At 40.2% G+C, this 102,477-nt stretch overlaps 2 protein-coding genes, 1 long non-coding RNA gene and 1 other non-coding gene across 10 annotated transcripts; 1 reads left to right on the top strand and 3 right to left on the bottom strand.

Moving 5' to 3' along the window:
• Window positions 1–1,152: 1,152 nt before the first annotated feature.
• Window positions 1,153–26,461, bottom strand: DERL1 (derlin 1). Its single transcript, XM_019718189.3, has 8 exons — window positions 26,077–26,461; window positions 15,691–15,802; window positions 11,549–11,613; window positions 10,502–10,528; window positions 9,845–9,940; window positions 8,647–8,699; window positions 7,069–7,179; window positions 1,153–3,456 (listed from the first exon to the last, which is right to left on the bottom strand). Exons 1-8 carry the CDS (start codon window positions 26,227–26,229, stop codon window positions 3,318–3,320), a joined length of 756 nt encoding a protein of 251 aa, XP_019573748.1. The 5' UTR covers window positions 26,230–26,461; the 3' UTR covers window positions 1,153–3,317.
• A 27-nt stretch (window positions 26,462–26,488) lies between these two features.
• Window positions 26,489–92,184, top strand: TBC1D31 (TBC1 domain family member 31). Of its 5 annotated transcripts, none has more exons than XM_019717680.3 (22): window positions 26,489–26,647; window positions 44,414–44,560; window positions 48,242–48,357; window positions 51,074–51,252; window positions 57,521–57,672; window positions 60,773–60,932; window positions 62,891–63,091; window positions 67,869–68,045; window positions 69,567–69,646; window positions 69,726–69,872; window positions 71,468–71,601; window positions 72,575–72,708; window positions 73,068–73,247; window positions 74,283–74,515; window positions 74,793–74,945; window positions 77,270–77,405; window positions 81,164–81,256; window positions 81,492–81,632; window positions 82,711–82,905; window positions 85,579–85,702; window positions 88,697–88,789; window positions 90,477–92,184. In XM_019717680.3, the coding sequence occupies exons 1-22, from the start codon at window positions 26,526–26,528 to the stop codon at window positions 90,608–90,610; spliced, it is 3,231 nt and encodes a 1,076-aa protein (XP_019573239.3). In that variant the 5' UTR covers window positions 26,489–26,525; the 3' UTR covers window positions 90,611–92,184. The 5 variants fall into 5 exon arrangements, with proteins under 5 accessions (XP_019573239.3, XP_019573389.3, XP_019573314.3 ...); XM_019717755.3 differs by lacking the exon at window positions 26,489–26,647 and adding an exon at window positions 40,467–40,687 and having other exon boundaries at window positions 90,477–92,183; XM_019717915.3 differs by lacking the exons at window positions 26,489–26,647; window positions 48,242–48,357 and adding exons at window positions 40,493–40,687; window positions 40,866–41,003 and having other exon boundaries at window positions 90,477–92,183.
• On the bottom strand, window positions 47,566–95,678 carry LOC141567895 (uncharacterized). 3 transcript variants are annotated; one of them, XR_016021506.1, is made up of 4 exons: window positions 95,231–95,678; window positions 79,998–80,124; window positions 52,948–53,009; window positions 47,566–48,058 (listed from the first exon to the last, which is right to left on the bottom strand). It is a non-coding gene; the product is annotated as an uncharacterized LOC141567895 (long non-coding RNA). The 3 variants fall into 3 exon arrangements; XR_012490875.2 differs by lacking the exon at window positions 47,566–48,058 and adding an exon at window positions 51,201–51,397; XR_012490874.2 differs by lacking the exons at window positions 47,566–48,058; window positions 95,231–95,678 and adding exons at window positions 51,201–51,397; window positions 94,741–95,222.
• TRNAM-CAU (transfer RNA methionine (anticodon CAU)) lies at window positions 95,531–95,603 on the bottom strand. Its single transcript has one exon. It is a non-coding gene; the product is annotated as a tRNA-Met (tRNA).
• Window positions 95,679–102,477: the final 6,799 nt, after the last annotated feature.

Genomic DNA, 102,477 nt, shown 5'->3' with positions numbered 1-102,477 from the left:
ATTAACCTTCCTAAATGTTCTTGCTTGCCTTCAGTCTATTCGGTGTCTCCTTTTGCCCAAATCACCCCCAAGTACCTACACCCATGAGCAGATAATTACACATTATAGATGGAAGATGCTTAGCTGCTTTTTAAAAAGGATCTTACTTTTGACTCCGTCCTTCCTGATTATCTCCAACCTCCTCTAGTGTTCTCTTTCAGAGGCGTGTAATTCCCTTAATGAACAACAAAAAGGCTCTTGAGAGATCAGGCCATCAGCTCTCTCCCGAAACAAGCCAAATGCCTACCCTACTACCCCGTGCAAATTTCAGCTCAGTGCAGCAAACACGTAAGCACCTGTATGTGGCAGGCACTGAGCTATGTACTGGGACTACCGCTGTGGTAAGATGCTGTCGCTGTCCTCATGACGCTAACATGAGTTTCCCAAAGGTTCAGTGTTGTTACTGAGTATTCAGTTAATGCTGAAAACTTAAAGGGGGAAGGGACCTCAGAAAAGAGTCGGCAATGAATGAGGCAGTTGGCAATCGCAAGGTCAGTGTTACTCAAAAGGTGGCTTACAACAGTGACACTGGCAATGTGCTGTCCTCTGAGGTAAGCAGATTGTTTTCACTTTTCTGGTATCTCCCTAGTACCAGGAGAGGGGTACACAGCCCTGTCCCTTCTCAGCGCCCCACCTTGTGATGAATGAAGACGGCCTGCCTAAAGCCTGGGATACAAACATGGATGGTTCACCCTCAAGAAGGCTCAGGAACGTCAGGCGTCCGCCTCCCAGTCTCCGTGGGTTCTTACATGGCAAGGGGATAAAACTAATTCCGTTGGGTTCCAGGACTCAGACCCCATAGGTGGGAGCTACAGAAAGGCCGAGAAACACACTACAATCAGATATGACTCCTAAGCCAGTGCTCAGAAGCATCTTGCTTCATTAAAATTGAAACCCAGAAATTCTGCTTCTAGGCGTGAATCCTCCGGATAACCTCCAAAATGTGAAGAGAAGTAGATACACAAATTTTTGCTGTGTCGCTATAATAGCAACAAATACCAGGCACTCGTAAATGCCCAAGAGATGACTGGTTACAGAAATTATGTCGTATCTCACAGAGGCCACAGGGTACCGAGGCAGAGGAGGGATACAGAAACTTAGGACAGACAACCGTCAAGTTGTACATTTTAATTGACAATTTTTACCAATAAAAACAATTTGTTACAAAAAGGGAATTTCTCTATACAAAATAAGGATTGTTTTCTTTCATTCATTAAGAGAATCCACTATCATGTCTTGCCTTGCCAAATCAAATCTCAAATAGCTGGCTTAGCCAAAATTACTCCAAAAAAATAGGTAATCCAGACAAGATTAATAAAATCATCAGCTTGCTAAACATGTTTAAAGAAAGAATTTAATGAACATTGTGCCTTGAACTGAAGAATTCTAAAGAATACGTGTCACAACCTTTAGAAAAACTACTGTGCTCAGGCAGTTGAGTTGCTAAGAGGGCGTATGAGAGACCCCAACTCACTCACCGGGAGAATCCTCTTCCACATACAAGGAATTCACACCCTTGTATGACTGACGACTGCACAGGCGACACCATAGGAATAATTGCTTCTAACATTTTACAAGCAAATTTTATTGTGGCCACAGGTCAACAACAGAACATATGACAGTTAAGGTTTAGATTCTCCCCACCTCCTATTTTATCATATAAATTAAATATGGAGAACACACAAACTTTATTACAACTGAGGAGCTGTTTTCAAATCCCCTCTTCCTAGGATGACACACATCACTGTTTAAGAGTGGGGCAAAGAAGAGCCATCCTGCTAGCACACAATGTTTCCTGAAAAGAAACTGGATCAAAATGTTCAAAGCCTTCTTCGTTGATTAAAGTACGGCAGCCACTCAACACTGCTCCTAGCAGTCTGCTTTCGGAATAAAAACATAAAATCAGAAACTGTGTGAAACACTGCAGCCTTCCAAAAACTTTATTTGGTGACAAGCCTCGCTCTAATGGAAAAAGTCCACCTATGAGAAACGAGTGGTGGGTATTTCAGCTGGTCTGATGTACATTCGTGACTCAAAATGATAAAGACCCTCAAACACAACTGATTCTAAAGCCATTATAACCCCAAATTATGTGACTTACTTAGATGTGCTATGTTAGCTCTTAAAATATGATCTATGTACGTAGAGAGGAGCCGCACCTGCCTCACAATTACCTGAAGCACGTGGCCGAGGGGGACAGCAGGGAGGGGGACCCAAAAACTGACAGTTTAAATAGGGTCTGTGGTTCTCCCCTCCACTGTACTCACAAACATATCCACGATGAGAATGAAATGGAATCGATGCCCAGGAGCCTCCCTATGACAGCATCTCCCTGTGGCAAATGTGATTTGGGAATTTCTAGCACAACAGTCCAACTACTCGGGTACACACCAAGCCAGTAGCCCTCCCTACACACGAGATGCAAAGGGATTATGCTCACCACGGTTTAAACCCAGTCCGCGTTAGATGCAACTCCACTATAGTTTTGATCATTTAAATCAGGAAAAAAAAAATGCCTAGCAACAACTGTCATGCCTCATTAACACCAATCTACGGCCCTCACTGACTCAGTGGGGCTTTTTTTTTTTTTTTTTTTTTTTTTTTAATAAAATCATCTGAAGAGATGGCATGTGGTAGCAACTGATATCAGGTCACAGCAATTGCAAAAGCTGAGGAAAAGCTCTTCATCCGCTGCTCCTGTCTTCTCCCCTATTGTTTCAGTTCTGCCACCAAAGGGGAAAAAACGGGTGCGAACAAGTTCTCTGTGACCCAGCCTTGGCAAAAGTCAATAAATAAGACAGCTTGTCAAAGGCAGGACCATTTTAAGGGCAACCTCCTCTAGCTGCAAATTTGGGAGCTGGAAAAAGTGGGAGGGAGGCCTGTGTGCAAGAAAGAGGTACGAGTCCCTTTGACCAGGATTTGGTGACCCAACTCCAGATGCCCAGGTTGGTGTCAGCAGATCAGGACCCGCCAAAACCCATTATTCAGACAGAAGAGGAAGAAAAAAAAGACACCAAAAAAATCTAGTCAGTTCTGAAATTTGCACAGTTGACGTTTGTTCTTCGTAGCAGTAAGGACTTGAATGAGAATCATGAAACTTGAGGAACACTTACATTTTTCTTCAGGATTTAAAAAATGCTGTCTTGTACTGAAAGACTACATTCAGTGTGGGTCAGGCCCCACGGTGTTTGCTAGAATTCGGTTGTCAAGCACACTCAGCGCTGGGAGAAAACTTCATCTGAGCAGACGGGCTGGTGGGCAGGCCAGAGGCCACTCCTTCACTGGTCCCCAAGTCGAAAGCCCTGTCCCCAGTTGTGTCTCCCACCTCCACCATTCTGATCAGCAGCTCGCCTCATACTAGCAGGGGGCACGCCAAACCCGGACACCCCTCCTCTCCTGCTGGGCAGCCAGCGGTACCTGTAGGGGGGGAAGGGGACAAAAAGAAAGAGAAGACGATAAAAGCACTTCCACAGTCATCAGACCATTTAGCACATCCCCCTTTCCTGGTGGCCCCCAATCTGTCACACTGAATTACATTAGTCTGTGGCCAACGGCAAGGCTGGGGGACAATGTCTTATTTGACTTGCCTTTTCAGCACTGAGCTCAGGGCCCTGGCCACAGAAGGCATTCACTTTTCAGGTTTCTTAAATTGACTTAAGTTTTCAGCTAAATTCACACTCTAAAAAAAATTATTTTTCTGACTATAAAAGTAATTAATGCAGAATAATATGGAAGCAAAAATATTATTCCCATAAATCCAATCACCAGAAAAAAGTCACATATATATATATATATATATATATATATATATATAATTTTGATATATCTAAATATGGATCAAAGGATACAAAATAAATTCACTTTCAAAGGACAAGTGTGCTTGAGCCCCACATGGCATCTCTGCAGTGCAGCTGGGCTCTGCATCTATGACAGGGAGCCTGGAGAAGGCGGTTCTGTGTCTTGGAGTTCTGGGTATGTTTTTAACGTTTATTCATAATCTGCCCTCCAACTGCATTCTTGCCATCTCACAGATGGTGGGAAAGTTGAAGCCCAAAAAGGTTAGCTGACTTCCCACTTCACAAATTCATAAATTAAAAGTCACAGAACAGCTAAGAAAACTTAAATAAATCCCATGCTATGGTCTCAGTTTTTCCAACAATTTCCCTTCAATGACTATTAGTAAACTGAGACTGTGTTTATTTAATCTACTTCTTGGGTCCTAAAGTTTAAAATTTTGCTTGAAAGCAGAGACCATGATCTGACACCCCAGTTTAAACCCTTCATGGCACCAAGTGCAAACCGTGAGTGGTGACTGGCCCACAGCAAAAAGCTTGCAGAGGAGACAAAACCTTAACATACAAGTTTCCCATACACAGGGCACTGCATGTTTATAAATTCATCTCATCTTCATAACAACCCTAAGAGGTAGGCATTACTGACCCCCGATAAAAACGGGAGAATTGAAACAAGACTGAGTAAAGCTCTTCCAAAGTGACAGGATTCAAAGGTAGGCAGGCAGCCTGGCTCCGGAGTCTGCATCCTGCATCTTACTGCACTGCAGGCCTCCCGCTGCAGGCGGGACACACACAGCGTGATGCAGGCGACAGCAGTTAGTGACTGCAGCCCTCACTCTTGATGCGTTCATGCGCCCTCCCCAAAAAGAAAGTGAACCCCTTTTTAAACAGAAAAATAACTGCATACAGGAGAGGATCTGTTTACTTTTCTAAATGGAATGCAGAATAGTGATATATCTTAGAATTCTGTAAGTCACATCTTCCCCTTTAAATAAATACAGCTGTGGCTTTTAAATCACAATGTATTTCCAAGCGCTGGTTTCTCAACATCCACGATGTTCTGGTATAATAGTATTCCTTCAAAGTATATAATATACTAGAACACTTAAAAAGGCAATGATAGGGCTGTCCCGCTTTGCTTCTTACTGTAAGACAATATGGAAGCCATCTCCACTGCTTAGACAGATAGTGAAATTAAATGCAAGTAATTAGTATAAGACCCAATTACACATAATCAACAAAAATTTATGGCAATTTCAAAGCAGTTACTGCTTTTGCAAGGAGCTACATTTTGTCATCTGAGCTTTATGCAAAATTTAACAGAAGGGCTTCCACCAACAGAGAAAGCTCAATTGGAAGGTAGGCTTCCAGCGAGTGGTCGATTTTCCCACTAGAATCTTGTATACTTGGTTGCCCACAATTGAGAAATATCTCCAAACTGCTAAGTCAGAATATGGCCATTTAAAGTAAAGTAACTGTTGGCTGCCCCCCAAAGTACCAAGTTTTTTTTTTAATGATGCATCTGCCATCTGACTTGATAAACCTAGATCAAAAATCCAAGCCTGCTGTCATTGCGTGTCCTTTGATAATTGGAAAGCAGATTGGTCATTTGTTTTTTAAGCCTGGAGGCAACTCAAGGCTCAGAAGAGAAACAAGTTTCTTTTTATGCTCTTAAAGAAAAAAAAAAAATACAATAATAATAGTGTACTTCTGTTTGTATATTGTATTTCACAATAAAAGTCTTTCAAAAACCTATCTTAACCTCTACTAGGAGGTGGGGAGTTGGGGTGAGAGGGCTACTCAAGTTTTACTGCCCTCATGGACCCCTTGGAAGAATGACAAACTGCAAAACATTAAAAGCAGCAAGATGTGAAAAGGGGTTTTTATTTTCATTTTTTAAGCTTTCAAAAGCAAGCTGTTATTGCATATTCCCAGTTGGAGACTAGGTGTGACTGTCAGGCAGGCTGTGACACCCAGGTGGTGATTTCACTGGTCCCTTCTTCCATAGCCTTTCACTTCATGGACAGTGGTCACACTTCTTACACGCAGAAGTGTTGTCAGCACCTCTTCTGGCTCGTCCGCAGCCCCAGCTTCAGGAACGAGGCTAAGAGCTCGCATTTCCTGAGTACCCACTACTGTGCTCCAACCTCACCTCCTGCCGTCCTCGGAGACGGGCCTTCCCCCCAACTTACTGACTCACAAGCTGAAGCTTAGTGGTTTTACTAAGCGACTTTCCCAGTCCCAAAACAGGTAAATAAGGGGAAGGGTTTCCCACCCAAGTCTGTCTGAAAACCAAAGCTGTGCCCTCAGCCACTCAGCCTCCTCACTTGAGTAAACCCCAAAAGCAGACAAAGAACAAGCACATACTCACAGGGTACGGGACTATACAAACCTCAAGTCTCTCATTTTTAACTTTGAAAACTCCTATAAATATTCCCACCTATAATTTTTCTTTTCCACTTTTTTCCGCATTCCCCCTCCCCCCATTCCAGTTCAAGCCATTGTTTCTCAGTCTAGTTGTGTATGACACTGCTCCCTGGTCCATCCTGGTATTAGGAGCCCCGTGCTTCCCCAGTCTGAGGCAGGTCGCCAGTCATCGGTGGGCCGCTCACAACAGACCACACTGGCCACTGGCCACTCATGGCAGCACACAGCAGCCCACGCCAACCTCCGGCTGCTCACGGCAGCCCAGCTCCTGGGAGAGCCGTTGTTCACAATCTTAACTGTAGAGGGCGCAGCTCACTGGCCCTTGTGGGAATCGAACTGGCGACCTCAGTGTTAGGAGCACGGCGCTCCAACCACCTGAGCCACCGGGCTGGCTCCCCACCTATAATATTTAGCATAAAAATGTTTTCCATTATTCACCAATGAGCTAACTTACCCCCTTTACCCTTCCTCGGCCAAGAATCTTGGGTAAAACTGATAACCCTGTTCTCCTGGCCCATCGCTGCACACTAGGAGCTGCACCAGCTGCCCCGCCTGCCCAGCAGAGCCGAAAAGCTCCCGTGATGCCTGAATCTAGTCTCAGTGGCCCCTGGCTGGATTCCATGAAGAAGACAGCTGTGGCTTCGATCCCTGGCTTCCCGTGACCGTGTGACCAGGGCAAGTCATTTGTTGGCTCACATTTCTTCAGACAGAGAGGTAAATCCTATTTCTCATGGAGTTCTTATCAGGATATACAAGAACACATGCAGTCAAATGACTGTTAAACAAGAGAGGGGGGAAAAACACTTACAAAAACTGAGGCGTGGATAGAAAATTTCTTCCTCCCAAGTCCATTGGGTATCTGAACATTAGGAAGAAGTAAAGATGTCCAACCAGATTTCCAATGAGCTCATTGATTACCCTGCAAGGATAGAGCCAAATCAGTTTAAAGACATTCAAGCAGTAAAGCGAGATGCAGCAAGTTCTTACTGACAGCACAGGGAAGAGATCCCGCATGGCAGCCTATGTCTGGTCCCTGGGAGTCTGTGACAGCGCCACAATGAGCCCTTTTGTGGTCTGAGAGGCAAATGCATTCTGGGGGAGAAGGGAAACCAGTCCTGCTAGACCCATGGGGTCGGCGCTCGGACATCTGCCCTTGGACATCTCTTTCAAATCCCAGCCCATCCTCAAGATATTGCTTTCACTACTTTCTGCCTTAAGAGTTGGGGAACTTGCAAACTTCTGAATGCTTCCAGTCATGAATACTGTATTTGAAAAAAATGGGCAAACAACGAAGGCTAGCAAGAAAAGAGAAGCATTACAGTAAGGAAAGGAGGGGCAATAATCGCCTACTCCCCATTCCTGGAACCACTGAGCACTCTTCCTTGCCTCTGGTATCCTTGAGTATAAGACATCACAGAGATCATTTCAGGAAGTTGACCTTCACCTTGTAATCCTGAAATAAGCATTGACCTTCTTCAGTTTTCCCATGGCTTCCACATAGGCCCCTTCAAGGTTTTATGGAGCCTTACTATTACATGTCCTTCTGTCTTCACCTGCGATGTGATTCCCAGCAGGGAAAATCAACAGTGCAACTGCTCCCAGATCTGCCCTTGTGGGTAACAGGGGAGACTTATCAAGCTCAGAACTTGTGCTCTGAACGGAGTCTGTCTGCTTGATTCATTCCTTTCTCCCTATCAATATGCAGGAGAAGTTAGGACCACACAGGGCAAATATGTCAGATCTATTAAGAACTAGTACTATAAAATTCTATTAAAACATGAAAAATATTTTGTAGTATGAGAAATGGGAGTTCTTAGAACAGTTGCATGTTGCTGTCCTTCTCCTAAAATTCTGACTGGATGTGTGAAAGGTTTTCCTAAGTCTTAAGTTCTAATGCCAGACTAGAAATCTGACCTTGTTTGGCCAAAACTTCTGTACTATTAAACCACTTAAAAAACTACTTCCTATCTGAGAATCTGCATTTCTGTGACTGTAAGCAGTTCCCAAAGCATTCTGAAAATGCCTTAAGAATAAAAAACATAGTCACTTTATGCACAGTTCTTACAGGAGTCAGCTCAGACACAGATTACATCTATGTTTGCTCAATGTGGACAATGATCCATAAATGAATATTTATTCAACAACACATACACGGAAGCATATTGTAACAAGGAGCTAACAACAAAAAATCATTCAATAATAAATGCGCTTAAAGCCCTATAATTTAATCAATTACATCAAAATAAAATTATTTTGTAAGTAAAAGGTTCCAATGCATCAACGTTGAGATTCTTTAAAGTTTCACAAAGATCAGAGAAGGAAGACAAAGAAGAACGGAAGTCTTCCAAGGATTAGTTTCCAATTAAATAAACCTAGTATCACTTACGAGCCTCCAATGATATAGTTGAATCCAAGGATAACCCAAGGTAAATAACAGGCCTAGGAAAGAGTAGACACAAACATGAGTAACCACACCTAAGAGGATACTGCTGCTAAGGGCTGCAATGGGTACAGACGGAGGCACTGGCAAGGGCTTTATATAAATCCCTGGGAAAGTCACTGCAAAAATGTCTCAGATCAATCTAGCATCATTCCTACTGTACTTAAAACTTCCTATCTAAAATTACACATATTCATATATTAGTAACGGGAGGGACAGAGCCCTGCTGAATTAATATTAACAAATAGCTTCAGAAAGTAGCTGAGTGTCATACAGATGATAATAAAAACATCGTCCGTATAGAATCACAGTAAGACTCTAACCAGCAAGTTGTTACCAATAAACTGAAAATACTCCATCTTTTTAGGTTCTCTGTTTACATATTTCACAAAATTATTTGAATTTTTATCTCTTTGCACATTAATGTCTTAACCTAATACTCTCCCAAACAAGACGGCTCTCAGATGAGTTCAACATGTGAAGCCCTTACCAGGTTTGAGACAGCATACGAAGAGCAAAAGGAGCTGCAAGGAACTTTACAAACCAGTAAAGAGTTCTACATAAGTAAGTGGAAGGCAGAATGTGGTACGTACTAAACGAGGAACACAAAATATTACAGAATCCCAAAGGGGAGATGAATTCTAGGCAGGTGACTCAGGAAATACGTTCAGGCTCAACTCAGTCTAGGACAGGGTAGGAGTTACACGAGGAGGAAAACAGAAAAGACGTTACAGGTGGAAACTGTGAGAAGGCACAAGAGGAAATACTTGGGGGCAAAAAAGCCAATGTTTCAGCTAAAATGTAAAATATGTAACAGGGAGTAGTAAGAACAGATTTTAAAAGGGGGTGGGTTCCACATGAGTATCTTTCCTTCACTTTGTCTACCACACACACACACACACACACGCACATGCGATCATTCGGGGACGGTCCCGCAAGCCTGAGATACACAGGGAGTGGGAAGTAAGGAGTCTGTGTTGGCTGGAGAAACACAGGGGACTGAGCAAGGGAGCCGGGCCTGCGGAAGGTACACTGCTTTGCAGTGACCTCTTCTGGACGAGTCCGAAAGTACATCTCTGGGCTGAAGAGAGGGACTTCTGCCAAGACAGACGAAAAGGACAACTTCCCGACTAGGTCCAAGTACCTTAAATCGTGTTCCAAACCAGAACGATACAATCATGTCTCTGTTCAGCTGGGCCCAGACATACAGCACGGACATGATGAGAGGAATCATCAGCAACTGTAAAAGAAGCGACATGTGAAGACGAGGCTCCAGAGGCCCTTGAAACAGGCGTCGTGTCAATCCGCCATTTTCTTACCTCCCCTCCAAATTCTCACATGACTATTCAAAAACCAAAAAGGGACTCAACTCATCAGAATGATAAATTGATCCTTTTAATTTATCCTACGATGTACACTACCAAATCCTATAATAAAATACAACCCAACTACATTATTTTAGATGGATTCAGCAATATCAGGGTCAAGCTGTGTTACCTGAAAAAAAGCAGGCCTAAAGCTTCAGTTACTGTATATTCTCAATTTTTTAAAAATGTGTATCTACATACATGCATAGAAAATGCGGGATAACCGTCATTCTCAATGTTCATACATGATAAGGAAGCCAGAAATGAGTAAGAAAAGTAATGGTTTAGCTAACTCACGTAAGGGCTTCAGAATGAAACAGCTGTAATTTCAAAATAGCCCATAATTAACCACACAGCTAATGCAATTTAAACCATCAAAGGCCATTAGTAGTCATATGAAACATAAAAAGGACAAATAGATAGTTCCAACTTACCTGCATGTCCATTGCTAAGCCAGTAATCTTGGTTTGGAAAGTTAAAGATCAGACAGCAACAAAGTATTCTGCCCCGTCTTCTGAAGGAATACACTTTTCTACATTTCGGGTTGCTTACATCCCAGAACACAAATGTATCTAATAATCTTCATTACAAATATTCTAGTAGGCTGTACGATGACAGGGAAAGGTAGAAATTAACCGCTTTGGCACATGGCTCAGTTTGGGACCTTGCGTCCTCTTTTTGCCTTGCGCTGCATGTTAGCATGTCTCCTTCAATTAGAAGATGGAGATGCCTGGGCCCTCTGAAACCAAGAATGGTTCTACTGACCTTCAGGGCTCCACAGCACGGTTGAAATCCGAAACAATTTTTTTTTTTCCTTCCCTTCAAGGAAGAGAAAGGGCACCCAACGTGCCCCATTTTCTGGCTCTGGGCCAAGTGTGGATGGAAGCTAAGCCCCAAAGCAAGTTTGAGCTCAGCAGCTCGGCACAGGGCTGGAGCCATCACGTCCCTTTGGAAATTCTCACCATCTGGAAAGGTCCGCAGCTGGAAGGTGGCTGACGGCTGTGGCTGAAACACAGCGGAGACACGCTGTGTCCTTTCCCAGACCCAGGTACTTACAGAGGGACTGAGTTACCACTTAGGACCCCAGGACTAGGACAGCAATGAAGTCAGAAGAGGATGCTGGCCATAAGTTAACTTTCTGATCAGGACCAGATTTCAAAAGCTGTCTTAGGGCCCGACTCCTTTTTGTGCTGCAGTCAAGCTGTCACCCATGAGAACACAGAGAACTGGGAACAAGAAGAGGGAACGTAATAAAACTCAACCAAATGTGGGAAAATCCTCCAGAGGCGATGGTAAGAGAATTCATCCCTCTGTATGATTTACTACAGCTTTTAAAAAGACCTTTAATTATTTTTTATTAACTGCAGTAAACAAAGATGCAAAGACTGTAATTTGAAGAGTCGTACAGAACACTGTCTGTTTTCCCAAATCTGAAAAAAGGTTGGTTTATTTCTGGCCCAAAATAACAGACTGAAGGATACCACGATGCAAATCCAATTAAAGAGGAGCATGAATAAATAGTCTGCTGGCCTCCCATCAAAAGCTCCTAGAAACAAAAAATAAGCCAAATGTCAGGGTTCAGAACTTCAGAACAAAATAAATCACTGCTATGTAGAGAAACACTTCAAAACTTCGAGAGGAAGCCACCATGCGAATATTTTTAAATCACTCCTTTCAAATAAAAGTAAATTTTTAAAAATTATCTAAAACCATGTCTCAATAAAATCCCGAACTCAGTCACCTGGTAAGGCTAACCTGTGTTCTCCCAAGTGAATTCCAGTAAGTGACACGCTCTGATGACCACAAGCTAAAACAGACCCAGAGGGAGGAGAGTCGATTCCACAGCTACTGAGGTGCCACCCGTTGAAGTCCCTCACAGTCTGTGGGTCTTCCTTCGTGGTTCTCATCATGATCTGATGACATATTTGTGATTACGTGGGTAATCCCTTCTCCCTCCACTACAATATAAGTTCTGATGGGCAGGGTGGGGTGGGCAGGGGGACAGGGGGACAGCCCACCTTTTCCATAGCCTCCGACTCTGGATCCTCATACTGTATCTGGAGGTAGAATGGGAAGACCTATACCCCCTTTTGACGGATGGGAAATGGTTACATGAGCAAAGTCACAGGGCTTGTTAGAAGCAGAGTGAAATCTAATGACTAGTTTAGTGCTCTTGTCACTACACCATATACCAGGCTGTCTTACACTGGGCAGAAAAAGCAACACAGACCCAGCTCTCGCTTCTAAGAGTGAGTCCTTGTGCCTGTGGTTGGAAGACTAGAAAGAAGAGAGGCAGAGAAAAGAAACAAACGAATGTAAGGTCACTCTCGCTCAAGCAGTTACCTTCCCTCCCCACCACACCCCATCACAATTACATGACATATAGTCAATTAAAAAAAAAAAATCTTAACAAGTGGCAGAAAAAACACCTATCTAAAAGAAAATGGATTTCCAGCAAAAGTCTCTCCTTGTTCCCTTTTTTCTCCCCTGGTACCTCAAGGGCACACTTCAGCTACAGTGTTAGGACACTTACTGGTAGGGGATCACTACGATGAATCAGAGCTGAAATTCTAACAAATGTTTCTGAATTGTAATAATAGTTTTGTGGTTTGGGCTTTGTGATTTCTAAGGATTCTTTCAACTGAATACTTAAAATACTGTAACCATATACACAATGGTACTTTATTATTTGGCAAGCTTCCAACGAGTAGGAATTCACAAATTAACTGGTCTCAAACTGTGGGCATCCAGTTCACATCAGAAAACTTATAAATAAGCCAACACTGCTATATACTTAATTTCGCCAGGCAGGAAAATATGCAGGTGGTAAACATTTTGTCAACATGTTATTTTGAAAACTGTGTGGTGGAGAGAAGACTGGGAGTCGATAAACCTGGGTTCCAGTCACCTCACACAGCTTTGTACACTTTGGGTCATCGTCACCTCTCCAAATCCTTGTTTGCTTGTCTGTGAAACCTTATTTAAACGGCAAGTTCTCAAAAGTTCCTCCCTATGGGGGTAACAACTGAAAAATAAAAACAAGTCAAATGTCCATCATCTGATGCCCAGAAAAACAAAGCACGATAATTCCATACAATGGATTCTTATCTGGCAATAAAAAAGAATATGTACTAATATATGCTCCACAGACAACCTTGGAAACACTGTGCTAAGTGAAAGAAGCTGGTCACAAAGACGACCTATTGTATGATTCCTTGATAAGAAATGTCCAGAACACGCTAATTTAAACAGGCAGAAAGTGGTTGCCTAGGCTGGGGGTGAAACGGGCTTGAATACAAGTCGGGAGCGGCTGCTAATGGGCACAGGGTTTCCTTCTGTGGTGATGAAATATTCTATAGTTGACTGTAGTCATGATGGTCATCTATGAATATCCACTGAACTGTACACTTTAAATGTTACGTGAATTGTATGTCAGCAAGACTGTTTTTAAAATGCCTCTCACCTCTAAAATTTCCAAATGTTCTGTGATTGGGTAGTGGGGAATAAGGGGCAACTTTTAATTAAAGCAAATGAAAACAGATCAATGCCTAATAATCCTACAGACTTATCCTAAGGTGTTACAAATTCGTTATACTACCTGACTAGGGAGTAGGGATAGGTAACTGGGTTCAAAAACTTAAGTAACCAAGAGAAGACAATTTTCAAATAAAAAGTGGTCATGGAATTACTGTAAGTTAGGTTTTAATAACCTATTATGTATTACTTTTTGATTATTTTTATGTCTTTGTATTTCAGAGGTAAATATCAAACTAGTTATGGATGAAATGCTATCATGTCTGGAACTTTGCTTCAAACAATCAGGGCTAGAAGAACAGATGTGGATTTGGATAAAATAAGACTGGCTGTGAGGAAACTGTTACAGATGAGCGGTGAAAAGGAGGTTCACACTAATGTATGTTACAGTGTGGGTGAAACCTGCAAACATTAGGCTAAACGAAAGAAGTCCGTCACAAAAGGACTCATGAAATGTTCCATACAGTTAAATCCATACACACAGAAAACAGATTAGTGGCTGCCAGGGGCTGAGAGAAACGGGGCGGGGAAAGGGAGTGACTGCTTTGGGCTTTTTGGGGGGTTTTGAAAATGTCTGGAATTAGATAGTGGTGATGGCTGTACAACATGGCAAATATACTAAAGACCACTGAATTGTACCCTTTAAAATGGTTACAACAGTGAGTTTGATGTCATGTGAATTTTATCTCAATAAAAAGAGAAAAAGGTTCATTAGCCTTACTCTCTACTTCCATGCCTGAAAATTTTCCGTAATAAAAATTTAAAAAACAGGTTATGGATCACCCACACTTAATCTAGAGTTAACTACCTATTGATATAGCAGTCGGACAGTTAAGTTCATGAACTTTCCACCGTGCGTGTGTGTGTGTGTGTGTGTGTGTGTGTCCATTACTCTAACAACTTAATCCTCAATTAAATTATATCAAAGGGGTAAGAATGCTAAGCAAGTCAGTATCACAATCAGTCCAACTGAGAGAATGAAAATCATATATTCTGGTGGATTTAAGAATCAAGCCTGTGATATGGCGGTGAGAACTCTGTTGTCAGTCTCACCCCAGCCACGTTTATTCCTCAAATCCCGTTTTTGCTCCCTAAAGGAAAGGGTCTAGGTCCCTTCCAGAAGCAACAGAAGTCTAGGCCTGACACTTTGTATTAATATAATGATTTCTTTCTTTTTAAAAAGCACCTACTAGCAAATGCCAATTTAAGGAGAAATTATATTTGACACATAAATGCCCATCCTTCTATCCCTGCAGTTATGAGACTGATTTACAATGTTCAAACTGACAGATTTAAGGGTAGCTCAGAATTCTCTACGCTGAGCTAATAGGCAGCAGGTTTATAAAGTCTCTGAGATCAGCCAGCCTTTTCAAAAGCATTATATTCACATTTTGACACAGCAGTATCAATTTATTGCTTCTCAGTATAAGTAACTCAGAACAGCGTATAAGGGATTCCAGGAAATAAATAACAGTATAAGGGGTAGTAGGAAATAAATAACAATCAGTAGGAAACTTTGTAAGAAAAAAGGTTTTTATTAAAAAGCTTATCCATAACATGGTATAGGTAGTCACGTCTGATAAACTACCATATTACTAAACCCCAGTTATATATTTTAAAGTTGCATGTTTCAATTGCAGGGAATAAGCTGGGCTTTTAATTACATAAGGCAATGTTTTTCGACCCCAATCTAGAAGACACAGACACTTCAGCCCAATTGTGCACTGAAGGGCAAGGACTGCTGTACGACAGAGAAGAGCGAGATGTCAAATTAAGTGAGAGGCACACAGCTCAGCCACTAAGGTCATGGGCAAGCTGTGTAAACCTCGGTCTTACTCTGTTTTGTTTTTTTACCTATAAAATGGGGACCCTGCTACTTACACCTTATGATGATGTTGTGAGGATTAAAAATCAAATATTCTAAATGCCTGGCACACAGTCCTGGCACAGTTACCACTTACTGAACACTTACCATCATTATGCCATTTCTTTATAGATGCTAACAGACCTCAAAATTCCTCCAACAAGTAAATATACAGATTAGCAAGCCGGGCAGAAACAATACTTAAAGCAACTATGGATAACATACCTGTTTCGAGTCGTGTAGAATACTGATATAAGAAATATAAGTTGACCAAATAAAGAAATCCTGTTCCCGGACCCACGGGGAAATAGAAGGTGGCGGTGATTGGCCTCCAAATCTGTCCAGATCAAAATAAACACAGCTGTTAGTTTCTCTAAGCCTGGTTAACATTTTTTTCTTTTAACTAAACAAAATTAACCCTTGAAAAACATTCTCTTCGATGATGAGAGCTACCAAAGAGACACCACCAATATCATTCAAGAAAACAACTGAAGAAAAGTTCGTATCAGTTACAATCACATCAATTTACAAATTGATGGAATACAATGACATCAAAAATAAGCAATAAATATTTCTAAACAAGTTGAAAAAAATGAGCACTATAAAAATATGTGGTTAGTCTCTACTGGGAATAGGCATTCAGTTAAGCCTGTCAAAAATGAATTACAATGACAATTTCCAACAATACAGTAATTATCTCTATTTAGGAAAATAATAATACTCGGATCACAAACCTTGTCAAAAAAATGTCATATTCAAAAGGTAGAAGTGAAATAGGAATTTTTTATCCTCCCCCGCAAAAAATGAAAGAAATTTCCACAGTGAAAAGTAAACCTCTCTCCTGATCCTCAATCTCCCAGTTTTTTTCCAGCAACAATGGATCAGTTTCTTGCATTTCTTTCAAGAAATAATAGTATGTGTTACTATTATTCATTCTATCTTATGCTGTACTGTCCTATATCTTGTTTTATTCTCTTGAAAAAATATTTTTATTGCCTTCATAGTATGTCTTTTATATGGACATCTGAATTTCATTTAAACTGTTACAATGCCACGATGAATATTCTTGAATATCCTCTTTGTACATGTACGTAGATCAATTCTGTGAGTCAATCTGCCAAATCAGACATTTGCATTTCATTTTGGTCGAGTCTGCCAAATGCCTATAAAAATGTTTAACCAATATATACTTCCTCCGAAAATGTAAATTAATGCCTGTCTTCTCTCCACACCCCCACCACTCGATGTATTTTATATTCACCAATCATGTTTTAAAAACTTTAGCATTTCCTTTCTTCATTTTTCTGCTAGATTTGCATTTCTTCATATATTATGGAAATTTCCATTTCTCACTGTTGCAAATATTTTCTAGTCTGTCACCAGACTTATGTTTTGATGGTACTTTAGCCATACTTCCACATGTGACAGTTTAATGTAGGCAAGTGTATCCACCATGTACCATGTTCACAGGAGACTTCTCCACGCCAAGAAGATAAAAGTGCTCCCAGTTTTACTGTAGCACATTCAAGGTTCACGTAAGGAGTAAGGAAGACCCAACTTATTCTAGATGGTCACTCGGTTTTCCCAATCCTATTTACAGAGTAACCCACCCTTTCTTCATTGATTTGAAAAGCTACTTTTATCACCCTTTTATATTAAGGTCTACTTTTAGACTACTCTGTTTTCAATTGAATTCCTACACCAATACCAAGCTATTTTAATTTCTAGTTTTATAGTATGTTTTCATATCTGGTAAAGTTACATAATTAAATAATTCCCCTCCCATTTCTCTTCCACATTGTCACAATTTTCTTGGCTACTCTCAATATTTTATTTTTCTAAGTGAACCAGAACCAACATCTTTATTACATCAATGTGACATTAATACAATTCCCAGCTAGGAAGAAGTCATTCCTAGCATTTACAGTTTTCCGTAGAACTATTGCTTTCTATCTCCTTATACGCAACCACCAAAGCTCAACTACCTTACTATTGGTAATATTTGAGCTTCTTGGGCTTTCCAAGTAATGAACTCTACCTGTAAATAAAATTTTGTACTTTATTCCATTCTTGTCTAATTCACTGGCAAGTGCCTCCAGAACCATGTTAAGTAATAGCGGCTGAAATAGATGGGTCCCCCAGACTTTTGAAACCCCAGTACAATGCTGGCTTTTAGCTGAGAGCTATGTGCCTTATTGCACAAGCTCGAATGACAGCCACTGAATCAAGGAATTCCCAAAAGTGGGGGAGGCTGTCCAAAGAAGCAGGAGTGGACAAAAGTGAGGGAAAATTTGGTCTTGGAAAGATGAGGACAAAGTGCCAAAGAACCGTAAGAGCACAAGAAATGGACGATACGGCTAACAACTTGGGTGTGGCTGGAAGGGAGGACATTAGTGGTGGGGCCTGGCCAGACACAGAGCTGACAAGTTACATCCTCTAAGTAATATAGGTATGTGACCCTCAGAGCTTAATTCCCTGCAGAGGGAAACGCACTTTACACACCCAAAATGTGACTTTCCAAGAACTGTATATTAAACCAGTACAACAAACTTGGTTAAAATTCATTTGGCTTACTCACAATTTTACCATGGCAACAATATAGTCTAACGGAAAGAGCCCTGGAAATGACTTGAGAAGACTTAAGACTTAAGTCTTAGCTTATAAAAATGTTCATTTCTGAGCCTCAACTGCCAACTGTAAAAGGGGAATGGTATGCTAATACTTGCCTTACTTTGGCTAATGGTTTAAAAAATGAACAGTATGCTATTCTGCCCATTTCCACGCCCTGACTCAGGAGGTGGGTTTTGTAGATGAGGAAACTATGAGAAAAGGTTAAATCATCGCTAGTAAGTGGTACAGCCAGAAACTTGACTCAGCCAGCCTGACTCCAGACTTTATGATACTAAAGCCCTGTGTTTACAACGCCGCTCACAAGTGACATCATTATTATGAGGTATAATTACAATCAGTAAAACTGTTCGGTACTACTTATACTTATCATCCTGATATAATCCTGATTCTTCCTGCTTGTGAAAAGCACTGGGCGTGAACCCCAGAAGCTTGGCTCTTAAGTAGCCATGGGGCCTTGGAAAGGTCTGGGTTTGGAGGTGTGTTACCCAGCACCATTTGTCCTATGAATCCGACCTTCCTTGTCTCACAGACTTTGTGAAAGGTTGGAATTAAGAGTTGATTAAAAAGGCGTTTGGTGAAAAAAAAACACGTGTGGGTGTACGACTATTATGATCTTTTAGGAGATGCACGCTGACCTGATTTTTACAAACACACATTTTAAACTGCCCCCATATTACTGTAAGTTACTCAAGGACTGATTTTAGAAAAGAAACCTCGGGGTTTTTTTCTGATTACATTTTTCACTAACACTGACAACACGACACTATTTTTAGCCACTGTGTGCACCTGTTCTTTGGAAATCAGTGTCTGTCAAAATACCTCACTTCTTTTCCCCCGTTCATTAAGCCTACCCTTCCGTTATGCTTGCTTTCACTGATCTAAGAGTCTTATTATTTTTGTATCACTTTAAAATCATGATTTGAAAACACCAGGAGATAGCTGTATCTTCAGAAGGACAAAATGTTATATAGTATTTCTGAAATCCCCATTGAAGGTACCCAACTAAATCCCCTCCTTTCCTCTAACTGATATGTAAACAGTTAGGATTTAAAAAAAGGCTTTCTTTGCAGGGCTGGGAGTACTGGATGCATGTTTTTAGCCCTGGAAAGCCTTCATGGACCCCAGGACTGCAAGGCTCCCGTGCCAGAAGAAGCGGAGGGAAGCATCTCGTTTTAACCTCACAGCAATCCCAGGGCCAGAAGCATAATCACCCCACCTTTTTCATGAGGAAAGCTGCTCCCTCATTAGAGTTTAAGCAATCTCCCCAGAGTCCCTCACTTAACAAGAGCAAGAAGCCCATTTGTTCACTGCCATATTAAGACCTTCAAAAAACATACGACGTTGTTCTTTAGTTAGTAGTCCAACAACTTCGGCTGAGAGACTGTTTCGTTCAGCCATCCTTGAACTAAAATCTCCCGAACAATCTGCTACTGAGATAATTACAAATGCCATCCAGAATGTAGAGTGGGGGTTTTGTAACTATCAAAGGTTTTTCTGAAATAATACAGATTAGTTGATTTGGACTTCAAGTCTACACGAGTCACCAAGCAATTAAGGAAGAGCTCCCATGTGCCACACATGCTGATGTCAGAAACTGTCCCCCCCCCCTTTTTTTTCTGGACACACTAGGTAGGCAAGAAAAACAAATGAAAGGCACTCAACCTCAATCGAGGACTTTAAAAGAGCTATTACAAGCCATTAATTCTACTCCTAGGTGTATGCTCAACAGAAATGCATTCCGATGTTCACCAAGACATGTTCCCAGCAGCACTATATTTTCTAGCCCCGGCCAAAAACCTCCCCCAAAGGTCCACTGCCAGTAGACTGGGCAAATAAATGGTGGTCTATTCACACAAAGGAACAATCTGGGGATGAGCAACTATGACCTCATGCAACAACATGGGTGACTCTCAAAAGTAAGTTGAGAAGAGGCTCAATACTGTAGTATATACACAGATGTTAAATTATAATGTTGCACACCTGAAACTTACATGCTATAAGCCAATGTTACCTTAATAAAACAAACAAGCAAATAAACAAATAACAGGAAAAAAGAAAAGTAGAAGCAGATTTCAAATCCTGAGGCTGGAAATAGAACAAGAAAGTTTGCTACCATTCCTTCTATCGAACACTGTACTGGAAATCATAGCCAGTGGATGGATGGATGGATGGATGGATGACGGTCTAAGCTTAGAAAAGAAAAAAAAAAGAAGCTAACACAAAAGAATACACATGTATGATTTCATTTATAGACTGTAAAGAAAAAAATGGCAAAAACAATCTATGGTATTAAAAGTCAAGCTAGTAGTTACTTTTGGGAGAAGCAGTGACCAGAAGGGAGCAGTAGGAACATATGGGGGTGCTGGTAGTATTCTGTTTATTGATCTGGGTGCCAGTTACATACATGTATTCAGTTTTGGAAAATTCAACAAGTTATAGATACATAACATACACACTTTTCTGCTTGTATACTCTAACTCAATAAAAAGTTAAAACAAAACTATGGTCTAACGGGAAACCTTAACTACGGATCACTGCATAACTAGTATAGACAGGACAACTACGGAAAGATTTTAAAGCTGTACTACATACCAAAAGCACTTGCCACTCAAGCTCTAATCCAAACCTTGAGGCTACTTCTATGTATGCTCAGCTTACAGACCAATTTCATCCCCCTTCCAGCTTTGTGTGTGCTTGTCTCTCTTCCCCAATAAACTCTTTTTTTTTTTTTTGCTATTAGTTTCAAGTGTACAGAACAATGTAATAGACATTTCACCCCTCACAAAGTGATAACACCCCTCCCCAAATCTACTACCCCTCTGACATCGTATATATCTATTACAATTCCATTGACTCTATTGATCTAGCAATTCCACTCTTAGGTATCTATCCAGAGAAATCCAAAACACTAATTCGAAAAAATATTATATCTGCACCCCTATGTTTATTGCAGTGCTATTCACAATAGCCAAGACATGGAAACAACCGAAATGTCCATCAGCAGACAACTAGATTAAGAAACTGTGGTACATTTACACAATGGAATAGTACACAACCATAAAGAATGAAATCTTACCATTTGCAACGATATGGATGGACCTAGAGAACATTATGCTAAGTGAAATAAGTCAGACGGAGAAAGACAAATACCACATGATCTCACTTATATGTGGAATCTAAAGAATAGAATAAATGAGCAAACTAATCAGAAACAGTCTCAGAGATATAGAAAGCACAAATTGGTAACCCAATAAACTCTTAAATCAATCTGCTAGGGTTGCTATCATGCGTTAAATGTGGTAACATAAGCAAAAGCTTGGCAAATAAAATCACCAGGCCCAATCACAGGTCTGGTTGGTGACATTTCTTATTATTCTTGAAACAAATTAGAGAAACTGAGAGTTCACATCTTCCCATTTAGTCAGGATGCTTTTAAAGGGACAAAAAATAGGACAATAATCCAGCAGTTGCATTTCAATTTCAATTACAAATTAAAATTAGAATCTTTCTGCCCACAGAAAGAAAGCAGTAATGAGAGAATTATTGGCTAATAAATAAAAATGACATTATTTTTTAATAGATTTTTTTTACCAGACTATTTACTGGGCATTTTTCTATGCCCAGTAAATGTTCTATAAACATTTTTCTATGTAATTTATATAATAGAGACAGGCAGTAAATAACATTTCCTCAATTTGAAGACACTCATTTTTGTGTTAGGATGTCTTATTCTCAATATATTCATTTAATGTAACTTCTACTTTCCTCCCCCTCCAAAAATTTGTATTAAATTGATGGGACATCTTATAATCAATGGAGTCAGAACAGAGTTAACTCAGAACAGAGTTAATGTGGCATTAAATTAGCCCCATTTTTTGGTAATGTTCTGCTGCTTGCTCTGGGTGCTGGTTATATACACGCATTCAGTAATTAAAGAATTGAGGCTCAGAAAAGATAAATAACTTGCCTACGGGCATACAACGAGTAAGGAGCTGAGCCAGGACTGCAGACCATGACTCAATTACTTGAAATCCCAACTACTCTAACAGAAAAAGAAAAAATAATTTGCTATGACTGACTGGGAAGAAGTCACCCTCAAAACTGTTTTGTTAAACATTTAACTACTCGTATGTGTTTTGATAGATATTATGCAAAGAAGTTAAACGAGAGCTCAGAACGATCTTGAACTCACTGAGATAGAAACCAAAACTGCAGCTGTCTATAAACTGGGGTAACACTTAAACTGGGGTGACTGTGGGAGCTGAATGAGATAAAAGATGGAGAAGCACAATACAGATTTAAGAGGGTGATGTTATTTTGTCCGAAGAAATTAAATATCACTGTGGAGGAAGCCCTGGGAGACAGAATCTCAGAAACCACCAGAACAGCAAGAAACGACCTCTCTTCTAGTTCATCAGGGACCATTATCAAGACATTTCATCATCCTGAACTATTTGATTGATGGGTGTGAAGCATGAGGAACTACAAACTCTGGACAACAGAAGAATCGCCGCTCCTGTTTCTACCTATCCAAACTAAGGAAGTAACATTTTAAACTTTGGAGTTCCAAATCAACGAGCTAATCAGAGGAAACTCATCGATAAGGAGGAAAAGTCACTTTCGTCACTTTCAACGGGAATCCACAATTCTAAATCCATGTTTTTTTAAGCTGTTAACTACTCAGCCTCTAAGAAAAAGACGAGCCTTTAGCAGAAAGCACACCACCGGCTGCTGTCCTCACACATGAGCCTCTAGATGCAAGGTTTTCCTTCAGCTGCTTCCTTCACCTTGAGGAACTTATTTGCAAATGAAAGCTAAACTTGTCCAAAATGGGTAGGAGTCACAGGAAGAAGAAGAAGGTATAAATACTGGTCCTTTCACACCTGGGCAGTCAGTACACTGTCCTGCCTCCCCAGCAGCTTCTCCCCAGTTTCAGGATAACAAGCCCCAAGAAACAATGCTAGCAGGATGGGAAAAATCATGGAAGGTGTGACATGAACGATGACCGTTTTAACACTGTACACCTGTGGTCTGATAGAAAGGCTTTCTTATTTTACTCATCTGACTCGACAAGCAAGCAGGATTTCGCAAGGAGGTTCAAACAGCCCGTTTTGACCAGGTCCATCTCACAATGATTTACAAGCAGGGCTCCTCATGCATGCACCTCAGTCACCATGCCACCAGGCACAAACTGCCCAATATTCACTGAGTCAACACATATTTACCCGAGCAAGCAAGGAGAGAACAGCATGAAATTCTGGCTGCGGGCCCCAATCATACTCAAATAACCAACTGCTTAACTTCTTAAGTTAAGCCAATAGTTAACTTCTCCACTTGGATGCCTAAATAGCATCTCTAGACTGAGCATGGCCGAGACATAACTCTTTATGTTATGTTCCCCAAACCCAAGCCTCCCGAAATATTTCCAATCTGAGTACAGGGCTCCATCGCCCACTGGGAGAATGATATCTTCTGAGTCCTGCTTCCTGCACCCATTCCATCCACCCTTCACATCCATTCAGCTGCAAGCGTGCCCACTCCAACTCCCAATAGACCCTCTTCTATCCTCACAGCCATCCTGGCCCAGAACACCATCTCTCACTTTCTATCTGGATTCCTCCCTCTCCCACATCCCACGTCCATCCCACAGATCAGTCAAGGGCACCTGGGCCGTCCTTGTTTGAAGGCTCCAAAGCATGCCTGGTGACTCTGAAACCCAGTCCAAACCGCAAGGCCCTATGCGAGCAAGCCCCAGCCCTAGTTTTGCATCCTCGCTTTACTAAACCCACCCCTGGCTATCTCTGCGTCCTCAGCTCCAACCCCATCCCTACAGCTGACTCTGACCTCGCTATCCAGTCTACTTTCTGTTTCTAGCACCTGCTTCTAAGCTTACTATTCCTTCTTCCCAAAAGATTGTCCCTAGAGCCAGATCTTCCCAAAGATGGCTCCTCATCATCCAGTTTCAGTTCAGGTATCTTCTTTGAGGCTTTTCTGGAACACTCTATCAAATGATACACCCCTTAAGTCACTCTCTATCACATGCCTCTCTCATTTTCTTCATGGGCAGCTGGGACCCTTTCCAGCTTATTCACTATTGTACCTCCAATTATTTCCACGCATTCAACCCACATGTAAGTACCTGCTATGCCAGGCACTATTCTAGGAAACAAAGACAGTGGTCAGCAAGGGAAGACCTGGCTCCCACAGAGCCGTATTTTCTGAAGGGAAATGGACTAATACCAAGCAAGGGGTGATAGCAAAAACCACTAAGGGTAAGGGAGACACAGTAAAGGATGGGTACTATTTTATGTAGGGCAATCAGATAAGACCTTGCCAGTAAGATGGTAAGCCATGGTAAGGAGGTAAGCCATGGTTAGCTCCCTCAAACAGAGAAATACTATGTGCAAACAGCCCTGGCGGGAGATCAAGAGACCAAGTCAGCTGCCGGAGCAACAGCCAGGATTCCACTGTGGAGCCTAACGTGGAAGACGGAGAGTAGCAGGAGAGGAGGGCAGAGAGGGAGCAGAGGGCCTTGCAGGCCACTGAAAGGACTTGGATTTTACTCAACGAGTTGAGAAGACATTGGAAAGTTCTTGGCAGAGGACTTACAGGAGACTTGATTTATATTTTAGAAGGATCACTCCAGCTGTCTAGAGAAAAGATTGAAAGGAACAGGCTGGAATGAGAATAGCTAGCAATGGAGAATGAAAAGTGACTGTATTCGGGATATACGTCTAAAGCACACAGAATTGACTGACAGATTGTGGGCTGTGAGAAAGAGAAGTCAAGGATGATTCCATGACTGTTAGCCTGAGCTCCTGTAACAATGGAGTTTCTATTTACTTCTAGTGCAATGGGAAAAGGGTATGCAGTTTGAGACATGTGAAGTTTGAGGTGCCTATCCGTCACCCAAGTGCTAATTTCAAATAGATGGCTGGAAATCAGGAGCTAAATCTGAACTAAAAATACATGTTATTTGTATTTGAGAGTCTTCAGTTTATAGAAAGTTTTCAAAGCCATGAAGCTAGACGAGATCACCTTTCAGCTGTGGAGCATGTAAAGAAGGTCCTATAACTGATCCTTGGGGCTCATCATAACATCTAAAGGTCAGGAAGACGAAGAAGCAGCAAAGGAGACTAAGAAATAGCCAGTGAAGAAGCCAACGAGAGAGTATTATCTACAGGCCAAGTTATGTGTTGAAATTAATGTCAGCTCTTCGTATCTAACCTGCCACTGATCAAAGATTTAAATCACAGAATCCAGTGAATAAAGACAACCTCCAGGAAAGTAATATTCTAATGCCAGGAATGTAAATCTGGATTGTTTCCTTCACGCTTAAAAAAATCACAAGGCCTTCCATTTCTGGAGCAATTAACTGTGTACTCATTCCTTCGTACATACAACCACTACGTGCCAGACACTAAGTCAGGGTCTGGGAGAAATGCAGATAAAGAAACTCACTCTTTGCACCTCTGACCTCAAATCACTCCAACAGGAAAAAAAAAAAAAAAAAAAAAACTCCACTAACACAAAAGGAACTGAGCTGGATGGTTGGGTAAGTTGACAGCCTTACGCCACCCACGTGGCAGAGGTGAGAGGGCACCTACTCCAAGTAAATCCAGGCTGCTAATCACTAGTAGAATAGACTGTACAACAGATTGACGACTGTCACAGACTTCCTTTCCCACTGCCTCCTCTGAGTGCAGAGGACAGGGAGCACAACCTTAACAGCAGGACTAAATCAGTCCCTTCCCACCCGGCCAAACCCACGTCCCCACCCCTCCAGCTCTCCAGGCCCTTGCTCCAAACCCTTCGGGCGCCACCGCGCCCCCCGACCACCGGGCCCCGCCCAAAACCGCTGGAGCGGTCGCACTACAAATCCCAAGAGGCACCGCGTGTCCTCCACATGCTGGTCTACGCTACGCCACCGGACACCCGCTTGGGACCTGTAGTCTCCACTCTCGCGTCGCCGGGCAGTACCTGGAAGCGGTAGAGGAAGGCTTCGGGCCAGAGGAAGAAGTAGGCCGGGCTGATGAGGCCGAGTTTGCCCACCAAGGGCACCGCGACGGTGGCGGCGAACCAGTAGCGCGTAATGCTCGGGATACTCCTGAACCAGTCCCCGATGTCCGACATCTTCGCTTCTTAGGTGGCCAGGATGCGCCCCGCCGCCCGACTCCCCGTCCCGGGCCCCTCACGACGCGGCCGGCTCTGCGAGTGGCAGGTGTCGAGGCGGAAGCCACTCGTCGCGGTGCAGAAGGCGGAGACCGGGGGACGTGGCGCCACCGAATTCGGACCAGCGAGGGAGCGTTCGGAGGCGAAACTTCCCCTTCCGGCGTTACCGAACGACGTTGACCAGAAGTCCCGCCGCTTAAAGGGCAAGCATCGTTTTTTACCAATGGATCGACGGTCGGCGGTCTGGGGGCGGGGCGATGAGGGGCCGGGCCAGGCGGGACGGCGACACGACTGGTGGGAAACAGTGGTTGCCAGGAGCAACGGTAATACTCCAGCCAATGGCGAGGCTGAACGCCCTCCGCCGGGTTTACGCATTCAGGTGGGTCCACTCGGAGCGTGTTTAAAGGGGAAGGAGGAAAATGAATATAGTTCCTTATTTGTCCCTTCACTTGACAAGTGTTTGTTCAGGGCTTACTAAGTGCCAGCTAGGGTTCTAGACACCGGAGGTACTGCGACTATCAGAGTTGTGGTATCATCTCTCCTGGAGTTTATATTCTAATGGGATTAGACACATAGTAAACAATTGAATAAGATAATTTCAGAGAGTGATAAGAAAAATATGAAAAATAAAATAGGATAATGGGGTAGAGTGACGGGGGTGGAAATGTGGGAGTGTGGGGAGAAATTGCTGTTTTAAATGTGAATGGGCGGGGAGAACTCCTAGGAGGTGACGTTTGAGCTGAGCCCCCCCCACCCCCAGGCAAAGATCTGGGGAGTTTTCTATGCTGAGAAAACAGCCACTCCAACTAACGTGGAATGCTGAAGGAACTGAAAGAAGAAATTATCTTGACTAGTTCATCAGGTAGAACTAAAATGACAGGTAAATGACAATCATCTTGTTTTTGAAAGAATCTGTAAAAAGATATGGAGTAGAACTCTTCCTGTTGTTTTCAGATGTAGGTCCTACAGTGTAAGATTGATTAAGCCATCCAATAAGGACACCTAGGAACACACCCGTAATCCACAGAGTGAGGCAGCTCTATGAAGCCAGAGGAACCTGGGACATCTCACCAAACAAGAGGATAGGAGGAAAGGTGGAGTTTTGGTAAAATGTAAATTTGCTTTGGTAGGCTCAAAGCACAGCACGACTACATGTAAAATGCTTAACATCAAGCAATGATACCAAGCTAAATTCTAGGGGGATATGTAGGGGTGTGGGGAAATAGGCACTCTCCTGAATTACTAATGAGAATATACACGTAGGTTGGTACGGCAAGCAATTTGGCAATATTTAAATGAATTGCTAGGCATTTAAGCTTTAGGTAGACTCCCACTTTATGTCTTAATTAAAATTTATTGAGGTGACAATGGTTAGTAAAATTACATAGGCTTCAAGTGTACAATTCTGTAATACATCACCTATATATCACATTGTGTTTTCACCACCCAGAGTCAGTTCTCCTTCCATCGCCATATATATGAACCCGTTCGCCCTCATCTACCACCCCCTTCCCTCCTTCCCCGCTGGTAACCACTAAAATTGTCTGTGAGTTTTTGTTTCTTTGTTTATCTTGTTCCTTTGTTGCTTTCAGTTTTATATCCCACATATCAATGAAATCATATGGTTCTCAACTTTTTCTGTGTGAATTATTTCATTAGCATAATAATCTCAAAATCCATCCATGTTGTCACAAATGACTCTATTTCATCTTTTCTTATCCAACTTTTTTTTTTTTAATGCAGGAATAGTCATTGCTGCATTTTTTGAAATAAAAGATTGGAAACAGCTGAATATCTGTCACTAAACTGACTATGAACTATGGTTTATCCATACAATCAAATACTATGCAAACTTTATTAGAAAAAAATAACTTTGTGTACCCCAAAACGGAATGCTCTCTAACATAGAGCATTAAGAATAGAAGGGTAATAGTACAATGTGTGTGCTATGCTTTTACACAGCTCTATTGCACAGAAGGCACACACACAAATATACACACAGTATTTGCTTGAAACAGTGGTTACCTCTGGGAAGGGAAACTCAGGCTGGGAAGACCAGAGTAGGAAGGAGACATTTTATTGCATATCCTTTTAAATTTTGTCCCAACTGTGTGTACTATGTGTTTAAAAACTAATTTTAAAAATCCGTAGAAAGGTTTGTTCCGAAAGGAGCGAGTTCAATGTCAAACACTTTAGAAAGATTGAGAACTAGAAAAGATGACCTGAACTATGTCTTTCCTGCTGTAATTGAAATATATTTCCTTTTGTTTCTCTCTCTAAAAAAAAAACAACTTCAGAAAATTGGAGGGAGACCAACAATTAAGGGCACTGAGCTTAGGCAACAATAGCACTACTTAGTGACGCTGACAGGCCGATGACTCAAATGTCATTCTGTCACAACAGTCATACAGGAACACCATCCTAGTGGGATGCCTGCCACATAAGTGGCGTCTTTCTTCAAGAAATCCGTACACTGCAAAGAAGTAATTAATCCCCATGTTAACTAGTAGACAGTTTCGTTAGCACCATCTTGCAGATGAAGAAGCTATGGCAAGAATAATAATTTATCTGTCAAGCCTGGCAGAACCAGTCAGTTATAAGCCTGGAAAATTTTTAAGTTTTGACACACTGGACTGGGGGACAAGAAGGTAACTGAACAGCACATAAAGCATTTCCCATTTGTTATTCTGAGGCAAGTGTGTGTGTGTGTGTGTGTGTGTGTGTGTGTGTGTACTAAATAAAGTCACCATTTTACAGGCTGTAAAGGAATCAGTGTGGGTTTCAGTCCAGCCTCTGTCCTTTGCTGATTGTGTGACCCTGGGGAAGTTATTAACCTCTTAGCTGACTCATCCCAATGGGAAAATAGCATTACCTGCCCCCTACATCAAGGTTGTTTGTTGTTTGTTTGTTTGAATGGAGAGCCTGCTGTTTACCAAGCTCCGTGCTTGTGCTTTTCATGCACATTCACGCTAACATCCTCATTGGGAAGTACTATTTTTATGGAAACTGAGAAACAGATTAACTAACGTATTCAAGGTCACGTAACTATAAAGTGGTGTTTCAAGTCCAGGTCTGTCTGACTTGAGTCCATGTTTGAACCACTCTGCTGCGCCTCTGTGGCAAATGTAAAGGCTCTTGAAAAACTCCAAAGCGTCTCATAGGGAACTAGTTTTATTCTAGTAACCAACACCGAGTATCAGCATGTGGCAGACACTCAGTTGCATAGATAAGGACACCAGGCTACTGGACCAGAGTTCACGTAGGAAGTATTTGAAAGAAAATAATCCCTTTCCTATCAAACTTCTCTCAACAATTCTGCAAACCCAAAATCAACAAAGTAACAGTAATCCAAGCAATAATTAGTGCTATTCATCATTTATATTCTTCAACACATAGTTTACATTCATATCAGAACAATAGTGAATGATATTCATTCAAAATAAGCCTTGAGGAAGGGCTGCGAGACTCTGAAATGCCTTCCTTCTAAATCAAAGAAAAAACTAAGCTAACGTCAGTGTCAGATTGTTGCATTTAAATGCAGGATTCTCATCGGCTGGCGTTGGACCCAAGTCATCCCCCTGGTGTTGACATCCCACTAGAATTAAGACACAAACAAAACTCTCGAAGGCCTTCAGTTGGTGACACACCTGGAGAAAGGCACACTAAGGAGGAGGCTGAGCCATTGCAAAGACATGAGACCTATTCCCATCACTACCAGGAAACAGCTTATTACCCGTTTATTATAAAGGGTACAACTCAGGAAAAGCCAAATGGGAGAGATGAACAGGGCAAGGTAGGAGAGATGTGTAAAGTAAGGTTTCTTACCACCTCAAATCCGATTATAAAACATGAGGAATGTAGTTGTTTCCTCTGAAACACTATCACGTGTCTAAATTGATGAAAGTGAGTAAGAAGCAGTGCAGGGTTGGAACCCCTCCTATTGGCTGATAAGAGCCAATCGTTGAATTTTCAGAAATTTTGTGACTCGTTTATTAAACCCAGCCAATATTAAAAATTGAATTATATAAACTTAGACTCAAATAACTTATATTTTAAAGGATAGTAAATATTCAAAACAACCTTTCTTAATTATTATGCTACGTTTCACTATCATCTATGCTCTTGACATTAGTTATGTCTATTGTATCTATATATGGTGAACATACTACATAATAGTGTACTTATTGCTCGCCTCTTTACAACTCTGCCTTCAATGACATCACATTGGTAGCTCGAAATTGGCTGTAGTAGGAGGATTTACACCACAGAAATTGCCAAATGCTACAAACCAGGCTCTTTTTTTGCCAATTTTTCAGATCATTTTTTCCAGTGTCATTGAGAAATAATTGACACACATCACTATATAAGTTTACAGCCTGTAAAAGGTATATAGCATGATGGTTTACATTTTGAAATGATTATCACTATAGATTTAATTAACATCCATCATAGAAAGAAAAGAAATTTTTCCAAGTGATAAGAATTCCTAGGATTTACGCGCTTAACAATTTTCCTATATATCCCATAGCAGTGTTAACTATAGTCATCACAGTGTACATTACATCCCTAAGTACTTATAACTGGAAATTTGTACCTTTTGACCACCATACTCGAATTCCCCCTTTCCACCACCCTCCCACCTCTGGTAAACACAAATTGGATCTTTTTCTATGAGTTTGGTTTTTTGTGTGTTTTGTTAAGATTCCACATATAAGTGAGATCATAACAGTGTTTGTCTTTCTCTGTCTGACTTATTTTCACTTAGCATAAAGATAGAATTAACTCATTTTATATGACTGAATGATATTCCATTGTATATGTATATCACAACTTCTTTATCCATTCATCCATCGATGGACACTTAGGTTGTTTCCATATCTTGGTTATTGTAAGTAATGCTGCGATGAACATGGGGATACAGATATCTTTTCAAGTTACTGTTTTTGTTTCCTGTGGATATATTCCCAGAAGTGGGATTGCTGGATATAAGGTAGTTCTATTTTTAATTTTTTGAGGAGCCTCCATACTGTTTCCATAGTGGCTGCACCAATTTACAATCCCATCAACAGAGCACAAGGGTTCCCTTTTCTCCACATCCACACCAGCATTTGTTATCTCTTGTCTTTTTGATGATGGCCATTCTAACAGGCATGAGGTGATATCTCATTGTCAAACCAGGGCTTTTTATGTCCAGAGAGCCAGTTGTTACATTTGTCAGCCCATCACTGGTACTCTCCTTAGAAGTGCTTAAATAACAACAATCATAGAGTATTACACAGCCATAAAGAAGATTGAAATCTTACCATTTGCAACAATATGGATGGACCTAGACAACATTATGCTAAGTGAAATAAGTCAAACAGAGAAAGACAAATACCCTATGATCTCACTTATGTGTGGAATCTAAAGAAAAGAATAAATGAATGAACTAATCAGAAGCAGTGTCAGAGACATAGAGGAAAAAACTGAGGGTTGCTAGATGGGAGGGGGGTGGGGATAAGGGGGAAGGTGAGGGGATTAGAAAGCACAGTCGGTAACCACAAGATTGTGACGGGGAAACGAAAGTCAATTTGGGGAATGTAATCAATAATGTTGTAAAGATTTTGTAGGGTATCGGATGGACACTTGTCTCATTAGGGAGACCACCTCAGGGACGATGTAGATGCCTGATCACTGCACTGTACACCTGAAGCTGAAGCTGAACAATAATGAATGTCAACTACAATTATATACATATATAGTTATAAGAAGCGAAGTACAGCATTAGGAATAGAGACAGTGGGAATGTAATGGCTGTGTGCGATGTCAGAGCGGTAGTAGATGGGGGAGGGGAGTTATCACTGTGTGAGGGGTATAAATGATAAATATCTATTACATTGTTTTGTACACCTGAAACTAATAAAAAAAAATAGCAACAATTATAATACTTAGCAGTCACTGAGGGCTTCTATGTGCCAGGCATTATTCCAAACTGTTCACGAGTCTAGGAGATTGATGCTGTTATTATCCTGATTTTACAGATGAAGAAACCAAGACACAGAGAGGTTAAATACTTTGCCCAAGGTTGTACTACTAGTAGGTAGTAGAGCCAATGAGCTCAGGCACTCAGGGTCCCATGTCCTTACGTATACTGCCCCATATTTTCCAAACCATTAGTCGGGGTACAAGATCTAGTAAGTACAATGTACTGATGGGGAGAACGAGGCAGAATATTTGACATTGGGACTCTGCATTCACAGTGCGCATGAGTTAAGAGGTTTTAATTTAGTGCAAAGTTCAAATAGGAATTCTAAAGGATTAAAAATAAAAGAAAGCGAGACCAAAGAACAAACTGCAATAACAAAGCGAAAAGCGGCTAACACATACCTGGCACAGGTGGTGGTTCTATCACCTACCCCACCCCCAACATGTTCACACCTTCTTTCTTACATAGAATTCTCTGAAGGGTGAAGCAGACGGAACCAAGTCCCAGGCTACTACTTCACTAACAAAGGCACACTCTGCTAAGGTCTGTAGACGAAACAGACAAGCCATTGTGCATGCACTAGCTTACCTTTCTCTTTCCTCATATGGAAAGTTGCTTTCAGTAAGCCATCTATATAATGAAAACAACAAAAATAGTCGGGAAACGGAGGGCAGAGGGGGGATAAATAAGCAGCGGATGGAGGATTTTTAGGACAGTGAAAATACTCCGTCTGATACTATCATGATGGATACATGTCATTATACAGGTGTCCGAACCCATAGAATGTACAACACCAAGAGTGAACCCTAATGTAAACTGTGGATTTGGGGTGATTCTAATGTGTCAACGCATGTAGGTTCATCGATTGTTGTAGAGGTACCACTCTGGAGGGGGCTGTTACTCATGGGGGAGACTGCATGTCGGAGGTCAGGAGGTAGGTGAGAAATCTCTCTATCTTCCTGTTAATTCTTCTGTGAACCTAAAACTACTCTTGAAAATAATCTTTTAAAAACTGCTTGGGAGAAATGGTTTTTACTGCTGGGTAAGGCCACATAGAAATCAGGAGGGACCGAAGAGCCCATCGAGATGGCATGAAGTTTGGCAGAGAAGGGGTCGGGTAGGGGCTGGTTTCCTGCTGGTCATCCTCAACTCTGTGGCTTCTCTCCATACGCTGCCCAGAGTGGGCACTGGAGGAAGGGTGCCATGCTGCCCTGGAATACTTTAATGGGCAATAAACGCTCAGCTCAATCAGCTTGCCCTTCCTCCCTTCCAGGGATGGGAGTCATTGACTCGTGGTTTACCGGCATCCTGTCATGCTAGATGGATAGCCTGTCTTCGCAGCCCACATAGATTATTAGGAGCCTGTGATCAAGGCTAATTATTCAGTCCTGTGGGAGATATTCCCAGCATCCTCTGACGCCACAGCCCTCTTACCAGGAAGACCTTTGGAATAAACCACTATCTGCAGAGCATAATTTTGAAGGTTTGAGCTTTCCAATTGAAGCTTTCTGAGCTGGCTTACACTGGTGTCTTCAATGGCACATTTAGATATTAATTTCTCTGGCATAAAGTTTGCAAATAATTTTTTAAAAACCAATTGCCCACAATATGGAAATTATAATTATAAAATTATATCTATGTCTATCTATCTATAAAATGCAGTTGTGGCTAAGTCAGAGGTGGCTCTAGACGGTCCTTGCTTCTCAGGACAGCTTTGGACATGATAGAAGCCAGGAATTCCATACTTTCCTCCTCTCCTGGCCACATGGAAGAGCTGTAAAGACTGAAAACTTGTAGCCACTGCCCATTCTGCCGTGCAGTTAGGAGCTTCACCTTCTGGTCTCCTCCTTCCTCTAGTCTGGAGGAGGCCTTTTAGAAATCCTCGTCTATGTCAGCAGTTTCTCATTGTGTGTGGCATCAAGTTCAACATCTCATTTCCCCTCTTCTTTGACACTGTCGCCATGTCAGCTGCAGGTGCCGAATCCTTTTGATTATACATGAAACACTCTCCTCGGTTGCCTTCATGTATGTTTTATGAGAGCACCTTGGTGTGACTATTTATTTAAGTGACTTGGAGCCCATCCCTTTGGATTTTCTTTTTCTGTGCTGACTCACATTAAACGGGTTGGGGGAGGTGCACTGTCATAATTCACCTGTAATGGCTTCTGCCTCCTAACGCCCTCCTCACAAGGCCAAACAGCCCAGTCTTCCAGGAAATGCAAAACATTGCCTGGCTTTGCATCAGCTAGCAGCCTGAAACACGTCTCTGTTTTACTGATGAAACAGAACGCTTTCCTTTGCAATGTCAGCTTTCCTACACAAGATGTCAACACACCCTGGTCATCGAACTGTTGCCTGTTTGGACCCCTTCCATGGTGACTGATTTGGTCAATCCTTTACCACTTTTTGTCTCAAATGGAACAACAGCTCGCACCCTCTTTCTGCCTCAAGTCTCAAATTTGTTTTAGAGATCTTTCCACTGCAGTCAGAGGGAGAGTCTAGAAACCACAAGTTTCCCTAGGACCTTTAAGAATAAGATACGAACTCCTTAGAGTGGCAGACCAGGTCCTTTATATTCTGACTTTTACATATGTCTTACTCTGATTCTCCTGTCAGTCACCCATATAGTCATAATAATTATTATTATTGAGGTTTTCTAGGTGCTAAGCCCTTTACATACATAACGATTCCTTGTGCATCCTGTGCTTTAACTGCACTGAGCACTAGTTTCTAGAAGTTTCTATGTTGTTTCACAACCCCCCGCCTTCCTGCAGATGCTGTTTCCTTCCCTCACTTCTTCTACGCCTTGTAACCCCTGTTCATCCTTCTAGATTCAGCTCATGTATCACCACCTCCTGAAGCCTTCCGTGACCTTTTTTCTTCCAATTCTATCTAATTGAGAAATAAAAGGCAACGTTTCAGCTCAAGTAACCAGAGTACAGAAAGAACGGAAGGCCAGATGAGCTTCTGGGACAATTAGAAAAAGGGACATAAATGCTGCCAGAATGTTCTCTTATCATCACTGTTTCCCCTCCTTTTCAACCCTCCACCCCGCTTTTTCTGAGTTTCAGCTACCTTCTCTCAGACCAGCCATCACCACAAAGTTGGAGCTACTGCTTCTGGCAGCCCCAGTCTTTGCCACCAGAGAGGGACTGAGACTTGCTCTCCTTGGTCTCACACTTAAAAATCCCAGGAAAGAGCTCTGATGGGCTCAGCTGAATCAAGCCCCACCCCGAGTCAATGATATGACCAGTGAGGGATGGGCTAGAAGCATTTCCGTTAAACAGCTGTAAGAAGGCAGTATTTTTCAGAGTGGCGGTGGAAGGGGTGTACCAGTGCTGGGCAGGCAAAACTATCCATGTGTATAGTCTATAGTCCTTCCATACCCTCCCCCAACCCCACTTTCTCTGTGCTTTAATTTTTTTAAGTGTTCTCAGTATTTTTGTTTACTAACACTCCTTTAAATGTGCAAATAAACTCTCTTTCCAAGGGGATGGAACAGAATATTGCTATAAAGTTTCCCAGAGATTTTTAACCCAGGCTAGCTATAAATTGTTTTCTGGTCCAGGCAAGGGGTCCTTGAGAAGAATTACAGAACCACACCAATCTGGTGCATGAAAGGCAGAGAAGCAGAGGAGAGGCAGAGTGAGATAATGGAGACTTAGGTCTACATTTCAGTCTTGGCTTGATAACTGTATGAGTATGGCCTTAGACAAGTGAAATAACCACTCCAACCCTTAGTTTCCTCATTTGTAGAACGGGGACACAATTACTCTGTTAGTCAGGATGGGCTACTTTATGTAGCAGTAACAAATGGCCTCCAAAACTCATTCTTTCTTTTGTGTAGAAAGCTTTCAACTCATCCTTCCAGGCCTAGATCAAATGTCACCCAATATTTTGCTGTTCAGCAAGTATTTTAAATGTCCTTCCCTTCCAAACACACTTTAGGTTTTGTATATTGCATAATTGGTCCCCATTCTCTACTCATCCCTGGGTCCATGCCTTCCACGGAAGTTTTGAATGCTGTCCCACTAGGAGCAGAATATAATTCTCTGCCCCTGGGCTCAGCCATGTCATTTACTGTGGCCAACAGGAGGTGAAAGTGATGGTGTGCCAGCTCAAGCCCAGGGGCATTGCGTGGCCGCTTGTTCACTTGCGCCATGGCTATTTCTGTGAGAACATGCCTTGGTTAGTCCGAAGGAGGATAAAAGACACTTGGAACATAGTTGAGTCGTCCCAATTGCCCTGATAAAGTCAGTCTATACACTGATGGCCAGCTGACCTCCAGACATATGAGTGAGTCCAGCCAAGACCAGTGGTGCTGCCTGGCTGATTGCAGATGCCTGAGCAATAAATGCTTCTTGCTGAATGTCACAGAGATTTGGTGGTTGCTTTTTCACAGAATTATTGCAGCTGTAGATAACTAGTACGATTGCATTTCTTGGCCCCTTGTGTTGGATGGAGCCATAGTTCTGGTAGTGAGTTGGGAATAAAAGTAATAGTGACATTTCTTGGCGGGAGCATTTAATTGTTGATGTGAGACCCTCTAGAACTCTCTTTTCCCATGACACAGCAACCAAAAACTTTTGAAATGGTAGCTGCTCCACTAGTCTGGGTCCCCTAGACACTAAGATGAGCTGAACACCCAGCCATAAGGAGATTTCTTAAGCCATTGAGATTTTGGAGTTGTTATTGTGGCATAATTTCATCTAACCTGACTGAATGAAGTGGGAAAGGGCATTTTAAGAAGTTTGCTAAAGGTTATTCAGTACTTTCTACTTAGTGCTCTTTGAGAGGTTGCAGTGAATATATAATTGTATTTTCAGTTGTTTTCGGTTATTGTGCTAGTTTAATTTGCTTACTAATCCCTTAACCAGCATAGGGGTTTTTTGTTTGTTTGTTGTTTTTGGACATTATAGAGCTGGTTGCCAAGGAATTAGGAAATAGTAGAGCTGCCCTTCTTTGACTTCCAAATATCAGGATTTTTTTTCCAAACAGAAAGTGTGTTCAGATATTGAGCAATCCAAATGCCCACTAAATTCCCTCTAACAAAATAGACAAAGTGGCAGTACTCCTGCTCTCTCCAGATTGTATATTGTCACAGCAAAAAGAAGGCATTCTTCAATGGTGAAAGTGGGATAGGTGAGAGGGCAAGGAGAAAGGACTTTGCAAAGCAAAACCCAGAATCCCTTAGACACACACGTCTTTCCATTCCTCTGAGAATGTATTTCAAGCACATACAAGGAAGGAAGCAAGGGAAGAAATCTTTGTGACCTTGACTTAGGTACAGATTTCTTAGATATGACGCCCAAAACACAATCTATAAAAGAGAACATTGATAGGTTGGTCTTCATCAACATTAATATCTTCTACTCACTGAAAGACACTGTTAAGAGACTAAAAATCAAGCCACAGACTGGCAAATAATCACAAAAGACGCTGAACACCATTTGTCCTTCCAGAAATGGAAATTAAAATCACCATGCGGTTACCACAACATTCCTAGAATGGCTATAATTACAAAGACTCATCATGGATGTGGAGTACCTGGAACTCTCTTACACTGTTGGTGGGGATGTAAATTGGCTCAACTATTTTGAAAACGTTTGACAGCTTCTTAAAAAGTTAAACCTACACCTACCACATGGCCCAGCTGTTCCACTTCTAAGAATTTTCCTAAGAGAAATTAAAACATATGTTCATACCAAGACTTGTACAGGAATGTTCATAACAGCTTTCTTTGTAAGAGCTCAAAACTGGAAGTAACCCTAATGCTCATCAACAGGTGACTAGATAAACTAATTGTACTGTATCAATACCATGGACTATTACTCAGCAATAAAAACATGGAAATACTGATACATCCATGGCTACTCTATGTATGAGAGTCCAAACATAGCTGACTCTCAAAATAACTATGCCAAGTGAAAGAAGCCAGACCAAATTAAAGAGTACATAGTTCAAGACCCATTTATATAAATTTCTAGAAAATATTAACTAATCTAAGAGGCAGAATACAGGTCAGTGGTTGCCTATGGACTAGGTGGGATTGAGAGAGAAACAGATCGCAAAGATACCGGAGGAAATTTTTGAGGGTGATAGATATGTTCATTTTCTTGATTATGATGATGGTTTCACAGGGGTATACTTATGTCAAAACTTAAATAACACTTTAAATATGTGCAGTTTATTGAGTGTCAATTACACCTCAATAAAACTGAAAACATATATGTACAGGATGCATCAGTTATTGACTAATGATTTAGGAAGGAACTAGCAAATAGTCTACCAACTTGGGTTATGAAAATTGGGAGATTATAAGGAGTAGAAGTTTGGCAGCCACAGATGCACGTCTCTTCAGTTGCCAAGCTGACCTTCAGATTTGGCCCAACTAAATCCAAAAATAAGTGCAAAGTGGGCGTCCCGAGGACCTGTAATACGGAAGCATCCTTACCATGTACATGAACTTGAACAGGATGGTCCATGCGCTGTGACAGCTCATATAAGCTCAGCTGCAGGCAGGTTAAATCGGAGTAGTTAAGGAAATCATTCAGCAGATTTGTCTCTGCTACTGACAAAACTATTTGGTTACCTGTGTGGGATAAAAAAGTGAGGAATAACCTGTGTCTCAATTTAGGCCTCCATGAGTTTAACACCCTAAGTTTCCTAAATAACAATGCAAACATTCATATACATCGTTCATTACCATCTCAAATCCGATTAATAAAAATGAGGAATGTGGTTGTCTCTTCTGCAATAGGTTATTAAAAGTTGTCTGGTCTCTCAGAGCCACCCCTTGGTACCAATATTAAAAGTTATAAAATCTGCATTGGTAAATTTTTGTGAGAGTTTTGCTTTTCTGATAGAGTTAAAGCATTTCAAATATCAGAGCCATATAATTTTTTAAAAAGTTATCTTCTGTTGTAGAAAAACATGGGGACCAAGAATGAAAAGACTAAAGATCTAATTCTGTGTATACTACTAACATAATTTTCTTGTCTGCAAAATGGGGATAATAGACGTCCCTACCTGTAATGGGTTGAATGGTGGGCTCCCAAAATATATATCCACGTCCTAATCCCCAGAACCTATGAATGTTACTTTATTTGGAAAAGGGGCTTTGCAGGTATAATTAAGTTAGGGATCCTGAAATGAGGAGATCATCCTGGATTATCCAGGTGGGCCCTAAATCCAGCGACAGACAAGCAAAGGAAGATTTGAGACAGAAGAGGAAAAAAAGATGATGGGAAGATGGAGGAAGAGGTCAGTGTGATGTGGTCACAAGTTAAGGAAGCCAGCAACCATCAGAAGCTGGAAAGGAAAGGAATGGAATCTCCCCTAGGGCCTCTGGAAGGAGCGACCCTGCCAGCACCTTGATTTCAGACTCTGGCCTTCTTTACTGTGAAAGAATAAATTTCTGTCATCTTAGTCACTAAATTTATTGTAACTTATTAACTTCATTCTCAGGAAACCAATACACTCCCTCCTAGAGCTCTAAACATGAGAATAATAGTACTAACGACCTTGTAAGTTTGCTATGAGGTATTAAATAAATTAAGTGAGTTAATATTTTCAAAAGCACTTAAAAGAGTGCTCGATGCCTAGTAAGCACTATATAAATGTTAAGTAAATTTTACACACACACACACACACACACACACACACAAATCTACCTCTGATGTCAATGCAACTGGTTATTGATGACATTGCTTTTCTGGTCCGTGACTGATGTACTGGACACTATAATGATGGAGCCTCTTGTTAGATTACCGAATTGAAAAGGAATCATGACGATGGTGAAAAGGACAAGAAAAGTGGACTCTATAAAGTTTCTTTTGAGTCCGAATATTCTCTGACAAGAGACCCTTCAATTCTCAATGTATTTGGGTACTTGCTTCTCTATTAGTTGTCTCTACAACCCCTTAATCCCTAAACTCAATGTAAAACAAACTGTAGGGACCACAGGAGAATACCACTTTTACTGCCTCCAATGGGAGCCTAAAACCCCGCGAGGGCCCCGGAATGCAGAATTCCCGAGCCTATTCCTCGCGCCCCCTTTCCACCTGCAGAAAACTACGATTCCCAGAAGGCTTGGGGTCCCAGGGAGCGGCCTACAGAAGGGGGAGGAGTCTAAGGTCGTTGGCCGATTCCATCGTCCAAAGCGGGAGGGGTTGCCTGAGCGGAGTTTAGGAGGAAACCGCCTTCCGATTGGTTGTAAATACAAAGGTGGGCGTGGTGCGTGCGGTTGGTACTGTCGGCAGGGCATCCTAGCGACGGTGGCTGGCGCTCAAATTTCCCGGGCCGGGAACGTGTATCTGCCCGGAAGTCGCTGGGACGGTTGTCAGCAGGCGGGTGGCGGCTGCGAGTGGGCTTCGACATGCAGAGCACAGACTTAGGCAACAAGGAGAGCGGCAAGATGTGGCACCGCAAGCCATCCCCGGCCACTCGGGACGGGTAAAGGCCGCGGCGGGAGGGCGCGGGCTGTAGAGAGGGATGGAAGCCGGTGAGGGGCGGGCCCGCGTCTTTGGAGAGGCGCTCGAGGTGCTATTGGAGACGATCGCAGGAAGGGGTACAGAGGGCCGGGTGGAGATCCAGGTCCTGGCTCTGATGCCACAGGTCCTTGGAAACGCAGGTAACCCGAGTCTCGGTGCGCTCCGATGCCACGATCCTCAAAGACCCCTTCCCAGTCCTGGGGGGCAGGGTCTGACCAGGATTCGCGTGGAGCAGGAGGCAGGTGGTCCTCAGAAATAAGTGAGAATTTGCGCTTCTGGTGAGTTCCGGGACTCTGCCCCCTTAATAATTACTACAGCATCCCTATAGTACTCCTGGCACATAGTAGGTGCTCAGGAAATACCGGTTAACTATTGCAGCTGGAAAAGAACTCAAGAGAAGGAACGGATGAGGGGGAAGGAGAACAGGCACTTCCACCCCTTTCAAATGCTGCAGTTTATCCATCCTTAAATCGTGGGACGTATTCAGGCAAGCATGCATTCATCTGGGATGTGCCAAGCTTCTAAGCACGGGGGAACAGTAATGGAACAAAACAAACTTTTGGTTCCCTGGAGTTTCCATATTAGCGTGTATAGGGCGGGGTAAGCAGGATTTACACTTTACAGTGCAGGACGGCTTAGATAGGCCAACGCTGCTGCTGCTGCTTTTTCTTATAGACTTGGTTTTAAGGACAGGTTCAGGTTTACAGCAAAATTGAGCTTAAGTTACGTAGATTTCCCATATACCCCCTGCCCTCACACATGCATAGCCTCCCCATTATCATCCCCCACCAGAAGGGTACGTTTGTTGCAACTAATGAACCTACATTGACATTGACACATCATTATCACCCAAAGTCCACAGTTTACATTAGGATTCACTCTTGATGTTGTTCATTCTATGGATCTGGACAAATACATAACAATAATGTATCCACCACAACAGTACCATACAAAGTAGTTTCACTGACCTATAAATCCTCCCTCCCCAACCCTTTTTTCATTCTGTTCCCAGATACCTGTCCTGTTCAAGGTTCAGCCTCTATGTGAATTTAATGAAAGCCTTTGCCCCAGAGTGGTGCCATCTTGGTTCCAGTTGCTGCACACAGATTGATCTTATTGCTTCCAATTGCCTAGGATTTTGTGGACTTTGCTGCATCACTTGAGTTCATGTTCTAATGTGTTTCTTGTTACGGTAATTTTTCTGTTGATCTGTGTTTGCTCCTCAATAAATCGACAGATTTTTAAGTGCCAACTATGCATGCCCAAAGCATGGTGCTAGTCTCTCTGCTAGCACCTTGTTTGGTTACTGGTTGTTGTCAGTCCCCTAACAGTGCTGCTGTCCCATCAACTCCACTGAATAAAATTTTTGTCTAGAGTTGCGATTCTTTGATAGGGATTTTTCTTTTCACATTTGGAGTTTATATAACTACCACCCGACTTCCGATGTTCTGTAAATAGTCTAAACGTTATGGCCAACCCACAATAACTCTCTTTCTTGCAGTTATAAAATATCTAGATATGCATGCAAGATTCCAGAAATGAAAGAAACAAGTTTTTGTGCACATGTCCTTACTTGCTCTTTCATTAAGACGTATCTTTCTTTTTGTGTGTTAAAACCCATCGTTATGATGTTGGGAAAGCAAGGAGCACTGACTGTGGAGTCAGATAGACTTTAGTTGAAATAAATGTCCATTTACTAGCTCTGTAACCTTGGGCAAATCAGTCCCTAAGACTGTAAGTGAAGATAACCACACCTCCCAGACAGGGTTGCCATAGGGTGTTAGGAAGACTTTAAAATACTGTCTCATGCATCCTGGGGTCCAGTAAATATTTGATGTTTTTATTATGTTTAAGGATGGAGGAACTCTGTCAGGCAACCTGTGAACAATTGAAAGACAATTCTAAAATAAATACGTGTGTGATTTACATGAAAAATCAGAGGGGCAGAATGTGGCTATTGTTATTACATCTAGATAGTAGGGTTATAATCAATTTTATTTGTATATTAATGGTTTTCTGTATGTTCCATATTTTCAACAATGATCATATAAATTTGTAATCATAATACATAATAAATGTTACCCAAAAAAGACTGGAGGGAAAAGTTGATTGGTCTGCCTCATTACCAGGGAACATTTTTATGTTATTACTTGTCATTTCAGTGAATTTATTCCTCCTCTCTCACCTTTGGGGACGTCAAAAACAAAACAAAACAAAAAAAACCAGAGCTGGACAGTAGTTAAAGTGGTAAAAACAGATTTTATTCAGGACTATCGCAGTAGGTAAAAGGAGCTGAAATTAAACTCAGTTCAGTGTAGAACTGGGCTTAATTTCGAATACAGCCTGGGCAAGTGGGAATTTATAGCCAGAGAGGAGGGTGGGTGTCAGTGAAAGGAACAGTATTAAGAGGAAACATCTGGGGTAAGGGAGTTCTGGCTAAACCAACCTAACAGGATTCTTGCCGAAGACAGGCCAGTGTGATGACCTAAGAGATGAGCATGAGCAACGTGATCACATATAGAAGATAATCAAGTATTGAGAGCAGGGGATTCTGGTTAAACTGACAGAGCAGGGTTCTTGCTAAAATTAGATTTTATAAGGAATGGGGCCTAGGAGAGGTGCAGGAGCCTGACTAAAGTTTGGTCAAGCAATGAATCTTTGTCAGGTACTAGATAAAAATGAGCATTATAAGAATTTCGCCGTTTCACCCAATGAGTTGGAAAAGCCTTGTTTAGATAAACCGAAGAAAATGTGTAATATACTTAATTAAATTTAGTATTTTTTAATGAAGTGATAATGAGGAAGATGGATGTTTTTCATATTCAAATTAAAAAATTCACAAAAAGTCAATTAAGATAAAAATTTTCATGATTTGAAAACTATTATTACAATAAAGAATGGGGTTATTCTGGTCTTCGTGACCCAAATATACACACCTATATTATTTTAAGGAGTTAGTTATTTTGTGCTGCAAGTTTTATAGCACCCTTTTTTCAGCAGATACATGATCTTCAAAAAACACAAAAAAATCAGTCGCTTTAGACAAATACAGCTGAAAATAAAACTTATGTACACTTTCACTTTGGAACACTATCACAGAAACAAAATCTCATTAGAATATGTTAAAATTGGGAGATTTAATTGAAATTTTCCTGATCGATGGTAGCTGTGATTTGTATCAAACTCAGTACTTCACACTAATTACATCGTTGTGTAATTGTGTGTGGCTATTGCTTCATGTAACAATTTAACAACTACTCAATCAGAAGTACATTCTCTTATATCCTATTGTATATCACTTGGTCACAGCTTATAAATCTGTTCATATATATGTATATTTCTTTAATGTCTGTATCACTAAACTGAAAGCTCCTTGCGGGCAGGACCCATGTCCATCAATTACTCTTGGTTCCTGGCTTGTTCAGTGTCTGACACATAGTAAGTTTTCAGATATTTGACAAATAAATGAACAGTAGCTACTTTGATAATGAAAAACTTTCTGAACTGTTTTCAGAAATTGTAGGATTGCTTCTAGGAGAGAAGAAAGAGCAGCAGCAGTAGGGGAGGGAAGAAAGGGTAGGCAAAATAATTCCAAAATTAGGGAAGTATACTGTAAAAGCCGTAGTTTGTATAATAACAAGTAATGCCTGACGGAATTTAATGTGTTTGTTTGTTTTGTTTTTTATAGAATTATAGTGAATATCATTCACACCACTTCCGATTATCTTCCCAAAGTTTTGCGATTTTTGAATGTGGCTTTTGATAGCTCAGGTGATTGTTTAATTGCTGGGGACCATCAAGGAAATATCTATGTTTTTGACTTGTCTGGGAACAGGTGAGTGATACTTTTAATACTTAACCTTATTTAATGGTATTAATTCACTCACTGACTATTTTAGTCCCTGCTACTATTCATAGCAAGGTTTAAGTTCTTACTATATTTCAGGTACCTTGTAAAAACTGTCATAAGTGCTGATGGAAGAAAGTGGGAAAGGATAAAAAGATAATATGGTTAGAGTTTTTTAGAGAATGAAAGTTCTGGTTTTAACAGTATCTCTAGTAGCTTGTTTTTCCTTAAATTAAAAAAAATATATTATTGCTAGTTTATCAGTTAATGTCTGGTACTTCAGTGGGCAATTTGGAAAGAACACAGTTTCTTTATACGATATTGTCAGAGTATACTAGATCTAGGAATCTTAAAGTACTGATGCTCATGCTTCTTCGCCTTCTCCTCTTCCTTTGCTGAACAATTTAGTACAAAAGCGATCAAGTGAGACCGATCAGGTAGGCACCTGTGCAGTGGGGTTAGGTGGGAGAGACCTGTGTCCACCCAGCCAGAAAGTCAGAAGGGGTCTGCAGGGGGAGGGACGGAGCGACCATGGGAAAGATGGGGCTTTGATCAAATGAGTAAATATATTGAAGATAGTGGGAGCCGGGTTCCTGTTAGAAAGGGGAGTTATAGATACAGAAAGGGAGAAAACTAGAATGAACCCTGTGGTACCAGATTGCAGTTGGATGTATCTGTGTGAACTTCTGGTTTTGCGTGTGCATAGACCGCCATAGAAATAAGTAGAGATATGTGTATAAGAGAGTGAAAGAATTATATATATACATATTTCCTAGCTTTGTCCAGTCACAGGACCTGGGAGCAGCAATACCCAGTGCCTGGTTCTTTTCTAAATACCACTCTCCACTAAAAGGAATCAGGGATTCTTGCAGAAATGGCCACTTTCAGGATGGAGGCAGGGAAAGCACACGATGAGCTGTAAACATTTTGTGGCCAGAAAGAAGGAATTGTTCAAAGAATGATGAGGATGTTTCCCAAGGACATAAAAGTCAGCTTGGAGGTGCTCCCTCTGGCTACACTGGAGACAATTTGAGTATCAGAATAAATAATGATAATAATGGGTCATATCCATTGAATAAAACAGAAACCCATGCTGCAATCAACAAACAGTTTAATGAGAGCGAATATTTGCGTGGTCACAAAGTACCTCCCCACAAAATACGTATTAATTACAGAAGAAGAAAGAGTAATTTTACAGCGAAGAAGCTGGGCCAACACCACCTTATCCAATGACTATAGTTAAAGTCACCAGTAGTGGGACAAATCAGAACTTCTGTGCCTCCTGATAAGATGCAGTGGAAAGCCCACGGTGTCATTTCTGTGATATTCTTGCCAAGGACATGTAATCTGAATCTAAACAGTGGAATCGTCAGACAAAGCTAATTTAAGGGCATTGTATAACAAAGCTGGCCTGTAATCTTCCAAAGAGTCAAGGTCATGAAAGTTATGGGAAGACGGAAGAACTATTCCCGGCTGAGGGAGGCTAGACACATGACAAGTAAAGGCATGAATCTAGACTGATCCTTTTGCTGTAAAGGACATTCTTGGGATAACTGGCACAATTGAATGGGCTGTGAGGCTTAGATGGTGGTAATATATAAATGTAATTTTCTGATTTTGATGGTTGTATTGTTACTGTCGAGGAGAATTCCGTTGTTTGTAGGGAGCGTGATCTTGGTAGCTTATTCTCAAAAAGTTCAGGAAAAAAAGAGGTCATGTGTGACTTATTTATCTGTTTAACTAGGTAGAAATCTGTTAATCGTGTTTCTGTCTTTACCAAAAAAGTAACGATCACAATTCTCCCACCCTTTACTTTTGCCTGACCTACCCTGCCAGTTCCCAAACTGAAATCAACACAACTCTCTTCCTTGCTGTCACTGCTAAATGAAATAAAAATAATTGTTGATTTACAGAATAATGAACTTCAACATTAATGGTGCTTCATTTGCTTATCTATTGCTCACTTACTTCTCTGGTTCTCGAGTATTCCCAACCTTTGCCAGTTTCCTTGTCTCCTTGTGTTTGTTCACCCCTGCTCTTCCTCTGACTGCCTCGCCTCCTAATTCATGAGAAAATAAACACCTTCAAGCTTCTCTTCCTCCCCAACCACCACTTCAAATACATCTGTAAGTTCAGCCTTCCATACCTCTTTCCCACTTTATCGTAAAAATCGGTGATCCTGCCTTCTCGTGCTAATCTGTCTTTTATAGCCAAACCCCCTCCTCACCCTCCTTTGCACCCCCAGGACTTTGCGCCATGCGTGTTCCTCTCTTTTATTTTGTCCACTGTCCTCTACAACTATTGACAGCTGAGCGGAGAGGAGTAAGTAGAGACTTGAAGTCAGGCCCATCTGATTCTAAAATCCACTATACTGGACTTCCTCAAAACCTTCGTTTTTGCCTAATCCAATGGTCGCTTCAATTCTCACTTTATTAAATACTTTTGTCTTTCCCTCCTCCCTGAAATTTTTTTCTTCTGCTTCAAGGTACAATGTTTTCCGGGTTTTCTACCTCTCCGATGATTTTTTCCCTTGTTTTGCTGACTCTTCTTCCAGTGTGTACCCCTGTATGGTTGTGTTACTGTAGCATCTGGCCTTGGCCTGCTTCCTTCCACATTCCAGGTATTCGCTTTGATCGTCTCATCACCACAACCACGGGCTTCATTCGGCTGCCATGCAGCTACTGTAGGCTCGGATCTGCTCCTCCTGCCTACTGGCTGGCTTCCAGAGTGGCTGTCCAGGGTGGTAGCCACCAGCTGTGTGTAGCTCTCGGGCCCTTGAACGGTGGCTAGTCCAAGTTAAGATGTATTGTTAGCATAAAATATACACTGGGTTTTGAGACTTAGTGTGGAAAAAAAAGAATGTAAAATATCTCATTAATTTTTTAATTCGATGTTGAAATGGTAATCTTTTAGATACATATTGAATTAAAGTAAAATATGTTATTAAGATTAATTTGACCCTTCTCTTTTTACTTTTTAAATGTGGCTTCTAGAACATTTTAAATCATACAGATGGCCTGCATTGTATTTGTTTTGGACAGCACAACTCTCAGTGTTTTGCAAGGGCCTCAAACTCAACATGTTTAAAATCAGACTTATTATTTCCTACCCCCAAACTTGTTCCTCTTTTGCCCAAGCTTGAAAACGTAATTGTTTTTGTAAATTAAACTCTTAGCTCTGTGCTAAGCACTTAATGTATGTCACTACATTGAATCATCCTATAGTTAATCATACAACAACCTTGGGGCATGTCTTACCTCCAGCTTACACGTGAGAAATGCCTGCTTTCTCCCTCTTCACCCCATGTTAGATGCACCTCTGACATCTGTCCTGTTTGTCCTTTCCACTGTATACCCAGAACTCTAGGGAGATTCTCTAGCGTAGCTTTCTCAATGATCTCTTCTTGTCCCTCTGTCCATTTGCCATTGCTGCCAGAATCCTCTTCCTGAAAGACATGTCTGATGATCGTTCTGCTGGCTTCCCACTCTGTGTAAGTAAAAGCGAAACTCCTTTACATGGCACGTAGCACTCTTCTTCGTCTATTTTTGGCCTGTCAAAATGGGAGCTCATTTTTCTGGGTTTCTTTGTCTTCATCTCTAAGGACGCCTCCGACATAACGTTTTGGCTGTTGGGAGAATTTCTGGTACTAACGCGATGATCTCTTAATAGGTTTAATCTTGTTCAGCGAACAGCACAAGCTTGCACAGCCCTGGCCTTTAATCTTCGTAGGAAGTCTGAATTCCTTGTGGCATTAGCTGATTATTCTATTAAATGTTTCGATACAGGTAAGAAGCCTTCCTATTTCTCTTTCAAAGCAGAGTAAAATATAGACTGAAATATTGCAAGGAGTTTGCCAATCTGTACAGTCTGAGGGAACAGTCCTCACAGGCCACCCCTCACTTCGGACATGAGCCATAAGTTCAGGGGTCCCAGGACTGTCCTCACATCAGATCAGCTGGCTACAGATTCCGGGTTCTCCACAACTACCCTCAGGTTTGATAATTCACCAGGATAACTCACAAAACTCAGGAAAGCACTATGCTTATGATTATAGTTTTCATATAGCAAAAGGATGCAAACTAGAACCAGCCAAAGAAGAGGCGCGTGGGGCGGGATATGGGAGGCTTCCATTGTCCTCAGAGATATGTCCTCCTCCCAGCATCGATGTGTGGCTGTCCACACTGAGTATCGCCCAGCCAACACATTCCCCCAAGCCTGGTGTCCAGGGTTTCTATGGAGGCTCCGTGATGGAGGCGTGATTGCCCGTGTGGTTGAACTCACTTTCTAGCCCTCCTCTCTGTCAGGTTGGGCTGATATCATGTGGCCCACTTCTAATCACTCCCATGGTTGGTCTTTCTGGTACGGCCAGCCCCCACTCGGAGGTTCTCTCCTTACCTAAACCATCTGCTGTTGTCTGAGGGACCTGCCTCGAATAACAGAGACCCTCCTTTCACTGGGAAAATTCCTAGAGAGAACTGAGAGTTCTGGAAGCTGAACCTCTTATTTAGAAAAAAGCTATCTCAACTGTGTTGTTTTTTTCTTGTTATTAAAGTAATCAATACGTTATCATATTTAGAAAGCGATATAAACAATAATAGCAATAATAATAATAGTGATAGCTAACAGTGTTTACTCTGCCAAGTATTGTTCCATGACTTTATACATATTAATTTTAATTATCATGATAACCCTGGAGATGGATGCTGTTATTATCCCCATTTTGCAGATGAGGAAACTGAGTCATAGAAGTAAGTTGACCAAGATCGCACAGCTTATAAACAGTGGAGCCAGGATTCCTGATCTGCTGGTCTAGCTGCAGGGTCCCTGCTCTTAATCACTACTGCGCTCTCTCTGGCAAGTGAAAGAAAAAGCATTCATCCTTCAGGGATAGCCACAGACGCAGTGTTTTTATAACAGGGACCTATCTTTCCGGTCTGTTTTCTATGCATGTATCTTCTTCATAGTAGTCTAACAAATACACGGTCATCCTATCACTTTCTTCACTGCCAAGTCCATCAATGGATTCCATTAATAACTCTTGACCCCGCTATTGCACACTACTGAGGCTTCTGTCTCCAAGGTCATGAGTAACCTCTGATTGTTTAAGTCTTCTTTATACTTTCATCCTACTTCTCAGTAGCATTTAACACTTTGGGTCACTTTAAGAGTCTTAGTTTTCATACTGTTTTCTGTCTTTTGGTTCTGCTCCCACCTTTCTGACTGCTTCTTAGTAGTCTCTCCCGGCTAATTTTAGTGGTTCCTGGACTTCTGGATTTTTGACCCAATTAAAAGGAAAAAGTAGAAGAACCCATTTTACTATTTGTCATTAGAGGGGGAAAAAACCCAATATAACTTCATTACATAAAACAAGGGATTTTTTTTTAACATAAAGAAACTTAGAAGGATATAATACTAGATTAAAAAGTAGTTCTATAAATTTAGCATTATGAAAAATTCATTACACTATCCTTATTTTTCTCATTTCACTGAAGACCAGTGAAAAATTGATTATTAACTAATGTCAGACTTTAGGCTGGTGTTTAGAAACCATTGCTCTCTCCCTGAGGGTTTATCTGTTCCTCTGTTTTTGGCCTACTTTGTATCCTAATGTTTCCCAGATTTACATCTTGCTTTCTGACTCTTCCTCAGTTCCATCTTTCTGGAGGAAAAAATTTCTGATCATAATATTAAAGCATGCCTACCATAGAAAACTGGGAAACACAAAAACGTAAAGAGAAAATAAAAATCACTTATGGTTTTCCTACCCAGTGACAATTATCATGAATGGTTTTTAGTATTTTTCCTACCAGACCGTTTTCTCTGCTTGTATGTTACACGCACGCACGCACCTCAGAATCAATTTTAAAAATCAATTTCATTATCTCTTCTTCCCACACTGCTAACTGTTCCTCCTTGTGTATTTCTTATGTCAGTTAATAGTATCACTATCTGTTCATATAACTAACCCAGAACCACTGGACTCTTAACTCCTGTTTATCTCAGTACATGCATTTGATCACCAAGCCTTTTGATTTTCTCCATCATCGCTCTTGAATTTGTTCCTTTCTCCATTGCCACATCCTTAGTTTAGATCCTCCTTATCTCCTTCCTGGATTATTACAGCAACAAATACACTAGTCATCTTTTCTCATCTCTTCCCTTTTTCCAATACATCCACCATATACTTTAAAAATGGTCTTCCTAAAACACAGACCAGATGTGGAACTCTCTACTGTGAAACTATACGTCACAAGAGAAAGCCCAAGCTCCCTAGCACCACCCTTAAGGCTGTTCTTAAACCCTTTTTTGGCCTTACCTGCTCATACCTCCATGGTACACATGTCACTAACGTGTCCCATAATGCACTTCATTAACTAGCCACAGGCTTCCATTTTTGTAGATGTTAATGGAGGTGCCTCATAACACCTGGCCATCAGTTGAATTAACTCTTGCGTGATATATAGTGTTTTACCCGTATAACTATTTCACTTTTTACCACAGTCACCAAGGAGCTAATTAGCTGGATGAGAGGCCATGAATCATCAGTATTTTCGATCTCTGTGCATGCATCAGGGAGATATGCCATCACTACTTCTTCTGATACAGCACAGCTTTGGGACTTGGATACCTTTCAGAGAAAAAGAAAGCTGAATATTCTCCAGTCTGTGGGCATACAAAAGGTCAGTGGCGGGGCCATCTTAGTCTGTTGTGTTTCTCGGGCTAGTTTCGTGGTCAGCAGGATGTGTAGATGACGTTGGAGCCAGGATGCCCTTTGTCCCACTTACCTGCGATCTCCTAACTTAGCCGCAAGCAAAGTAACGTGGCCTGAAGAGTTGAAGATGGTGCCTGTGGTTACAATTTATAACTTACTGAGTTTTGTTTTTCAACTGTTAGTATAGTGTGTAACTTCAACTTTAGCAACTTGATAGGTTTTATTTAGCTGATTGGTTTTCAGATTTTAACCCCCCAACATTTTGTTAACGAGAGCTTCAAGCATGCAGCAGATTTGTAAGAATTTCCTGTGAGAACATGTATAGCCACCATCTAGATTCTACCATTAGCACTTCCTGTTCTAGACTTTCCTTTATGTTACTATACTAAATTATGGATCTAGCCATCTTTCTCTCCCTCTGTTCATTAATTTCTTTTTTTTTTTTTTTGTATTTTAAAGTAAATTGCAGATATTAGTATACTTGTCCATGTTGCCCATAAATACTTAAACTTGCATTTAATTGACTCGGGTTCAGTATTTGTTGATGTAAAATTTATATATAATGAAATGCACAAATCTTAAGTATTCATTTGTCAAGTTTTGACAAACACGTACACCTTTGTAACCTGTGCACGCCTACTGTCTTTACCATCATCCCAGAAAGTTGCATCATGTCCCTTCCCAGGTAGGCACTACTGTGATGCTTTTCCACCAGGATTAGTCTTGTCTGTTCTAAAATTTCACATAAATAGAGCTAGTCAATAATGGTATGTGTAAAGCTATTTTCATTGAGCATAATGTTTTTTATTTTTATCCATGTTGTATGTATTGGTAGTTTGTTCCTTCTTATTACTAATGAGTATGCTATTGTATACGTGTCACTTTAAAAAAAATCCATTTCTTTTGCCTTTAAGGTTTAATTTATTTTTCTATTTGATTAGCTAAATACTGTTTTCAGGGTTGTCTGAGTCTCCTGTATGATTAATTATTTTGCTTCAGGTTATATGATACATGCAGTATTGCTTTTAATTTCTTGGTTATTAGCATGAGCAGCTAGCAGTACATGTCAACCAAAAATTTATTTTGTAGTCTCCATGGAAATCTCAGAGTTCTTTAGTTTGCCTGTTATAATTTTAAAAAGATTAAAAAAAGATAAAAGATATAGCCTGATCATTCATCAGAGATTTAGGCCAAATGTCTTAGTAGGTTGTTTCTTCTTTAATTGCTTTAGTTCTTAAATTGAATTTTAAATTCTAAAGAAGAGAGCACTGGGAGTTGAACCCACAATGGAAACAGTTACGAAACAAGGACACAGAAACCATCTGTTCTTTTTACCATAAAGTTAAAATGAATATGCACTGGCTAGTTGCCAATTTTAACCTTGCTTGGACATGTAGACATTTTAGTTTGAAAAGTAGGACTCACATGTTAGTGATAGAATGAAATTAAGTGTAGAAAATGTCTGTCTAATATGCAGTATGTATATAAGTATATTGTTCTAAAATAATAAAACAGCATAGTTTATAAGTTACCAGCAACTTTTTCTCAAAAGACCAGCTAGTAAATGTTTTTGGTTTTGCAGGCCAGAAATGAAATTGAGGATATTATGTGTCTACTTATATCACCATCTAAAATGAAATAATTTGAAAATATAAAAACTCACCTTAGCTCCTGTGCAATACAAAAACTGGAGGTGATTTAGATGGTTGCCACTCCTGGCTTATTCTGTTGGAAATAGGAGATAATTGTAAATTAATCTTAAAGCAAAACTTTTGCTCTTATCAAGTTTTTACTAAACCTAAATTTTTATTCTAGGTTCTGATTCTATATTTTAAACAGAACTTTTATAATTTTTTTTTTTTTTGATGATGCATGGTGACAGATGATATGATGGGTCTCATTTTATGGTGGCTCTTTTAATCTAAAACAGTCTCCCAACATTTTTTTTCCGTAACATTAATATTTTTTTTTTTTTTTTTTTTTTGAGAGAGAGAGACGAGGCTGCTTATCTTGAAAAATGCCCCACATTCTGGATTTGTCTTAACTATTTCATCACTATGTCATATAATTCCTTCTCTCACCTATATTTGTTGTAAACTAGGAAGTATAAAGGCTTGAGTAAATTCATGTTAAACATTTTTGACAAGCTATTTACTGTATGTGTAAAATGGAAATAGTAATAAGACCTCATGGCTGGTTTCAGGATTGACTGATAATTTGAAGGCACTCAGCAGAATGCTTGTTATATAGTAAGTGCTTGGTAAAAGTGAGCTGCAGCTGCTGCGATTTCTACTGTTGTTGTCTATTATTGTTATATATTTAGCTCTGTTATGGGATTGATTCACTCAGTGCAATTAGATATCTTCTTAAAGAGCCATAATGTAACTGTTTTTTTAACTACATTAAACATATGCACAATTCCTTATTAGTAATTCAAAAACCCAAAACTTTTTAAATAAGTCACTTGGGCAAAATCTGATGTTACCTGAATTCATTTAGCTCAAAGCCTGAACTGAATTGACATGAGCTGAAATATGAATATGTTTGAGTACGGGGTATATCACTCCAGGTCACCTAGGGGTTCCACATAATACTGCAGAATATGTATCATATTACCTTTCTCAAATCGGAAATAATTCTGAATTCTGGAGGACACCTGGTCCCAAGGGTTCCAGATAAAGAACTGTGGCCCTTTGATTTCAAAAGGTTTTTAAAGAACCTAGCACTCCAACATCTTCCCACTGATTTTGTACCTAGCAATAGCAGTTATTAATACTAATAGTAATAGAGACCAGTTGTTGAGTACTTACTACGAGATCTGACAATTAAGTTCACGAACTCATCCTAGAAAAAGTGCTACATACCTCATTGCTGAATATCACTATGGTCACCTTGAAAGTACTCCGCTTGAGAAGCTATGCACCCATGCCAGTGCCTAGTCCGCCCTTCAAAGCAATTTTGGAACTCTCTTTCTGGAATGGCCATCAGAGCTATCGTCATATTGCCCTTCATGTCCTGAATGTCATCAACATGTCTTCCTTTCAATATTTCCTTTATCTTCAGGTAAAGAAAGAAGTCAGTGGGGGCCAGATCAGGTGAGTAGGGAGGGTGTTCCAATACAGTTATTTGCTTACTGGCTAAAAACTCCCTCACAGACAGTGCCGTGTGAGCTGGTGCATTGTCGTGATGCAAGAGCCATGAATTGTTGGCAAAAAGTTCATTTTGTCTAACTTTCTTGCAGCCTTTTCAGCACTTGCAAATAGTAAACTTGGTTAACTGTGTCCAGTTTGTACAAATTCCTAATGAATAATCCCTCTGATATCAAAAAAAGGTTAGCAACATCATTGCAACAAGTTCGTGAACTTAATGGTCAGACCTAGTATGTACGCTTTGTTATTTTTAAACTTAAATAATCCTAAAAGATAGATACTGTTATCCTCATGGTACAAATGGGGAAACTGAAGTTCGGAAACATTAAGTACTTTGCCCAGCATCTCATAGCTTGCGAGAGTTGCACTTTGAATCCAAACCTGTCTTAATTCCATTACACCCAGTGCACTGCCTCTCAGGGAAACCAGTTACTCTTCTTTATATTGGTAAATTTTTATTCTTTTGTTGATGCTTGAAGGTAGATTATTTAGCTCTTTGTTAGGGATTTTGGAATAAATCCTAGGATTTCTGATTACTGTGATTCACTATGTATCGGAAAAACTTTTATGATGGATATCAAAATGTTTTAACAAAGAGTGTGTTACTGAACTTAATTCAGTCTCTGTATACCATTCAGTCTCTGTATACACTCACTAAAACTTTTACTGAATTGTACATTTGACCTTAACTTGCTCTTGTTACTGTCCTGAACTCTTTATAAACTTGGAAAAGAGCTCACATACCTTTCAAAAATGAATTGGAAAGCATAGGCTTTTCACACTGTGTAAGGAAAAACTACAGCCCCCATCCTTGTAACTCAACCCTCTGAAAAGTACATTTTGTTAATGCTTTTGAAGTTTTTTCTAAGCATTTTATGTTTGTCAAGAGATGACACTATCTAAATAATGACATGATTCATTAGGAACAATTTTATAATCATTAAAATCTGGCAATTAAAATCACAAATCTAGTAATGAATAATCATGTAGGCAATAATCTGTGACAGCCATTCCCCTAAAATAGCAGTTGATGCTCATTAACTTTTATGCTTTTGCTTCTCCTGGTAGGAATAAACTTTATTACTTTTCCAGAAAAATATTGCTAATTATAATAAAAATCTTGTCACTTTTTTGACATCGGTTTTGAAACAATATTTTAATGCCTTCATTATAAATCATAATGTATTCATTGCAAATTCTTTCTATATGACCTTCATGCTGTAAATGTCTTCCTGAATCTTTTGGCAAAAGATCTTCCAGAGATTGTCTTTGCAAAATGAGCCAAGGACAAAAGTGAGAAGCTGGGTCAGGAAAGGGTAGTAGTTGAGTTAGCATTTTTTATTATGTCTTATTAGCCTTAATCCTGAGTAGATTGTTTTAATTAGTATGTCCCATAGGGCATTATGTATGTGTGTATTATGGGTTTGTTTTTTTAGTACCCTACATTATTGAGAAAAACAGAGTTTATGATAACAGCCTGGAGCTATTTTTACCAAAATTGTGACTTAACTATCTTCTCAAATTTTTATGGTACCATCATTAACTATTAGAAGCATTTCTTAACTGTATGTATATAATAGTAACACATATTAGATGCAAAGTCGCAGAGGTATTTTCTATAGGTGCCTTATTAACCCTGGGGAAAAGCCATGGTAGATTTGTGTTGATCCTGCTTTTCCCCAGGGCAGAGTCCTTCTGGCCTGCTCTCTCTCATTAACTGCGATGATGGCCATATCCAGATTCTAAATACTCAACAGACACTCCAGTCCAGTGTTAAAGATGCTGAACACTTCACCCCTAAGTAATGCAGCATTCCAAAAGAAAACAGGCTTCCTTCTGACACTACTGAAATTGTGAAGGTGTGTGACGAGTCAGGGATCAGAATGAGAGGCCAGGAACTCTTATAGGTGCTCCAGCGACTCAGTCCCTGCTCCTCTCTTTCCAACACAGAAACAGTCGTGTGTTTTAAAAAGTAATAAAGCTTGCCAAGACACACCAGAAGAAACAATGAGAGTGTTACAGTAAGCTGTAATGCACTTGCGGAGGCTGTTCTAGATGGGAATGAATAAATCCCTAGAGATGTAACTAAGGCTCAAACCATGTGAGATGGCTCAAGCTATTTGAGGGTGTTTATTTTGAGAGGATGGGCCAGAATACTTTGTTCGTAAGGCATTGGTTTCTTCCATTTGCTCTCCTGCTTTCCTTTCCTTCCCTCCTTCCCTTTGTGTGTTTTATACAGATGACATGCAAAATTATATTTGAGGCCACTGGAACTCTCATGAGAAAATGTTGGTCAATTTTAATTAAAATTTATCAAAAGTAAACATTGTTTAGTGCTTATGTAATAAAAAATAGAAATGAGGAGAATGATATTTTCAATTTTGCTATCAATTTCAGTCTCATTTGTCCATTAAATAAATTGAATCTCTAGTAAAATGTGATCATGTATTTGTTTTCAGCTTTTTACTTTTTTATAAATATTGCTCAACAAACATTTATATACATTTATTTTTTTACTTTTAGAAGCAGATTGACTAGTTCAGAAGAGATACATGTTTTTAGGGCTGTTGAGATATGTTGTACAATATTTTTAACCGGTTTTTAATACCAACAGCAGTGTATGACGGTGCCCTTTTCCTCTACTTTCACCAACATTTCATGTGTTTAACATTTTTCAGTAGTTTGGTTTTAATACAGTTTATATTAGCATATACTTTATAAGTATAATACATATGTCAGTATATAGTTTGTATATATGTATCTGTGGTATTTTTAAGTACATTTGATACACATAAAATGGTGTGTCATTAGTTTCATTTGAATTTTTTATAAGTTTAAATATTTTCAATTGTCACTTAGTATTTTATGAATTGCATAGTCATTGCAGTCACCTGTTTTTTATTTTTTATTCTTTTTAGCTTATGTGAAATATCAGTATTATCCCATCAAATATCGTAAATGCATTTTTTCTCTAGTTTAAGAAAAAATAACTTTCGAAAAAGAACAGTTGGCTACTTGTATAATTTTAAATTTAAATAGGACTGTGTGATCCTTATATAAACAATAACTTTTTTTCTCACTCTTCAGGTTTTCTTTCTACCATTAAGTAATACCATCCTCAGTTGTTTTAAAGATAATTCCATCTTCGCCTGGGAATGTGATACTCTGTTTTGCAAATATCAATTGCCGCCTCCACCTGAAAGCTCTAGCATATTATACAAAGTGTTTGCTGTGACCAGGTAATGTGTATTTTAAGACATTAAAAATTTTTAAGAAATTTAACTTCCAGTAAAATTTTCCAAATTTTCATTCAGTATTTTATTGTCATATGAGGAAAAGTTTCTTTTAAACTTAGATATGGTGTGTAGAACTTTGTGGGGGTTTTTTGTTTGCTTTTTTTTTTTTTTTACTTTATTGTGGAAAATTTCAACTATACATAAAAATATCGAAGTGCATGAAGTCCTAATTATAGCACTCTGGTTGGCTATGATCATCAACTAACAGGCTCTCCTATTTTATCTAAAATCCCAGCTCCTACTTCTCTACTACATTATCTTAAAGCAAAGCCCAAGCATATCATTTTCTCCATAAATATTTCAATGTGTGTCTGTAATGGATAAGGGTCCCTTTTGAAACATAGCCATAGTACGATTAGCACACTTTTTAAAAATTAATCTTTTGTAAATATTGCCATATATCTTAGTCATTATTCAAATTTCCCTGATCTAATTGTTTTTTATGCTTGGTTTGTTCAAATTAGGAATAAAGCAAGGTTCACACATTGTCTTGGTTATTTTGTCTCTCTATTTTTTCCTTGCAGTTTATTTGTTAAAGAACTGGTTGTTCTACAGAATGTTCTGTAGTCTGGGTTTTGTTCTTTGCATCCCCATGGTGTGTTTAATGTGATCTGTTCTCATCTATCTTTCCTGTAAAATGGTTGCACCTACATTTCCTATCCATTGCAGGCTTGGTCTGATTCAGGTTTGATTTGGGGTCAAGAAGACATTATAGGTGGTTTGTGTACTTTCCTCAGGAGGAACATAGAGGCCTTTCTCTTGTGATGCTGTGGTCATTGATGACCATTACATAGATCCAGTATTTGTTAGAGGTTAGCAAAATGGTCCAGTATTTGTTAGAGGTTAGCAAAATGGTCCTGTTCTAATTCTGTCATCTCTTCTTCCCTTATTAATTAGAAACCTTCTATAGAAATAAACTTTCCCTCATCAACTAGTTACTTTATAGTTAGTAAAGGAAACGCAGGATAAATGCTTGATTTCCCCCTCTTTCTAAATTTTTTTTTCCCCAAAATAATGAGTTGGTTTCTTGGCATATTCCCAAAATGGCCAGTGAAGATTTTTTTTGTCTTTAATCTTTATAAACTCATGGATTTAAACATAGTTGGCATGATTTAATCCATTAAAGCTGATATCACCTATATTTGGAATCTAAAAAAAGTCAAACGTGTTAAAAAATAGAGTAAAATGGTGGTTGTCTGGGGATGGGGATGGAGGGTTTGATTGGTGGTACAAACTTGTAATGAGTAGCAAATAAGCCGTAGAGACCTAATGCACAGTGTAATACAGTCAATACCACTGTACTATAACGATGTAATGTGATAAATGCTGCTTCAATACCAGTCATATTACAACATATAAATGTATCAAAGTTACACTCGATGGACCTTAAATTTATAAATTATAACATCAAATTCATCAAATCTTTTTAAAAAGTTGTTATTCTTAGTGATGCTCTAGTTCTCTCATCATTGACCATTGGGGTCCTCTTCAAGTTGGCTTTGAACCCTTTTGATGGAACCCCAGTTGTCTGTGAAAGCTTTCATGCTTTGTGGTCTGACAAGATGTTCCAGGTTTACTTTGTACATTTTCTGTCACAAACCTGGAATTGGTCATTTCTCTAAGGAGCCCGGGGTCATTTTAGTGGGAAATGGTATTTGGAGACCTAATCTGGATGCTACGGGTACTCATTGGGTTGGTCATTGTTTCCAGGCCTTTTCAGTGGGAAGAGCTAGGAAATAGGGGTTATGTCCTCTTTCTCTCATCCTTTTTGTCTGTCATCAGTAAATCCCATCAATTCTACCAAAGGATGTCTTGAATTGGTCTACTTTTCTATCCATTGCCACAGCTATTACCCTAGTCCAAGCTCCCCTAGTCTCTTTCAGACTACTGTAATAGGCCCTTTATTTGGTCTTCCTGTTTTCAGTCTCATTTCCTAAAGTCAGTCTCTACAAAGCAGGTAGAGTGGTCTTTTTAGACCATTAAGTCAGTTCATGTCACTTCCCTATTGAACTTCGTTGAAAGGCTTTCCACTGCTCTTAGAATAAAATCCAAACCGCCCACCATATCACCTGAAGCCTTTTGTCCTCTGGCCTAGGTCCTCCCTCCCTTTCCTCATCTTATTTCCCTCCCCTTACACTGTTCCTGCTGCACTTGAGTGTGGCTTCTCACTCCTCTTAATAACTACCTCATTCCTTCCTCAGTGCTTTTGTACGGGCCTGCAGTACTGACCAGCATGGAATTCTTCCTCCAAATCATCCCCCGACTGGTCCATTGACACCACTTAGCTGGCAGATCTTTCTCCTTTCCCAGCCCCATAACACCACCTCATTTTATAGTTCTTTATAAAACTTATCAGCTGAGATCAAGTTCATTTATTTGTTTGCTTTTCTCTAGACTAAAAATCCTGTAAGAGCAGGGATCTTCCATGTCTGATTCCCCGCTTTGTCCCTGGCACCTGGAATGAAACCTGGCTGATAGTGGATCCTTTACAAGTCTAGTGAATGAATGATCAACAACCAAAGACTAATCAATACAGCTTATTCTTTTTGTACCTTATAACATAAAGTAGCTTTCTCTGAGTAGGAAAAAAGTTTGGGCTTTTTGGTTTTTCACATAGCAATGCTGTACCAATTCAATATAGTCATATGTGAAATGTAGAAAGTTGGATAGTGGTAAGTGACTTTGAGATTATGTGATAAAATCTAAACGCTACTCAGAAACCCCCAATCCAGTCATCAAACAAATATTTGTTAAGCTGGTGTCTTAGCACATTAAGTGAAAAATAACATACTCTAAACCTGAGCTTTCCTATATGATTGTCACTGGATACGTGGGACCATTTAAATTAATAAAAATTAAATAAAATTAAGAATGAATTTCCTTAGAAGCACTGGCCACATTTAAGTTCTCAGTCACATGTGGCTAATAGTGACTATCAGACAGCGTAAATAGAGAATATTTCCATGCTCGTATTGGATCGTACTGGACAGTGCTGCTACAGTCACTTCAGCTGGTCTTACTTTCTCACGTTTTTGTTCTATAGAGATGGTCGAATTCTGGCCGCTGGAGGCAAATCAAATCATCTTCATTTGTGGTGCTTGGAAGCTAAGCAGCTATTTAGAATTATCCAGATGCCAACTAAAGTTCGAGCCATTCGCTACCTAGAATTTCTTCCCGACAGTTTTGATGCGGGTTCGAACCAGGTTAGTTACGTAAAGGCAGGATATTCTGCCTGTTGAGAAGAATCATATCAATTTCTGAACCATAATAGCTCTGTCATTTAATGTGCACCCCGATTGTTACAAGGATTTCAAATTGCTTTTCAATTGATTTTCAAATTTCAATGTTATTTTTGTGAAGAGTCTAAAATTGAAAAAAAAAAAATTTAATCTTAGGTTCTATATGTCAATATACCCTTTTTCTAAAGTCAGTATACTTTAAATGTGTGTCATACTTCATGGTTTACAGGATGCTTGAGCATGTTGTTTTTTATTTGATCCTTTCTTTGCGTATGGGCGAGGAAGGTCTTCTCACCATTCTGCAGATTATGACACTCAGGCGTAGAAACGTCGAATGACTTTTCAGTACTCTTTTTAAATGTAAGGATTAAAGGTGGGACTGCACCGAAAATTTTCTCACTTTGTTGTACTGTGTTTGATCTACCGTAACTGCTACCTATGAAACATGCTTTCTTTGTATCTTGCCTTAGTTTACAAAGTGCTTCTCCCATCTGCCCCCACACACACCCTTTTTTTCAATAGTTAAGTACAATCAGACCTCAACTTTTTTATTTTAAATTGGCTATTTATGATCTTTTACTTTAACAAATTTTATATACATGTTTTATATATACATATATATATATAGTGTGTGTGTATCATATCTATTTTAACTTAAGTTTTATTAATAGATAATGCCTTCTCATTGTTGAAAACAAAAAATACATAAAGGCAAACAGTGAAATCTCTTTACGCCTCTCCCGTTTGCCCAGTATTCACATTCCATAACCACTGTTGTGATACATAGTCTTATGTTTATTCCACGTTTTCATACAGCTTTGCACCTTGCTTTTCTTCACTTAATTTACCTTGAAGATAGTACTATGTCGCTATAGAACTTCATGTTTTACACCTGCATAGTATTCCATAGCTTTTTAACTAGTCCTTTACTATGGGGCACTTAACCTGTTTTTAGTCCTTTTCTATTACAAATAATGCTGCGCTGAATAACTTTTTGCGTACATCCCTTCTGTAGGATAAAATCCCAGAATTCAAATAGTTGTTACCAGGGTTATATGCATCTGTAATTTTGTTAGATCTTGCCAAATTGCCCTTCAGAGAGGTTGCTTCAACTGTAAATGAGGGGGTTTCCTACAACCTGATAAACAGAATAATGTACTTTTTAGATTATCACATTCAAATTGCCTCCAGCTACCTCCAGACTAGTCTTTCATATAACATGTGACATCAGCGTTTCAAGCAGTCACACGGTCACACGGGAGCACCAGCCACTGGCTTTGGGGAAAGAACCTGTGCGTACACAAGACAGCAGATGGGTTTATTTGCTTAATCTCTTTTAGGACACTTTTAATTTTGCAAATTATATGAGCTCGAATTTCTTTTTCACTAATTAATTCCTCTTACCCCTCCACTATCCTTGTAACTTCCAGACTTTCTCTCACTACCCCTCTAATGTTAGTTACAATAGCTGAGAGCAGGGGACAATGGGGACCCTCACTGAGTCACAGGTTTGTGTGGGGACAGCAGGATGGATGTTAGTTCTGATCCGACTGGGGGGACGCTGAAGGAATACAAATCCTCCACCCACCTCGATTCTGACAGCCAGTGTAGAGGTCAAAGTTAAGGACTGTCTAATCATCTCTATTCCCTTTGTTGGGATTAGTGGAGATGTGGTCGGCCCGTGGGAAGGGAGGATTCTTAGGTGACCTTTCCGTAGTTCCCCAGGATGGGCTCCTTGATGGTTTTGGTTAAGGCCAGGCTTATCTGGACCTGCACAGGGCAAATCTCCATGAGCCATAATTAGGGATTTCAAAATATGTAATGGCTCTCTGTGAATATTGTATGTGTGTATGGTGTGACTTGCAGACATTTGACTTTTAAATGTGTGTTTAGGAACTCATAATGTTTTTCTCTACTCTTAGGTTCTTGGAGTGCTAAGTCAAGATGGTATTATGAGATTTATCAATGTACAGACTTGTAAACTTCTCTTTGAAATTGGGAGCCTTGATGAAGGAATTAGCTCATCAGTAATTAGCCCACATGGACGGTACATTGCCTCTATTATGGAAAACGGAAGTCTGAACATATATTCAGTTCAGGCTTTAACGCAAGAAATAAATAAGGTATCTTATCAAGTAAATAACATCTTTTATAAATGATTTACATGCTGTATCATCAAATCTTTATGCTACGATCTTCTGACTCCCTTGGACCGTATCCATTTTTCTGGATATATTTTTTTGCTCTTACTCCCAACGCCCTGTCTCCAAACTTGATGTCTCCCACTTGTCCTCCATTCTTAAACATCTGCCTTCCTAAGGGGCATCTGTTTGGTGTCCCTATCCCATTCAGGGAGCCCCTCATAATCTGCTTTCCAAAAGAGGCCATCAGTTCCAGTCGGTCCATTTCTGTCTCACTCTTTCTTCCCATCTTACGGGCTAGAAACCTTGGACCCCTCTGTCCCTATTCTTTTATTTCCTACATCTGGTCAATATTAAGTCAAGTGATTTTTCAAGTTATTGAAATATGTACTATGTGCTGCCGGTTCTCTGTCCATCTTAGCCCTCCTTATATTGGTCCACATTAACTGCTCTTGAATAACAGCAATTTAAACAAGTATCCCAAAACGCGGTGCCTGCCCCTGCCCATCAATCCATCCTTTATATGACATTTTCTAAAACAACACTTTCATCATCATTTCTGTGCTGCATTAGTGGCTTCCTTTCTTTCGCCCATTGCAGTAAGTCCAGACTCTTCCGCCTGGTCCCGGAGGCCTCTCTAATCTCGTCTCCTCCACCTGTCTATACTTGTAACTTCCCTCCTTGTCCCCCATAGGTACCATTCTCATCTCTGTATCTGTTATCTCCATTATTTATTTCATCTAAAATAGACTTGTCACTCCTCTTCTGCGGTTATCTAACATTTCCCCAGCTCGTTGCCAAGTCTGATTGCCTAGTGCAGCCTTTTCAGGTCTGGAATTGGCTATCGTGGAGACACGGTAATTGTATCGTGGAATTGTCTCGTGGAGGGATCTGGTGAGTACTTAGTCTAACTGTTTTGTCTTACAGAGAAAGAAGCTAATGCCCCAGCCTAACCACACAGCTCAGATGTTCTATTCATGTCATCTTTTTACTGTGCCTGCTCCTTTCTGTCTTTTTCATCTTTTTTTTTAATTAGACAAGTAATAAGTGTCTTATCACAGAGAAAAATCAAGATACAGAGAAGCAGATAGATAAAAAAGAATCACTCACAATCTCACTGTTCTCAGGTGATTCTGAACTATATACGTTCTCAGTCTTTCTTCTATGTGTGTACCGTCTATCCTTATTATTCACAGATTTGTATTTGTGAATCCACCTGCTTGTAAAAGTGAATCTGTAACTCAGAAGGCGGTACCCATTGCATATCCACCTACATTCACATGTGATGTGCAGAGCAGCAAAAAATTTGGAGTTACCCAACACGCCGGTTCCCAGCTAAGGTCAAACAAGACAACACTGCCCTATTTCAGCTCTCATATTATTAACCGTTTCCTTTCCGTGGTGTATTGAGTGCCGCATTTTTCACATTTTTGTGCTTTTTGTTGGTGGTTTTGATCCTTGAAATAGCTTCCAAGCATAGTGCTGTCTAGGCGTCCTCTGCACAGAAAGCGGTGAAAGATAAAGTTGTTGAGGCACAAGTTACGAAGCTGTGGGTATAAGTGCAATGTTAACAAATCAATAGTACATATTATGTAAGTGTCTTTAAACAGAAACACGCAAAACAAGGGTATATATTGATTGCTTGACAAAAATGGCGTGACCAGAGAGGCTCACAGGGTCCTAACTGTACCTTCCCCGGGAGCGACAATTCAGTGCTCACTCACTCCGTGTTTGCAGTGACCCCAGAACACAACTGCTGCCAATAACGAGAATCTGCTGTGTGTGTCCCTGTGTGTTCCTGAAGCCTATGCGATTGTACTCTTCTGTGGTGTAAGCTTAAAAATTTTAGCAATACATTATTATTTGCTCCTAATGAAAGAGGTTTCGGCCTACCTGAATTTTATGAGAGCTAGGAAAATGTTACCAATAGAAGCGGGGAGAGGGCTGAGAAACACTAAGATAGGAGTGATTTATTGACTCCCTCTCCGCTGTTTAAATGTTTGGCAAATTGACCAGAGAAGCAAGCTTATAACAGAAGTGGGATCATCTCTTTTTGGGGGGACATGACCAACACCACCAGTGTCTACGGCTGTCCCAGGCCCACACCAATGCCCAGGTCCATAGTCTCTACAAAACTCATCTTACGTGTACCCCATGCCTTCAAGTCCTGCTTTCTTGCCACTGGAGAATTTCTGGTACTAAGACAGTAAGCTAATTCCCACGTGTGTGTTGAAGTTTTGACACTACGAAGGTGTGACAATTTAGGTCATGTCTCAGGCTCTAACTTTTGGGAGATTATGTTTCGTGGAAGAGCATGGGCTCAGGCAGTAAAAGTGCAACACTAGAATAGAAATTTTAATAAAGATTTAGAAGAATGGACTGAGGTTAGAGAGAAGACAGTTCAAGGATATTGAAGATGGGCAATATTCAGAAGACAGACCACTGTTAATTTCATTTCATAGGTAAAGAATTGAAAAATTAAATCATAGAATAAGTGGTCATTGTACTATTTTTTTGGTCCTATTTTTTTTTTTTTTTGTACTATTCTGTATTATCCTTATAATCTTTCTAGGTGTGAATAAATAACAGTGTATCCTAGAAAAACACTATTTTTAAAACTTTGTAAGTTAAAACTTTAAATACTTTTCATACTAACTTAAAAACATAAAAATGCAATATCTATGCCATGTATATTATCACATTACCTACTCTACACATTTCACAATGTTAGGTATTCATACACACTGCAGTTGACGATAGGGAATACTTATGTGGTCTCCTGTAGTGGACTGCAGGTTTCAAAAGCAGAAGTCCTGAACCTCTGAAGGCAGCAGGAGAAAAATTTTGTTTGAAACCTCAAAGTAGTCTTTTAGTAGTCTGTAGTATATATATATATATATATATATATATATATATATATATATATATATATATAACCACAAAGAATCAAGTTGTTTTCTTTGCTCTACTTATTTCTATTGGGGGTGAGAGGGGAGGAGGTCAAAAAGTTTGGTTTCTGCTTCAAAGAGCTTTCCTGAAGAGCGGTGATTTGCTTTCATTATATGTCATGGAAAACACTCTTGTGGATTTCATGACAGTTTGAATTCAAGGCAATGTGTGTAATATGTGTCCTTCTGAAATCTAATGTGTTCATTTGGACATCTGGGGTATTCCTTGTGTCCTTGTTCTCATATGGGAGGAATTGTCACTTTAGCTTCAAAAAAATTTTTTCTTTTTACTCACACATTCACTTTGTCTTTGATTTGGGTCTAGGCTAATTACTAAGGAAACATTCAAATATTTGAAAACAAATGGTTTCAAATATTTAAATACCCTTTGAAAATCATTGTAATCACATTTAGTGTCGGAGCCTGCCGACGAAACGAACGGTTCCTGAAGTGGGAAGTGAGGATTGAGAAAAAAATAGACAAGAGACAAAGATGGGATCGGGAGGGCGAGCAGTTCTAATTAGACTGCTGCGCCTACTTTATTTTTCAGCTTTCTTTTATACACACAGAAACAAGAAGGTTACATAAAGCGGCTGAGGCAGCAAGTACAGATTAGTTATGTTTTCTCAAAGTTTGGCCCTGACTGTCTTTAGACCTTTTGATATTGTCCCATTCCCAGGGCAGCAGGTGTCTGTTTGTTCTTTATGCTTATCGGAGTTCCCCTTAGCGATCCTCCCAAACTCTGCTTGAAGTTACATTTTCTTAACCCTTAATGCTCCGGCTCCCTACAATTTAGAACTCAGAAAGCCTGAGATACCTTATCTGCTCATTTCCTTTGCACAAGGAAGATCTTTTAATTTCAAAGAGAGTATTGTTTGTGGAGAAAATGTTTCAGTGAATCGTTTTACCTTAAATTGGAGTTGTTGGGGTTTATCATTCTGTTCATTAGGCCCCATAAAAATGAGGGTTTGGAATCTAAGCTGTGCCATCTGAACTGTCTCTTAAGCCTTTGACACAGTAAGGGACTAACAGCCATTTCTATGCAACTTAAAAAATCGTAATCAAGGATAGAGTGGCAGGGGGCCCAGGCTTCCCAAGGAAAGCCATGTGGCATTTGCCCTCAGAGAAATTTCACTTGAGCCCGAAGAATATTAAGGTGCTTGTCTCAGCATGCTAGAGGGCTCTGTGTCTAACTGTGCCTTCTCTGCAGGTTTTCACCAGGCCTCTAACTTTATCATGCAAGTGCAAACACTGGTTGGTATCCTATGATTGAAGGCCTGCTTTCGTGGAATAATTAAATTCTATTTGTTAAAGAAAAAAAAATTCTATTTGTTGTTGTGAGTCGTGTATCTTTATTGTGTTCTTCAAAGGAATTTGGCAGGAATTTACTTTGATTCATTAGCCAACAAGGAAACATTCTTGGATATTTTGTTTACCCATTTTGCCTGAAGAATAATTATATACAGAGGGTGCCAAAAAAATGTATACACATTTTAAGAAAGGAAAACTGTATTAAAATTGTAATACTCAATATATACCGATAACAAAAGATGAATACAAGTCATGTTTGACGTCTGCAATTACAAGAGGGGCTCAAAGTGGTTACCAACAGCGTCCAGACACTTCTGATGATGGCGAACTACTGCTTGAGCAACACTGACCAACGTGTCCACTTGTATACATTTTTTAGGCAACTCTGGTATATCAAGGCATGTTATTAAATTGATCAAGACAAATATTGTAAATCATATATTAACAGGTCTGTTTTCCAAGGATAGCTACTAAATTGGGTTTTTTTTCACCCCCTTTAGCCACCTCCTCCTCTAGTGAAGGTGATTGAAGATTTGCCAAAGAGTAAACTGACTTCTGGTGACCTGAAGATGAAAGTAACATCAGGAAGAGTACAGCGGCCAGCAAAGTCAAGGGAAAACCAAATACAAACTAGAATATTAAAACAAGACCTGACTGGCCATTTTGAAAACAAAGAGGTAAGAATTGATTATGATTAAACGTTGGTTTGTTGGGACTCTTCTGTAGACAAGTCTCATGCTTTCTAGGCCATCATCACTCTTCCCTCTCTTCGGAATTAGAGGGAAGTTATGTGAAGAGAAGAAAGTTGTAACTGAAATTAGCATAAACTTCTTAAACGTTTTAATATAAAAATATAAAACTGGTACATGTGCATGGTTTTTTAAAAAGTCAAACAATATAGAATTGCTCTGTCCAACGTGCTATTCACTAGCTACACGTGGCTGATGAGGACCTGAGACGTGGCCAATTGTTTGTGTGAAATGCGCATCCGATACTGAAAACTTAGTATGAATACGAGAATGTAAAATAGCTTATTAATTAATAATTTTATGTTGATTATATGTTGAAATGATAATGTTTTCATTACATTGGGTTAAATAAAATATATTAGTAAGCTTAATTTTACCTGCTGCTTTCTACTTTTTTAATGTGGTTCCTAGAAAACGTAATTACTTTTGTGGCTTGCATCATCTGTTAGGCAATGCTAGCACAGAAGATTATAAGGAGAAAAAAATTAAAGCATACTTTTCTTCTTCCCTGTTCCCTAGCCCACTCTTCGTCTCACTCCCCAGAGATAACCATTGTTAATAGTTGTTGATAACCCTTCAGAAGTTTTCTGTGCATATATATACACATATATATATGAATATATTTTTATTTTTTTCCATCAATGTAATACTTGAGCACTGTTCAATAACCCGCTTTTAATCATTTAACAGATTGAATATCTGTTTATATTAATGCATACAGTGCTACACCATTTTAAAAAATATTTGCATATATTGTATTTATGGCTATACATTAATTTACCTAACTAATGCTCTGCTGACTGGCATTTAGGTTATATTGTCAGTCTTCTGTTAAATACAGTCTGTGACGCAATGGATATCCTTGTGCAATTACCTTTGAACATTTGCACAAATGTATTTGTAGAAGTAGTATTTTTAAGTCGGAGTGTGTGCGTACAAATTTTGATATAGTAGCCACACTATTTTTCAGAAAGAGTATACCAGTTCAACTTTTTGCCTTGTTTGAGAGGCTGTTACCCTGTGTTTGTGTGAGAGATTCATTCAAGAAAAACTTAGAAGCAACCAAAATGTCCAATAGTAGGTAACTAGTCGTATAAATATGGTAGAACTATACACCAGAAATAGAAGAATGTTTAAGAGGAAAAGGAAATAATTCTGGTATGTTAAACATAAAAGCAAGCTGCAAGAACTATGTACTTGGATATCAATTTGATTTAAAAAGGATATAAGTACCTATGTATTCGTTTTGAAAATCCCATAAGAAAGACTAAAATGCTAATGGTAGTTACATTTGAGTAGTTCTTTGGGGTGGCAGGGGGAAAGAGAAGGGAGTCCAATGATGTAGAAATATTTCTTACTGTGTGTTGTGTTCTAAAATTGGAAAGCCACCGTGGACTAGATTATCGTTTCAGTTTTATGATTATGTCACTGATATTTTTTTCTTTATAGAATGAATTATCAGATGGCTTAAACAAAAAGCGTTTACAAATCTTATTAAAAGGCTATGGTGAATATCCAACAAAATACAGGTAAACTTTAAATTCTTTCATGTTAAATCAATTTTAACCCCCCAGATTTTTCTTGGTTAAAATTATATCTTCATTTCAGAATGTTCATCTGGCGCTCTCTGCTCCAACTGCCTGAAAATCATACTGCATTTAGTAGCCTGATCGATAAGGGGATTCATGTGGCATTTCTCAACCTACAGAAGAAATACCCCATCAAAAGTAGGAAACTACTCAGAGTATTACAGAGGTATGTTCAGCATATTGCAGCAATGTGTATCATACACAAATGGGAAAATAGCAGAGAATTTTGTAGCAGAGACTATGCAGGCACATCACTTTTGTGGTGTTCTTGCCAAAAATTTATAATCTCTGTCTAATCGTGAGAAAACATCAGACAAACCCAAACAGAGGGACAATCTCTAAAGTAACTCTGGTATTCCTCAAAAATAACAGCTGAGAGCCTGAGGAACTCTGACATTGGAAGAAACTATGGTGATATAACAAGTAAATGCAGTGTTGCATCCTGGATTGGTGAAATGAAAAAATGACATTAGTGAAAACAAGGGTAAAATCTGAATAAAGTGTAATTTAGTTAATAGCACTGTTCCAATGCTTCTTCTTAGTATTGACAATTGTACTACATTTGTACAAGATGTTACATTAACAGAGTAATTTGAGTAAAAGGTATAGAAAACCTCTACTATTTTTGTAGCTTTTGTAAGTTACAAAACAAAAAGTCAGAAAAAAGAAGGAAATCTTAAAAATATTAAAAGTAAATGTGGGAGAATTATAATTCCAGAGTAAGGCATGACAAATTCCTTTCTAAGCTTGACATATCCAGAAGAGACTGATATGAATTAAAATCTCCATACATAAATATTTAAATAGAAAAGAAATCTCTATATGTAAAAAAATTCCCAAAACAGAAACATATGTAAAACTAAGGAAATATATGCAAAACATACGACAAATAAAAGACTGATTTCTTTAACATACGAAGTGGTAGGCGCAACTAAGCATGAAAAGGATGAACCAATAAAAACATAAAAGGATTGAACATATAGTTCATAGCAGTAGAAATGGTTCTTAAATATGAAAAGATGCTTAACTTCCCTCATAATAAAAGAAATGCCAACTCAAACTACCTTGAAAGATACACGTATATTTAAAAAACTATATGGAAATATCATTTCTCACCTAGATTAAAGGTTCAAAAAGAAGGTTGATGATAAAATATGTTGGCACGAGTGAGGAAATAGGCATCCCTCTGACTGCTGCTAATGGGCAGTGTAAATGGACACCACTGCTGTGAGAACAACTTGGTGCTGGCTATAGAAATTACTAATGCACATGGCCTTTGACTCAGCAATTCCACTTCTAGGAATTTATCTAGCTCTATATTCCAACATGAAGAATGAGGTACATACAATGACGCTAAGTGTAGCATTGTTTATTAAAGATTGGAAACAACTTAAATGCCCAATAGGGCCAAGTTAAAGAAATTAAGGTGTATCTATACAAAGTTACCTTGCGGATCTGTAAAATACCATGAAGAAACTCCACTAGACTGATGTGAACTCTTTCCAAGATACTATTAAGTTAAAAATGCAAGATGCAGAACAGTGTTTATAATATACCTCCATTTGTGATTTTTTTTTAAAAAGGATTTATACTTTCAGCAGCAGTTCTGGGGAGGTGAGCTAGGTGATAGGAGTAGGAGGGAAAATTTTCATCAAATACACCTTTTGTATCAAACTTTTTATCATGTGACTGTATTGTTTATTCAAATAAATTTTAATAGTAAACTGTTTTCTGGTCTTTATTTCCTTGTTTTATTTACAGAACCCTATCTGCATTAGCTCACTGGTCTGCCATCTTTAGTGACACACCGTATCTTCCACTCTTAGCATTTCCATTTGTAAAATTATTCCAGAACAACCAACTCATCTGTTTTGAAGTTGTCGCTACTCTCATAAGTAAGTAAATAAGCATTAAATAATGCAACCAAGAGTGGATCCTTGTACATTTTCCTTCTGTCTTTGCACCCTTGCAACATTTAACAAAAATTCCAGTGTGAAACAATCAGATAGAGAACAAAAATGGACAGTTTGGACATTGATACATAAACCTTTTTATTTACAAGGAAATTTGAATAGTTGCATCTTAGAAGAAGATACTGTTATAGGCTAGATTTTGTTAGTAAGAAGGAAGCAGATGCTTTACTGACAAAGCCAGTTACTATTCATTGGATTGTAGTAAGTGTGTAAAGCATTTAGCACACGCCTGCCATGGCAAGTACCGGCTACTTCAAGGCTGCTTTTTATTTTTATAATCATACTACTTTAATGTGTTATTTACACTTCCCTTATTTTTATAAACTTTACAAACATTTTATTGACTGTACTATTCCATAATGTGTATGTACTAGTTTAATCTATTCTTGGACGTTTAGGTTGTTTCTAATTTGTACCTATAAAAAGTAACAATGTTATAACTACCTTCACATGCAGATATTTATAATAATTTATTTGGGGTACATTCCCAGAATTGGTATTATTAATTCCTAAAATATGAATATTCTGATTGATTCCCCAAAAAGGTTGTACTAGTTTGCCCTGACAATAACACTAAGAGTTATAAAAGGAAAAGAAACAACCCAACCACAAAGTGCCCTGTAGCTAGGATCAGGAATGCTTTGGAAATGTTTGTTTGTTTAACTATTTGTTTGTTTCTCATTGACTGCTCTGAAGAAATTGGCAAATTTCTATTAAACTAAAATACTATATTAACATGGAATTTAAAAGGGTTATCTAGAATTTAAAGACTTGTATTTTTTCTTCTTTATTAATGGGCATGTGGGGGACATGAAGAGTGGATACGTTTAAGAATTGCAAAGTCCTTTGATAATATAGAAAGGTAAAGATACATTTTCCATTTTTTCCTTCATAGTCAATTGGTGTCAACACTGGTTTGAATATTTTCCTAATCCTCCCATCAATATTCTAAGTATGATAGAAAATGTTTTGGCATTTCATGACAAGGAACTGCTACAACACTTCAGAGATCATGATATAACATCCCAGGTAACAAGAATCATGCTTTTAGAACAACGACTTATTTTGGAAGCTGACATTAGTTCTGGTATAAATTAAACAGTATTTTCTTGAAGGAGTATGATAAAAAAAAATAATAATAATAATGTAAAAACAAACAAACAAAAATACAACCATTGTGTTTTTAACAGTATTGCATTCTTTTTTCTTCATTAAACTGCTTTCCTGAAAGTCTAAAGAAGGGTCCAAATCAAGGTAGTTCTTTTCATAATCATGTTTTTAACATAATGGTTTTTGTAGCTAAACCAAACATAAGACAGTATGAGCAATAATAACTCTGTTACGACTTTTCCCTAGAAACCTAATAAATTTTTTCTCCTTTATTTCAGGTATATGCATGGCCCCTTCTTGAAACTGTGTTCTCAGAAGTACTGACGAGAGAGGAGTGGCTAAAATTGTTTGACAATGTCTTTTCCAACCACCCTTCCTTCCTCCTGCTGACCGTCGTGGCCTACAACATATGTTCTAGAGCTCCTTTGCTCAACTGTAGTCTTAAAGATGATTTCGAGGTAAATATCCTTGTTCCAATGTAGTGGTCCTCAAAGTTCCTTTGTTTCAATTGAAAAATCCATTTCTGTATGGAGTACCTGTTGTATGTCGGCTACTGGCGCTAAGAGGTACGAATGTAGTAGAAACAGTTATACCCCATCCGTGCCCTTGCATGGTTTGTAGACAATTCCGTAAGCAATTACAGTTGACTGTTAGTCTTAAAAATCATAGCTTCAGAAAAGAATCTTGATAATATTGGAGTTTTGTCTTTATAGGATGTTTAACAATTAGGTAGTTGTTTATTCTGTGCATGATCTTAGCAGTGACCCACCTGGTCTGTGATAATCTGGATGCTTATTACACATGTTCAATGGTAACAGAATTTTGAGACTTAGTGGGAAAGTGACTGAAAAAGCATTAGAGGTGGTTTTTAAAAGGAGAGATTTTTTTGGTAGATAGGATGAATTAAGTTGGATTTTTTTGTTTGTTGCTTATTTTGTGGTTCCTCTCAAATTAAACTTTATTTTTACTTCATGCTCATCAGATAGACGATATATATATCTTGCGTTATATATACTATAATAGGTATACATATTAGAATTAATATATATGCATATTAGAACTTGGATCTGCCAGCAGAGCAAGATAACGTTGAAACATTTCAGATATTTTTTTAAAATCAAGCTAATTTATTTTCAAAGGCTAATTTATTTTTAATTTATTTATTTTGGATTTTGAAGGGAAAAAAATCCAAATAGAAGAATTTGTTCCATTGTTGAGAAGCATTCTTCTGCTATTATAAAGGAAGCCTTCGTTTTGAGTTAAAAATTTAAAAGTGTTATTTCAAAAGTTTATAATACAGTGCAAAATTTTTTTACATTTTGAAAATAGGAAATTGGATCTTCATTTGAAAACTTGGGCTAAGAAAAGCTTCAGTAAATTTGAAAAATCTCTTGAGGATAAATGCACATTTACATTTTTCAACTCCTGTTTTAATTCTATCTGTAACTGCTTTGTTAGGTAGATCTCGATTTAAACACAAAGTTTTCTTACAGTATTTTTTTCACCATCGGAATAACCTGGATATAAGTGCTGTGATTAGAGAAGCTTATCATCTCATGGACACCACGCCTGCTGATATTCATCCAGACAACATGCTCGATGTTTTTGTGGCACTGACGCAAGGACAATATCCAGTATTTAATCAATATCCGAAGTTTATTGTGGACTATCAGACACAGGAACGAGAGAGAATAAGGAATGATGAATTGGATTACTTAAGAGAGAGGTAATCATGGAATAGTTGTTCTTCGGTAGAAACAAAATCTGTTGTAAATATAAACAAGTTTTTATGAAAAATCTATGTAAATTTTTAAGTATTTGTGTAAAATCAGACTTTGAAGACTGGAAATGTCTTTAAAGAGACTTAATTCTTACATACAGAAGTGAAACAATGATATACTAGTCAGATATACATTTTGTGTTTTGGTTGGTTGTTCTGGGACTTAAATTACTCAATTTTCCTGTTTGCATTGTCATATAACAATAAATGTTATTTACTTAAGGCAGACAGTTGAAAATATGCAAGCTGAAGTAGACCAGCAAAGAGTGGAAGATGAAGCTTGGTATCAGAAACAAGAACTGCTTCGGAAAGCTGAAGAAACAAGGAGAGAAATGCTCTTACAAGAGGAGGAGAAGATGATACAACAAAGACAGAGGTATGTTTTATCATTTTCAGAAACATCTGAACGTACGAGTTAGTTGAATTTTTATTTTTTTATTTTTTATTATAGGAACAACACTATATATAGTATTACCCAGATGTGGAATATCCACCAAACAAATATTTAAGTTAATATAAAGAAATTTGTATATATACCACTTTTCAAAAGATTGGGGTTTAGAAAATTGGGGTATAGTAATTCTAAAATGTAATTCTAAAGCTATGCTGAATATGATGTAACTTTGCACTGATTATTCAGAAGCAACACAAGATGTAATGTACCGTGGAGGACATTAGTAGAAACATTATTGTACAGTGGGCAGAAATGCTATGTAATACGACTACAGTGCTGCATAAATCACTTTTAGTGGAGCATAATTTTTTAAATTGTGTTTCAAACATATCTGTGTGACCTGAAAATTGAAACATAAAACAATTATCTCATTATACATTTCCTACTTTGGAGGACAGTGGAAGAAGTATTAAATGCTTATTCAAAAAGTATGCTAATGTTCTCTAGGTCCATCCATATAACTGCAAATGGTTAAGATTTCAGTCTTTTTATGGTCAAGTAATACTCCATTGTATAACTGTACCAGTTTCTCAATCCAGTCATCTACCAATGGGCATTTCGGTTGTTTCCATGTCTTGGCTATTGTGAATAGCGCTGCAATAAACATAGGGGTGCAGATATTTTTTCTAATTAGCATTTTGGATTTCTCTGGATAGATACCTAACAGTGGAATTGCTGGGTCATAAGGTAGTTCCATTCCCAGTTTTTGGAGATAGAGTATCAAAGGACACTTGTCTTATTAGGGAGTCCACTTCATGGATGATGTAGATGCCTGACCACTGCACGGTATAGCTGAGGCTGAAGCTGAATAATACCAAATTTCAACTATAATTTTATATATATATATATATAGTCACAGGATATGAAATACAGCACAGGGAACAGAGTCAATGGAACTGTAACAGCTATATACAATGTAAGAGGGGTAGTAGATTGGGGGAGGGGGTTATCACTTTGTGAGAGGTGAAATGTCTATTACATTGTTTTGTACTCCTGAAACTAATATAATAAAAAAAAGTATGCTAATAAGGTAAAATGTTTAAATTAATTAAGATTAAGAAATGAGCATTCAGACTAAGCCTAATTTTGGGGAAACTCACTTCTCTATGTGTTTACTGATTCTTATTCTTGGGTGGGACTTTGTGAAACAGATTTCTAGTGTGGGTTAAAAATTATAGATGATGTCCCCAATAAACTTTAATTAAAAAAAAATTATAGATGATGCACTACAGAATTATACACTTGAAACCCATGTACCATGTTTCCCCAAAAATAAGACCTAGCTGGACCATCGAATCTAATGCATCTTTTGGAGCAAAAATTAATATAAGACCCGGTATTATATTATATTATATTATATTATATTATATTATACCCGATCTTATATTATATTGAAATAAGACTGGGTATTATATTATATTATATTGTATTATATTATATTATATTACACCCGCTCTTATATTACATTAAAATAAGACCGGGTATTGTATTATATTATATTATATTATATTATATTATATTATATTATATTATATTATATTATATTATATTATACCTGGTCTTATATTAAAATAAGACCGGGTCATATTAATTTTTGCTCCAAAAGACGCATTAGAGCTGATGGTCCGGCTAGGTCTTATTTTCAGGGAAACACAATAATTTTACTAACCATTGTCACCCCAATAAATTTTAATTTAAAAAGAAAATAATTAAAAGGAAGGTTAATCATATTTTTACTAAACCTTAATATAGTCTCATTTATATTTGGTTTGAAAAATGTAATAAAGTTATTTTATCCAGGAAATAAAAAAGAATTGCTGTACTGACCCATTAGCCTTCTACTAAAATTCTAAAAGAATAAGCATACATAATCTTTGGTAATGTTGGAGCATTTTTGGCATTGTTCCTTCAGATGAAGGATATCAATTTTATTGAGGTGCTCTGCATAGTGAACCTGTTAAGAACTTTTCAATGTCAAAAGGAGAGCATATGGACCACTATCAATACCAATGTCAATAGCATGTGGACCACTTGTCATTTTCCTAAGTGTAGACTGGTTTTGTAATTGGGCAGCTTTCATTTATATATTATAAATATAGCTGTGTTATAATGGCACCAGTTAAATTGGGAAAGTGGACTGAAATAGGTGGCAGGCCTTTCACTGTTTTGAAACATAATGTTTTTCCTTTTAAATTTACATTGGGCAGAGTTTTTATTTGTTCCTCTTGGTGTGTTTTGTATTTAAGACTAGCTGCTGTGAAAAGGGAGCTAAAAGCAAAGGAAATGCACTTACAAGAAGCTGCAAGAAGGCGTTTTCTGAAGCTTCAGCAAGATCAACGTGAAATGGAACTAAGAAGACTGGAGGATGAAATTGAGAGAAAGGTTTATTATTCTTACCTTAGTGCTCGTATATTATCGCCATTTATTTTCACTTAAATGGAATGAGCACCTTCAAGTTTAATATTACTCCTAGAGTTTACAGTCAATGCTAAATAGCCCCTTTAATTTTATTTACTTTTTCCATTGGCTGTTCTTACTCTCTTTTGTATTTCATAAAGGGTTAAATATTTTAGAAATGCCAGGAAAATTAGTCAAGTTGACTAATGTCTTTGGTGATTATTTCTCCAAAAACAGAAGTACTAATTAACCACTAAGTTAATTGTGAAGTAGGGGAAATAGTCTTCTTCAATATAAAAATTTATACGTGGCCAATATAAACATTTTTCCGTTATGAAATATATGGAGTTAAAAATGGGCCGCCTTTTCTCTCATTTTATCCCAAGAGATAAACTATTTAAAAAATGGTCATATATGGTTTTATAGTATTCCATTGCATGAATATGTCATAGTTTATTTAACTAATCCTTTCCTGTTTGACACTTACATTGTTTGCAGTAGTTTTGCAATCCAAAATAGTGCTGGTTGTACATTTTCAATACAAATCTTTTGAGTACTTGCACATATATTTTTGCTAAAGTAAATCCCAAGGTATGCCAAATTGTCCTCCAAGAAAGAACCCATTTAAGCTCTTTTAAGTGTATGAAAGAACCCATACCCTTGTCGATTTGGAGTGCATTCATCTTAGTATTCACCAATCTGATAGGTGAAAAATGGTATATTTTAATTTGTTCTTTGTTGTTGTTTTTTTTGCTATGAGGTGAAATATCTCTTCAGTTATTTGTCTTCCATTTGTAGATGAAATGTAAATTGCATGTCTAGATCATTTGTCCATTTCCTATCAAATTAGTCGTCTTCTTATCAATTTACATGGGCTGCTGGTATCATTTGGGGCAGCAATGTCCAGTAGAAAAAGGATGTGAGCCACATGAGGAATTTTAAGTTTTCTAACAGCCGCATTAAGAAAGTAAGAAGAACAAGTGAAATTAATTTTCGTAACATTTTATTTAACTCAATATATTTGCAAACAATCGTTTCAATATGTAATTGGTATAAAGATATGGTTATGTTTTGCCTTTTATTTATACTAAATCTCTGAAATCTAGTAGTCAGTTTATATTTACAGCACACCCTCACTTTGAACTAGTCACCTTTTCAGGGCTCAACAGGCACGTGTGGCTAGTGGTTGGCACACAGGATAGGGCTGGGGCATTAACCCTTCTGTCTGTTATAAATGTTTTCTTCTGGTCTGTGTTGCTTGTCTCTTAAGAATATCTATAATGTCCTTTTTTTAAAATCATGCAAAATATTTTAATTTTTGGATAAGCAACTGTATTAGCTTTTTATGACTTCTCGGTTTTTGTGTCATATTTAGAAAGACCTTCCCATTCTAAGTTTATATTACCACTTATGCATATTTTCTTCTAGTTTTATATTTTTCTGTTGTTTTTTAAATCTTTGATGTATCTCAAGGGTCCGCAAAGTACAGTGCACCAACACATCTGGCCTGCCACCTATTTTGCCACCTATTTTGTGAGGCTTGTGAGTTAGCATGGTTTTAACATATTAAATGGTTTAAAACATCAAAGAATATTTCATGACGTGAAACTTATATCAAATTTCTAAAACAATGAAATTCAAGTTTGTGTCCATACATACAGTTTTACTGGAATCGTCACACCCGTTTATTTACACACTGTGTATTTCTGCTTCTGCACTGATGGCAGAGGTGAATGTTGTGGTAGAAACGATGACCCACAAAGCCTAATATATTACTATGATCCTGTACAGAAAAAGTTACTCAGCCCCTAATGTCCACAAATGGAATGGAATGAATGAGATAGGGACCAAGCTTACTTCCTTGCAAAGGCAGGTCAGTTGTCCCAAGACCACTGTTAAATTCCCAGACGTACATCATCTCTTCGATTGCTTTGTCTGTTCCTGAGAAGTACCCCAGTGTTTGACTGGCAGCTTTGTCATATTTTACCAACTAGGAGGCCTAATTCCCACTATTAGTCTGCCTTTTCAGAGTTTTCTTCAGGATTCTCAAATGTTCATCATTTCAAATGGACTTTGAAAATTCTCTCTCTCTCTCTCTCTCTCTCTCTCTCAATCCCCCTCTACCTCCATCCTATTGGAATTTTTATTAGGATTGCATTGACTTTATAGACTAATTTAGGGAGTTTCATACATTTTAAAGTGTTAATGCATCTGTTTTAGAACTCTATTCTCTTTTTATAGCATGAGTGTACTTTTTTGTTTAAAGCCAATTAATTTTAAATTGGTTCTGTAAATCTGTGATTCCTTTTAATTATCTCATCTAGTAAATGAGGTTGATAATTCATTATTCTAGAAAAGTATGTGTTCTTCTCTAAAAGTAGTACAGATTTAGAACTCTGACCTCTATTCCAAACCCCTTTGAGATAGTGAAAGGCAATTTTTTGGTCAAAGAACCCTGTAAAGCCCTTTCAGTGGTGTGATATGGCCTCTGCCCACCCTTCCAGCCTCCTATCCTTCCATCTCTTATTCTGACAGTGAGCTTTGACCCTGCAGAATTGCAAAAGCTTCTCTACTCACAGTTCAGGTACGAGCAGGAAAAACTGTTTGAGTCCAAAGTGACACACACAAGTGATTGCAGACGTCTGTTAGCGGCCAGCAAAGGTGATCGATCTGTTTTTGCTCTGGCACATCGCTGTTTGTGTCTCTGAAAATGCAGAAGCAAAAGAGCTTTTGTCATTGGGATTCCTGAAAAGCATCATTTGTTATGCCAAGCCTCTCCTCCACCGATTGGCATTTTTACTACTCTTGCTTTATAAACTCAAGTATCACCCCCACCTCTGAGCTGGCTGCTTTCCCAATGACCTTCTTCATTGAGTGGAACTGCTTGCCAGTCCGTGGTTTTTTGCTCCTTGGGTGTATGTCCTTCTTGCACATCCCACTGTAGTTAGTCCCCTTATTACACTTGGCTTCTCCTATTGTAGGTATCTGACGGTGTGCTCTTACCTTGACAATGTCTAACACATTGCCTTGTGAATGCAAGTAGTAATACAGAGGTCAGATGGCTGATGGGTTATAGTTTGGTTTTTTTCTCAAACACATATCTGTGTTATTTTAACTCCTAAAAAAATGGAGACTTTAGGCAGCCGAATATTGAAGACAGTTCTGAAGACTTTTCTATCTAAAGAATGCCTTATCCAAAGCCTCTAGTATAGAGGAGTGAAAAGCTTCCAAGTAATCAAATTTTGGAGAAAGGTGAACTTTAAATAAGTCCAAACAGGGCATATACAGGTTAAACTTGGAGTCACTACTTGCCAAGCCAACTTTATAAAAGTATAGAAGCTTAATCAAAAAGAACATTAAATGGATGTTATATTTAATTAGATTAAACATTCTATATTTTCATCCACTGCAAATTTAAATTGCTCAAGTTTTTCCAACTCATAATATTGGCTAATGCAATATGGTAAGAACTACCATCTGTCCTCCCATTCTGGGTAGATGAGCATATGGTAATTGTGCTTTTTTTTTAGAAAATTAAGCCAACTATAACTCAGACTTTAGTCCTAGACTCCACAGTGAATGCTAACACATTGTCAATTACTCTGATTTCAAAAACCCAATACCTATTATTTTAAATACAATACGTTTTGTGGGTTGTTCAGATTACAAGATTACTACATCTATTAAACAAAAATTATTTTGTAAATTCTTGTTGGTATTCACAGTTTGTTGCTTGGCCCTAGGTACATATGAGAGATCAAGAAATGGCTACCGCAGTCAAAGACCTAGAAATGAGACATCTGGAGCTCGAATCACAAAAACGACTTTATGAGAAGGTATAAATCAGCTATTTTCAATATGAGAAAAGCAGGGTTTGTACAAACTCTTTTTAGACTATATTTACTCGTGGTTATTGAATGTTCATTTTATTTGTTTTTTTAAGCAGAAAATTGTGTCATCCAGGATTATAAGGGAGACAAAATGTCTGAATATACAGAGTCATTTTTGTGTTCTAGCATTATTATTATATAGACCTGTGATTTTTTAATTAAAAACTGATTTTTTTAACAGAATCTTACTAGAAATCAAGAAACTGCTGCAAAAGAAATGAGAGAAGATGCCGACGCCTATAGACGAAAAGTGAATCTTGAAGAACACACGTTTCATAGACTGATAGAAACGGATCAAACTCAGAACCAAAAAACCCAGAAGGTAAAAATACAGTAAATTGAGTGTATATATAAAGAGGGAAATTTCCATCTATGATCGTTTTAAAAGAAGGAATTCAAAATCGAACTCCATAAAGTTGAGTTAACCCGCTTCTTTGCTGCATTATCACAGTTCCTAGAATCTCACATCATTATATTTACAGGTTACTTACTTCATTGACAGCCATACACATGTCTTTTATACTCTGAGAATTTTAAGACTTAAAAGAAAATACAAAGGAAGTAGTAACTTTATAAATTCTGGTATCTACTTGTTATGTCTCAGAAATTGTCACTGAGTAGACTAGTTCCAATGCACTAATTGGAACTGGCATATAAGCCAGCATTTTCAAAGTGTATTCTGTGAAATATTAGTAACTATTTTTCAATAGAATGGGAGATGACAAATAAGTGTTGGAAATGCTGTGTTAAAGTTAGGTTTTTTTCGTGCCAAATTTGAGGATATGGTACATTGCGCATCTTCAAGAAAAATTCCCAAACCTATTTTACAGAATTTCTTGTGGAGAAATTCTGACTTAAATGAATTGAAATAGAACTTGAGACCTTCGAGAAAGATCTTTCTCTATTATCCCCTAAACAGAATGAAGTGGGCTTGTGGCAGGGCCTGGCCCTGGTCCACAAGCCAGGAAAGGTGTGCGGGTTCCCTTCCTCCTGTTCTGCAACAGTTCCATGGCTGATACCCCAGATTATCCCACCTTTTTTGTTTCCTGAAAGACTTGTGCTGTCTATAAGAGTGTGCTCTTCTGACTCCTTTTCAAAAGGTTGAAATGTGGAAATTGTTTAATCCCACCTGTCCCTTAGTCTAGAAGTTCTCAGCCATGGCTATCCATTCATTCAAATCACCTGAAGAGCTGTCTGAAAGTACCAATATCCAGCCGCCCCAGAGATTGAAGTAATTGACTTGTGGTGGGGCCTGGACATCAGTTTGTTTTAGACACTGAGGCGATTCTCATACGCACCCAGGGTTACGAACAGCTGCCCTAGACACTTGGATACATAAATGGATATACCATAATTATATATAGTGTGACCTTGTTTCTGAAATTTACAATTTTTCTTAGCTAATTGAAGAAAACTTGGCAAAAGCTGAACAAGCATGTCTAAATACGGACTGGCGAATTCAAGCTTTACATAAACAAAGATGTGATGATCTACAGCGAAACGAACGTTACCAGGAAATGGCCAAACTCCTTCGGAAAAACAGACGGAAAGAAATAGAAGTATTAAATGCAATGATGGAGAAGGAAGCTAAAAAGGTAAGAATGGTGTTTTAAACTTCTTGTTATTAAGCATTTACATTTTACATAAATATTACACAATTAAATGATAAAAGCATCAAACCAAATCATCTTTTTGTTGGAAAATATCTTAAAGATGCTCTAATTTTAATAGGTATTGCTCAGAGAAGTGCAATATTTGATGCTGCCTAAAAATGACTAAGTGTCTTTCTTATTCACATGAGTGTGTCTCAACTTCTCAGCTTCCTGGATTTGTTCTGGCTGTTTGCTTAACACTTACCTAGTTCTTTATACTTACAGTATAAAAGATTTTGAGCAGTTAAGAATTATTGTAGTTGCTAGTAACAAAAACCAAAATAACAATGACTATAAGCAAGATGGAAGTTTTTCTTTTTCATGTGAAAGAAGTCTGGCGATAGGCAGTCCAGGGCTGGTATCCTGACTCCAAGGTCATCAGGGAAACTGCCTCCTTCACCCTTTTTGCAGTACTTCTGGGTATATGTCTTTCATTCTCAAGGATGCCTTACCATCCAACATAGCTGGAGTTCTAGCCATTACATACTCAGCAGGAAGAAAGTAGGGCAAAAGGTTCCCCCTCCCAGCTTGGACAATTCCTTTTGAACTCCTTTCCAGAAGTCCCTTGTCACATTTCTACCATCTACTGGCTGCAGAGGATGTTGGAAATGGAGTCTTTTTAGCAGGGAGCATTATCATCCCAAATAAAATCAGAATTCTATTCCTAACGAAGAACCAGAAAATGGATTTTGAGGAGACAACGTAAGGGTGTCTATCACACATACATAACTTTTGGTTGAGCCTCCCTGGACAACTCTGGAGCTGTGCTCTGTACACACCACTGACACTGTCGCCTTCCCTGAGGACCCTGAACAGCTGGGGAGCGATCAGGAACTAGATAACTGGCTTTAGTTCATTCTTCTTTCTGCTGCTATATCATAATGTCTAGTCCGAAAGCTTTTCAGAATATATTCCATTCAAGCCACTATTCCAGATTCGTTTTCCTCCTACCCCATCCCTGGGGTACGGGGCCATGGTTACAACCCTTTCATTCAAGGACAGGGAGGGGTGGGAGTGAGGCTGAATCACTGAGACTATTCTCCTCAGGAAAATTGTGGTGGGAGCCCACATCTTCAAGGTAAGGATTGCTGACACTGGGGCTAGACTGTGTAAACTTAGGTGTACTCTCCTTTGGGTAAAGCAGTGTATTTGACAGTAGGCTGAGAATCGTCGTAAAGGCTTTTCATGGTATGTGAAATCCTTTGTGTCTAGTGTCCTGGTTCTAAAGCTGGCTTGACTGCTCTGTAGCCTTGGCGGGTCACACAGGCTCAGTCCCCTCATCAGTAACCTGAAAAGGATGACTCTCTATGGTCCCCTCTGGCCCTAATGATTCTTTAAAATTTTTGTTACTGAATGCATATTTAATTCATTAGCTTTTCTGTAACATAAAAATTGTATGTGTGTTTGTATATACAAAAAGCTACAGCATCCTTAGAACATTGGTAAGCTTTAGGAGTTATACACTATTTTAAATTGATTCTTTTAGTTACCCTTGGAGCTAATTTTAAGATTATTGTTTTCTTACTACCGTGTTTGCCCAAAAATAAGACCTCGCTGGACCATCAGCTCTAATGCGTCTTTTGGAGCAAAAATTAATATAAGACCCAGTATTATATTACATCATATCATATAAGACCTGCTCTAGATAACTGGGTCTTATATTAAGTTTTGCTTCAAAAGACGCATTAAAGCTGATGGTCCAGTGAGGTCTTATTTTGGGGGAAACACGGTAGGAACAAGGGCTAATAAACATTACTTGACTCCCTATAGTCGTTATGTGTACCAGAGCTGGACAAAGAATTCATTCTCTACAACATGATAACTATAGCTAACACTGCTGTGTGATATATAGGAAAGTTGTTAAGAGAGTAAATCCTAAGAGTTCTCATCACAAGGAAAACAATTTTTCCTTTTATTCGTTTTTATCCCCCTGAAAATAAGACCTAAACGGAAAATAAGACTTAACCAGAAAATAAGCCCTAGCTTGACTTTTCAGGATGACATCCCCTGAACATAAGCCCTAATTAAGAGCCCTTAATTGGGAGCACAAATTAAGACCCGGTTTTATTTTCAGGAAAACACAGTATATGAGAAGATGGATGTTAGCTGAACCCGTTGTAATCATTTCACAATATGTGTAAACCAAACCATCACACTGTATGCCTTAAACTTATACAGTGATGTATGTCAGTTATTTCTCAATAAAACTGGAAGAAAAAAAGAATTCATTCTCTGAATTTTGTAGACTTTATTATTAAGGCATAGCATTCAAATTAAATGAAACAGTTGCCATTAATTTTTAAAAGCTAGCTTAATCCCATACGATTTGATGGAATGTAGTGAAACGAATTCTTATTTCAGTGACAGTTGGGACCTATAGGTGTGCACATGGCACGTAGGTCCAGAGCGGTACATCAGACGTGCCTCTGCTTTAAGGTTCTTCAACGGCCTTGGGCCGAGGCAGGCTCCCAGCTCACCCGAATACCAAACAGACCCTGCGTGCCTGGAAGTATAAAAGGAAGTGGAGCAGAGGTAACAGAAGCGCTTCTTCCACTGTAAGAAGTTGCATTACCCCAATTTTTATGTGTTTTATTTTTTTCACTTATTTGTATTTAGTGGGAGGAAGCTGAAGAAAAAGACTTCCACTTGAAATCCGAAAAGAAAGCTTCTGCTCTTTCAGATGCCTCTAGACAGTGGTTTCTAGAGAAGGAGATAAATGATGCATTAGAGCACACTGAAGGTGAGTACCCGTGAAGGCCTTTCTCTCTCCATTCGTTTCATGTGGTCTGTTGTGGTGGATAAATCCTTGAGGTGTATTTTGGTACTTGTATTCAAATTATTGCTCAGCTAAAACGTAATCACTAGCCACCGTTCTTTGGTCAGAGAGTGGGGCTGAGAAGGTTAAGCTGCTAAAACCAACTCCAATCAAGAAACTGTTCTCAGCCATCCTGTAGACTTCTGTTTGATTCCATGGTTCCATAGGCCGTGGCGTCCCCTGAATGTATTAGATAGAACACGATTTGTCTGCAGAGATACCAGGCTGCAGTGGTACCCAAAGTACTACTTCTACTTTAGTTTAATAAAAATTTCTGCTTTACCAATAGCTGGTCCTCAGAACAATAGTATATGAAAGTAGCACAAGAAAACTTAGGGTGGGATCTAATCAAACATTAGGTTTTGATGCAAGGTTTATAATGACATCAACTGAAAAATCAAAATTATAATTGAAAACTCTAAAATAGAGTGCAGATACAGGGAACTTTTATATCACTATATTTTGTATTATTTCAGTCTTTTGTAATGTATATATTACTTTTTTTAATAACAGCCTTATTGATATATAATTCACACACCATACCATTCACCTATTGAAAGTGTACAATTCAATGGTATTGTACGTTGTATCATATATTAAAAAGTATATTCAGCTATGCAACCATCACCACAATCAATTTTAGAAAATTTTCAGCACCCCAAAATAAACCCTGTACTCATTTGCAGTCATTTTCCATTTCCTGTTACTGTCCCATCCCCCACCCCTGGCAACCACTAATCTACTTTCTGTCTCTGATTTGCCTATTCAGGAAATTTCATATAAATAGAATCGTACAGTATACGGTCCTTTGTGTTTAACTTCTTTCACCTAGCATAATGTTTTGAGGTTCATCCATGTCATAACATGGATCAGTACTTCATTTCTTTTTATTGCCAAATAATATTCCATTGTATGAATATTCCGCATTTATCCATTCATCAGTTGATGGACTTTTGGCTGGAGTCCACTTTTTTGGCTATTATAAAAATGCTACTATGTGCATTACTTTAACAATTCACAAATTTGAAAAGTAAAAATATAGGTTAGACGCTATCATCATTTAATTATGCCTACTTTTGAAACCCCTCATTATCTCTCATACTTCAGATTTAGGTCCCAAATAGCAACCAGAGCACTTGGGGAAAGTGGGGCGTAGAATGTCCCTGTCAGCATAAATTATTTAAAATTGGTTTACAAAACATACTAACTGGAGCTGCCACTTCTCCCTAATCCTGTTACACTTACCTCTACTTTAGAAAGAAAAAAACTCTTGAGGCTTTTAGAGAATGGATGGATTTAGAAACAGAAAAGGGGACAAAACTGCAAAAGGCTGCTCTCATCAGTAGTCTTCGTACATGTTGGCCCTTCTGCCTCCGTGCTGTCCTCCCACCCTGCTACCGAAATTGTTTTTAACTTTCCTAAAGATCACAAATAATCATCCATTTTTCAAAAGGGAAACATGTAAGGGTTTGTCATTTCCTTAATCAGGTTGTACAAATTAAACCAGAGTCATTTAATCCTAAAACTAGGAGATAATCAACTACAATTAGGAAAACGGCATTTTGATTGGAGCTGCTCAGCATTGGTTTGTCTCTCAGGGCCTAGAAGGGAGGCACCGCGAGGTAGGAAACAAGAGCTGGTGCCAAGGACATACTGACACATTGCTGCAGGCCACGGGGACCGTTAGCTGTTTGAACAGAGATAACAGTCACAACATAGCTCTTTGGGAAGATGAGTTAAACAGCCGTGGGCAGGATGGATTTAGGAGGACACATTTAGAGACAAACAACTGTGAGATCTCAGATTTGGAAGGATCTAAAGAACCGGTATCTGATGAGTGAATCATCTCTGGCAGACGGGTCAGCCAGCCTATTCCAGAATACTTACAGAGCTGGCGAGCTCATTACCTTATCCCATTTTCTGCCAGTATCTTACTTACAAGTTATTTTTTTCCTTATGTAAAGTTGAATCTGCTTTTCTTTCCTTTTTTTTTAATTCTCTCATTAGAAACTGTTCTGCGGAGCAATGCAGATTACATATAATACCTCTGCCACATAACAGCCCTTCAAATATTTGAAGATGACTCTCCTATTCCATCCCCCACACCAGTTCAAATTAGTCATTTGGTAATTAGTCAAATTGTCTTAATGACTCATTGAGCTAAAACTGAGTGAAAACCATTATTAGCTAAAGTTCTTGCATCAGGTAAAAGCAGGCATCTTCATGAGTCAGCGTGACCCATACAGTCTGGGCCTGACTCATGGAGGTTTGAACCCTGGGGATGGAAGTAGAAAGGAAAGGGACAGTTATAAGTGACATTGGAATGAAAACTCGAAAAGACCTTGGTGTCTCGTTGCATGCAAAGCTGTAGGAGTTAGGGAACAGTAAAAACACAGCTGAAGGGTGAGTATACATTTTAAAATAAGGGGAGGGATTGCTTAGAAAACAGGGAGAGGCACCAGTTAGGTGTAGAGCTCTGCTTACTAGGTGAAACGGGCCTCGCTTGCTCTGACTGGCTGTATATTGCTGTGACGAGGCCCAGCCCGGTTACGGCCAGTGGTGATGCGCCCACAGGGAAAGCTGGCCAACCACACTTAATACTCTGTCCATATAAACGTTCAGGCTCTCTCTATCCTAACATCTACATTTATGAGTTGTTTGTTTGTTGGCTTTGTGTTTTAGCTAAAGGTGTTTATAAAGTACTTTACCAAAACTTCGGCTCCGCTCTTAAAACTCTCACTCACTGTATTTTCCTTGCCTTTTCAATGGTGTCACCTTCTTCTGAGCTTTCGCAGAATCGAACAGTGAGGGGCTTTTTAGCCTTAGCAATTTTCAGGTACGAGGGGCCATTTGGAGTTAATAACGGCTTTCTACTCATGCCCAAACATCTCCTTTACTGCTTCACTTGTATAACTGTAGGGCCCAGATCACAGTATGAACAGGTCGCCTCCAGCTGCTTGCCTAGAACCTCGCCAGGAAGCGATGTTTCTGAAGTGGACGCCTCTACTTGGAGTAAGTTGATGCACAACAAAGATTTCTCCTGTTATTTTAATTAGCAATCTCTAAGCAAGAGTGTGACTTAAATTACATTTATAGCACACTGGTACCCTTTCCCCAGGGCCCTGATAAGGGAAATCCTAAAGTGCAGGCAGCGAGATTCTCAGGTTTCCAGCCAGGGTGGGGGACTGGATCAGACCTAGAGTCAAGCAAAGGAAGTTTGCTGAGTGTACTTCATTAATGCGTCTCCATTTCTTCAGCACCAGCACTGCCGCCCAAAACCTGGTCAGAGGCTGCCACAGAAGTCTGTCACTAACTCCATTAATGGTATTCATAATTGTTTTACAGCCTAGTGAAAAGAAAACCTCAGCATTCATTTTCCAGCCTATTACGTATTTGAGTTTTCTTCACTCTGTTCCGGGCTGGGCCCCCTTCAGCAGCCACTGAAAACGTGTTTGCTGTGGGCGCTGTAATGGCTTCATGCTGGTTAGCTGACTTTTGATCCCTTGACTTCACTCACAGGAGGTTTTTGTTCATTTTTGGAAGGGGTGGGATGGAAACATCTTATAGGAATGTAGTCAAGGCACCAGCCCATAAAGAAGCTAACAATTTCCCCTGTGAAGTACTTAATTTGTTTTTAAAAGGAGGGGAGAGAAGGCGCAAGAAACTGTTAGACTTTATTTCCATTGACTTTTTCAATAAGACTATCATATAGATGAAGCAGAATTTAACAAGGTCTTTTGAGTTCTTTTAGAAGAATAAATTTCTATTAATGTCCCCTAAAGACCAGCTTTATAAGAAATACACCTAATAACAAGTCATAAGAATCCAGCGTTGTGTAAAATATTTTTGCTAACTCGCACTTTTACATGCACCTATAAATTCTGTGTCAGAATAGGAATTAAACCAAAAGTCATGCGTAAGTCAAATAAAAGTACGAGATTCTCAACTGTTCTCTATTCTGACACATCAGAACTTTTTCACTAGATAATTCTAAATTTGAAAATTGACTTACGGACATTTAGCAAGTTTAGGTCATTTGGCAGCAAAACAAAAACAAAGCATAAAAGCTGTATTCCTTGTAAAATGGTTTTCAGAAATTGAAGCGGTTTGAATGAGACGTCTATTTTTAAGGTGCTTCTTTTTCAAATTCCAGTATTTACTAGCCTCTCTAAATCAATATGAAATGGCTCTTATGCTTAGATATATTGTAATATTTTCTAATCTTAATTCTAGACTCTTCCTGTGTTAGTCACTATTAAAAGCATTTAATTTATTTTTATTTAATCATTGGGAAGTAGTCATGGTGGGTACAGTATTAATTTTGTCAACTTGAGATGCCTTTTCTCATTACATTAAGCATCCTAGTGAGGAAACTTACTGTTACAAAGAACTCAAATTCTCCTTGAAGAAACTTGTTCCTAATTTAAAAGATTGTCTGTATCCTTAAATCAAAAAAGTGCTAAATAACCGAAAGCAGATAAATTATCTGATAGCATTCATTCAATTGATTAAATAAATATTTGGCTTTTTAATGGCACCTCATAGGGCCAGGCAATACGTCAGGCTTTTGTTCAAGAAATTTGGTTTTTAAAATACTCATTTCATTGTTGATTTTTATAACAATTTACCTTTAAAATAAATTCTGTGTCATTGCTAACATCAGAAAATTAAACTATAAATTTAAAATTTTGTTTTCAAGTTTCTTTAAATCAAAGAAAAATACAGTGGGACACCATGGAACAGGATCTTCTGGAGAGAGTGAGAAATCTTCGCCAGAGACTCACCGCCCAGGCTCGTCACAGCTGTCAGACGCCTCATCTTTTGGCCACATAGGAGGCTGGTCACCTCGACATAGTCAGAGAGAGAGATACCTATTTCACAATCAATGACACTGATTTTTAGATTATTTATTTTAAATTCCTATAAAGATCCACCTTTTGTATAGAAAACGGTGGGTATAAAAATTATGTGTTCTATTTAATTCTGATGCTTTTTAGCTTGTAAATGGCTTCTTGTACTTTTCACAATAAAAAAAAAAAATTGAAGCTATTAAAACTTGTGTTAGGCCCTTTCAGGTTGTGAAAACCAGCATAAACCTCAGTAACTAGTTAATAAGGATTTATTTTAACGATAAACCGAGAAAGAGCAGGAAACCATCTCAGCACCTGTCCGACCAGGACTGAGATGGAACTCGGCAGCGACAGTGGAGTGGCCTGAATTACAGCCCTCTGTCCCCCGAACAGTCACACCGTACATGACATCCGTGTCTTGTCTGCTTCTGACAGCACCAACCACTGTCCCCTCCTCGGGCTCTTAGGTCCACATCGGGGCTCTTTCATCATCTTGGGCAAATTACTTCTCTGAGGCCAGTGCCAAACGGAGGGTAGAAGTAGCTCCTGGACTTGATGTGAGGATGAAATAAGAAAACATACACACAGTTCCTGGTACTGTGCCTGACATACAGTAACGTGCAATGCGGAGTAGGAATGCTTTTCTCCAGGGTCACAAAACACAGTCTTACGGTAAACCAGATATTTTCAGTAAGCAGAGTGCTCTCTTTGGCCCAACAGTCAGAGTTCTGAAATAAGATCCCATCACTGTGTGAGGCAGTGTTTCCCCAAGAGCACTTTTCCTCAGCCTGATTGTCTGTTCATTTTCAGGTAGTTGCAAACATGCCTTCATGGGTCAGGCTATGTTTGGAAACAGGAAGTCCAGGATATAAAATGCAGAGGGTATGATGGGAACTTTGCTGAACCAGAATTTGCTTGCTCACCTGAAAGTATTCAAATTCTAAATACTGTGATTCCACCATCTGGAATCAGTTGTCTATTGCCAGCTTCTGACCTCTGTCTAGTTCACCTCTTTTACTAGGATTTATACTTACTCAGATTGGTTTTGCAGCTACACACACCTCTTTTATAGTATTACAGTATTTCATTTTCACAAAGCGTTTCTGTTCATCCAGTGAGTTAATGCATTCTCTCAACCAAATGAAGTTCTTTTTATCACATTCCATTTTCTCTGAGCCTATAGTTCTGTCAATAATAATCTTGATAAAGTCACTGACTTAGCAGATTTCAGATACTGGACTGAACCGCTTTGGTTATATGTGCTTGGTTGGCATTTCAGAGGTTATCACATCTAATGAAATATGTGAAATACATTTCTGATTATCTCCTCGTGCTTTTTGACATTACAGCCTCAACCATACCCCAGTTTCTTTACAATGTAAATTCTCTGGGAACTGAATGAAGGTTGAACTTGGCTACAATTCTCCCCACACCGGCGACATTCAAAAGCTTCTCTCAAGTACTCCCTTGAGTTTGTTAAAGCAGAGCAGTTCCTAAAGCCTTTTCGTATTTCTTACATTCATAAGGTCTCCCTGGTGTGAATTGTACAGTGTTGAATAACTTTGGGGCTTTAGCTAAATCCCTCTCCACATGGACTACATTTAAGGAGTTTCTCTCCTGTGTGAATTCAGGGGTGTTGAATCAGTTATTGACTTGGGGAAAGGCCTTTTCACATACATTCATGCGGTTTTTCTCTGGTTTGCATCCTCTGATGTTGAGCAAGATTTGAGCATTTGCTACAGGCCTTTCCACAGCGACTCCATGTTCACCATTACAGCAGTCATGATGGCCGCCGTAATGGCGAACCGCCAAAGGCTTCACTAATAAGTATGGGCGCATTTATCAGATTCTGGACTTAATGTGTCCAATCAGAAGACAAACCACATGATAATTTGAACAAGGAAAATTAAATGTAAAGCACTATTAAACTATGATAGGAGAATAACTATAAAGGTGTAAAGAATTCTAAAGGGTACGTAGGACTGAGGGAAAGAAAGGGCACTTTGGAAGGGAGCTGCCTCCTCCTGACCCCCCCCCCCCCCAAGGCTCAGGTTCAAACCTCGTTGGAGAAGGAATGGATGCAGACCACTGGATAGTGGACGGGGTCGCTGGGTTGCCTAGGTGAGAGCTGGCCCACAACCCCCAGGCCTCAGGACGCCAGTCTCGGGGGTGCAGGCAGTCCAAGGCTACTGGGTAAAAGCACAGGGAGTCAGGGCATCAGGCCCCTGAGTGTTGTCAGGGTGGTGTGTGCACTGGCCATGTTGGGAGGGCCACAAGATTCCACCCTCTGGGGCACAGGCAAACCGAAGCTGGAAGGCAGGTGGTGCTCAGAGCCTCAGGACACTGCTACTGGACATGCCATGTCCATGTTGGGAGAACTGCAGCAAAGTCACTAAGAATGTGCGCTCTGGGCACACAGCTAGGGCAGCGCACTCCTGGGTGTCTACACACACACACACACACACACAGACAGACACACACACGGCTGATGGACCAAGAAGAAGCACACCACCACTTGGAGCTAGGAAGACACCCATGCCTCCTACCATGTCCTCCAGCACCTCCTACTGACTGCTGAACATGACGCACACAGTGAGGAGAAAGGCTTGACGCTTCCGTCCGTTACTGGGGACCAGGTACTGAAGAGTGCACTAGAGCTGAAAGGCCCTATGTTGATAACTGTCACACATGCCATTGGATGTGGCTCTGACAGTTGACTTGGTTGCGTGACAGAAATGTGGACTCAGCGTCGGCCCCTGTGTAATCAGACTGGCACGCCACCATTAACCTGATAGGATGTAGATGAACTTACTCAAAGGCTTTGGAAAGGAGGAATGTAGCCGTGGATTTATCACATGCAATCTCCTCACTCACCTCCCAACTACCTGCTCAGCCCCAAAGACACTCCCTTTGTTAAGGCACTGAGTGAAGGGAGTGTCTGAAGCCTTGAAAAGCTCTGTGGTGGCTCTGTTGGTGACGAGTGATGGTGACATGCCACTATTGTGCTCCCTGATTTCCCTGGGGATGGTGGGATTCCGTAGTAGCAGAGGCCAAAGGGCAGCATTTAACGACCAAAGACAACTATTTCCAGAAAAGGGCAGCAGAGAAGTACAAGTAGTAAGGGATTTGGGGCTATTGCTAATTGAGTACGTTGTCCCTAAGAATGAAATAGATAGACAGCCTACTAAAATGTTGCTCGCTACATATAACAGGAAAAACCATATCTGGTGGCCAAAAACCTGACTTGAGTCACCACAATGGAGAGCCATGCCTGTCACCCATTTTCCAGACTTAAACTCATTTCCAAATCCAAAGCCTCTTGAGTGAAGGGGAGGCCAGATCCTCTTAAGGAATCCCCCCAAGTCTTTCCAAATTGGACCAAGTTTGAATTACAGTGGACGCAGTGAGGCCATGAAACCAACTGCGGTTCTTTTCTGAGTACCTAAATATATAATTGAATAATTTCACAAAGAGCCAAATCTCCACACTGGCACTATGTCCCATTGAGTAAAATTCATTATGGTAGAAAGAGGCAAGTGAAAGCCTCTGAAAGGGCCTCCTTACCAAGATAGTAAAACAAAAGTACTATCACATCCCTGATGAGAGAATTAGTGCCACCATCAGAAACTTGAAAGACGAAGGGGGTGGTTAGCGCTCTCACTTCTCTGTGGAATGATTGAATTATCAGCAACTTAATCCGCGATGACTGCAACTGAGCAACGGTTTCAAATGCAGTAACAACACAGGCCTGTCTCGTTCTATCCCAGCAGGTGCTTCAGGACCTTGAGACGCCCCCTCCAGATCCTATCACGTCCTGCCCCTTCCCAGCTCCCCGGCCCAAACTGCCCAGGATGGTGTTCAGCGCCCTCCAGCGCCTGGACTCTCATCACATGCCACCTACTTCCCACAGCCCCCCCTCCCCCCAGACACTTCCCTGGTGTCTGGTGTCAAGAATCATACCCCCTCCCAGAGCCCCTCTGTGCCAGCCCCTCCTCTGGAATCTCCATTAGACGGCTGTCATGCAGGGACTCTGGTCCCGCTACCCACACAAGAACGCAGGATATGGTGCGGCCAAACGGAACCCCAAGGGAGCCACAGATAGGGGGTTCATACCAGTATTTCTCGCTGGTCCTGGGTTAGAGACAACAAGGAGCAGGAGACACACCATCCGCAAACCTGCCGTCCTTTTCTGCCAACCAACCCCTTGCTAACTGCAATCGGTGCTTGCTAGCTCATCAGGGCAGTTATATCAGTGGCTAATGGCTCACTGGTAACAGCTGACAGCCAACTAGCCACAGCTGATGGCCATCTACTACGGGAGCCAGCACCTTTCCACGTGCGGCGGAGAGCCTGGAACCTGCTCTCCGGGGCTCTGCCCCCACAAGCGCCTTGCACCCAGAGTCGCGCTGGCAGCGCCCTCCTGGACCAGGAGGACCCCGGGCTCTGGCCTAACCCTCCGCTGTGCACGTCCCCAGCGACGGCCACTGCTCAAGGGCAAGGGCAGGCCCACTGGTGGAAGGTGGGACAGCAGCGGTGCCCCTCCCGGCGACACCCCGCAGCAGCGCGGAGGCGGTGAGGGTGGGGGTCTTCCTAAGAGGCTCACCCGGCTCGCGCCCACCCGGCGCACTTGAGTCTTCCGCAGGTGTCCCCCCTTAGCGTCATACCGCGGCCCTGGGTCCCGTCTTCCGATCCGGGGCCAGAACGCCGGGAGTCGGCCGGACAATCGGGCAGAATCGGGAGATTTGGGGCCAGTTAAAACTCCACGGGTACTTTGGGAATGACAGACCGAGCCGACACAGCGGTGACTCCAGAGTGGAAGAGTACGGGTCTCCAGGTCCACAAACAAGCAAACAAAACCCCTCTTTCCCGCAGGAGTACAGGCCTACAACGAACAAAAGTATTGTGCCCCGTGTGAGGATCGAACTCACGACCTTCAGATTATGAGACTGACGCGCTACCTACTGCGCTAACGAGGCACCTACGAGGAGCGCCCGACCGTAGGGTAATGAGGCTTATACTGCGGCCCCATGCGCATGCTCAGAAAACTGCAGTTTTATTTCTATTTTTTCTGGGTCCTGCGCGAGGGCATCCAAAGTTCTCCGCCTCAGGGCCCACTCGGGAGGGCGCCCCGGCGGAACCGCCCACTCTGCTATCTGGTCCTCCTCCTGCAGATCTGTTTGTCAATCAACAAACACTGCGCCTAGCTTGCCAGCACTGTGCTGAGTAGGGGGACCCCCCGGAGTTGGATTCTTGGTGTTGTAAATTCTTATGTTTGTATAATGCTTACAAAGCATTTGCACATCTGTGATCTCAGGAAACACTTACTAGGCACCTCCTATATTCCCAGCCCAGTGCTCGGCGCTGCGTTCAGAGGGACATTCCCAGCCTCAGAGTTGGAGGGGGTGCTCAGATGCAGTGATTTGAAAACGCGCAGGTGCACACTATCCCTGCCCCACGGCAGAACCCGCTCCCGCCGGCCGAGGCCAGTCTTCTTATGGGCGTCCACGGAAACGAAACCCGGAGCCACAGCCTCAACGTCTTAGAAGACCCCCGCCACCAGTCCCCTCCACTTCCCCCAACCCTTCCCCCAACAGCTCACTGAAACGCACTCGGTGTTAAAGGAAGCTTCATGTCACTATCATAAATAGAAAACGGGTTTTTTCCCCCAGCATAATACATGTTAAAATAAATACATAACTATTAAATAAAAAATACTCGTCCATGTAACCATCCAAAATCAGCCAGACTGCCTCAAACTTACGATTTGTATATTTCGCTATATGTAAATTTTACCTTTAAAAAAAGGTAAATTAAAACTGGTTCCAGCCAATGGCAGGCAGGCATACAGAAAGGTTTGGGGAGTGTAGTGACGTCTACAAGTTTGAAGGGCTTCCAGAGGTAAAGCTGTTTGAGGGGCCAACGGACCTAAGGACAGAGAGGTGGACAGATTCCGGAGCCTGCAGAGTCGTAAGATGCTAATATAGATTTAGGTGGTGGATGTATGGATATTCAGTGTACGATTCTTTCCATGTCTGTTTATCTGAAAATTTGAATTATAAAATGTTGGAAGAATTTTTTAAATCACTCAGAATTTGGGAGATAAGGTGGAATGTTAAGGGGGCAAGTGGTAATATGAGCGTGAGAAGAAGAAAATAACATCTTAAGAACAGGCACCAGGATTCCTGCAAGTTGGGGGGAGAGAACAATGGTGGATGGGGGTGAGGATCTCTCTCTACTTGGAGAGAAGGCCCAGACAAGGCAAGATTGACAGCTCCAGGACAGGTGAGGCCCGGCAGGTAGCCGACAGGCCAGGTGGGCTCCTTAGGGCATCCTCCTGTCTGTCTCCTTAGGAGGAGTAAGGATGGGGGCAGGTTGCCCTGACCCCAGACCTCGAGGATTGGGTGGAACTTCCCACCGTCACCGGCCCCAGTGGGAACCCCACGACCTCCCAATGCTCGGGAAACTCTGTCACCCACGCTCCCTGGCGGTGGGAACCCGACAGAGGGGCAGGCTGGGGATTAGGTTACCAGGGTCCCAGGCCCACCCCGCAGATGCAGGAGGGCAGACAGGCGGGGCCGGAAAGGGGACCCCACACATACACACACACAAACACTCACAGGAATCCTTGCAGGGTCCCTGAACCCCTGTGGACTGCAAACTTTGGGTGTCACGGCAGTTTCACCCAGATTTCCAGGCCCAAGGAGTGCTGACTGACGTGTGGATTGTCCAATAGCCCTGTGTCCCACAATTGCAAACTCGCGGGTGGAGCAGGCCCACGGCTGGAAAGGTGTCCAACGGATAAACTCGCGGTTATTCCGTGTCGGGACCGCAAATAATTGGAAACAGCTCAGGTGTCATCAACAAGAAAGTGGTCACAGGAATGACTGTCCGTCCCAGCTGCAAACAAGAACAATGGACACGAAATGAGTGAAGAGAGCTGAGCAGAGCTGGGTGTGGTGTGTGCCACCATTTCTGTAAAAGGGGGGGGGGCGGTATATTCACATTTGCTAGTATTTGCACACTAAATCTCTAAATTAGTGTGCAGGGGCGCTGGGCCATGGGGTCTCCGCCACCCCCTCACCCCCCATGGGCTTCAGTCTGTCCCTGCTCTGGGAGGGGGAAGAAGGGAGGCGAGGTCCAAAGCCCCAGGCTCGGGCTGGGGGGTCGGGGGAGCGGGGGAGGCTGCCCCTCGGACACACTGCACTTCCCGCATGCCGTCCTCACCCCCAGTTTATGGAAGGTAGACAACTTGAGCGGAGGAGCGGTGCAAATATTCCACTAACGTGTTTCCATCTTTGAAGACCTGTGCCTCCAGTTTTCAAAGGCTTATCTGAACATGTCAGTGTAATGAAACACACACGTGCTTCCTCACTGCTCAGGTTGATTTGTGGGGGGGGGGGGGGGGAATCCGCAGGTTGCTCCCTAATTGGGTCCAGAGTAAAGAGTGGTCAGTGCTACATGCCCACCAGGGTCGCAAGCGCAGAGGCTCCCGCAGGAAGTGACCCCCTGGCCTGGCTAGTAGTGACTGATGGCGGAGGACTGGTGGGCGGGCGGGGAGGGAAAGGACCTCAGGTGCTGCTTGCCGAGAGTGGGGGGAAATTCCCGGGAAAAGTCCTTCCCACCTTCCGGCCTTGGCACCGGATGTTCTCTCCACCTGCTATGCATTCTCCACCATCAAGCCCCTTTTTTTGTTATAGGGAGCTCTTCCTTGTCTTTCTTCAGCCAGGTCCTCTGCTGAAACCTGATCTCCATCTCCTCCCTTATTTGCCTCTCCTCCACCTTCCTTGGGTGAACGAAGGTGCACCTTCCTCCCCGCACATTTACTTCCGGAACAAACTGAAGGGGTCAGTATTACGGCTGCCCTTCGTGTACAGACGCGCAAACTCCAAGACGTGGGCGACCCGGCCAAGTTCAAACCGCTGGTAGCCGGGGAGGCAGAATTCCATCCTGAGTCACACAACTATGCTGGGCCCTTCACCATCCCTCCATCTACCCCAGCAGCGTTTTCCAAAAGTGTTTCCTCATTTTGGCACCCCCTAAAATAATTTTTAAAAACATCTATGCACCTCCTTGCAAAATAAGTTGATAACCTAAACTTTCTCATTGTTAAGTTCGAACAGTGACAGAGGATGGAATATCCAGTAGATTGCATATGATGATTAAAAAATAATAATAAAACAGCCTACATGCCTTCAATGAAATCGAAATATCCTATGGCTTCCATACAAACTACAATCTATTTTAAATATACATGAAGAAACTCCTCTTTAACACTTTAACACTTGTCAAGTTTACACTTATTTTCCCCAAAACTCATATTTCCACTCCACTTCTACAGAATTTTATCCTCATATAATACATATTTTATGTTTCAATACCTGTTATTGATCACCCTAACATACCTCTCACAATAAAAATATACACATAAATTGAAATTTTTTTTGTTTTCTGTGACCATAAGGCTCTGTCACCATTTTCTTTTGACATTATTTTTATTAGTACCCAATTAATGAAAACGCATAAATCTATTTATAGACGTGAAGAATAATTACTAAATGTAAAATTTTATCAAAAACAAATATCCATGAGATAAATACATCTTTTAAATCCCATTTAGTTTATGTACGCATGGCCAGCTATTACTTTTTGCTGGAATGAGATGGGGTTCAGCATTAATTCTATTCGTATTTTTCATATTTACAGACGTAAATGTTGAGAAACTTTGTTCACACGAAGAAGTAAAAAAAGATGAGAGGAATTTTGTTTCAACACTAAAACTCAATTCCTTAAACCATTTCAAACTGCGGGATTTGTTGGTACCGGGGCATCACAGTTGTTAAGAGCCAGGACTTTTCTTGTCACCCCTGACCTCTCCCTGTACTTCCATCCCACCCACAGGGCACTGCTCCATCTGCTTCGCAGGGATCACAACCAGACTCGGGGTGGCATCTGCCCTGATCACATCCCACAGCCTGTCTTTCCTCAAATAGTTCTTTACAGTCACTGCTTCATTTGGAGGGAAAGTGAGGGCGGGTGGGTTCCAGAACCCATCCTCACTGTGACTCTCGTCTCCTTTCCAGCTCTCTCTGCTTTAAAAATAAAATAACATAAATAAGAAATAGAGAGAGGGTGAAGAGCCTGGATGAGGGGAAATGTTATCAGGGAAAGAAGGAGGCCAGGGAAAAGGGCCCCATTGGGGGCGTAAGTTCACCTGTGGTACTTTGGGAGTTGGCATAGGTTTCCCAGGCCTGGCCCATTCCCAACCAGGACGTGGTCACATGGTAGGACTTGGCTGTGGGCCCACATGTCTCATCTCATTATTCTGGCTGTAACAAGCCAGAAGCCAGGGCGCAGCCAGCTGAGCAAGTCAAGGGAGGCTGAGAGAGGCCGAGTGTAGGAAGGGAGGAGATTTTCCTCAGACACGCCCTGTGGGAAACAACCAGTGGTTCTTTTGTCATCTGTCCAGGGCAGTAGAAGGCCACGTCCTCCCAGCTGCATTTTTAACTGGACGTGTGGACGGTGATGAAAGTTAGCCTGTTGTTGCTGGAAGCTTCTGAGTTGTGCTGACAGAGCACTGAGAAGGAAAGCCTCCCCCTGACAGTCCGGATGTTCCCTGAGGGGCTCGGCCCTTCTCCACACTGTGGCCAGAGGAAGCCATTGCAGATGCTAATCTGACCTTGTCTGGGTCCTGCTTACCAGCTTAATAGCTGCTCAATAGCTCCCACAGTCCCTGAGATAAAGGCCAAAGTCCTCATGTGCCCCCTGACACATGACCTTTTGAGGTCATCTCACCCTCGACATTCCTTGGGCAGCCATTCCCTCCTGCCTCCCCCAGCTAATTCCTACTGCACCTACCTGTCAGGACCTCAGAGGCCTCCTGACCCCTGGGCTAGGTCAGCCTCCCTGCTCTGGATTCTCATAGCTTTTGTTCCCCTGACCTTAATGCTGTCCCAGTTCAGTGTCACAATTTCTCATTTGCTGTAGGTACCCCCACAGCACAGGCCATGCTGTAGGCTGTTCAGAGTCCATGATGGGCCCTCCAGCATTTGCTGATGAAAGGAAGCACTTCTCACACTCTACCTGTTATTGCTTGTCTTCCCTGGAAGGTAGAGACTGCAGTTAGTTCATTTCTATATTCCCCATTTGTAGTCTGATCAAAGACCTATTTCCTTGTTCCAAAGATACGAGTATACAGGTTCTGATTCCAGGAACCAAGAGGGGCTTTCCATCAACAGGATAGGGACAAACTCTAAGGTCAATTGCCCTCCTCCATACACAGGTGGAGAGGACGGTGAGGTCCTCTAGCCAGAAGAGAGGAAAGGGTTACAGCATTCACTTCGCAGGCCTTCCCACTCCACCCCCTTTGACAGGTGAGACAGATGGTGGTGGGTGTGATCCCAGCAGCCCTGGGGCCCCAGGGAGCTGGGCCTATCCCTTCCAAGTTCATACCTGGAACAGGACAGTGGCTTTGCCTGCAGTTCCAACAGGTGTAACGGCTGTGGCAGGGGTCACAGTGTATGTCCTGACTCCCCAGTCTTTGTGGGGACATAGAGTCATGAGACCCCGTTCTTCACAGAGGTAATGGGTATCGTGGTTCTTACCTGCCCTGGCCAGGCATCCAGGGGCTGGGCTGCTTAACCATTCATTATTTCAAATCATATCACTAAAATCTACTCCCGCACCTGTGTTATAAACGTAGCGTTTGTACCTGAAGTTGCACAACTACATTATGGCAGAGTTGCATCATTTGATTCATAATTTAAGACTTAAGAGGCTTCAACTAATTTAAGTGACAATGTGACGGCTAAAGAGGGAAAGTCTGATTACAAAGTGGCATTTACTCGGAGGTCTGGGATCCCTCCAGCACCTCACACATAAATACATAGTAGGGACTCAGTAAGTGTTTGTTGAATGAATGAATGAATGAATGAATGATATAAAGTTTGCTATCCTGTGTCTGTGAGTCTTTTTAATTAAGAAATCTGTCCCCAATAATCACACACAGACTCTCACCGCAGAGCAGGTCTTTTCTCATGGAATGGAAGAAGGGCGTTGGCCACAGTTAGATGATTCACCCTTACAATCTGTAAGTCACTAGAACCAAAAAGGGGTGCAAGCCAGAATCTTCTAGAGCATTGCTTTTCTCAGCAAAAAGAGTTAATCAGCAAATGTTGGCAGGGGTGGGGGACCATGTAGAAGGAATGCATCCCACTTGGTCCACAGAAGTGTCTGAAGCTGGTATTTCCACTCTCCCTTGGGGTAGGGGTTGCTGGAAGGTGACCAATTATTTCACTCAACAGTTATTTACCAAGTGCTACTGTGGGATAGCCCCTGGGATCAAAGTGGTGAACAAGACAGAATCGGTTCCTCCCTCATTGAGATGTTGAGTAAACAAATACATAAGCAAGGAAATTCCATATTGTGGTAAGTGCTACGAAGGAGGTAAGAAGAGTTAAGCTGAGGCCCACAGGATGAGTTCTTTGTTGTAGACAACAGAATCCACTCTAGCTGGCTAAGCAGAAAGGTATTTATTACAGAGTATTCCAGAATTTCCAGGAGGCCCAGGGGACCACATTTAGATGCCACCGAGGCATGACCAACCTAGACAGGAAGATGTGCAGCCACACCGTGGACTGTTCCGATGGAAACCTTCTTGCTGCCACCTGTCTACCTCTGACATCATTGCTGCCTAAGCTGCTGCAGCAAAACAACCACATCCTTGGATGGAGTCTGCTGATTACTCACAAGCACCATCCAAGTCGGGAGAGGATGCTCAGACCCAGTCAGAGCCTGGGTCCCAAGCAGAGCTCTGGATTTGGGGCGGTCTGGGAAAGGAGTTTTGAGCGTCCC

The sequence above is a fragment of the Rhinolophus sinicus genome, chromosome 6 (assembly GCF_057876585.1).
Source record: "Rhinolophus sinicus isolate RSI-liver-muscle chromosome 6, RSI-T2T, whole genome shotgun sequence".
Classification (NCBI taxonomy): domain Eukaryota; kingdom Metazoa; phylum Chordata; class Mammalia; order Chiroptera; family Rhinolophidae; genus Rhinolophus; species Rhinolophus sinicus.
This window is presented reverse-complemented; position numbering and strand designations above follow the sequence as displayed.

What these genes read in the sequence shown, in the direction of transcription:
- DERL1 (XM_019718189.3), bottom strand. Translation starts at nt 26,229, where the DNA reads ATGTCGGACATCGGGGACTGGTTCAGGAGTATCCCGAGCATTACGCGC. An exon ending in CCTTCCTCTACCGCTTCCAG is followed by an intron (nt 15,803 to 26,076) that starts GTACTGCCCGGC and finishes TGATCTGGACAG; the next exon opens with ATTTGGAGGCCAATCACCGC. An exon ending in TTCTACACGACTCGAAACAG is followed by an intron (nt 11,614 to 15,690) that starts GTATGTTATCCA and finishes TTTTGTTTCTAG; the next exon opens with GAGCTTTTGATGGGAGGCCA.
- TBC1D31 (XM_019717680.3), top strand. Translation starts at nt 26,526, where the DNA reads ATGAGGGGCCGGGCCAGGCGGGACGGCGACACGACTGGTGGGAAACAG. An exon ending in AAAAACGACTTTATGAGAAG is followed by an intron (nt 81,257 to 81,491) that starts GTATAAATCAGC and finishes TTTTTTTAACAG; the next exon opens with AATCTTACTAGAAATCAAGA. An exon ending in AGTGGACGCCTCTACTTGGA is followed by an intron (nt 88,790 to 90,476) that starts GTAAGTTGATGC and finishes TTTGTTTTCAAG; the next exon opens with TTTCTTTAAATCAAAGAAAA.